Source organism: Barbatula barbatula (assembly GCF_947034865.1).
Source record: "Barbatula barbatula genome assembly, chromosome: 5".
Taxonomy (NCBI): domain Eukaryota; kingdom Metazoa; phylum Chordata; class Actinopteri; order Cypriniformes; family Nemacheilidae; genus Barbatula; species Barbatula barbatula.
Window position 1 is genome coordinate 19902984 of NC_136769.1, and position 144179 is coordinate 20047162.

General features: G+C 38.4%; 12 protein-coding genes across 13 annotated transcripts in view; 3 read left to right on the forward strand and 9 right to left on the reverse strand.

Moving 5' to 3' along the window:
- Positions 1 to 7357: 7357 nt before the first annotated feature.
- Positions 7358 to 8308, forward strand: LOC306894914 (G-protein coupled receptor 183-A-like; the record flags this gene model as incomplete). The annotated part of the gene is made up of 1 exon (XM_079457753.1): positions 7358 to 8308. One exon carries the CDS (start codon positions 7358 to 7360, stop codon positions 8306 to 8308), a length of 951 nt encoding a protein of 316 aa, XP_079313879.1.
- Positions 8309 to 12127: 3819 nt separating this feature from the next.
- LOC306894130 (galactose-specific lectin nattectin-like) lies at positions 12128 to 15383 on the reverse strand. Its single transcript, XM_079456410.1, has 7 exons — positions 15343 to 15383; positions 15145 to 15214; positions 14513 to 14554; positions 13778 to 13878; positions 13478 to 13606; positions 13288 to 13393; positions 12128 to 12978 (listed from the first exon to the last, which is right to left on the reverse strand). Exons 2-7 carry the CDS (start codon positions 15200 to 15202, stop codon positions 12917 to 12919), a joined length of 498 nt encoding a protein of 165 aa, XP_079312536.1. The 5' UTR covers positions 15203 to 15214; positions 15343 to 15383; the 3' UTR covers positions 12128 to 12916.
- Positions 15384 to 16164: 781 nt separating this feature from the next.
- Positions 16165 to 17592, reverse strand: LOC306894131 (protein NATD1). The gene is made up of 3 exons (XM_079456411.1): positions 17384 to 17592; positions 17064 to 17182; positions 16165 to 16989 (listed from the first exon to the last, which is right to left on the reverse strand). Exons 1-3 carry the CDS (start codon positions 17553 to 17555, stop codon positions 16873 to 16875), a joined length of 408 nt encoding a protein of 135 aa, XP_079312537.1. The 5' UTR covers positions 17556 to 17592; the 3' UTR covers positions 16165 to 16872.
- A 251-nt stretch (positions 17593 to 17843) lies between these two features.
- Positions 17844 to 22079, reverse strand: dhrs7ca (dehydrogenase/reductase (SDR family) member 7Ca). Its single transcript, XM_079456403.1, has 7 exons — positions 21953 to 22079; positions 20693 to 20849; positions 20102 to 20214; positions 19297 to 19507; positions 19118 to 19210; positions 18758 to 18901; positions 17844 to 18463 (listed from the first exon to the last, which is right to left on the reverse strand). Exons 1-7 carry the CDS (start codon positions 21965 to 21967, stop codon positions 18252 to 18254), a joined length of 945 nt encoding a protein of 314 aa, XP_079312529.1. The 5' UTR covers positions 21968 to 22079; the 3' UTR covers positions 17844 to 18251.
- An 11807-nt stretch (positions 22080 to 33886) lies between these two features.
- unm_sa1261 (un-named sa1261) lies at positions 33887 to 48366 on the forward strand. Its single transcript, XM_079456395.1, has 4 exons — positions 33887 to 34115; positions 38207 to 38426; positions 44397 to 44599; positions 45422 to 48366. Exons 2-4 carry the CDS (start codon positions 38261 to 38263, stop codon positions 46271 to 46273), a joined length of 1221 nt encoding a protein of 406 aa, XP_079312521.1. The 5' UTR covers positions 33887 to 34115; positions 38207 to 38260; the 3' UTR covers positions 46274 to 48366.
- A 10977-nt stretch (positions 48367 to 59343) lies between these two features.
- On the reverse strand, positions 59344 to 64518 carry LOC306894106 (uncharacterized protein). The gene is made up of 6 exons (XM_079456367.1): positions 64347 to 64518; positions 61818 to 63703; positions 61521 to 61614; positions 60749 to 60798; positions 60581 to 60655; positions 59344 to 60186 (listed from the first exon to the last, which is right to left on the reverse strand). The coding sequence occupies exons 2-5, from the start codon at positions 63699 to 63701 to the stop codon at positions 60611 to 60613; spliced, it is 2073 nt and encodes a 690-aa protein (XP_079312493.1). The 5' UTR covers positions 63702 to 63703; positions 64347 to 64518; the 3' UTR covers positions 59344 to 60186; positions 60581 to 60610.
- A 118-nt stretch (positions 64519 to 64636) lies between these two features.
- mfsd13al (major facilitator superfamily domain containing 13a-like) lies at positions 64637 to 69377 on the reverse strand. The gene is made up of 7 exons (XM_079456385.1): positions 69286 to 69377; positions 69025 to 69175; positions 67488 to 68216; positions 67194 to 67348; positions 66236 to 66319; positions 66012 to 66155; positions 64637 to 65773 (listed from the first exon to the last, which is right to left on the reverse strand). The coding sequence occupies exons 1-7, from the start codon at positions 69291 to 69293 to the stop codon at positions 65632 to 65634; spliced, it is 1413 nt and encodes a 470-aa protein (XP_079312511.1). The 5' UTR covers positions 69294 to 69377; the 3' UTR covers positions 64637 to 65631.
- A 115-nt stretch (positions 69378 to 69492) lies between these two features.
- cdr2a (cerebellar degeneration-related protein 2a) lies at positions 69493 to 77733 on the forward strand. The gene is made up of 5 exons (XM_079456394.1): positions 69493 to 69747; positions 70571 to 70683; positions 72846 to 72994; positions 73072 to 73239; positions 74705 to 77733. The coding sequence occupies exons 1-5, from the start codon at positions 69666 to 69668 to the stop codon at positions 75525 to 75527; spliced, it is 1335 nt and encodes a 444-aa protein (XP_079312520.1). The 5' UTR covers positions 69493 to 69665; the 3' UTR covers positions 75528 to 77733.
- An 800-nt stretch (positions 77734 to 78533) lies between these two features.
- On the reverse strand, positions 78534 to 91226 carry sdr42e2 (short chain dehydrogenase/reductase family 42E, member 2). The gene is made up of 12 exons (XM_079456393.1): positions 91156 to 91226; positions 87587 to 87981; positions 85577 to 85672; positions 84242 to 84299; positions 83661 to 83779; positions 83322 to 83397; positions 82418 to 82500; positions 82030 to 82167; positions 81894 to 81959; positions 81749 to 81812; positions 81590 to 81663; positions 78534 to 79426 (listed from the first exon to the last, which is right to left on the reverse strand). Exons 2-12 carry the CDS (start codon positions 87941 to 87943, stop codon positions 79199 to 79201), a joined length of 1359 nt encoding a protein of 452 aa, XP_079312519.1. The 5' UTR covers positions 87944 to 87981; positions 91156 to 91226; the 3' UTR covers positions 78534 to 79198.
- Positions 91227 to 92119: 893 nt separating this feature from the next.
- On the reverse strand, positions 92120 to 109326 carry vwa3a (von Willebrand factor A domain containing 3A; the record flags this gene model as incomplete). Its single annotated transcript, XM_079457754.1, has 30 exons — positions 92120 to 92159; positions 92393 to 92483; positions 92591 to 92709; positions 92796 to 92947; positions 93034 to 93178; positions 93788 to 93932; positions 96326 to 96434; positions 96509 to 96661; positions 96733 to 96830; positions 96953 to 97060; positions 97162 to 97222; positions 97442 to 97603; positions 97833 to 97903; positions 98537 to 98723; positions 99096 to 99237; positions 100275 to 100349; positions 101068 to 101187; positions 101552 to 101649; positions 102157 to 102237; positions 102310 to 102413; positions 102505 to 102643; positions 102841 to 102972; positions 103478 to 103540; positions 103622 to 103721; positions 104547 to 104672; positions 107794 to 107900; positions 107996 to 108097; positions 108406 to 108460; positions 108572 to 108640; positions 109244 to 109326. The coding sequence occupies 30 exons, from the start codon at positions 109324 to 109326 to the stop codon at positions 92120 to 92122; spliced, it is 3237 nt and encodes a 1078-aa protein (XP_079313880.1).
- A 4051-nt stretch (positions 109327 to 113377) lies between these two features.
- On the reverse strand, positions 113378 to 138868 carry mosmoa (modulator of smoothened a). Of its 2 annotated transcripts, XM_079456408.1 has the most exons (4): positions 138015 to 138825; positions 124696 to 124908; positions 115393 to 115448; positions 114145 to 115304 (listed from the first exon to the last, which is right to left on the reverse strand). In XM_079456408.1, exons 1-4 carry the CDS (start codon positions 138118 to 138120, stop codon positions 115167 to 115169), a joined length of 513 nt encoding a protein of 170 aa, XP_079312534.1. In that variant the 5' UTR covers positions 138121 to 138825; the 3' UTR covers positions 114145 to 115166. The 2 variants fall into 2 exon arrangements, with proteins under 2 accessions (XP_079312535.1, XP_079312534.1); XM_079456409.1 differs by having other exon boundaries at positions 113378 to 115448; positions 138015 to 138868.
- Positions 138869 to 140105: 1237 nt separating this feature from the next.
- Positions 140106 to 144179, reverse strand: part of uqcrc2a (ubiquinol-cytochrome c reductase core protein 2a) — a 9987-nt gene continuing 5913 nt past the window's right edge. The window contains exons 10-14 of the mRNA XM_079456390.1: positions 143932 to 144131; positions 143758 to 143838; positions 142193 to 142269; positions 141066 to 141219; positions 140106 to 140640 (exon numbers count right to left, since the gene is read on the reverse strand). Coding sequence (XP_079312516.1) covers positions 140557 to 140640; positions 141066 to 141219; positions 142193 to 142269; positions 143758 to 143838; positions 143932 to 144131 — 596 coding nt within the window. The 3' untranslated portion in view covers positions 140106 to 140556. The remainder of the gene's footprint in view (positions 140641 to 141065; positions 141220 to 142192; positions 142270 to 143757; positions 143839 to 143931; positions 144132 to 144179) is intronic.

Here is a 144179-nt window from a genome sequence, read left to right on the forward strand (position 1 = left end):
CAACATGATTTTCTGCAAGTTATATTACATATGTTTTCAGATTTAAGTCATCAAATCGAAAGGTTAAAAGGGTTCAAGGCAGATATTAAACACTAAATACTGCTGAATGTCTGAAATTAGAGCAGCAGTGTTTTTCTATATGTTAATTTCCTCACAACATGTGTCTACTAATGTGATTATCTGGCTATTATTCCCACAGAGAATGTGATGGATATGTCATTCTCTCTCAGTCATTATGATCTCTTATATTCATCATAGCATCTTTTCTCACAACACAGAATCAATCCAAAACACAGTTTAGAGTTGCAGTGTGTGTGTGTGTGTACGTGTGTGCGTGTGTGTGCGTGTGTGCGCGTTTGTGCATGCGTGAGTGGCCTTGTTTTACATCTCGGTGGGGACCTAAACCTGAATGCACATTGGGACTTGTGTCACCAAAATAGAAGTCCCCTTGGGCCTTATAAATCGTACAGAACCAGTTGAGGTCGGCTGAGATGCACACCAAGGAACACCTATAGCTCTCTACCTTTTCAACCTCCTTGCCCTGTATGCAGAGGACAGAGTGCTCAGTACGCTCTGATCTTCTGAAGTCTTAAATTCCCTTGGTTTTAGACATGTTTAAATCCAGATTACACCAGAACACCATTTTTGTCAGATGCTGAACCTCCTCCTTGTAGGCTGTTTCGTTATCTGTAATCAGACGTATTCCACATTTTGGTCCAATTTGAATGGTAAGTGTACAGCTCCGCACTATATACAGTTGAGGAATGAAAGCTGAAATGTAAGGCCTACACAGATTTCGCTGTGAGGTCATGAGAATATTTTGCGTATAGTTCTGGAAATGGGGTAGATTCGGTACTTTAACATCATTAAACACTGTTGGAAACATTTGGGCTGTACACAAGTGAACAAAATATATAACAAGTTGGGTTTTTTTATAAAAAATCGGTCACACTTTATTTTAAGGTCTGATTCTCGCTTTAAACAAACCATTAACTATGACTTTTGTCTCCATGAACTCCTTGTTTGTTGCTTTTTACATAATAGCTAGGAAGGTTTGTTGGGTTTAGTTATTGGGTAGGATAAGGGATGTACAGTAAAGTGTTACCAAAGAATTCTAACATTGTGCCGTTAGGTTAAAGTCACCATGAAATCAATGAGGAAAATTGTGTTCTATAGTGTTGCAGTGATTATTATACACTTTTAAGCACATTTAAATGTTTAATTATTACATTGAAATTGATTTAAATATAAATTTGAACTTGACATACAGTAAGCAACAAAAAAGAGGCAGGACCACTGACTGTCTAATGGCCAGGCATTTTTAGCTCTCCCCTCCAGGCCAAATTTATCAACCAATAAAAAGTATTAAAAAGTCAATTTAATTGTTTAAAAGCTATAGTGTTTTTTCCATTGCTTGAAAAACAGCCAGTTTGGACATACACGCTTTCAGAAGGAACAGGTTATTATATTCCAGATGACATTGGGAAAATTGGAGTTATGATCAAATCTTTCCTTTGCCTTTTCAGAGATAAATATGGGAACGGCAACGTGAGGTCTTCATCGTTTTTTAAATCGTTTAGATGTTAATTTGTACTTAAGTTTGTGCTGCAATTTATGTAAAACAAGTACAATGATTATTCAACTTTAAAAAACTGAACTAAATCTATTAAATGTCTGCTTTCTTCTGTCTGCTTCTTGGCTAGTTTCTCTACTGTACTAAAAACTTGTTCTGACGCAAATACATTTTTAAACAATGTTTGGTGACTTAGAAAGATAGATGCCATGTGTTTCATGTTTCTGTTCGACTCTACTGAAGACAAAGCCTTTATCAAGCTTTAAATAAAGAGTTTAACTCAAATGAAATGTGCTGTACATTTCGTCCCGATGAGATATTGAGTGTGTAGAGCTGGACATGGGCTTATTGTTCTACTGTAACTCTTTCACAGAAAACAGCATTACCCATTCATTCATGAAATATTAATTATAGGTTAAAAACGTTCTTACGTAAATTGTCAATTGAGAATTGAATGCAACGAGTTACGTAAGAAGGGTTTTATGAAGGACATTGTCAAATTTTGTGATTCAGACTCATAATTGTTCTCTTAAATGTTCTTTGTGTGTCGATTGAAATGGATGGACGTAATGACAGGTGACAGCACAAATAACACAGATCTGATGAATTCTTTAAAAGGACATGTATTAGAATCATTAGCCTGATAGACGTCATATGGAATTGTTTTATTAGATCTGACCAGAGCTATTATAAAGTTTGAGGTGATGTGTTATTACTGTATGTAGCACGTGACTTGAAAAGAGACTCATTACTGTCAGACGATCTCCGTCCTGCTGTTAAAGCCTCTGTCAGAATCCTCCCATAATGCATTGTTTCCTAATGTCTCTTACCCCTAAGCCCAAGGGTTTCACACATATGTTAGCACATGAGTACAGACTGTGACATTTCTCCTATTGTGTTCCACAAAAAGAAGCAACAGCGTAATGGTTAGCAAAAATATCATAAATAATGACAGAGTAGCGGTTTCTAAAGCAACATCTAAAAATATCCATGGAAAAACAGCTTTTGCTTGTGCACTATGCGGTTTAATGAGAGTCCAAAGGTAATACCAACCAAGAATCTGAAATAATCAGTGTTAATGATACCAGGCAGTAAAAGTTACAGAATGTGGAGAATATGTCTATGAGGAAGCCAAGAGCAACAATATGAAGTGTTGCATTTGAATATAACACCTCTGGTGACTGGTGCTCAATTGCATGTACAGTATATGTTTGTATGTACATGTAAGTTTACAGTATGTAAATGCTTTATATACAGTACACATTCATTTCAGATGTGCAAAGGATTACATCCCAGGTAGGTAGCCAACAGGAAAACAAGTAGTAATACTGTTCTTCTTTAGAAAAGTTCTCATTTATTGATTGTCCAAATTCACGAGATATGAAATGAGATATATTCATAATAAATATCAACAATGTTGTGCATTGTAATGCGATTCTGTATTACACGAAACACTCCATCAATAGCAATGCATGACTGCCTCAGTCCTTCAAATTTCAACCTGCAAACACGCAGCCGTCATGCAGGAGTGCCGCACCTGTGTGCACTGTTTGCAATGATAGAGTCAAAGACAAATAGAGACTGACATGAGGGCCCTTGGGCAAGTGGTACCAAATCAAAACCACTCCCGAGATGCAAGTTAATCCCAGGGCCGAGTTTTGAAGCGTGTGCAGTAAAAGCAAATTCATTTCTTTATTTTGATTTATTGTTAATTCTTATTCTGGGATATGATGCAAATCCTGACTCAACTCATGTGTCCTGTATAATGATCCGTTTCATGTTGAGCATGTAGAGTGTATTGCAGATGGTAGTTTTATGGTCTGTGTTTATTAAAACACATTTAAAACAGGCTGTAAATGGATACTTAAAGACATTAAATATTTATTTAACAAAATATCTAATAAAAATATGTTAAATAACTGATCTAACTGATCAAATCATGGTGTTTACATTGTACATTACACTGCTTTAGAAATGAAGAATTGAACAGATGATTTGTGGCCTATATAGTCAATGCATGCAAATGAACTGGTTTGAGGAGAACGTTTCTTAATCTTCTCCATCTATGTGAAGCCTGAAGTCTTGCCGATGGTGAAATCACATCCTTTGTAAACGGTCCATTTTACATGACGGGCTTGGCGATGTAGTGTAACTGCAGTAAGAAGTGGTCCTCTACATATTTATTTCATTTACTTTGCTTTTCCCAATACTCATTCAAATGATCAACATGATCTTTACCTCCAGAACAACACTCATCATAACCTTTTACCAAAAATCACAGCTTGGATCCTGTGAGGACAGAAGAGTCTAGAACACAAATAATTCACCATTAGGGACCTGGTCCAGAACGCATCTGAAAAGATCCTCCCAATTCCAATTCCCCAAGGTCTCAGGGCGTTATAAAGCCAACTCCACAATCTAACTCCACATTTTCACAGCTAAAATCATCAGGTAAGAGATGTTTTTCTTTGTGTTTTCAGTTTTTTTTTGTTATGAATTTTTATAGCCCTGCATATCGAATGTCTTTTTTAATTGATTTCTATGGTTATCAGAGATTCTGAATAAAAAGTCAGGTTGTCATTATATTAGGTGTTTAAAGTAAGTCAAACTATTCTAAATGAATAAATGTAACATTACTGCGTACTACTGTATGAGTTAGCATTCAGATTTATTTGAATTCTCTGAAATAGTTTGTGAAGATTCTTGGGATGTTTTTTCCAATTTAAAGGTTTCAAATGATAGTAGTTTGTCTGTCACTCCTAAGAATTATAAACTCTAAACAAAATGTGTTAATTCTTGTAAAATTGTTTTGAAACAATAAAAACAACTTGCAATGTAACAACGTAACAAACAAAGATAGAAATTACAGGTGAACCGTGTGAAGCCCTTTTGGCGCTTTTAATATAGACTATTTGTAAAAAGTAAAATGAACAGGATTCATTTTAAGATTAATTTGGTAATAAATCAATAATGACTTGAGAAAAAAATTAACTTGTCATCTAGTCGGACTCAAAAGTGACCTGGTTAAGATTTATAATATGTACTCGACAAAACATTTTGAATCTGTTTATTTGTAGCAGAACAAACTTTTCCCGAGTCACAATATATCAGATCAAATATCAATTATTCACCTTTAGCTGTTTGAAGTCCCCAGGGCTTAAGAAGAGAAACACAATTTATTAGCAGTGTCAGTCCCACGGAGACTCCTTATTCTTCACCTGACGTGGAGAGATTTAGCCTGAAGGTAGAGAGAGAGGAGGTGAGGGAGACGCTCGGGGTCCCACCGGTGATACACGGGACACATACAGTACACATAAAGCTCACTGTCCCATTAGACTTCACAGGGCGGTGCTTCACATCATCTCTGCTATAAAAGAGTCTGAAAAACCTCAGAGGTTCTTCAGTCCTTCACGCTTCACATGTCATGTGTTTCAACACAGTTTTTGTATGCTGTACAAATAAAATCAATAATGCAATAAGAAATCATTGAAACGTACCTACTGTTGTAAAGTTCCCGTTTATTTTTGTAATTCATGATCATTTGTTGTTAAATGTTTAAATGTTAATCATCCGATGGAACATTTGTCATTGCAAATCGATTCACACGTTGAGTGAACTACAAGTGAGCCGCCTTTATATATCAGTGCCAAGGAAAAGGGGCGGGTCTTAAGTCTAGTATGGGTGTAGATTGAAGTCCCTCCTGACAGGTGTGTTTTGTGCGGTCTGTGTTTGTGCAGTGGGTGCACTCCTTTGGGTACATGGGGTAACAAGAAAACATGCACAGAGGGAGATCTCACCTGTTTTTGTAAATTATGCATTCTTGAAAAAGTGAGGTGATGCACTATGTTCAGTAGCTCAGTCTGTAAGACGGCTGCTCAGGAATCTTTCAAATGTTTATTGAATCCAAGTATGATCTGTCTCATAATTTCTCTTGAAGCTCTATAGGAGAAAATCTAATGTTAATTTTTTTTTGTCCGAGTATGAGACACTAAAATGTTTGACTGTTGATTGTGCATCTTAGTTTATATTAAGAAAAACGGTAACACTTTACAATAACAGGGCGTGAATTATCATGTACTAATTCCCGAATTAATAATTACTTGACTATGAACTAATGATGAGTTAAGACATGTATTAATCATGATCAAATGAAGAAATAACTTAACTACAACATGAGTCATATGAACTACCGCATGAATAACACTACCGTAATTACATGTTTGTTCTTGCATGTTAGTTAACACTTTGGTGTATACTAAATCAAACATGCTCTAGAAGATGTAAAATTGTTTATAAATTGGCCACCTGCAGCTGTCACAAACATCAGTGGATTTCTTGAATATTTACGCTTAACCTACCTCATCCAACGCAAAATGCATTCATAATTAAAATCAATTTCATCTCATCCTGTTTTGAGTGAATCCACTGCCGCCATCCTACAAAAACACATTCAAAAAGCAGATGCAATTTTCCAAATTAAATTCAGTGATGATGGTTATCACTTTGGTTGTTATGGGTTGGTTTAATGTATTGATATCATAATAATGCACTGCAGTCAGACGTTTGTCTTGGGTTCTTGCTCTTCTTTTGGGCCACTATTGCCCCTTCAAATTGTCAACTTTCCTCCTACCGTTCAGTTCCTTCTTCCAAATGCTGCCACTGAACGTCTGCTCTTCCAGTAGGTTAAGCGTAAATATTCATTAAATATTCAAGAAATCCACTGATGTTTGTGACAGCTGCAGGTGGCCAATTTATAAAAAATTTTACATCTTCTATAGCATGTTTGATTTAGTTTACACCAAAGTGTTAATACTTTAACTAACATGCAAGAACAAACATGTAATTACGGTAGTGTTATTCATGCGGTAGTTCATATGACTCATGTTGTAGTTAAGTTATTTCTTCATTAGTTCTTGATTAATACATGTCTTTACTCATCATTAGTTCACAGTCAAGTAATTATTAATTCGGGAATTAGTACATGATAATTCACGCCCTGTTATTGTAAAGTGTTACCAGAAAAACAATTGTTAAGATCGTGGCGAGAGTGATTTTCCCTCTGTGTTCATGAAACTTATCTGAACTTAACTTAAGGTTGCCAGATATGTTGACTGTATGTTACAGAGAGCTAATAAAGAACCAACAAGAGTTGCTTGATGTTTGATGTTTATAGCTTGTCTAAAATAAATGCAACATTAGCGTTTTGCAAAAATGACCTCAAGATCATCCTGAAGAATGAAAGACAGACTTCAACTTTTTCCACAAAATGATCTGGGTTTCATAGCACAACTGATCGGGCACACTATAAAAAACGGTACTTTTACTAAATGTTTCTGTTATTTTGGACAGCTTTTTCATATAATGTAACAACTTATAAAATTACTGTTTATTTTTTACAGATCTAAATATATATATATATATATATATACATATAACTGTTTTTTACAGATTACCTATTTTTGAAGTACAGTAAAAAAATTATAATAACAGAAAGGATACAAATTTACAAGAGAAACATAACATTTCATTAGATTTTTTTGTTTTACTGTATTTTGCGTGTACAGTCCGAGCTAACAGACTGCTGATGTTTAACTTTCCTTTAATGTCTTGACTCTTACTCAAGATCTTACCAAGCTCATATTTCCATAAAAGACAGAAGAAAATCTACCAATGTACACCTGATCAGTTCGGCTCTTTAGAAATGAACAACTGAGAAAATAACACACTGTATGTCATGTTCTCTGTCTCCTCTAGAATCTCATTCACAATTTCCTCTCAGACATCATGGAGCATCCACTACATCACAACACAAGATTTAGTTACGTCCTCAGAAGCAGCCTGCCCTCCTCTAACCTCACGACCAACTCAACCAACTCCACCCACACCTTTAGTGTGTTTGATGGGTGCGAGAACATGGTGAGCGGTATCTTTTTTGACCTGGCTTTGCAATCCATCAACGTGATCATCGGAATACCGGCCAACATCCTGGTCATCGCACACCTCATGAACATCCGAAAGGAACCTTCCACTTCTGACATCTTCCTGGGCTGCCTGGCCTTCATGGACGCCTACTTCGGCTTTATGACCATCATATCGTTCCTCAATCTCTTCCACTGGAGGAGCGCAATTGGTTGGAGGGCTCTGAAGTTCTCCTTCGGCGTGAAGGACACCAGCGGTCCGCTCTTCCTCTCCTGCGTCTGTCTTGATCGCTTCATAGCTGTTCTTTTCCCCATTTCGTTCGGACAGCTGAAGGACGCCAAATACAGAATCGGCCTCACCGTCGTGGTCCTGCTGCTCACCTTTGCCTACGCTTCAGCCAAAGCCGTCGGCGGCCTTCCCAATTTCGAAAAAGTCTTCACGGGTGAGGTCTTGTTCTCATTCTCCTGGATGGTGGTGTGTAACGTGGCCATCCTCCTGGCCCTCAAACGCTCTCGAGGGGCTGGAAAAGATGAGATGCATCCTATGAAAAGGAAAGCGTTTAAGATGGTGTTGTCAATCCTTTTCATAATCATCTCTAACTATCTGCCGCCAGTTGCGCTGTTCCCCTTTGAGGAACATTATCCACATAAGGTCTTCACCTGTTACGTTCAGCCTGTGGGCTTTGCCTTTGTAAACATCAGCAGCACTATCCAGCCACTGACTTACTTGTCTCGGCTGGAGAAAGTCCCATTCCTTCCTAATTCCTGCATGGAGAAGCTGTGCTGCAAGAAGAAAGATAATCCATCAAAGGCATGATGATAAAATAATATCAATGTGTCAAATACAGTCTAAAAAATACCAAACATGCTTCATTTGCATAGCACTTCAGTTTCCACTTAATTTATATGATAAATAAATCAATATTTTTCAACTTGTTTTACAGGAATTACTTTAAAGAATTGTAAAATGTGCATTGATTAGAAGTCTATCCATGTTCATACTGAGATGGGTTGTGGCACCACCATGTGTTAAACACATTTGGAATAATGACCTTGAGATGAGAAATTGTTGAAATAAAAAGGATAAGTTACATAATCAATTTATTTTCAGAAAGTCACCCAGGTTTAAAATGATGTGAGGGTGAATAAATGATGTAAGAATTTTCGTTTTTGGGTGAACTATCCCTTAAGGTTTAAAATACAGCACCAATATGAATTTGTATTCTCGTGTAGAAGGCTTACAGTTCAGACTTTGTCATTTACAAATCAAGTATCAATTTAGCTGTTTGAAGTCCCCAGGGCTTAAGAAGAGAAACACAATTTATTAGCAGTGTCAGTCCCACGGAGACTCCTTATTCTTCACCTGACGTGGAGAGATTTAGCCTGAAGGTAGAGAGAGAGGAGGTGAGGGAGACGCTCGGGGTCCCACCGGTGATACACGGGACACATACAGTACACATAAAGCTCACTGTCCCATTAGACTTCACAGGGCGGTGCTTCACATCATCTCTGCTATAAAAGAGTCTGAAAAACCTCAGAGGTTCTTCAGTCCTTCACACATTACCTGTTGTGTGTTACAGTAACTAATATGTCTGTAGAAGAACCAACTAATCTTTAGATGCAGTAGGCTATAGACCGTTTTATAAGATGTAAGCAACACTGGTCCAGAAGCACTTTAGTTTTATAATTCACACATGGTTTCATCTTAAAGATGTTCATTTAACAATTTGATGCAGATGTAAATGTTCTGTTGTTTGTATTTTGTTCGAATCTTTTTTTAAAGTTAGAAATCTGTAACAAGAAGTGACCAGTGTGGTTTATATCTGGCAAAATGATCTATAATAAATAAATAAAGCATTGTAATAAAAAATGATTGCACCATACAAAGTTCAATGTCGTGTTTATTTATGGATAATACAGAACTAAATACTTAAATCTAAAATGTTTAACATGCATTAGAAAATGACTACCATGTTATAACATTTTTACAAGTGAAATGCCCTTATATAGGAAAAAGGGCGTGTCTTAATTCTTGTATGGATGTAGATTGATGTCCCTCCTGACAGGTGCTGCACAGGTGTGTTTTGTGCACTCTTGTTGGCATATGCAGCGGTTTAACATCTGCAGGAATGATTCATCTGCCTGTTTGTTGTCATGATTCTCGAGTGGTGAGACACGGAGAGAGGACCCAGGTGCAGACAGCGGGTAAGGGGTTAACATATATTTAATAAATAATAAAACAAAGACCCACGTGGGGGTAACATAACATGGGAATATTATGACAAGACAGAAAAGGACTAAAACTAACTATACATAAACAAGACTTGAATAAACTACAAATAACTAAACTAACACAACACAGGAACTCACCACACAAACCACAATGAACCAGCACAAGACAGAAGACACAAGGGCATTAAATAAGGGAGCAAATCAAGAGGGGAAACAGGTGTAGGCATTAATCAATAACGAGGTAACAAGAGGATGGGAACAATGACGAGACCGGAGAGAGTATGGAAGGCCATAACAATAATTGTCTCTCTCCACATTTAACATGAGGTTATGTCATGATCCTGCTACTAAACCAAGAGAAACATGACATGATGCAGCAGAATCATGACATAAGCCTCTCCTAAAGGAGCAGCAACCTGATGCTCCTCAAGGCACAAACAAGACAGACTGTGACAATGGCAACATAATACAACATGACAATACAATAAATCAAAACGAGCAAGCACAAGAGTCCAAGGGAAGTGGCACACAAGAGTCCTAAGGGAAGTCCAAACAAGGGCTGACACGGACACGATAGCCGGCATGACAGGTACCAGACACAAACAGGATAGCCGGCAAACACGAACAGGACAGCAGGCAGACACGAAACAGGGTAGCCGGCAGACACGAAACAGGCATGCACCGGGCTGGAATGGCCGCATGCACCGGGCTGGAATGGCCGCATGCACCGGGCTGGAATGGCCGGCTGCACCGACCTGGAATGCCCGGCTGCACCGACCTGGAATGCCCGGCTGCACCGACCTGGAATGCCCGGCTGCACCGACCTGGAATGCCCGGCTGCACCGACCTGGAATGCCTGGCTGGGGATCGGTTGCAGGCAACAGGATTCCGGCAGCTTCGACCCTGGAGGGAAGACTGGCGGTCTCAACCCTGGAAGGCAGTCCGGCGGTCTCGGCCCTGAGCGGAAATCCGGCAGTCTCACCCTGGTAGGGAGTCCGGCGGCCCCGACTCAGGAGGGAGTCCGGCGTTCTCGACCCTGGAAGGGAGTCCGGCAACCTCTAACACTGGAGGGGAATCCGGCAGCCTCAACTGCTGCCACAACGATCCCTCTGTCTGCTGGGTCCAATTATGGCTGGTTCATTCTGTCATGATTCTCGAGTGGTGAGACACGGAGAGAGGACCCAGGTGCAGACAGCGGGTAAGGGGTTAACATATATTTAATAAATAATAAAACAAAGACCCACGTGGGGGTAACATAACATGGGAATATTATGACAAGACAGAAAAGGACTAAAACTAACTACACATAAACAAGACTTGAATAAACTACAAATAAGTAAACTAACACAACACAGGAACTCACCACACAAACCACAATGAACCAGCACAAGACAGAAGACACAAGGGCATTAAATAAGGGAGCAAATCAAGAGGGGAAACAGGTGTAGGCATTAATCAATAACGAGGTAACAAGAGGATGGGAACAATGACGAGACCGGAGAGAGTATGGAAGGCCATAAGAACAATAATTGTCTCTCTCCACATTTAACATGAGGTTATGTCATGATCCTGCTACTAAACCAAGAGAAACATGACATGATGCAGCAGAATCATGACAGTTTGTGGTATTTGATTTATTCTTAGATAATAAATATGACTTGAACTTGTTGGTAGATTTATCAGGTCAATAATCTTTTCATGTATTACATTAAACAAATATCAACTATCATAATGGCTATAACAGTTGTCTTTAAAAGAATGTATTCAATAAAGTACAGTAGAGTAATAAACAAGAACATAAACAAACCCTATGTGACCCAAACTTCATTTACTCTGCAAATAACTGTTGAGTAGTTTTAATCTAATTTAATGCAATTAATATACAAACAAATATGAATATAAATACTATTCATATGAATTAGATATCAAATAAAATGAGCCAGTGACATGAGTGCTAATTTGGCTTTCCTGTAGCTCAGTGGTTCGATCATGGCCAAGGTCATGGGTTCGATCCCAGAGGTTCCACATATTGAAACGAATGTGTAGTATAATGCGATGTAAGATGCTTTGGATAAAATCATCTGCCAAATGCGTAAATGTAGTGCAATTTTGTTAAAAATGTTTGTTTGTGTATTGTAAAAAACATATTTTCCTGCGGATCTGTACTACAAGTTAGCATGTAATTTTTGATCCTGCAAAAAACCAGTGAGAAAATATGGCAGCCAGAGTCTTTCATTTCATTTCTTGTCCTTTTCAAGGACATATTACATGGTGTTTGTGGGTTCAAATAGAATTGTGCACTTATTTTTTATTCGACAAGGTACAGTACTTATTTAGCCGTCAACAATATATATTAAGACCTGTGATAAAATACTTTCTGGAGTAATAATAACTGTAAAATACTGTCTGTTATATTATTTATTCACTGAGTAACAGCTGAAAGTGGGCATCATGCTTTCCATTCATCCTGCACTGCAATGCAATTGGTGACACCTGCTGGACATTTCAAATAGTACACTTTTAATGGGGGGCTGTTAAAAACAATCTTCAAATTATCCTCTTTGGTATTTTACGGAAGAAAGAAAGTCATACAGGTTTGAAATGACAAGACGGTGAGTAAATGACAGAAAGTTGGTACTCATCCCTCTGTGAGGTCTGCCCGCTATGGGCAGTGCTGGGGTATGAAGGGGTACGAAGCTGACGGAGCAACATCCACGTAATTAAATGCATTTATGACTACATAAAAAACACTTAAAGAACTATTCATAGGAATTAATGATGAAGACATAGACACACTAGTAGAAGTAGAATGGGTTCATTGAAAAACGCAGATAAACACAGATGAGCAATACACAAATAAATGTACTGTGTTTTTATATAATATGTCACAGTAAGTATATCTAAAAGTAAATAATGATTTACAGAGAAGCACAATGAAAGCCTGGTACCATCAGGATGATAAGGATATATAAAATTATTTAATGAAGATTGGTTTACCACCATTAGAAATGGATCTTATTGCTTAAGAAATAAGAGTGACAGATGAAAAGGGGATAGGCCAAAACATTACGAGATATTTTATTAAAGATTTACGCAGGACAGTTGGATTTGAACTGTATATTAATCTGCAGATATCATGAACATTCACACAGAAAATATCCGTGTTACAGCAGTGAATTACTGTAAGGTGTTTTTAAATTTTTGAATAACAAATATAAGGCAGCAGCTTATCACACTTCTCATCGTATTCAGCTCCTAGATTGAGAGATTGTCAGAGAAAGAAACACAGAGAAGAAGAGAACAATTATATTTCATAGTTACAATTCACAGTATGGTCTCAGCAAAATGTTCTACTGGCTGACAGTTATCTTTCAGATATATTGACACGCGCAGAATTATGCGAGGCTTTAATGCCCATTTATTAATGCCATAAATGCAATATTCACAGTCAGTCGGCAGGAGTACATTTACATTTCAATGTTTAAACCGTTTCGTTAATCATATAAATATTTCACAACTGCATCTTTAACATCTTTAATGTATAAACGAAGTGAAAATAAATACCCCCAATGCCAACACTCATGCAGCGCTCCTTTTCAAGATTGTCAGGCTGTCCTCGGGACCAGAACGTCCAGGAAAATGGTTCACCATCACTCCACTGCCACTGTCCCTATAGGTATACACTAATAGTTATTGGCTCAAAGCAGGTCTGATGTGACAAGATGAGAGTGTTTTTACAGCACTTTTGACTTACAGTAACAGCATCAGTGCCTCCTACCCAAACACCTTTTCGGCCTGGCAAGCCCCTGATATTCTGTACAATGTAGAGGTCATCATCGTTACGGACAGAGACTAGATTACAAGCCCTTTTTCTACAGTCTGCCTACAGACAGACAGAGAGAGAGAGAGAGAGAGAGAGAGAGAGAGAGAGAGAGAGAGAGAGAGAGAGAGAGAGAGAGAGAGAGAGAGAGAGAGAGAGTAACTGAACCTGTGCTTGGTCAATATCTCACAGTTCATTATCCAGTCAAATATTTGTGGTTACTTGAGTCTGTACCTGAGCCTGGTGCCATGTTTTGGGGGTTGTAAATAGCTTATAGCAGCGATCTTCAGACACTGTCCAGCCCTGTAGACAGGAAACTAATACAATGTCCGGATCTGTAAGAAAGAACGTCCTTAAACTGCATCCTGACCAATCGTACAAATCAGAAATGTATACAGATTTAAAACAACTTGGGGGTGAGTAAATGATGACCGAATTTCCATTTTTGGGGGAACAACCCCTGCAAGTGTCCTCTAAAAAGAATACGGCAAGCTAAATATAACCATGTAGTAAACAAAACGGTATTGAAGGAGAATCACTTTGTAATGGATTAAACATTTCTTAACATTAGTTAGCTAAAAATTAACTAATAATGGATTATACATCTACAGCGTTTATTCATCTTATTCTTTTCAAAAGACTTTAACCAATAGCCTATTTCAATCCATGTGAAATATTAACAATTGTATTTGCCAACATAACTGGATTTGTTTTAAAGAACATTAATAAATGTTGTTAAAATAGATTGTTTATTGTTATTTCATCTCAGTTAATGCATGATGTAATGTCTATGAATTTAACCATGCTTTAAGTAGTATTTATGTAGTTTTAATTGTTTAAACTGTTTACTTTTCTGGAATCTGTTCAGTATTGGTATCAAAATATAATTTTTAGGTATTGTATATCCAAGTCAAATATTCGGTATTGTGACTATATATTATGTAGCTTAAGTTGAGTAGTAAGACTTACCTTCAAGAAGAGGATTGACTGAAAGATCTGGTAAGCGAAGACCTGGAGAGATAAAGTGCATGCTGTGATTGTCATTCAATGTAAATATGTCCACTAAATCTCCTTTGCAACCAATTTAACCAGATTAATGTTGGATCAATATACTCTTTTACTGCAGTACTTTATTTAAAACCATACTTGCTGCAATATGTATCTAAATAAATATCCGTCTGTCATCAGTTATGGGTGTTTAATGATCAATGCAGCATTGGTAATAAATACATTATCTGAGAATTCATGTTTCAAGTTTGACAAAATAATATCACATCCAACACTGTAAATAAACATATTTACAGTACATATTTCCTTTTTTTTATTGTTTACCTTTTACTACATTTTTGGGTAGTAATACATATTTTTATATGTATTATAGTGCAAAATTTTAGTCCTTAGCCTGATCAGCCAGACAAGTGATATAAACCATTCTGAAACCAACCGAACAAACACATTAAGATGCTTCTTCAGCAGAGCTTTGAGAAAAGTTTAAACCCTGAATCTATAAAAAAGGAGATCACAACGTCTCTCAATTAAACTTCTAAACATCTTTACTTCATCATCGTCAGATTGACATTGTGTGTGTGAGAGACTCTTACCTGTTGTAGGGCTGCTCAAAGCAACACACATGAGAATGAGAAAGCTGACAACCGCCATCTCCAACTTCCACTAAACAACACAAACAAACATTCAGCATATTGTAAATCCATTTCATTTGTTTTGTTATTAGGAATTTGTTACATTTTCTATATTTTACCTATAAGCTAAAAACACAAGACAGAATGATAGATACTTACGGTAGGGCAGATGAGAGAAATTCAGTGAAGACGTTCAGTATAAACTAACAGCAGGATGATGCCTTTTATATTGTTTTAATCATCTAGACAACAATAGACGGGATGGGCAATCTGTCGAATACTGGTTTTACAGGTAGTAACAGTTCACATTACATAATATCATATAACCACATTTATTAACCAACCAATACCAATCAACCTTAAAATTGAGAATTGAAAACAAATAAACACCAGCCATGTGTATCGCCCTGTTAACACACCTGAACCAGCTGAACGAGGTCTTCTGGATTAATTGTGTGTCTGTTGATGAAAGGAAGGTATGCAGGAAATCTATGTGAAAATATTTCTTTGTGGTATCCTTGTGATTGTTATGATTGTCATCTGACTGCGTACACATATTTGAAGAACAATCGAAACTTGTTTGCTTCATGATCTCTGCATCACTTTCCCTGGTGTCCCAGTTTGGATGAATAAAATTGCAGTGTTTTTTACAGTAAATCTCATTTTCATGTGTAGTTCCAGTACAGGAGTTGACCTCATTATTAGTTCACAAACATCAATTAAAATATGATAACATGAGACTATAGATGATTGTTCTCTCTTATTTTAAACAGTTGGGTGTGGGAATGATTCATGAAGTTAGAAAGGAACTAAAACTCGGTTTCTGACACAATGCATAAACTTGTTTTGAATGTTTAAACAAACATACTGTACAGGGCGTTAACAAGAGTTATTATATGCACTATTCAGTCCCCTGCCACCCTAAATTGTATAAGCAAGTCAAGCGACACCCAAAACAAATAAATGTGTGGACCATAAAGTACATGACAAAATTCACTGCTTTCATTTTCATTTACATTTAGCAGACGCTTTTATCCAAAAGCGACTTACAGATGAGGAAACATTGGAAGCAATTATAACAACATAGGCAACAAAATACATAAGTGCATCAAAAACTAGTCCATTAAAGCCTAGCACAGTATACAAAGCTAATACTAGTGATAGGTTAGTAATTTATAAAAAAAATTAATATGAAGAAAGAAAGGGAAAAGAATTAGGTTAAATCAATGGAGCCATCTATGGAGACAGAGACAATTTCATAATAGACACATGTGATAATAAAATAAGTCTTTGTTAAGATTTCATGGGCGTGCATCTCTCTATTCAACACCTCTGGAACTGGAAGAGTTATTATATGCACTATTCAGTCCACTGACACCCAAAATAAATAAATGTGTGGACCATAAAGTACATGATAAAATTCACTGCTTTCATCTATGGAGACAGAGATAATTTCATAATAGACACATGTGATAATAAAATAAGTCTTTATTAAGATTTCATCGGCGTGCATCTCTTCAACACCTCTGGAACTGGAACAGTCTGCCAGGCCTCATCACAAAACCCACCATTTCGACACCAGTATGGCTTCCTCCGCTTTGAATCAAACTATTATTCTAATGATTTATTTATTCTTAATGAGGCTTGGCAAAAATGAGACAATGAGTACAAATTTGTTTACTTGTGGCATCAATCTTTAATGTAAGCCTGGTACCCAAGATGTGGATTTTCAATCACATACTTTCTGATGTACCAGCAGGATATTCTTGCGTTCAAATCTTCTTCAATGACAAAGTCCAGAGCAGCCTGAAGGACATAAACAAGTTCATCACTGGCATTCACACAACAGGGTTTATAGTCACAAAGTGCACTTTATTCACCTTGGCCAGGTGTGCCGCTACTCCTTTACCCCTGTGTGATTCAGGAACTTCTGTAGATATCAGCTCCAGCTGTCCTTCACCTCTGAAGGTGTATTTCAATACTGCACTGTTCACTCCTCCTTATAATGAAATGACACAAAGACATGATGTTTGTATGAAGATACTGAACCGCACGAGATGCCCAAATAGACGATATTGTGTAGCACCATGGTGCAAACAGGAGAACGTTAAACTTGGATGATCAAAATGCTGTCTAGGTAGGTCACTAGTCTACTTGTACACTAGACAGACAGGTTGACGTCATTGTTATTATTTCTTACCATCTGAATCACATGCGACAGTGAAACGCTGATTTTGTCTGTCGTGTATGACACGTGTAATGGAACCGTTAGTAAATGCACGGAAGTAGTTTTTGGTGAACCGCTGACTGCTGTTATATCCTTGAATGCACCTGAACACACACTTTTGTGACAGCGTGAAGCGCGCCGCCATGTTCGCGTGACGTCACGCTGCGATGCTGAACAGTGACGGAAGAGGGCGCTGCAAAACAGATTTTCCACACGTCCACCCAAAAAGTAGAACTTCTTCCAAAACGCGCTCAAAGTGTATTTATTATTATTGATGACTTCGAGCATGTGATGGAGATAAAGTGCTCAATGGCATTTGTGTGAACTCCTTCAATGCTGTCTAAAAAGCATCTCAGTGTGTGACCTCAAGAAGACTTATAACAATGACAATGAGAACATTACTGCAAACTTGACTGAAGTTGCTAAAAGTATTAGTTTGAAATAGTTTTATTTGTAATAATTTTATATGTTTTTAACATAATTGCCATATTTAAAAAAATATACAGTTCAAATTATATTGCATAGGCCTGCACACAGACTGTTACAGATAATAGTCATCTCTAGGACATCCTCATATTCTATCAGGCAATCTGAAAATTCATTTGTAAGATGTCCTGGAAACGTGTATTTTATTTATAAAACAAAGACGTTTTTCAATGCATTTCATCTATTACAATACGTCTTTAAAACTGCATAGACTACATCTTCTGGATCCAACAAGTTGCTTCAAAACAGATCAAGATCCACAAACAAAATCAGCAATACATCAAATATCAACAATTTAAATGCGAAGCAAATCTGACTCTTTTCATTTAAGACAACAGCACATTAAAGTGACCTTTCAATCCTCTGACGTCTCCTCGGCCATAGTGGTCTTGACTCCTGCTGCCATGATGGCAAAGAAGAGGTTAGGGAAGAGAGATCTGGTGTAGATCGCTGCTTTCGAGATAAAGCTGGCCATTAAAATCTCCTTCTTCTTACTGCTCAAAGTATTCAGAAGTTCACATGCCATCTCCTCCGGATTCACACCAAGAGATTTCTGTTTAGTAGTGGCTGTCATTTCCAACCAGTGTTCATAGTCCAGACGATTATAGAGGAAAAAACATACACAGAGGTGATGCTCGTGCATCATTATGTACATCATTCTTTTCACAGATTCTTAATGGCACAAAAATATAGGAAACAATCACAAACATATTATGTACCGTAGGTTAATACAGTAAAAATAATATGTTCCCAGGTCACAAAATGTGTTTTTCCTTGACCTCTGGGTAAAGCCACATTATCATCATGACTGGACATGTGAATAAATATGTATATGAGCATTATGAACAGTAGTTGACTCACTTGTGCCTGTGGATTTGGCCTCATCCTCTGTTGTGGGAGTGTTTATGAACGTGTGATTGACAGTGCTCACAATGATACCATACTGTTGAACTTCAGCCCGCAGACAGTCAAAAAATGCCTGAACTGCGTGCTTAGAGGCGGCATCTGAACAAAGCAAGATATTTCTTACATCTCCCAATAGCCTTAAAATAGACTGACACTATTAGAGAAGATTTGCTTTTATAAACTTTTGAGAAATAATTCCCATGATAGAACAGCGGAGTAAAGATTCTTTAAAATGAGCTTAAACGTGTTATAAATGACATGCATAAATGGGAACATAACTGTAATTTCGGAGTGATGTGTTCCTTTAAAACTCACAGGTGGCACGGAAGGGCACGGTCAGCTTCCCCTGAATGCTGTTGACTAGAAGAATGTGACCTGACCTCCTGGAGATCAGCGATGGGAGAACACCTGTGACAATATAAAAGGGTTGTGTGAACAAAACATTTTGTCTTTTCGATTTTTGTTGACAGCCACTATTAATGTTTGCATTTTACCCTTAGCCAATGTGATGGGCCCAAAGTAGTTTACATCCATGACGGTTCTGTCCATCTCTAGAGACAGACACTGTACGGGGGCTTTAACCTTCATGCTGCTGTTAAAGATCAGAATATCCAGACAGCCATAACATTCCAGGATTTCAGAGATCACCTCAGGAACACTTTCCATATCACTGAAGTCCAGCTCCACTAGTTTCGGTGGAAATGTCTGAAGAGTAAAATGAGTAATCCTCATATTAAACACGATATACGGTTAGTTCACACAGAAATTCTGCCATTCACCAAACTACATGACATTCTCTCTTACGTTGGACACAAAAGGAGTTATCTCGCAGAATGTTCAAGCTATTGAAAAAGAGAGAATAGTGACCATGACCATCTCTGGTCTCCATTGACCTTAATCGTATCAACACAAATACAAACATTCTGCTCAACATTTTTTATTCTTCGCAAAAGAACGATATAGTAAAGAGTTGGAATGACATTATTGGGTGGTTTCCCGGACAGGGCTTATACTTACTTAAATGTTTGAGGTGTCTTAATCGACTTGCACTGACATTTTGTAAAATATATCAGTGTGATAGTTTTGTCTTAAGATGCCCACCAAAATTTTTTTTGCAACCTATGTTTTAAACATCCTAATTTAACCAAGGCCTAGTTCCTGTTTAATCGTGGGAAAACCTTCCCAATAAGTAATAATACTACACTTTTTGCTATACCATTACTTTAACAAACTTTTGCTATTCATTGCACGTTAGTAGTGTTTTTATATAATCAAATTGTTTGATCATTTTGAACTTACAGTTGTTGGATCTGATTCATCTGTCAGCTGCTCAGCTAAAGTCTCTAACCTCTCCCAGTTATTTCCACAGAGGATGAGTCTGGCTCCGCTGCTGTGGAAGAGTTTCGCAAACTCTAAAATAATCACAACATACGGAGTTTAAAAATTGGCATATTTACAATATTGCAGATTTACATGTTACGTCATGAAATACAAAAACCTATTTTCCAAGAGAGTTGTCCCTTACAATGTTAACATATATGTACTTTTAATAAAAAAAATAATGTTTTAAACAACTTTTTTCCCAAAAATATTGTTCGATAACTGCAATTATTTAACTTTTTCCATCTTGCTATTCTTTTGCATTAAACCTAGAAATAGCATCCACCAGGAAGTGACATCATCTCAAAGGGTCAATATTAAATGACAGTTGATGGACACGTACGCTATCTCTCAACCGTTATGTTATTTAAAAGAAGTGTTTAAGTGCAATTCCTGAAATGTATTGGGACCCTTTATATAAAAACACCTTATTAAATTACAAAACAAGCAAATGCAATGTGAATGAAAGACGCTGCAGGGCCGACACAGTCGCTGAGAAACCACCAGTACCATTTCCCAGGGCTGACAGCGAGTCAGTGATCAGCACCGCTTTATTCCTCACAGTTGTCTTGGCTAAATGCCGAAGCATCAGACGGTAGAGATGAAATACAGCAGCTGTGATCAGCACCACTGCGGGCACAAGCCAAACTGTGGCCACATCCAGCCCCTGAAAGAAAAACAGAAGAACAATGCCAGTGCTTCATTTCTCAACATTCTACTGCAATAGTTTTAAAAACACCTTTAAAAAAGCAGTCTCACCATAATGTCACTTATAGCCATAGTTAAAGAGTTTTGGAGGCCTGCGTTTAAACTAGACCTCTGATTAAAATAAACACATTCATATCATTTCTAAACATAAACAAAAATTAAACAATACCATAAAAAAGACATTAGTACCAAATTAATCTAGAAGAAACACAGAATCGCACACTATGCCCGATGCTTACTATTTATGGCAGATTTATGACAGTACTTCATTTGAGGTCAAGAGGGCCACATTCCATACATTTTATGAAGCATTGCATGTACTGAGCACTTCTGTGCATGATCGTTTCTGTATTAAAACAATACTGGACTTGGTTGACCTACTATTTGCCATCATGTGAATGTAATGAAAGAAAATGCTGTATGCCGTGTGATGAATAAACATGAATTAAAATAGATCGTGAACCACTTGACACGTTATCAAAGAATCGTTGCTCCTGTCTCAAAAACTATTTTAGAAATACAGTGTAATTTATTATAGAAATACATTGTCGTGCATCTTTTACCTTGAACAGTTGTTTTACAAATCTGACCATTAAATGTCATTTGGTGTAACTACGTGTCAGATTTGTTTATGTAATTTATATTATTTAAATGTATTTAATAAATGTTAGGTATTTAAATACATTTTAAAAGCATGCATAGTTATATTGAACACTATCAAAAAATATAAAATGTACAACCTACATTACTACCAAATTCGGAAACATTTGGATTGATATTTTCACTCCTTCATTTACACAGCTCTAAATATATTCTAGACTAGACTTGAAAATGCCCCACCTATGTTTAGACCACTGCAGAACTGACTGAATAAACACACGCGAAGAGATATACCTCACTAACAATTATTGTTCTCAGTCTTTTTTAAGTCGTCTTCTTCAATTGCTACGAACAACAGTGAGGTCTCAAACACAAAAGATCAAAAAGCGCCTGATCAGTCGACACAACTAATGCTCTCCATCACAATGCTCTGTTACAAACTTGGATTGTTCTTTGACTTACCACATCCATAATCATATTGTTTGTATGCACCTCTGCTGGTCTGTTTGTAAGGATTAAGGAACAACGGTTGAAATCTCCACCAGTGTCTCTGAGCACAGCACGGCTTTAAACAGACGCCACGGGCAATACCGAGGGGTTTGAGGGCTTTTAATAGCACACAGCTGATGTGGCCGTTTATCATAGCAGATTGAGAAACTGATGGAAAGCTGTAAATGAGTCAAGTCTTTGAATAAAGCAAACACAGTTTTTACTGGATTGAAGGGATCCGCAGGAACACATGACACCATGAATATTCTTTAGGAGAATGAATTACTAGACAACACAAACCAGGATTATCAGACTAATGGATTGGTTAGGTACAATTTAGGCTCTAACCTTTGCTATACTATAGCTTTGCATTTAGCATTAAATCTGAAAACAAATCATTTTGGGACGATATTTCAAATAGATTTTGGTTTGGGACCATTTAAAGGAGAATATGCCTCCTTGCCATATTCATTGGAATTCAAATATTTACATATTTCAATCTACACAGTGGATTTTCTCAAACTCAGACCACTTAAATTGTTTATTTTAATACAGGACATAAAGTAATAATAACAGATGTATGAAATATATGCCTAGGTTTACAGACTGTATCAAATAATAAAATATAATAATATGATTCTTGGATTTGTGGAGCTCTTATAAATAAAGTTGCGTTCCTTTGGTTTAGTTTATAATGATTTCTTGACTTTTTATGTTACAATTACTACTGCTATTATTAATGTTTTACTTCTGAATATCAAACGCAATCACGCAGAAAAGTACGAAACGAAAAAAAGTGTTTTCTATTTTGTCTATGTGTTGTGTTAAGCATATGTTTCGTAGGCTAATACTGACAGTTCCGTCTTTATTATTTGTCAACTACAAAAAGTTGTTACTTCATGCTCATAAATTATAAACCAATTGCAAAGTTTGAGTCCGCCTACAAAATACGATCGCTAGCATTCTCGGCTATTTATTCAGGGGTGGGCTTGGTCAGGGGCGGTGACATATGGCCTGTTACCGCCTGCTGGCCACGCCCACTATGCCGACTCGCTGCAGCAGTCTCTCTCAGCAGAGGTCTGACAGTGTCAGTGTACATAACATGTTCAGTGCAGTGAGTTTTTTTATATATGTGTATATAGGCTCATTAGGCAGTGTGTCTGACTGACTCTGGTTTATCGGATCCTGTCCGATTTCTAAGAGTTCGAGACAGAGCTGAGCAAAAACAGACGACATCTCCCCGTTACTCATGTGCTCTGGTGTGCTGATGTGTTGAGTCTGTACAGATTTCACTGTGTGTCAGTTAGTGTGTCCTGTCGGTCTGATGTCTTAATAGCAAGTGTGTTACTTTGCTTATATATTTATACACAGGGGCGTCATTTCCACTGGGGACAGGGGGGACATGTCCACCTCACTTTTCGAAATCCCGTTTGTGTTCCCCCCAAATTTGTTTGCAATGATTTTTTAACCACACGCCGTCATCGCCACGGAGAAGTACACAGAGAGTCTGCCTGTGTCGATTTCCCCCTTCATGATCTTTTGCTACACAATAAAAACACCTTTTGGTTTCGTGGTTTAATCAGTTTAAACAATCAAAAGCAACGCAAAACAGGTATTTTCAATTTGAGAATGGATTCAAATTAAAAACATTTCCTCCCCCACTTCTCAAACCAAAGTTACACCCTTGGCCTAGCATATACTGCATTTATAATATTTAACACTGATATAAGTCTACTGTATTTATTTAATTTATAAACATAATACATTCAGATCATCATTTAATGAAATACACACTATTTTGAACAAAATTAAACATTCAAATAACATATTTTCAATAAAATTTTTACGTAACTTTCTTTGTGTAAAAGAAATTGGCTCTAGATCATAAAACCACAGTTATGTATTGTATTTAAGTGTCTCCTGGTCCTGTCAAGTTTAGTTTAGTCATTCCATGTTCCTGTGTCATTGTCATGTTTTGTTCTGTTACCCCCACGCGGGTCTTTGTTTTATTGTTTATTAAAGTCTGTTAACCCCTTACCCGCTGTCTGCGCCTGGTGTGGTTCCTGTTCAACTTTAAAATGTTGTTGTAATAACATTGTTGGCACTTTCGCCTTGTTCTCGTGTTTATTTCTTTTCCCAGCTATTCTCCACACCGATCAAGAAAGAAAAAGGTGTACAAATATTGGGATGTAACTCCTCCAGGCTTTGAGCACATCCCTCCAATGCAGTACAAAGCCACGCAAGGTGTGACACATCTCTTACCTGCCCACCCAATATGTTGCAGGTTTTATTACTAAATGTCATGTCAAAATGTCTTTCAAGAATTTCAAACCACCGACAACACACATACTGACGAAAAAATTAGTTTTTGTCTGGTCACCGAGAGTCGAAAAATTTTCAACTTTACAACTTTGTTATCTTCTACTTAGCCGTCTAATCACAGTGCACGAGGGGTGGGTCAAATACCACCATGAACCATTGCATCATATGTCTGAATGCAAATGAAAAACACTCCAAATATCAATTGTCCCTCATGTGAATGCCTTCATAGAAATGGCATTTCACTATATTAAATTCTCTCATATTTGCATTGAATATTCATTCGCATGAGAAAAGACAATTAAAAATGTCCATTTTATTCCAACTTTTTAATTGTGAGACTGGACTGCACTGAAGTATTCCTCTGAAGTAACCACTTAAGCCATGGCTTTCTTTCAGCTTCATCTTTCAAGGACAGTCACTGAATATCAAACGTCTTCATGTATGCCAGGCATCTCTGAGCAACCCGCTTTTCATGTTCCAGGACAATATTCTGCAGCTTTTTATCTTGTTTCAATCATATTACAACTGAGAAAACAACAGTGACCCCTTTTGAAATATCAAAATATCTTACTTTGTGTCTCACAGAAAAAAAGAGTCAAATGTGTTTGTTATATTTTATTTCCAATTTGTTTTTCAGGTGATGTGTCAGTGTCCCCTGATAAACTCTTCATCGGAGGTCTCCCAAATGACCTCAATGATGACCAGGTATCTTTATAGTTCCTATAGTTCCCATCCTTGGTGTGAGCCGGCTTTAAGGGGGGAAACTAGATGAAATTAAACTAGTACATGAAACATTATTATATTCTTAATATACTGTACATACCATAGGTCGAATAATTACAAGATCAATCTCACAGTTTTACATTTGCTGAAGTTTAATCCATAATACCCGGTTTCTGTTGCAGACAATGCAGGATTTGTTTTTGTTTTTGTTTTGATGCACCTCATTAATCTAAATGGATTGAGCTAGCAAAAGTATAGCAAAACCATAATGGATTGGAGGTGACCTTCCCCTCACTGCTCGTTCTCTCGCTCTTTCTTTCTCTCTCTCTCTCTTTCTCTTTGGACGGCGTCAAGGTCTTTGGGTAACAGGACAGAACTGTTTGAAAAATACCTTCTGCTATCTACTGGAATATAGGACAAATGTATAAAAGTCCCATCGCAATAATCGGCCACTGGTTGAGAACCACATTGTGTTTACTGTTTATGGCACATATGGACTGGATTCGACTGTAAATTTAGATATGACACTGTAGACTGTTTGGCCTTAATCTAGGAAGATCATCACCCCATTTTAGGCTTGGTTTAAGAGTGAACAAGGATATGGGTCACACCTGCTGTTGTGCTAATATACTGTACCAGCGTGTCCTTGACTCTTGTGCAGGTTAAAGAGCTCCTGGCATAATTTTGTCCTCTCAAAGCCTTCAATCTGGTCAAAGACTAGTCTAAAGGAAGAAGCTTTGTGTAAATATGTGGATACCCGCGCAACTGACCAGGTCAGTGTTCAAATATCAGAGGATCCCACGTTTTTAGAAGCAAGTGTGGGCGCCAAGAATGGCAATCCTTTAAGTGCCTGTCCTTCAGCATGCATCTAAACTACAGAAGGTTACTGAAACAACAGCTCTTCTCGCTAATGGCCTTGCCATAATGGCAGATAATAGTACATTTGTGCCATTACATGACATTAGATGTTTTAAGATATCAGGTGCAGTGCTTCTTCTCTGTGTTGACCGCTGTTGAACAGACTCCTGTCACGCTTCAGGTCCCAGGCCTGCAGATGGTGCCTGCCTACGGAGGTGTTGTGTTTGCTGAACACGGTCATGCCGGAAGAGCTGCTGGATGAAGAAGTGGCGATCCTGGAGGACATCCGTGAGGAGTTCTGCAAGTATGGCACCCTGCGGTCCATCGAGATCCCGAGGTCTGTTGATGGTGTTGAGGTGCCCGGCTATGGCAAAGTCAGTCACTACAGCGGGAGAGATGAGAGAAAATGTGTTTTATTTATGTTTCGTATATTTGTTTGATGTGAGATGTGGGTTTGGAATTACATAAGGGTTTTTAAACAATGGCAGAATTTTTCCTGTAAGGTAAAGAGCTGCTAATAAACTGCTGTTTAGTTGGTTTCAACCAGACCATATATCCGTTTTTAATCTGCAGTTTCTCTCTGTTGCAGATTTTTGTGTGGTACGTGTCTGCTGCAGACGGCCATGCAGGCACTGACAGGATGCAAGTTTGCCAACCGTACGATCCCGACATGTACAACAGACATGAGTTCTGAGGCGAGAGACTCTAAATGTGCTCTTTGCACCATCTGAGTGTGAAGCATGATTTTCTACTTCATTTAATTGTATTATTCACACCAAAATAAAGAGTAGTCAAGTAGACATTTTAAGAAATCTTTAGGATATAAGCTTCATTATATGTGGAAGAAGTGATAACACTGGGCAAGACATCGAGCACTCTCCTCTCTCCCATTTTAATAGTCGTTCACACCAGGGCTGTCAAAATAAATATTAAATAAGGTAAAATGTTAAACAGGTGCAAAATCTCCACCCACATACTGACACGGTAGGATATCATCATATATACAGCCCATAAATATGTTTGTTGGTCATTAGAAACAAACAACGCTTCATACTGTTGGTTTATTATTTTTCCATAGAGGCGAAAATCCAGTAAACTTTACTGGGTCTCATGTCACCCCAAATTCAACAAATAATTATTGATTACATGTAATGCATTTTCAAGTTCAATCCATAATCACTCAGATTCACATTTTTTATTATTTGATGATTATTATTATTGAATTGTAATATTCAGAATTAATGAGGCGTGAGAAAAATGTCCAGACAAAATATAACTTGTACTTTTTTACGTTGTTTGTTTCCTTTCTGCACATTTCAATAAATTCATTTTTACAGATACGTGAATGTCTTGCTGATATGTCAAATGTTGATTCTTTATAAGAAAATATGACATTTTGGACAGCTGCTTATACTGTAACTAATTGTAGACATTTGGCAGAAACTATAGACTTTCTTCAAAAATATGTCTCAAGAAATAACATTTGAATCCCTTTTCTCTGTTGCAGACAAACGAAAATATCAACAGGAAACACTTGCTGTCTGCTGTAAAAAAAATATGTTGTGACAAAGCAGTAATTCTGTTTAATGCAATTAATCGTTTTCCATTCTTTTGTCCTGACACCTCAAATATGCAGCCAACTTTATGATATACTAAAATAACTATATGATACCTAAGAATTGGACTTCTGCAGAGATGTACTAAAGTGCCATCTCTGCCTTGTTATCAATAAATGCAGGATCTCATTTCCAGAACAGTGAAGTGGCAGTGATTCATCTATATTCAATTAAATGGCCACTGCAAATACTCATTCTAATGTTGTTCAATAACTCATCAGCCTGTTCTCTATACCTTCATGTCACTGTGAGCTGAGCATCCTTTGCTACTGCACTGGTTTCTCTCATCATTAACTGAAGTATTCTGAGAATCATTGCATGAACTCTTGAGATGCCAAACTTGCCGAATTCCTTCCAGACCGGCACGCTCAATCATCCCTACACAAAAGGCTCATACTGTTGTATTCCAAATACATTTCTAAGACATCCAGAAACTCTTTTACATAACCGAATTTTGCACATCATGTGATATGGACCCCGCACACTGTTCTTATGGTTTAAATAAATGTGCTTTGAATGACAGGCAGGTAATGTTTTATTGATCTCTGAATCTAGTGGTTCCCTCAGAGCGAAGGTATAGAATTTAGTTAGTACAGCGACATGTCTTGTCCTTACTCTCACGTGCAAGAAAGTGTGTTGGGCTCGACACATGAGGCTAAATCTCATACACTGACTAAAGAAAAATGGAAGGACGACTCCTCCCACAGCACCATCCTTCATGTACTGTCTGTGGATTGTGCACATGGAAGAAGCTGCAGGCTGAAATGCTTCCAGACTTAATTTTCAAACGTGTCAACCTCCACACGTCACATGTGACAGCACTGCCTTCAGGTGGCTTTATCTGTGCTGTCTTATTATTGCAGTTCATACACTATATGCTATAGATTTGAACATCCCCTTCAGTGACATGAAAGAGCTCTGTTGGGGAGTCGATCTTGGGACATTCGATTGTAGATCGGCATACTGATGTAATGAAAATTGCTTTGACAAATATATTGTAAATATACAGCAGTGTTGTAGTTATTTTTAGAGCTGCATCAATGTGTGCAGGGCCTGGTCTATGGCGGCATTGCCCCCCAGATTTTTCTGGTCCCCCAAAAATCTCCAGCTGACAATTAAAATAATTAGGAATTAAATACTTATTTTTAAATACTTACTAAATACCAGAGTTATTATAGTTTTATTTAGTGTTATTGATATTTTAAAACTAGCATTTATTTTTGTTAGTTTAGTTAAAGTTATAGCAATTTTGCTATATGCTTTTGTCATTTACAATTTATTGGTTTACATTTTAAGTTGCTTCATAAGATCAATTGATTTTATTTTTAGTGCTTTAAACTTACTTCAGTTTATTTTTGAGGCAACATTTAAACTTTTCCTTTAGCGAAGTTTTTCCAACAGTTTTTAAATCAATATTTTATTTTATTTCAATGAACAGTAAAGTTTTCAAAGTTTTTATTTTAGTAAACAAAAATAACCTTGCTAAATACTTATTTGTATTATTTATTAAAAGTTATCTGTCAATATCATCAATTATACATGCAAGGAACTTTTATTAAGTATCTGCCAAACCAGAATACGTAATTGAATCCCCCACCACCCATACAGTCGAGCCAGGTCCTGATGTGCACTATTGTTAACATTAAATATAGGCTTTGGTCATTGTTTCAAGTTGTTTTGTTCAATCCTGTTCTGTGACATTGCACACAATAAAACTAACTTTTTTTCCAACCACATGGTTCAAACTAAATAAATTTTTCTTAAAGTCAATGTCAATATTTCATCAGGTTTACCCTTATAATGCCCTTGTCAAGATCAATACTGTTCAGCTTTCTTAATCATAGTGATACATTTTGTTACAGAAAAATTATTGATCTTGGCACAAAGTGCTAGCTGAGGCTGGTATTACTTATTTTCACGTTTAACTTCAATCCATAATACATTTTGAATAAGACAGTTGGCACAAAACATGTTTAGAGTTCATATACAGTGTGGTTCACATCAACTGTACCAGGTTATTCTAGTATAATAAAGTCCAAATTTGTTGTATTTTACTTTCAACAATTTATAGAAAAAAATCCCTATTTGAATATTGGTGGAGATGTATTTATCTGTGGTGGTCTCACAACGTCTCCTTTAGGAAGATTAACACTGGTTGTTGGACTACAGTAAAAAGGTATATTTCATCTGTAACCATGGTTAAATGAGAATTATCCTGATTAAACTGTATTTCAATTTCAATTCAATTTTACTTTATTTCTACAGCACATTTCAGTTCAACCTTGGTTGGCCAAGTGCTGTACAAAGAAAGTAGAAATAAAAAATAAAACAGAAGTACATTACTGTCATGATCCTGCCTCTCCTTGTCTTGGAGTCTTGTGATCATGTCAGACCCATGTGTTTTATGTGGAGAAAGTGCATATGGCATCGTTTTGGTTTTGTAATGCCATGCTCTCTCTGTGTCGCATCTTTAGCTCCGCCCCCTTGTTCTCCGTTAGCGCCCCATAGAGTGTTCATCCCTCTCACCTGCCCCGTGTCATCTTCCGCTAGTTCCCTTTAGTGTTTTATCCTCGTCACTTGCTCCTCACCGTCCCTGTCCTATTTTCCCTGGTTATGTTTTCACGATATATTGTCTCAAAACCGTGAATAACAGTTTAAAAACTTCCCCTGCTCAAGAAAGGTTTGACTTTGTCTAACCTGCGAATATGATAAAAGCTGGTACTGACTATTGTATTTTGCTTTCCTAGTTTGAGATTGTTATCACGGTGGAAACCAACATCTTTAACATCTGAAGTAAGATATGGAGTAAGTTCGCCAAGGTAAGCTATGTCACCACCCGAGTCATCGTACTATTTGGTAACCACAGTAAGACCATGATACATTAACGGTAACTGTGGCTTTACTAGAAATAAAACAATATGGTTAAGCCATAGTTCATTTTCATAAGGGCTGTTGACTACTTTCTAGGTTGAATGTGGGATCTCCTTAAAGTGTCACATGAAAAAAATCCAGATTTTCAAATAGCACCGTTTCCCGGCCATGACCCCTGTGCTCTGTATGGGTGAGGTGTCACCACTACCCAGTGCTATTATCAGGCTTTTGTTTTCAGTGGATGTAGCTCCTCTACTGTGAATGTTGATTGTGTTTTGGCTGGTAAGCTTTGAAGGTTGATTCCATTGGGAATAGATGTTATATGGGGACTGATTCTCCACCCATGGGTCTGAGAGGAGACAGCGTCTTACTGTGTTGGATTCCATTGTTGCTGGGCGCCAAACAACAGACTGCCAGCATCACAGCTACCAAAATAACAGTCGAGATACTGGCCGCCTGAATCCCCCCCAGAGTGTCCCTCTACAATGCGAAAGCTTATTTGCCAAAAGCACAATTATGTAACATTATTTTTCTTCATCAGATCCATAACTGGCAGGAAATAACAGCGGTGAGAAATCCACAGTGCGGCTTTTTACAAGCATCTTTTCACCATGAGAACACAAGGGAGCGACATTGAGAGGAGATGTGTGATTAGTGGAACACGACACAATGGAAAGTCTCACAGATCAGGAATGCAGTTATAAACTGTTAAGGATTTTGAGAGATAGATTGAAGTGAGTTACAGGTGTGTGACACGGATACTTTGAGATTGGCCGTCAAAGTCCGTGACTCGCATGAATCATCATTCATTCATCAATTACTCCTCTTTAAGATTCCTGACTCTTTAATACACTGTTAGTGATCTGTGTATTTTCTTCACCAAACACAAATAGACAGGGGTCACATATTTTGTATGCCAAGTTAGCTCAACCAAAAACCTATGGATTATTCTTATAGAGTTTTGTTTATATAGTGCTAATCCATTTATTAGGCTTTGCTTCACGTGGTTCTTTGGCCTCCACGTTGTGCATTAAAATCCTGTAATGCTAGATGTGGATTATCCCACTTAAACTCATGTGCAGACCTATTAATGTTTAAAGTGTAATTTTTGATCAGATGGGTGAAAATGAAATTTTTCATCAGTTAATTTCAAACATTGATCAAACTGACTTGATCTACCCGTGCATCAAATGGTTTTAATGCACTCCTTCCATCCAATCAGAATTGCGTATTCAGACTATAAGCATTATATTATTGCAATATTAAAAATATGAATCGTCAAGTTTTTATTTCACTGTGACTTTAAGGAAACTGAAAGTGCATGTTTAGATATAGATGATGAAGAATAGAAGAACAGTCTGGGATTTCTTTGAAAAGCACAATAGCGTGTTGATTCTGAAGTGTTTTGAACAATGCCATCTTATCACGGTGCACTCACCTCGCTCTCCACGTGACAGCTACACAGTGCACACTTACAGACTATCAAGACGACCTTCTCTGATTTAAGGGCAAATCCAAAGACTATTCAAGCCATGGCACGTTGACATGTCACGTTCACATTTTACAGGTGATTTAACAAGCTGCATCATTCTAAGCAGAATCTCCAAATGAAAAACTAACAATGGTCTGAAGCTCCATCCAATCGCTCTGAAACCCTGAGATTTGTTGAGCGAGCTCCCAAAGCACGTTTTGTTTGTACGAACAGCATGAGCCGGTGTGTATTGGTGTGTGACTCTGGACTCACCATGGCTACAGGTGTTACGCAGGTAAAGTTCTGAGGAGTGAGCCTTGGGGAGGTCATTAAAAGATTTTGGGGTGAGTTTATTGGCGTTGTCAAAAAGGCCACATCGATAATGCAGCTGTAATGAAAACGCAAATATTCTTCCACGGTAATCTACTAGTGGTCTCTGGAAAAAGCTTGATAAACCACTTAATCTGGGTAAACAGAGGATGGAACCTATGGGTTGCTTAGTTATTATAATAGACTACTTACCTGCAGACAATTGATATACCTGAAAAACTGTATTGCAATAGATCTGTTACTATATGGACTATATCATATTATGCGACTCAGCAGTGAGCTACATGTGTGTATCGATTGTATGTGACGGAGACGCATGAGGTCTTCATCCTTTCACGAGCCAGCACACCCACAGACCTCCCACAGTCTGTTCCCTGTTATCTGCCTGTTCAGAAAACAAAAAATATCACCAGTTCCAGATTGGCTGGCACTGTGCAATGTCTAGAAGCATCAGTCCACTTTAAGTGTCGATTCCATATCCATTCATTTCTACTAAAATTAAGTTTTTTTAGGGTTAATAATACGATATCAACTCTTTCCAGTAAATCTGCTCACAGATGGCCTGTAAATAATGTAAATATTCAGAGTAGTGTATTGAAAAGGTGGTTATGGTGTTATGATGGATTATCTGTTATGTGTCAAGGTACCTTTCATCAATCAAATAAACAGAGGAACAGGTCAGACGTAGGTTTACACTTGGAGCTGTTGAGGAGATGTTGTTGGTTATACGGTATATAGTTATCTCAGTAGCTATAATGCTTTTAGCTACACAAATGTGTTGTGTTTGGATTCTGTATCCCAAACATCAATTTCAAGATATAACATTTATTTAGGCGAATCCTTCACTCCAAACTGAAAAATCACATTTTACAATAGTTCTTTAGTAGCAGAAAGTTCTCAGGACAGACTACTTTTCCTAAATGCCAGGGTGGTACAGGTCATCGTGTGTTTTATTTAGTCATTTTATATTGGCCCATTTTGCTCAAAATAATAGTACGGTATTTTGTTACCGTTTTTAGGTATCGAGGATTTTAGCATCATAAATGGAGAGATAAGAGAGTATCCATAAACATCTCAATAAGGGGTCCTAATCTTTTTGACTCTAGATTCTATAGGTCCAAAATATGGCAAATGCCACATTTGGACAGACAGATGAACTGTTTTATTTAATTACTGTTTATTACTGTTTATAATAAACTGTAAAAGTCAGGATAAACCTTGTTGGAAAAAAAAGCCGCAAAATATATCCTGGTGTAGACACACGTCATCATAGTACCTATCTGAGTTCGACATGATGAATATGTACCATAGAGTTTCTAACTCATACAAATTGTTAATCTATAATTTAAACCTTTTAATTTCGCATTGAAGTATTGACACTGTTTTCAGACCTGAAATCACAATGTTGACCGTGGTTTCATTGTCAGTCCTGCACTTCTGTCGTGCTCCCCGACAGGATCCGACTCGAGACACGCTGTGAGAAATCTGTACGGAGACAAAATGTACTGACTCCAGCGCTCCACCGCACTGCTCGCTGATTGGTCTTTGAGGCGACGGATTAGTACAGCGCTGGCTTGTTCTGTACTCTGATTGGACGAATGACCCAGCGGGCTTACGCATGCCGTCGCAGTGTGTTCTCCGATTGGTTGATTAGCCCGGTGGGCTGGGCCGGCGCTATCTTCACCTACATCTACACGGAGCGGAGAGACAACACACACACACACAAGCGCACAAGCGCACACGCACACACGCACACACACACACACACACACACAGAAGTCGCTCAGTCGGATGCGAAAGCTGATGGTGTGCGACCGGTTCAAATCTCTCATTTTATGTAATAGAATAACAGAAACGCAAGACACAAATACACTTATTGCTCAGGATGTCCAGGTAATTAATCGGAATGACAGCGGGGGTCTGCGCATCTCTTGCGTCTTGAAAGGTAGGAAACATTTCATTTTTGATGGTAAGAAACACATGCATATGTTGATGATATAATGCATTTCATCGTTTGCCGTTCGTGGCATTCATCCTGCACCGATGCAAATGAGAATAACACATTTACATGCAGTTTACATGTCTTACTTTAAACGAACGTGCACTTCTAATCTTTAAATGCATTATATGTTGTTATGTGCATTATGCCGGTACATTGCATTGTGTAATGCACGCACGCATACAGCAGAATGCAATTCCTGTACGTGTTATTGACAAAGGTCTCATTGCAGCTGAGCCCATCACTATGTAATCTGCATATGAGGAGGAAATCCACTGAAGAACAATAGGCAGTCAAACGCACACACACACACACACACACACACACAAATATCTTTGTAGGTATTAGACAGAAAGAAATGAAAACTCATGTCATTAATGTAGGTTTTTCATTTATAAGTCACAGTTACGTGCTGTCAAATGTTTTTTTATTCACACAGTGGATCACTATGTATGTACCTGTTTTATTGAATGCCACACAACACTGTTGTGTATTTGACAGGATGTGTATTGAGAGCTTGAAAGCATTGTTAATGTGACTAGGGGTTAATAGCGAGCAGATATAATGTTGTATGTGATGTGGAATAATTCAAGTTAAATATGTCAGAAATATGTGTTTCAATAAAATACAAATGTTCATTGATGTTTAATTGTACGGGGGTCGAAATAAGAATGTGAGCAACTATTAAATTGTGTTAGTTCTCCATTGCATAGAACCGGCTCTCTATAGTATTGCATATACAACATTTGCATGTGCAAACTCTTAAAGTCACATAATCAAAATATAAACTTAAACTATACAACTACGAATCGCAACAATGTGATCGTATTCATTAGAAATTGAAATGATTGTGAAAATCTGATGTAACACACAGGATCAAAATAAAGCCAGTTGCTTGGATAGGACGGATTGAAGAGATTTGGTTAAGCTGTATTCAAATATAACTTAAAGAAACATGTCTTTCTTTGAAGTAACAAACACAAATGCATTGATCGCAATAGGACAAGGAAAAGGGATTAAACTATAATAAGGGTCGAATTGATCTTAACCGCTCAGACAGATTTGCCTGTGTGGTCTTGCCAGAGGGTTGAGCTGTGGACGAGGGTAGAAGCTCGTGCTGTGTGTCTCCCTGCTGATCCGCCTCCAAGTGTGCACACAAAATGCAAAGACGAGCCAAACGCGCTGGCTTTGATGTGCTTCACAGCCCTGCGAGTGTTGTTTCGAACAGAACCGACAAACAGACAAGCACTAACAGGGCATATGGGACTTTCACTCAATGCTCACTGCAGTCGCAGAACACAGTGAAGCATCCGCTTGTAAAGTGCACAGTTTTAGACTGACTAAAGTCAGAGGTAGAACAACATTTTTTGTTAATAGATAAATATTAGGGGGCTGTGGCAGAATATGCAGTTACCGAAAACAATGTCCTTAAACAGTGCTTGACCAGCTTTTTGGCGATGGGTTACCGATAACATTGTTTTCAGTAAGAAAATATGGTCAATTTCGATTGGGTAACAACAATGCATAAGAGAGTATGTTAATGATGTGCACTTCCCCTGCATCCCTGCTAGTACACATACTTGGTGCTTTGATTGATCGTAATGGGATTTGTGCTGCAAACTCATTGGACAGGTTTATAAATCTCACCTTCATACACTGATGGCCACACCGTAGCACTAATGGCCATTTCAATCTTGTTTTGTTTTTGGGGCGAGACAAATCCTCTTCATTACAGAGACTGATGGCAAAAGGTTTTGTGAAAGTACAAAAGGGCCTGGGACTATTTTCAGTTTCAGTGTCAGTGTCAATAAAATGCATCATTAGGCTAAGTGTCCTGCTGACGTATAACACCACATCTCACATTTGACATGTGTTCTGCTTTATACCAATCAAAAGTCACAGGTTTTTTACCACACACTTGTAGAGGTCATGAACAGGGTTGGGAGGGTTACTTAAAAACGTATTCCGGTACGATAAGCTCGGAAGCAAAGTTCCAGAATGAGTAAAAAGTACCGTCCTACCTGAACTAAGTTTCAGGTCAGGATATTTCCCCGAGCACATTCGCACCGGAACTATTTAGTGACGTAAGCCGGTCGACTGCAAAGTCATTCAAGCGCGTTCGCCGAACAACAACAAACAACAGAAGTTTGGCCAATCAGCGTTTGCTTATGTCACGGGTCGTTCCTATCCTGCTGGTTCAGACCCCGCCTCGAAGAAGGAGCCAAAGTGTTCCTCTAAAAAGGCTCTACGAAATATAATATAAATCGGCTGCCTTTATATAATCCCTTACATAATCAAGTGAGAGCTACAAACGTAGAGTTTTGGGCAAATACGTTGTATTCCCTCGACCTAAACACTATGGGAATGTCCCAGTTAACTATCATACAGCACATAATCATATTTTTGTCATTTTTATAGCATGAGAGACTGACAGCTTGAACACTTTTGAGAACATAACCGGTGACATACAGCACGTCAACAGAAGATTCTGTCGTGTCTCTTCTTGTCACTTTGGGTCTAGTTGTCTGGTTTGTGTATGAAACTGACAATATTTGACATCTGAATGGCCCTTTTCTGCTGCTTTGTTGTAGCTTATCATATCAGGACTTCCTAATTACCTGACACACTTCCCCTTTCATGTAAGGGGGTGTGGTGTTCACATAAGGGGTCCAAAGTGTCTGATATTCTCTCTCTCTCTCTCTCTCTCTCTCTCTCTCTCTCTCTCTCTCTCTCTCTCTCTCTGTCTGACACATGGACATTTTCAGATCTTCACAGATGGTGTGGATGGACATGAAGTAATTACATCCTCTTATTCAACACGTTCTTCTCTATTTTTACACGGCTCTTTGGCATGCTTGATTCTGATTGGCCAGTCGTGACATTTGCAGGTTCGTTATTCCCAGATAACAACCTCTGATTGTCGGAATAAAATGTAAGAGATTTTTCTATTCCGTGTATTCCACGGTAAATAAGTAGGCGTGATTAACTCGGCGCTCTGCAAGTTGGGAGTTTTGATTAAAAAACATGTGAATTAATGCACCCGTAACAACCTTGAGTCTATTTTAAAACAGCATGTGCTGAAACAGTCAAAGAAAATGATTCGGGACTCTTTTTCCAACAAGAATTTGAACTACTGGTCAATGGTTTCGGACTCCAAGGTTCAGATATAACAGTATCTCTGGCTATAAGGTTGTTGAACTCAAATGCAAAGGATGGGACTGTGTGAAGGTTTTTGTTTATGGATGATTGTTATTTATGTTGGAACTTGTTTGTACAGCTTTACCCGCATTGCCCAAAACAAATTTCCCTCATGGGGACTAATAAAATGGCTGTTATCTCGAAATAAGCCCCTTCAGTGTGATACAAGACCCTTCGCTTCGCGTCCTTACTTAATGAGCACTGGCAAGACTAAGGTGCCATCAGGACTGTGAAATACATTCAGTCATTCAGAATTCTCAGTCTGGTGTATGAGCACAGACTCCATTGAGCATTCCTTCAGCTGGCTGTAATGAAACGTAATACCCAGCAGTGTTCTTATTTGCCATTTGGGTGAATTCAATTGCATTCTGCCGCATTCATTGTTTTACCCCACACGCTCGAATTAACGATGTTTGGAGTTATATGCATGCAAAGCTATTTTTTGCCTTGCACTGTAATGTACTGTTATCGGTTTGTTTTATGAAGGTTACCAAAGCTAGGATTTCCAGTTCATCTGCTGAACCAATATGTGAAGTGCTGTTATCCAACACATACAGTGTTGTCTTCTGACACCTTGGGAGGTGGTTTTGTTGTGCAGAACAGCCTTATAGAGCTGTGTTCATTATAACGTTTGATCTGGATCTTTGCTCTCTGATCTTTTGTTCTCATTTCAGATATAGCATGCGATGTTAAACACATGAACGTTGAACACAGAATAGAATAAGATCAGTGAGATGCAGATGATATAAGAGAATGAACTTATTAAAAAATAAAACATGGAAAGTATATACATAATCTTAATACAAGAATCACACATTTGATCTGTTTTCTTCTTTCAGGTTTCTAAATCATCGCGCTTTCGTTGTGGTCTCTGGCCCCGCCTCTCTGGAATAATGAGCTCCTCCCCTCACATGTCCTCTGTTGACATCCTGGATGAGCTGCAGCTCATCACGGCCCAGAACCTGGAGAAGCTGGACATCAATAAGTACTATGAGGTCATCCGGGAGCTCGGCAAAGGCACCTACGGCAAGGTGGACCTTGTCGTACACAAGATCAGAGGTAGGTAGAGTAGAATGGAAAACCATAAGATCAGATATGACAATTTACGTTTTCACTCACCAGCAAAATTGGCTATACCACATTTTTAGGTTATCAGCCATTCTTCTGCTACTTATACTGATAAATAAATCAGTCACATATACTAGGCTATGAATGTTTATTTCAGCAGGGTAGATATTTGCAAATGCTAGGGTGACTAATAATGATGATTTATGGCCATACATAAAAATCATGAAATATGGAGGTACGAGGTTTCAGAAGGACAGCAGTGATAAGTAACCTACTAAACCGACGAGGGATTAGCGGGTGTTAATTTCAAACCTATAAGACATAATGCACATATTTCAAGAGTGAAACAGCTACTGATTCTTTCATGTGCCCCCGGTTTTGGAAATCATCATTATTAACATAAAAACAGGAAGCTTGACGTCAAATATTGCATTACTTGGTACTTAAGAAAGGCTAGGTGAAATTTGGTCCATACTCTCTGCTACAATATATATATATATTTAAAAATATATATACGTTTATTGCTTTTTTTTTTAAACAAACATAACTTTAAAAATGATAAAAAACATAATTTCAATCATCAAAATCAAAAAATAACAAAAGGAAACAGACAAACAAAAGAACAAAAAATAATAATAAAATTAAAAATATAGAGAAAACACATAAAAACCACATATCTTAAAGGCATCCTATTACAGGACATAAATTATACATATTCTTACGCAACATCCATTATCCCATTGAATACTGTATGTCTTCATTCTCATTTTCTATAAAGGATATAACGGGGTTCCAAGCATCTTCAAAATCTTTACATTGTCCTTTGAAAATATACTTTATTATCTCCATTGACATATTTAGTAAGGCAAGGCAAGGCTAGGCAAGGCAAGTTTATTTGTATAGCACATTTCATACACAATGGCAATTCAAAGTGCTTTACATAGAAGAAATTAAAAATATCCATTTGATAAAACAGTTAAGAAATAAGAAAAATAAAAGTAACCAGTTAAGAATAAAAAAATAAAATAACATAGTTTAGAAGAAATAAGAAAAATAAAAATTAACCAGTTAATAAAATAAAATAAAATATAGTTTAGATTAGATAATCAATAAAATAAAGTACAGCGCAAACAGTCGGACGGTCAGAGGCACAGTGGCACATTAATCAAATGCAAAGTTAAACAGATGTGTTTTGAGTCTGGATTTGAATGTGACTACTGTAGGAGCACATCTGATCTCTTCTGGAAGCTGGTTCCAGCTGCGGCTCGCATAATAGCTAAATGCAGACTCTCCTTGCTTGGAGAGAACCCTTGGTATTTCTAGCTGATGCGATCCTAATGACCTGAGTGTTCTTTTGGGTCTGTATTCAATGAGCATATCTGCAATGTATTGAGGTCCTAGGCCATTGAACGATTTATATACCAGTAATAAAACTTTAAAATCTATCCTATATGTAACTGGTAGCCAGTGTAAAGACCTAAGGACTGGTGTGATATGATCATATTTTCTGGTTCTGCTCAGAATCCTTGCCGCAGCGTTCTGTATGAGCTGCATCTGTCTTATGGTCTTTTTGGGAAGGCCAGTAAGGAGTCCATTACAATAATCCACCCTGCTGGTGATGAAAGCATGCACTAGTTTCTCTAAGTCTTGACTAGAAACAAAGCATCTAATTCTTGCAATATTTTTCAGATGATAGTATGCTGATTTAGTTATTGCTTTGACATGACTACTGAAGCAAAGGTCTGACTCTAGAGACACACCGAGATTCCTGACTTGATTTTTTGTTGTTTGACCTTTAGAGTGAAGGTACGCGTTCACCTTGAGAACTTCATCTTTATTTCCAAACGCAATGACTTCAGTTTTGTCTTTGTTTAACTGAAGAAAGTTTTGGCACATCCAACTATTTATTTCATCAATGCATTTGAGCAAGGAGTCAATGGGGCTGTAATCGTTAGGCGATAGGGCTAAGTATATCTGTGTGTCGTCTGCATAGCTGTGGTAAGCAATTTGGTTATTTCTCATTATTTGGCTCATTGGGAGCATGTACAGGTTGAATAGGAGAGGCGCAAGAATTGAGCCTTGGGGGACTCCGCATGTCATGGATGTCCACTCAGACTTATGGTCACCTATACTCACATAATAACCTCTTGCTTCTAGGTATGACCTGAACCATTTTAGGACTATCCCAGAAAGCCCCACCCAGTTTTCCAGCCTGTCTATAAGTATGTTGTGATCGACCGTGTCAAATGCAGCACTGAGGTCGAGTAGGACCAGCACGGATAATTTGCCTGAATCAGTACTTAAGCGAATGTCGTTTACTATCTTAATGAGTGCTGTCTCTGTGCTGTGATGTGGGCGGAACCCAGATTGAAAATTGTCAAAGTATCCGTTTGAGCTTAAGAATTTGTTCAGCTGGTTGAAGACAACTTTTTCAATGATCTTACCTATGAAGGGAAGATTTGAGATCGGTCTATAGTTGTTTAATATGGTCTTATCCAGATTGCTCTTTTTCAGGAGGGGTTTGACAACAGCAGTTTTCAGGGAGTTTGGGAAACTTCCAGAGAGAAGTGAGGCATTTACCACATCTAGGAGATCTGCTTCTAAACAGTTTAACACACTTTTGAAAAAAGATGTGGGAAGTGCGTCAAGGGCGCAGGTTGATGTTTTAAGGTGTTGAACGGTTTCTTCCAAATTTTTGCCATCAATTTCTTCAAAATCAGACATTGTAACTACTTTCTCAGGTTGTGGTGTGATCTGCCTGACCCCAGCGCTACTCAAGGATGTGCTGATCACCTTTCTAATATTATTGATTTTATCAGAGAAGAAAGAAGCAAACTCACTGCACTTGCTGTCTGAGAGCATTTCACTGGGAATCTGGCTTGGGGGGTTTGTCAGTCTGTCTACAGTAGCGAAAAGAGTCCGGGTGTTGTTTAAGTTGCTATTTATAATATTTGAGAAGAAAGTCTGCCTAGCTTTGCCTAGTTCCATATTGAAAGCATGGATGGTGTCTTTGTAGATGTTATAATGGACTACAAGTTTTGTCTTCCGCCACAAGCGCTCTGCTTTTCTGCATTGTCTTTTCATATTTTGCACCGCTGTTGAGTTTCTCCAAGGTGCTTTTTGTCTACCACTCTTCCTGATTTTCACAGGGGCAATATCATCAATTACACTTTTAACCTTCGAGTTAAAAGAATCAAGGAGAGAATCAACAGAGTCAGCAGATATGCTTGGTGTTAAGGATATGGCCTTCATAAATAGTACACTAGTGTTCTCATTTAAGCATCTCTTCTTGACAGACACAGATCTAACTTCAATGGCAGGGGAGATCAATACATCAAAGAAAATACAGAAATGATCAGATAGTGCTACATCCTTAATAACAATAGATGAAATGTTTAGACCCTTACTGATAAGTAAATCTAGAGTGTGTCCACGATTGTGTGTGGGTCCATGTACATGCTGAGTCAGGTCAAATGTTTTTAAAACAGTTTTGATTTCTTTTGCCATATTGTTTTCTGCATTATCTACGTGAATGTTAAAATCTCCGGCAATAGAGAAACAGTCAAACTCTGAGGAAATTGTTGATAACAGTTCTGTAAAGTCCTCAGCAAAGGATGAAGAGTATTTAGGAGGCCTGTAAATAGTGATTAGTAAAATGCGAGGAGCACCTTTTAACACAATACCCAGATATTCAAAAGACGTGTAATTTCCAAAGTACCATCTCTCTTAACCACCTTTGTATTCTTGGTGCCTGTAGCTTTTTCCAATGAAGTGGAAAAAGGCGTTTAGCTTGCAAAATACACAGAAATACAAATATATTCCTTAGAATAAGATTATTAAGATATAAATGTAATAAAAATAACTTTGTTTCAAAAAGGACATTAACATAAATGATTTTGTTTATTACATTGCATTGTGCACTTTCTCTGGTATAATATTTTAGCTTTATCCAGTATATCAATACAATCTGATTTCCGAGTGTTGGTGTTTTCCAGCCTAAAGTGCACCTCCCCACCCCTGTTTGGCTAGTGCATCCCCCGTTTTCAAAGAGATGCAAACACACCATCTGTCATCCAAATCTCCATTACTCTACACCTCATTTATTATTCACATGAAGTTGCGGCCGTCCTCACAGGATGGGCACTGCAGTGCACTGTGGAGGCAGTTCCAGGAATCACGGTCCCGCTTGACTCAGCAGAACCCATTTCATATGCCATCCTAACATTTACATCAGGATATCTGCTCCAGCACCTGACAGATATCGCATGTTAATTACGAGGTGTCTTTCAAAGTAAGAATGTGTTTACGAGACAGAATATAGAGTAGCCGAGGAAGAGAACAGTTTTCATTTGATTATTTGTAGTTTGGATGGTTTGATGATGTTTGTGGAAAGATCTTCGTGTCATTGAATGTGAATGTCAAAATGACAGTAAATGTCAAAACTGAATGACGGGGTGGTTTCAGACCTGTATACTGTTGGCTTTGTACTGAAATAGGCATTCAATTGTTACAATGTTGCATTTTTTCTGGTTCATATCCATATATACATGTACACTGTTTCTGAGGAGCCTTTTTTTGAAGCCTAAAGTGGGAGAAGCCAGCCGTCGCCATCTTAGTAGCGCATCACCGCACGTCACTCCCAGATAATCGAAAATGTGCAAAAAGGCACAACATGATAGGAGCTGAAATGCCTGGTTGCTGCAACCACTTGTCACTAAAGTGGCCACGCCCTCAATTATGCAGAATTTTAAACGGATGAGTTATAAAAAAGTCTCTAGCGGCCATTCCAAATTGCAGTTTAGCGACGAATTGCAGTTTAAGTCAGTTCCGTGTTGGTTTCACGAGAGAGACCGGAAGGTTGCCGCTTGTTCAAATCACTTTCACTTGGCAACCTTTCAAGATGGATAAAAATTTGTAATGTGAGTGATTTGTCAGGAATATATAGATGAGAAGTTCTGCGGCCTAGAGCTGTATAAAATTGTCATTGTCCAAAATAGGAATGGCCCCAATGCATTCAATTTGAAGTCAAAAGGGGCATGCTGTTGCACGTTTCTAAACAGAAAGTTTTAAACTATTACTTGAAGTTTTGTGTGAAATTCTGCATATTACCATCTGCAACTCACTATGGTTTGCACGACTAATGCAACCAAAGGCTATTAGTCCTTTGCAGTATTCAGTGATGTCATTAACGTTAGGTTGAGATCGACCTTTTTAGTGATAAATTGTAAATGATAAAGCTAAAATGCAGTCCCATTCTGTTTATCATCAGTTTTGCTCTGTGCAGGGCTTTTTCTCAGAGAGCAGGCTGCTTTTGTGATCTATGACTTTTGTGTTATGTAATAAAAAAGCTTGCCAATGCTTCGTACATGCTGCGAACACTACGCAGTGTTATGCAAAAGGAAAACTCTGTTTACAATATTTATTTTTATTAAGTAGTATAGATAAAGCATAGTCTATTTGATTCACTTTCTTTTACGCTATAAATGATTCATCACTTCTTATTGTAGATACACAATACAGAATGTTCACTAAATTAGTAATTCATCCAAAAATCCCAAATCAGTCATAATCCAAACCCTCGTGTTCTTCTAAATGCAACGAAAACACAAAACGGCAATAAATAATGGAACTGTTATAAACTCAAATCTTTCTTCTCTCATTTGTAGATTCCGAAACGCATGCACAGAATAGTAATACACCAAATTGCATAGCTACTAGAAAGCTCCAATACAAGATGTAATACAAACTCATAATTCAATGAGCAAAAAAGTTTTTACATTATTCATAAATGGAAAAACTTTCCTTTAGTTTATTAGTCAAGCAGAGCTGTTCCATCATTAATACGTGACCGGAACATTTTCTTGTCGTGACATTTAAACAGCAAGTTCAGATTTGACAAGCAGGCTGTTACATTCTGTCTCAGCAGCAGAATAATTTTTTTAATCTCTCCGTTCATCTCAGGCTCAAAAATGGCCCTAAAATTCCTGAGGAAAAAAACTACCAAGCTGAAGAGTTTTCTTCGGGAGTACAGCATCTCACTCTACCTGTCACCCTGTCCTTTCATCATCAACATGTTTGGCATATTCTTTGAAACGGACGAATATTACATCTTCGCTCAAGAGTACGCGCTGGCAGGTGATCTCTTCGACATCATTCCTCCCCAGGTGAGAACAAGAGCTTTCTTTCTTACTGACACCTACTCAACTAGTTTATGGTGGACACACCAAGGGCTTGGTTTTATTTGTGATAAAATCATAGTAACCACAAGTTATTTTAACCCTGAAATGTTGTAGTGAAACTATGGTATGTAAAAGCAGATGGTAATAAGTTTCGCTATAATAAAAACAATGGTCATTTTTCTAAGGGTGCTTGTGATAAATTTTTAAATGAGTTTCAAGTTTCATTTTTTTAAGTCGTATTTATTAAATTGTTTTTTAAACCATTTTAATGGTACTTGCAGAATTTATCATGTTTAATGTGACTCATACATAACCTCACCTTAAACCTAAGCATCACTGACGCCGAAGCAAATCACACTAAACATACAAATCATATAGCGCAAATTTGTACAATCTTGCTATGAAATTGTGTTGAAATACGTAACGGTACACAATAGCCACAATAAGCTGTGACCTGTATGTTCTAGCTCTGAGTGTAAGCAAGATTAAGGGATGCTTGTCTTAACGCACTAATAATACTTCGTCTTCTGACTGTAATGTTCACAGCTAAAAATGTAATTCACAGTTGTCATTTGACAATTCTTAGTGTCACATGGATATTAATGAGGACTTTATGTTCCCTGCAAACTTGTTGCTGCGTAACAGTAGGACTTCAGTTCATGGCTGATCAGGTTTTCTGCTGCGGGGGCTTTAAATGCTTCAGATTTGGCCGTCTGTGTGAATTTTGATAATGTCCATTATGTAACACCAGAGTAAGTTTGGTTTAGCGTCTCATTTCACATTCTTTCCTCTCTTTTCTGCGTGTAGGTTGGTCTGCCTGAGAGCGTGGCCAAGCGTTGTGTGCACCAGGTGGCAATTGCATTGGATTACCTGCACTGCAAAAAGCTGGTACACCGTGACATAAAGCCAGAGAACGTCCTTATCTTTGACAAAGAGTGCCGAAAGGTAAAACTGTCAGACTTTGGTATGACGCGGCGTGCTGGTTCACCGGTGAAGCGGGTCAGCGGAACCATCCCGTACACGGCGCCAGAACTGTGCGACCCCAGTCGGCAGGAGGGTCTGTGTGTGGACTACAGCACCGATGTCTGGGCCTTCGGTGTGCTTCTGTTTTGCATGCTGACCGGAAACTTCCCCTGGGAAAAGGCCATGCCGTCTGATGGCTTTTATGAGGAGTTTGTGCGCTGGCAGCAGAGGCGGAGACAGACGAGCACCGTGCCGTCACAGTGGCGACGTTTCACGGATGATGCGCTTCGCATGTTCCGCCGGCTTTTGTCCATCGAGCAGGATCGCAGATGCTCAGTCAAGGAGGTCTTTAGCTACTTTAACCACTGCTGGATGCTCGACGGAAACGGAAACATGCCTCATCCCTTCTGCAGCAACGCCAACAGCGAAACCATAATGAATGGCCGTCAGGCTGAGCTCAGCTTCTCATCCTCAGAAGAAGACGAGTTGGTGGACCGTTTAAAGCAGCAGAGCTTGTCCGCAGTCAGCGGTGTAGCTAAAGGGGGTATCGTCGTGGAGCCGGTGACAGCGCACTACTCTTCAACACCCATAAACAACCCTCCTTCCTCCACTGGCGGCTATGAGCGTATGTCCCGAGACAACAACGGCAACAGTGGTCGCATCCTAGTTACGACGGCAATTGAAATATGTGTGTAGAGGCCACTAACATCAATCTATCTTGCACATATACTTGGGATGAGTAGATGATATTAAGGACCTGTGAGGATAGAAAAGACTCAAGTCCTTTAGGAGCCAATGCATCAGAAAAATTATGTGTTCGGCACAAGTGCTCCAGGAGCATCCCAGTGGAGTTGAAACTGTTCCTTATGATGAGTGTTTCTGAGGAAATGTCTAGGACAATCGCTGAGGTCTGCAGATTGTGTCTTGGCTACTTTATTTCCACAATAAATCAGTCTTAAATGAAAGAAGAACACGTCGGATACTTTGAAGGATTAGGAAAGGAACCTCTTCTCTGAAAACATCAAGCAATATGTTGAAGGTGATTTGAAGGTTTCCTCAAAAATGATTCGACTCCAGAAGGGATTTAAAAAACTAGAGACGTTTTTACAATGTGCAACAGCTCAATTATTTGCTATAAAATAGTGTAAAACAATTTATGTAGAGATCCGTTTTGGAAGCACAGTGTACAAACTGTGTTGGTATTTTTCATGCTTGTGTATCCATGTGGTCAGTGGATATGAAATTGGAAGCTTGTGTTACTTGACAAGTGCGTTGTGTTATTTATTTCATCCCGTACCGCTGAACTTTTGTTATTTATATTGTAGCATTGCTGAGTCGTAATGAATTATCATTCGCAGAAAACTTTTGCATTGTCAAAACTCACTAAACCAAAACTGATGAATACAAGAAAACGTCACCTAATTCCAGAAGACTGTTAATATGTGTAGAATGCTAGATGCATATTATTCTCTGTTTGAGGAAATGTATATGCAGAACATTTGTGTTCTGTGTCTCTTTGCAGGTGGTTGTAGCGCTAAATAAGAGAGCGATTTCGTCATAATGGCTCCCAGAAGCACAGTTGAAAAATCATTCTATCATCGCGTGTTGAAATAAGTTGTCATATTTTGAATGTTTGCTCTTTTACATCATCACTGAGATGTACTTGTTTGCGACTGGACTAGCATTTGGCTAAAATTGTTTGACTAATCCACTCCAAATCAAGATGTATATTAGATACTCAACTCTTAAAATATAGTCCTTTCCAGATGATGCTCTTTAACAGATGTCTTGGTGACATAGTAGAGTTAGGAGATTTCTCAGGTATACCAATCCCTGTGTCATGTTGACGTAAAAATTCACCATATTTACTTTGCTAATATACATTCTTGGTCTTACTCCACACGACGCATCAGTGCACATCACTCCACATTTACAGCAAATGTTTTTCATTGTAATTATAAAATAACTAAAATGATGTGATAACCAGTTTATGATCCAGTCAACTCCAACGTTTCTTCTCTCATTGCGTTTCCTGTTTCACTGTTGAAAATGCATCACATAACGAAAGACAAATGGGTTGAGTATTTCATGTTGACTTTAATATACCGAGTTTATTGCTCAGTTGAGATATGTCAGATTTGTGGATTATTTCAAATGTCATGTTGATATCTTCCATAACTTGAGAAATTGAAAGTCTAAAGAAAGTGCTGACCGGACCGGACAGTGCATATATGGTTCCCCCAGTAAATCTGCACAATGACATTTTGTTATGAGATTTGTTCAATCTTCTACTTTTTTTTAAAGGAAGGTAGCAAACGAATTTAATTTAATTCTTGAATAGTTTGGTCCTTGTGTTATTGGGAAGCAGACAATTGCTTAAAAGATAAAGCAGATGTTATCTAAGCTACGTTTTAGAGCTGTGACAATTATTGTGTGGTAATATTGTAAAGTAGCACAAGTTTGTACAATTTGATATAATTCTCAGTGTAGTCAAAAACGTCAACATGTCAACAATGGAGTCAACAGTCGCTTTTAAATAGCTCATCTGCTGGATCTCATGTTCCAGACAAACAGTACGTAACTTACTGAAGAGACAATGACTTGTGGTTCACGTTCAGCGTTACACAAAGAGACATATTAACTCTGCAAAAATAGAGGAAGAAACAATGAAAATCTCTCTTCAAGTGGACAAAGCAAAGAAAAAATGTGTGTTGTGTTTTCCAGAAAGAAGTTGCATGAATCAATATTGCTCTGGAGAAACATTGTAGAAATAAAGTTTTGAATGCTACATGTGTTGTTTCCATTGCACTATACTTGCTGCTTTTCACATTGGATCCATATTTGTTTCTCTTATTGAGCATATTTCACAGGTTTTTCATATTAGAACAATATTGTTCAGAAGTAGGATTCTCTGTGTAAAAATGATATTTTAATGATAAGATTTGGTCCCAGTACAAAGACACTATTGATGATGAAGGAGGTGTCCCCGGTGACGAACCGTGTAATCAAATTATAATAAAAATTAAATAATTCAGAAATAATAAGATATAGGGCATCCTAAAAGCGTTATAAATTATCCCTGATCATTATGTATCATATTAAATATCATCCACGTGTACTTGTCAACTCGCAATAGGCATTTTTGATAAACAAATTCATAACTGACATACAGATAAAAACAAGAAAGCAGTCTATAATAATTTAGTCCGTCATCTCATCTCCACAATCGTGAAATTACATTTAATGAGACCAGACAATTGCCGTAAGATTGTCTTGCCTGGTCAGCAAAATGTGTCGGATAGGAAAGACATCAAATCTGTGTCTCAAGGACCATATATGAGTTAATGCAAGAATGAATGTAGGGGTGAGAGAGCTTCTGAAATCAAGTTAAAGCGAGACAACATGATATGATTCATTATCTGATGCTAATGAGAATCTAAGAAGTGATGAAGAGCCCTGGAGGACTGGGCATGTTCATGTGTGCTTGGTCTAGTTGATCATTTTCACTTTTCCACCAAATAAAAACATGCAAGTTCTTTCAATTTTAATGAGGATATCTGACCTGCTTTGATTTGCTGGACACGCTTTTAATGCAAAGCATCAGCTCTAGTAGTGCTGCCATCTGGACAGCTTAAACCGCAAGACAGAGAAAGAAAAGCAAAACGATGAATATCTAGTACATTCTGTTCAAACTCCCACCTTTTACCTTTCAGATTGCTTTAAGACATTGCATGGGGCCTTTTTGGACATCCACTCTGACTCAGTGTTCTTACACAAAGAGCGTTTATGTATCGAACGGAAGATCATGTTTATTGTTGTAAGTGGGAGGCGGTGAAATTCAGCCCGGTACAGACAGTCAAGAACAGCTTGATCTGTCTTCATTTCACGAGTTTTAATGCACAAAGACTCAAATGGACCATCGATACATCGGCCTCTTTGAAAGCTTAGAGAATCTAAATTGCAAAGCAATTTGCTGGTGGCAGAAGCTATTCATCAGACAAAGATGTAAACAATTTACTGTATGTGCGATGGCATATGGGTTTTTACAGTGATTCACACTGAACATATGGTGCAGTATGTGGATTGGTGTTCTAATCTGAATGCAATTCAAGCGTCTTTATTATTATCAGCTTCGTAGGAATGGAGAATTTTAACGCCTGTTTGGTGTTTGGGTCTGTGGGACCAGTTTTCAATGTGTTCCAAAATACCTAAGATATGCATATGTATTAGATATAAACATGCATTTTCCATCCATATAGACCATGTTAAATGCCCACTACAAAACCATACAAGGTAATATATCAAATCAATAAATAATACATTTCAGTATACTGTATAACTTTCACGCTAGAGGTGGCCAACTGGCTTGTGTCATGCGAAGCTTTATGTACTTCAGATGAGATTATTTGTCTTGTGTCATGTAAAGGATAATGTAGAGGCAGCCGGTTGTAATCGCAGAAATAAGCCCCGACAGTGTGATCATGACCAGACGCAAAGCCAAGGGTCTTGTATAACACTGAAGGGGCTTATTTTACATCAACAACCGGCTGCTTGTACATGATCACGCTTATTACACGCCACGGCTACTTGCCACAAATGTCATGAACAGGCAATTTGGTTTAATCATCTGTAAATATAATGTCATATATGTAATTAAAAGATATATATTGCATTTAAAACAGCGTTTTTTTAACGAATCAGCAAATGTCGCGATTGGCCAATCAGAATCAAGCATTCCAACGAGCCGCGTAGTAATCTTGTTTTAGAGCAACAGAGCTCTATAACATACAGTACAGTATGTTAATTGTTTATTTGTAATAAATGATTCATGACAAACAAATTGGAATGTAAATAATATAACTAAAGCAATGGTTATCAGGTTAGTAATAAGTTATATACAAAAATGTCTGTGATATTCATAAATATTATAAATAAAGAATTTGCATTCTTGGCAGAGATAGATGACTAGAAACAAACTGATTCGATGTTAAACTAAAATGAACAGATGCTCATTTTCTAGGGAAAACAGAAACGCTCAGCGACTAGTGATTTGATTGACAGTAGGAAAGACAGAGAAAATGCCAAACTGTTTTCATTGACTGTGTTATGGGCATCATCTAAAGGGAGTCGACCTCCTGTGTTGAGCAGCTGAACAGTCCCCTTGCTTCAGAGAGAGGTGTGTTTGCTGTAACTGAGCAATTCTACACGATGTAATTCAATGCTGTCAGCAGATGTTGTAGAATAAGTGGAGCTCATAATGAATGCTCAATTATTGGAGATTCCCACACGCCACCAGCCTCTATACCCCAGAGTGACCATAACACACACAATGAGGATTGTGAGGAAACTTTCTTATTAGATTGTGAAGAAATGTAACTCTTTTAGTGCTGTGTTTCAATTGTGTGTTATGATCAGGTCTTTCGTTGCGCAACTTCCTGAATGTCACGCTCTCATACACATGTCTGAGAACACGTTTATGTCTATAAACTGTTTCTATCGTTTTAATGATCATTTGGAAATGTATTATATGTGACTATGGACCACAAAACCAGCCATAAGGATTCATTTTTCGAAATTGGGATTTATACATCATCTGAAATCTGATAAATCAGCTTTCTATTATTGTATCGTTTGTAACAATATTTTGCAGAGATACAACTATTATCTCTACGGAATCTGAGGGGGCAAAAAAATAAGAAGATACACTAGCAACCACACAGCAACAAAGTAAAACATCTCAGAACAAATTAAAAGTCACATATGCTGCATTTGAAAACCCTTGAAAACACATTAGCAACTGTATAGCAACATTATGGCACCCATCCAAATCTTTCTAGGAAAAGGTTGTAACACTGTGTCTTAACCGGACAACGGTACAGTAGAACACATTAGAATCCATATTATATATTCTTTTGTCGCGTCCGGTGTAGACACGGTGTAAAACATTAAAAAGAATCTCAGCGACTGTCCTGCCAAGTGTAGCTTCAAATCACATATTTGTATATGAACTAGCAAAACAAGATCTTCTGGGTTGCAGGACAAATACAGGCAGGTGGAATTTAGAAACAGGAACAGATTTTTACACTACTTCCTTGGCAACTGCATAGCAAAATGCATACGCAACACCCTAAAAATTTGGCTCTGGCTTTCCACACATGCCTTCAAAACACACTCACATTTTCTTTACAGAACATTGTTCCTGGTTCAAGTCGCAATCGAAAACCTCAACTTTACCTGCACATCATCAGAGACATCAGACTGTCAGATTTAAAATCTTACATCATCTAATGAAGCTGAGAATGCATCATCTTGCTATTGAGAGAAAGATAATTCTAAAAATAAATTCTGGATGTTTTGGAAAGCCTTTGGGCAGCACTGCAGATTAAAATAAAGACAGAAACCAAATGAGACTGTTGAATTCCTGGGTGCAGAGATACATTTTACGTCCTGGGCAGATATAAACTGAGCACAGAGAGAGAGAGAGAGAGAGAGAGAGAGAGAGAGAGAGATGAGCTGCCGGCATCAGTCGTACATCAAGTTTTTGCAGGCGTGACGCATCCTGTATCTCGTCTCCCTTTCATCTGCTTGTGCTTAATCTTTACGATAAACCGAACAGATTAGTCTTCTAAAATAGAGCATTGATATAACTGGTGTAGAAATTGAAAATTAAAGGACTAGTTCACCCAGACATGTCATAGGTCTGATGTTGCTCCAAAGACAAAAGGACATTTATTGAATAATCTATATGCAGCTCTGTGTCATGCAGTAAATCATTTTCTTCAAAAATTCTCCTTCCGTGCTCAACTGAAAAATAACATCAATGTGAACAAAACAGAAGTGAACTAATCCCAAAGTCAATCATAACACATTATAAGCTTGACAAATTGATAAATCGATGCCGTGGAAACGAATATTCTTTACTAAGAATATTGCAAATAAAATCCCTAAGGGGTCACTATTAGGAGAAAATGATTGATATTCACAAAATTTGGATGAAACAGATTATTTAATTTGACTGAAATTTGTATCGATACCTTTGAGTACAGAATTAATTATTGTGAAACATTTGTTTATACATCACATGCCGTCTTGGTTTTTTTTTTTTGTTACAATTCATCATGGCTTTGTCATCTCTTTCTGAGGATACAGATCCTTATCCTTTCTGAGACAGCTTCATATATAATAAGGGTCAATCAATCAATCAACTTTTTATTCAAGACACAAAGGTCCATAGAGACAATACAAAATACAAAACAATACAACAACATATCGCAGTGAGACCGATGGGGTATCATTTATAAAAACATATACAGGCTTCGGGTCCAATGTTTCCAAAAGCAAGATGTATACCTTGTATCACTCTTAGAGACATCCACTAAGGATACAATGATCGTATTCTTAGACCCTGTCAGTCTGCACATGAATCTATACGTAAGATTTCTTAAAACCGCATTAAAAGTGGGCACATTGTTAGACACAAACATTTCGCTGGCACTATTCCACCTAGGAACTTTAAGCACAATTCTCAGTGCATCAATATAAGCCACGTTAAGTTTCTTCATCTTCGACTCACTAAAATTACACCACAGGTGGGCAGTATACAATGGAGTGCAATAGGCTTTAAAGAGTGCGATTTTAACATCAGGAGTGCACATGTGGAATTTGCGTGCCAGCATATTTGCCTGTCCATACAGTTTTCCACACTGACGCTGCACATCATCATCATCACAGAGGTCATCTCTCATCACATGTCCCAGATATTTAACTTTCTTTACAACCTCTAGTGGTTCATCTGCCAATGAGAAAGAGGGATAGACACACTTCATATCCTCCTTTGTTCTGACGATCAGCACTACACTCTTCATAGAGTTAAATTTTATATCAAACATTAGTCCATATTGAGAGCATATTCTAAGAAGTTGCTGCAGGCCCGCACTGGAGGGAGACAGTACCACCAAATCATCAGCATAAAGCATATGATTAGTGAGACTATCCCCCACCAAGTAGCCAGTTCTTCAGCCCTTTAGCGTCATAGATAAATCATCCATGTACAAGTTGAAAAGTAGCGGGGATAGAATTCCGCCCTGCCGCACTCCATTGGAAACATAGAACGGGCTTGTCAAACTCATCCCCCACCTGACTTGCATAGTTTGGTTGGAGTACCAGTACTGCAATATCCTGATTAAGTAATAGGGACACCACGCTCATATAATTTACCGAACAGTTTCCCATGATTGATACGATCAAAAGCCTTTGACGGATCCAGTAAACACATGAAGACTGTGCTATTGCGTGATCTATACCTATGGACAATTTCTTTCAGTGCATAAATACACAGATCAGTTCTATGCTTGCTCTTAAAACCAAACTGATTATCTGTTGACACTATGTATTCTGCAATCCTATCCATAAGAATCCCTTCTAGTACCTTGGATAGTACACTTGCAAGTGCAATAGGTCTATAGTTATCTATACTAGTTAATTTACCAGTCTTATTTTTAACTACAGGCACTAGCAAGACAGATAACATGGATCCAGGAAGTATTCCATGCTTCATTAACCCAGAAAAGCAAGTATAACAGAAATACTTTGACCAGCGTATTTCAGATGTTCTGCAGTTATTCTATCCCGCCCATAGGCTTTGTTCATTTTAAGTTTGTCATTAGCATGTCAAAACATGTCAAACACATCACTATTCACACAATTAAAAATGTTCTCATAGTGTCTCCTCCATAGCTCTGCAATGTTTTCCGGTTCAGTAATGCCATCAATACTAGATGGCAGTGGCATTTTGCTATTGTTAACCACTTTCACCTCCTTCCAGAACTCATAAACATTATTAGTTTGTAACTTTCTCGCCATAGAGTTAGCCCTCATAGCCAGCTCATTTATTTTTATAAAACGCACAGCATATTTAAACCTAGCATTAGACCCTACCTTATGCTCACATATTGGGCCATGCCTAGGTTTGCCAGCTAAGACCCATCTTCTAAATGCATCTCTTGCCTCCATATGAGCAGCAACTTATCGTAGATACCTTTCATTACCCCACCAAGTCCCCCCCGCTTGAATCAGAAGGTCCCTACTGAAGGGAATCTCCCATGGATGACCTGACAGTAGAGTTAGAATGTCTGAAAACCAAACCCGAGCTGGCCACATAGGGGCTATTAGTAAGAGACTGATCCCTTACTGTCAAACTCTCTCTAGAACTCCTGGGAGCAGAGCGATCAGGGTTAAAGCATACAGATGCCGTCCTTGCCATGTCTGTACCATGGTCCAGTCCCAACAGAGCTGGGCAAATAAGCGAAAACCACAGAGGGAAATGAGACGTCTTTTGGGACGCAAACAGATACCTTTGGGACCTTTCCCAGATCTGCTCCACCACTTCGGGGTAAAGTCTCCATTCCCGGGGCCCCAGCCCTGACAGCATGTCTGCACCCACATTTTGGACTCCAGGGATGTACATCGCCCTGAGCTATGTAAACTTATTCTGGCCCCATAGAAGAACCTGGTGCGCCAGCTGCAGAGAGGGCGTGATCTCAGGCCCCCTTGATGATTTATGAAAGAAACCACTGTCATATTGTCTGTTCTGACTAGAACATGATGGCCTCTGAGGACTGGGAGGAAGTACCTCAGTGCTTGTAGTACAGCTAACATCTCCAGGCAATTTATGTGCAATTGGTGATGCTGCTCTCTCCAGAGCCCACTGGCTGAGCGACCTTCCACTATTGCCCCCAGCCTGTGAGCGACGCATCCGTCGTCACTATCCTTCTAGCACACCGCGCCCCCAATTTCAGCCCTTGATTCAGAAACCAAGGTTTCTTCCATATAACCAGGGAATGAAGGTATCTGCAAGTAATCCTGATCATACGGAACAGGTTGCCTCTCGGGGGAAACCCTTTGCCTTTTAGCCAACACTGTAAAGGTCTCATATGCAGGTGGCCAAAAGGAATCACGTTGGACACTGCCACCATAAAACCCTTATATTCTCTGAAAATGCTTGACAGTGTAGGCATGACCTAACTTGATCCTGGACACCGGTGTCAGGATCGATTCAACAGGTTCAGGGGACAATCGTGCCTGCATCGTGACCGACTCCCATACTACCCCAAGAAGTTGCGCTTTAAGTTAAGTTGCTTAAACACCCCCTTGAAATTCGGAGGGCGGACAGCAAACTGAATCCTGTAACCCTTTTCTATCGTCAAGAGGAGACATGGTGTGAGATTTGGAAGCTTTCTCCACTCGTGTACTAAGGGGGTCAACCTCTCGACATTGATGTCGGTTGTGTGAAGCCCGACGCCCTGAAGCGGCTGACCGGCAGGGGATGGTCGAACTGTTGCTTTATTTGCACATTTACTAGGTCTAAAGTGTCTTCGGGTAGACTCTGATGATTCCGTGCTACAGAAACTGACGTGCCCCGAAGCGTCATGGACGGCAGGGTTAACGTACAGATTTCTTGGGAAGATCGAACTTTTCACTGCTCCAAGAGGGAGCCCTCTTTTTGCAGCAGCCGTTATTGCAGCAGCCTTCCGATTTGTGACTATAACTGTCCTCAGATCTGGTTTCACCTGCCTAGAAGGTTTAGGAGGTTACTGCCTCGACCCCAAAGCTCTCTGAGGGGGGGTACGAGAAGCTACGCTCTGTTTCTGCTGCTACCTATAAGAGGGGCTTGTAGATGTCCTTGGACTGCAGACCCCTGGGGGTAAGAGCGGCGAGGTAGATATTTATGAAATGCCGCAGCCTGCCGTTTTGTCTCCTGGAAACGGTCAACAACTATCTCGACCGCACCACCAAAGAGGCCTTCAGAGGAGAGAGGTGCATCAAGCAGGACAGTCTTATCTTTCTCCTTAATGCCTGATTTATTTATCCACAGGTGTCTCTCTGTGGCTACCAGTGCTGACATGGAGCGCCCAACAGCTTGGGCTGTCTCCTTAGTAGCCCGGAGAGTTAGATCTGCTGCTGTTCTCAACCCGTTGATAAAACCCGGCTCTATTACCTTGCCTTCTTAAATGTACCCCAGCAAGTCGGCCTGGTATGCCTGCATGAGACCCATGGTGTGTAGGCATGAGCCAGCTCGACCTGAAGCCTTGCCCAAATTTGAAATGACTCTACACGGTTGGGTGGGCAATGTCAGGGATTTCAAAGATGATGCCGATTCCAGTGAAAGATAAACGGCCAACGTATCTTCCACCTTTGGCATCATGCCATAGCCCTTATCACATTCAAAAAAATGTATGATGTGGAAGATATGCCTAAGGTGGGAACTGGGGGGCTGAGAAAAGGGCGAAACCGTCTCAGCACCCTTATTAACATCCATCTGCGAGCCCCGCGAAGGGAGAAGCCGGCACGCCTTGACAGTGGCGAGTCCCGATCCGTGAGGCTGGCGAATGTTGACTGACTCATCAAACAAAGCAGCACAGGAGTTGAGTGTTCTCAGCGATAGACATAAACAATGTTGACAGGGATCCCCTTTAAAAGCTGCCTTAGCATGCTCCAATCCCAAACACTCAACACAGAGTTCGTGTGTATCCCCATTCGTAATTTGTCTACTCATTTCTAACTTATTTGACTACAAACAACTTAGACAACGTCGTAGGACAAACAGACAATACACTTCACACACACAGAGCACTTTGCTGAAATGGCAGAATCTGGTTTGCACTGCTTCCGGTTCCTATTGATACCTTCCAGCACCGCGTTGTCATTGTGACATCATCGCTGCACTACAATAAATCGAGGCGCAATGATATGTTTTCAGATGCGTTACGCTGCTGGCGTTCCCAATAGTGTCAACCTTGACGCAGTGTAGAGTTCCCTCGAAAGGGAGTTGTTTTAAAGGAGTAGTTCAGCCAAAGATAAAAATATTGTTATCTTTTATTTACCCTCATGTCACTCAAAACCTGTATGTGATTCTTTCTTCTGTGGAACACAAAAGAAGATATTCTGAGAAATGTGGTTTTGTGTCCATACAATGGAAGTTAATGGGGACCCAATGTTGTTTGGTTTCTAAAGTTCTTCAAAAAAGTCACAGGTTAAGAATGACATGGGAGTAAGTAAATGATGATTTTTATTTTTAGGTAAACTGTCCCTTTAAGTATGTGGCACAGATCACTGTACAGATGGATCGGCTGTATCCTACAAACCTCACTATTAGTCAAATGTTCTCACTTGAGCAAGAACATCAGATCAAAGCCAAACACATTTATTCATAGACAACCAGGAAACATACCATCTCTATTTTCAGCATAACAACGTCACTCAAATGAAGCGAGAGACATGGGAGGCAAAGACAGCGGTCTGAAGACACCAGCGCTTTGACTGGATCATTGCATTTACACACTGCTAAGAGGCAAACACTATTTCCAGAATTAACGGAGTGGTTGACACCGGGACCTCGGCAGCACATTGACTCCAGCGATGTGATTGGATGATAAGAGGTCTTATGAGTCATAAAAAGTGTACATGCAGTGGCACAGAGGTAATATTTGGACAGTTGAGGATCTATTTATATCAGTTTTTCATCAGATCTGACAGTATTAACATCGGCGAACTTCCATGGAGTAAGCACAGCGGCACGGTTATATAAAGATATAAGAATACCAATATATAGTATATATACAAATATACAATTGTGTAAAGCTCTTAGCACTGTTCATTCTACAGACATGAATGATATCTTAAATTGTGCCGTTTGTTGAGGACAAGAGTGTTTTTTTTCCCCAAGACATCATACTTACCCATTTATCTTGACTGACGGTAAACAGTTTTTAAAGTCCCACAGACTTGCAATGGAAGAAGACAAAAACCCCAAATACTTTTAGAGCCAGTACCGTACAATATCAACCACCTTCTACCCACATAGTAAAATGTTAAAAACATCTTAAAACAAGTTTGCTTGCTTAGAAAAATGCATCAAACTAAATGGCAAAACAATTTAAACACATTCATAAAACCTTTGCATTAGCAATGAACTATTTGAGAAAATATCTCAAAACATTTAAGCAAACATTTGGCAGACGCTTCTATACAAAGAGACTTACATTGCATCATTATACACATTTGTGCACTACACTAATAATCTCGATGTTTGCTCTGACTACAATGACAATAAAAAACCTATTCTATTTGTATCCGAGTATGTGCAATATCGCTATCGCCATGCACTAACATCTGCGAAACAGAGAAGTCTATACACATAGATGTCACATTTAACCCCTCCAAACATGTCAACATGTCCAACATTTCTGTAAAAACTCACAGTTAAAACTCAATACGTTTACGTAAACAACTCTCGGCCAGAAGCACCTCCTCTGTCAGTTCGTTTTATATTTAACTTTTACATTTAATCTCTGATTCACTTCTAAAAAATACACTACATCTGGCAGATATCAATTTGACGTCTGCATTTACATCTGCAATACGTCTCGCTGTCAGATGTCACCTCTATAAGATGTTATGATTTAGAATGGATGTAAAACTGCTCTTTCGAAGATGTTTAGCAGCTGTTTTAACACAGGAGATGTTTTCCAGATCTTTAGCAGACATATTACAGACGTACCCTTGCTCGCTGTTTGGACGAATTATAATGTTTGTGTAGTGTTAAAAAACTGAAACAGGAAGTGCTTCTGGGCTAATGTTGGTCTAAAAGTATGAACTCCAAACTAAACTATGTAACATATTTCATTTAGTTAGCTAATGCCTTTGTTTTATTGTATCGCATTAGTTTAGCTATTATAGTGTTTGGGTCTACAAACAACAGCACATATCATTTAATATCATGCATCTGTGTAAAATGTTTTTGAGCTTGCCCGGTTTTGAACTTCTGGCACCACCATCAGGTGATACTTGATACAGGATGCAGTAACACATTACCAAAGCATATGTAGATTAAAAACATTTATTAAAACAGAAAGAGACATCACAAGGCATCAGGTGAAATGCAAAATTCCAGACAGGGTGAATCCTTGATTCTTCGGCCTACAATGAAATGAAGTCAGGTCCATATTTAACCCTGTAGCCATTACCCACATCAAATGATAAACTTTACTGCAGGTGCCAAAACACGGCTGGTCTTGGTCTCAAGTTCAAAATAAATATACACATATGTATTACACATAAATAGAAATAAATATGTTCACATAATAGTGCATACGGTACCATTGTAGGACAAGTTTCTCCTTCAGCACCTGCTGATGTCAACTCATTCAGTTTATGTTACAAATTACATGAGAAATGAGCCATTGGAGTTCATGTAAGCTCAATGTAAGTGTGGTGCTTGTGTTTTTATTTTAAATCAAGTAATGCTTTCATTAGATAAATCCATTCACTATGTACAATGCTGTAAAGGGCTTAAGAAGGAATCAGAAGGAAATATTTGACTTCAGTGAATCTCCAAAGGTTGAAAACATCTCAAGTGTCCAAAATGCAAAGGAATGCAATAAAAAATGGATCCAGCATTGTCTGAGGGAACCTCTCGACCCGACAAAAACATGTTCTGAACATTCATCTGCCTGAGAGCACATGATGTTGACGCTCAAATATTAGAAGAATAAAATCAAATAAATGTGTAAACTCCAAGGTCAGATAAACATATGTCTGATGAAGTCTACCTGTGAAGGAAGAATAAACATGAAGAAAAAATGATTACATTTTTCATCGGTAGTTAAGTAATGTAATTTGGAAAAAAGGTTGATTTGAACAGACTCATGTAATCTCAATTTCGTTTGAAATTTTGACACCAAGTAAAGGCTGAAATAAAGTCAAATGTGAGAAAACCACTAATTCAACAGCACTCGACTCAATTCAGTACCAATCTGCTGTTATCTTGATTGAAAGTACAGGGTCAGACTATGATAAGTAAATCTATTACACAGATCACATTTTCAAAATGTCCAAAATTTCCACTGTAAATGCCTCGTTTTTAAAAATCTTCATTGAGTAAACTATTCCTATCAATAATGCCACCTTCAACAATTAAATTTTGAGCTTTCCAAGGTAACACACCTTCCGAGACATGTCATTGCCTCCTAGATGTCATCTGTTCTTCAGTCTGCTCACGCTTATTCTGGAGGATTTATTCTGAATCAAAAAGACATGAATGAACACTGAAGATTACACCAGTGCAAGACATTAAAGCAACAGCGTAAACTATAAACCGTATCTTAGATTCACCTTGTGCTTAGAGCATCTTATCGTAAAGTTTTCCTCACTGAGTGCACAGTCTGTGGAAATATTAAATAGGATTTCATAAATTAGAACCGTTAACACATGACACATGAATCAGTGTAAAAATTCAGGTTAGATAATCCACAGAGCAGCCTGACCGCCAGAGCCGTGACACGGGTGTGAAAGCTCCTCCATGATATGCTCTTACACAATTATCAAACAACTTTAATACATACACTGCCCATCAAAATTCAAAAAGGTAAGAGCCTTCCATTGGTTTGGAGGTCTAGGTTCAGCAACGTTATGTGCCCAAAGAATGAGGTCAGCTGACTACCTGAATATACTGAATGGCCAGGTTATTCCATTAATGAGTTTTTTTCTTCCCTGATGGCACGGGCATATTGCAAGATGACAATGCCAATATTTATCAGCCTTAAATTGTGAAAAACTTTGCGCAGCGGTCTGACTGTCCCATCATCAATACAAGATCTTGGCGTAAAATGTATGCAACTCTGGACGGGAATAAAATGGAGATTCGGGATATTGCAGAAGCTTATCGAAATGATGCCACAGCGAATGCGTGCCGTTATAAAATCTAAAGGCGGTCCAAGGTAAGATTAGTGTGTGACTTTTTTATAGACGGGCAGTGTATTATAAACAATTATTTGTTAAAATAACGGTTGGTTAATCTTAAAAATCCAAGCAGAAGAAACATATTGATAACCTTTTGGCTTTGATGAAGGGACAGTGGTGGTACAAGTTAACAGATGACCATTACCTGACTGCAGGGCACAGGGGAAGTGATATTTATGTGGGCAATCTTTGAAGAAACAACCCAATGTGGCACCGACTCTGTGACAGTGTGAGCACACCTGCAAAAAATACAACCAAACAAAAAAACTTCACGGTCGGATGATTCAAAGATAAAGTCACTCTTTCTTTAATAAAAAATCTCAATGAAACATAAAAAAAAAACTATAAAGTACTACAAAATTATATTTTATGCAAAAAAATTACAAAAACATTTTCATAGATTAGTATTTAATAAAACAATAATACAAATGTATTAACTTACTAGTCCTTGCGCCAACCGGATGGCCTCTTCCAATCCGTACAGCTTTCCTTTAACCAAAAAGACACCTGCAGACCAAATGCAACAGTCTCCATGTATCCAGTGTTCACTATAAACACCAGACTCTTCATCCTTCTCTACACAGTTGTCTCTTCTCTGCAGTTTAGATGATGACATAGCTGTCCATTTGATAACCTGAGCCACACCAACCTCTAAACTGTATACCGAGTCTAAGTCACTGCCCTCTTGTCTCAGAGGAGGGGGACTGCTTTTGTTCTTACAGACAGGCTGAACTCCACTCGGGTGGTACGGGCCATGTAAATCCCCAAGACCTTCACAATTGGCCGTCCTGCCACATAGGGAGCAGATGTTCCTGAAGTGAATCCTGTCATCTGTGCCAACACGACCCAGCTGTAAACAAGAAGTCTTTGGAATAACACCAGTAACGGTTGGCTGCCGTCCTTTCTTGGATGAAAAATCATCCTCTTCACTAAAGTTGACGATCGTGCACGACGAGAAATCCATGTGAATGTACGGGGCAAAGTCGTCTCCCTTAGCATCTTTCTTGTCCTCTTTAAGGTTTGCATATTTAAGTTTGATCTCCGGCTCCTGAGGAGAAAACATGGACGGAACCCCGGACAAGCAAGGTTTGCGACGTCTTTTTTTGGGCGTGCTTGCTGCCGTTTTGCCGTCCGATGAAAGACTCAGCCGCTTGGGTGGTTTCTTCTGTTTGGGCCTGGGTTTGGATGGCTTTATGCTGTTTGTGGCTGGAGTCTTCCGTGCTTGCCTGGATGTAGAAGACGATGCCCCACACGGTGGAGACCTTAGGCTGCTTGTGTTTTCTGCATTCGACGTAGAAGGGAAGAGTTTGGGGAAAGACAGATTTGTGTCTTGATCGCTGTCCTGCGGGACGATCGGTATCATGATCGATTCCATCCATGACAGCAGCGATTTGGATTCTGATCCAGTCTTAACATCCTGGGCTTTAAAATCTGGTCCATTTTTGGGAGAATTGAGCGTGTCACCATCACTGTTTACTTCCTGGGTTGCGGAGGAATTACGTCCTTTTGTATGCGTGTCATTGACAAGAACTCTCGTAATTTCAAAGCGACAGTTCGGAGGCATCTTACATTTGGAGTTGGTTACCGGCACCTCAACAATGTCACTGTCATCATCACTAGAGATGGACTGAACTGAGCATGGAGATGTTTCTTTAGCTCTGGTACATTGGGATTCAAGAGTCTGCACAGCTGTTTGCTTAACTGCTGATCTGGTGGAAAGTCTCAAGTATGCTGAAGCATTGGCGTCCTGAGGTAAATGTGATGAGCCCATAGTCTGTGACATGACCGACACAGTGTCACTTAAGTAGGTTTCTGCACAACTGTTCACAATGTGTTGTCGATGTGTTTCTAATCCATTGTGCTCCATAGTATCTCCTATTGTACTTGAATCTGTTTTCTTGCAACGTTTTTTTGTTTGCATCCAAACATCATCCATTTTCACACGGCAATCCTCAGCTTTATCATCATCCACCAACACACGGACAGATGAAGGACCATTGATCAGTGGTAAAGGTAAAGAGCAGGTGTCCCGAGAAGACACGCCAAAAGCCCTTGACCCATGCCGTTGTGATGCTGGTTCTTGGTGATCAGGTGCATTTGGATTGCAAGGCTGAGTGACGTACCTATCCGACCGACGTTGTGACACGTTATTGGTCTTTTTGTTGCTCCCTGAGGTAATACCACGCCAGCTTGACTTCTTGACCAGATTCAAAGCCTCCACTGAGCTTGTCTTTAAAGGACTCGGTCTGCAACTCATTGACAGATCTAATACTGAAGAACGAGACTCCTGAAGGTGCATGACATCCATCTGGTTGACAGGGTCCATAACTGAAAGATTTTAGACAAGATTACTTAATATATCAACATGGATCTATCGACATTATTTATAGTATGTTAACTATAAAATGGTTTGACAATAAAATCAAATAGTAAGGTGTTTGATACAAAAATGTTTAAAGAAATAACAATGTTACTGTACTGTTGGGGTTATCCAACATTCTGATCACTGTACAAATCCACTGAATTGATTGACACCTAAAAAGGCTTTTATTGTTTAAGGTCAACTGCATTTTATTAAATATTGTACAATTTATTCATATTATTTATTTATCTTGTTCTGTATTTTATAAAATAAAAATAACAGTTGACCGGTGTGATGTTATAATAACCACAAAAATACATTAATACTTTTTTAAATATAAGGTCAATAGATTGATATTACAACATGTGTATCAAAACAATGTCACGGATTCACACAAAAACATCCAGTTTATTTCAGTAAACTAATATCGAAGTTTTATATGCTCAAATAAATCATTATGACATATTCAGTCAGGTTAATAATTTAAGTAGCGAGCATTATTTGCCATGTTTCATAGATTAGTTCTTATAATAATGAACTCAAATCAGACTGACTCATTATACTGGCTAAAGCTAATCAGGTGTCAATGCAACACTCAAAAACACTTACCAGAGAAATAAAGCCTTCTTCAACTACACAAACACACGTGACATATTATCAAAAGCGCAACATTTTTATAAAAAAAATATTTGGTCTAAAACAAATGTAAAAAGAGTTAAATTACTGGCGACAACAGGACAAGGGAGTTTTCATTTTTAACTGTGTGATTCCGGCTAAACATGGCGATCGGTAACTGTCACGTAATGGGACTATTTTCAAAATAAAAGTCCGAAGCCCTAAAGACAAAACATAACAATGCTGTAAACACACGTGTAAATAAAGTCAAGCAATTTGACCCATGACAAATGTTTTTTTATTTATACAGCATATAAATGAAATAAATAATATTTGTTCACTTTCACATAATTAAAAACATTAGTGTTGATATAAAACTGAGATATTATAGCCTTTTGCGATTGGCAGTTCTGGTGCATTTTAATGTGAATACACACATTAAATAAGGTAGATTTTAAATCGACACAATAATAATGTATCACACAGTGTTTTAGCATAAAGCCAGATTTATTGAAAAACAACAACCAGACAAATAAATGAATTGTGTCAAATTTACCAAAATAGTTCAACTCATTTGAAAAAAATAATATTTATGTATTTATTTCACAGCTTTCGAAAATATTTTATTCAATTATAATAACCTTTTTTAATTAAAAAAAATGTAAATTATTTAACTCCATTTTCTTTTACTGTCATCCGATATTCAAATGAAAAATAATATTGCCACAGCAGCTTTAAAAGCAACCTGCCACGTTTCTGTGCTACAGTAGATATGTCACATATGAAAAAATACAACGCAACACTTCAAAAGACTTCTGAATCTGGTCAGACATTTGTGTATGACGTCTAACCTGTCTCATTGACTGTTGACGTCAAAACGTTTCCTACATAACTGATATTCAAGTCTCCGCATTTGATTTCTTCTTATAAAAATAAATGAATCTCTATTCTTCTTCATTTCTATTTTTAGTCAAGCATTACATAGAATTACTATTGGAAAATTGATCTCTCCTTACAATAAATGACACGTTTACATATCTGTAAATGTAATAACTTCCCTCAAAGAATTCCCATGTTGCATTCTTACAATACATATACTGTAAGCTGATCAACAACGCTTCTAACAATACAAACCTCAAAACCAACAAACATAGGCCCCTGGCACCTGATCTATCTATAAATGACTGCTTTAGTCGTGTTTTGAATACGAATCAAAACGTAGTGCAACGTTTTGCACATTAAAGTTGAATAATACATACACAAGAAAATGAGCACAGATTCATCCTTCTATGTACTTAGAGTCCAAGGTATGACTGTCTCGTACGGAGAACGGCCTCCATGCAAGCACCTGCAGAGCTGAGACACACAATGGTACCAAACACACCAGGTAAAACATGGTACTGTGCAGGGACTGAAGAGTACTAGAAAAAGAGAGGGAAATATATTATTAAATGCATTGCACTTTTTTCACCACTAGAGGAGGCACTTTATTGGTGGTTACAATGAGCCTTATACTGTACAGTGGGGTGGTTTCAAAGCCCTAGTTAAATTTTGACATTTTTACAAACATGCCTCACGAAACAAAACGTGAATTATATCCAACACGTTTAATATTTAGTTTTCAGAGTTTGTGTTTGAATGTTAGATATTTAACCTTACCTTGGGTCTGCATTTTGCCCAGCATCTTTGATTTCTGTGTAGCCGTATTGGTTCAGGATGGACACGACCAACATAGGGGCCAGAGACTGAGCCGGCTTGGTAAAAAGGGCATTGGTCCCAAACACCATGGATGACAGAGGAGAACTAGAAACAATGTAAACCGCATCAGTTATTTAAATAATCATTGCATGCAGACAGTCGAAGAGAGAGGCCGAATGCGTTACCTGCGCTTGTATTTCTGAAGGTCAGTGTCAATGATGTCAGCCAGTGGCAAATTGAAAAGACTGAAGGACGCCTGAACCAGGACCCTTTAATTCACAATCAGGGACAAAACAGCATCTTATTTTAGAAAAACAAAATATGTAGTTTAAGAAAAATATGAAAGAATGCCTTACATACTAATAAGCATAAATACACAATGGTTATCGAACAGTGCAAGTCACTCTCTTGGATAAGCACTAAAACAAATATTTAATCTCCAAAACTCGTCATTATTCATAAACTTGTCGTTCTAACCTTTATTTTCACTTTTTCTTTTGTGAAACACAATTGGGGATCTGTTAAAATCGTCATAACCAAATTGGTCACCACTGACAAGTAAGAGCGGTTTTATTTGGATGTCTATGCATGCAGTTTCCTCGTTTTTGTAACAATGAGTTACGCTGTAAATCCTGTTGAATTATGCGGTACATTGCGGGCCGTAATCTAAAGCGTTACCAAAAGAAAAATTTTAAGGTTTGAAATTCCTTTTTGGGTGAAATATCCTTTTATCATTTAGTCATTCATAGAAAATCTAACTCACCATAGCTCTCAAATCTAACATACTTTGACTAGCACACAGGAGAATCAATGGCATCTGACCTAACTGACATTACTCCCGATGCATCAAGTCAAGCTTTAAGTGACAAGTTTGATCATGCGAAAGTGCAAATTAGATCTAAGAGCTGTGATGGAAAAAAATTGATCACCAAACAAAGTTTTAAAAAGCTTGACAGTAAAAGTCATCCACATTCAATATGTGAAAAGATCCTTATTTTCTACCAACGTCTCCTTTTGTGTTTCAAAAAAGAAAGAAAATTAAAGCAAGACTTTGTAGTTTTTCGACCTTAAAATAATGTCTCTAAAATAATATCAGTGGTAGAACGATTCTTAACAGGCGAATTCTACTAATTCCTTTCTTACATGTTGACAGTGAGGTACAATGCAAGGAAACAGTAGTGGCTTGGACCCAACAGTAGCATGAATATAGCAGCTCCTGCCTCCACGTAGAAGGTGATGAGAATCAGTCTGTAGTAGCCAAACCTCTGGAGAAGATTCTGGCTGCACAAAACCAACAACTGTAGAGCAAAAATAAAATATTAGATTTTTAAACATAGTAGAAAGATAGAAATCCTTGATGCGGATTTGGTTGTTTGTTTTCACAGTCTCAAACCTGAACTCTCAATATGAACGATATATTTAATAATGACAATGCACCTGAGGACAGATGAATCCTGCACCATACATGACGCTCTTGGCCAGCGTTGGCAAGACATCCTGAGGAATAAGGTGCTCTGCAAAAATCATGGTGAAGTTATTGCAGAAAGCCACCATGAAGACCTGGAAAAAGTTCATGATTACAAAGAGCTGGAAGTCTCTGTGGGTTAGGATCTGCCAGGTCATGGAGAGAACAGATGACATTGAGAGTGATGGTTTCTGAAGACCCTGGGAATCTGTCTCTGAGGTTTTGCGATCAAATCGACTTTCACTGTATAAGCCTGTGTACAACATGGAACCGCACGCCAGCACGGCTATCAGCACACTGAAGGCCTGAAAGGCAGCAAAGTCTTCCATGTTTTGGGAGATGAGGCCACTGAAGAGCACGCTAGAAGAACCCACCAGAGAAGCGACCTGGCTGTATTTAATCAGTCTCAGTCTGTTCTGATGGTGTCCTGAGATTTCTGCAAAGAGGGCACACTGAGCTAATAGCACAAACGTCAGCATCCCATCGAAAGCACACAGGGTCACAGTTAGATGTAAGCCGCTCAGCCAATCACCCGCCTCATACGTCCTCCATGGAAACCACGCTAGCAAGTATGACAGACAGTACAGGGGAGCCCCGTATAAAATGGAGAGCCTCCGCCTCGAGAAGCACTCTATGCGTGAGTTGTCTTGTAGATAGCCAAACAGGGGGTCATTGAGGGCATTCCAGATCATATAGACCACCTGTAGAGACAATAACAGATGACTGTAAAAAAAAACATTATGTTGCTTTATAAAGTGTGTGATAAACTAAATAACGGACCATAATTGTTTTATTCACATGGCAAAACTATTATGTGAGGTTATTTGTGAGGTTACTTCGGGAAAATTGATTATTGGGTCTTCAGTTCTCCATCAAAATCTCTCAAAAATTGCAAACGCAAAATTGTCAAAAGGAATTCTTATCAGTGTCGTAAACATGTTGATAACTTTTAGGGATGTAGTGATGCACTCAGCTCACACCATCCAAAAATATTTTAGGTTATACCTTGAACAAAATGATAAAAATGTTAATAATAAAACAATACGTTCAGTTAAAGAACAATAATCTTTTTAAAAACATTCTTTCTGCACATACACAGTGATTCATTGAACTTCTTTATGTACATTTGTCTTATAATAAAAAACGTCATTCCTCTACAGTACGATATACAAATATATAATATTTACATAAAACACATAATACACCATTAAAGCATTGGACTCGGACCAAGGAGGGACTTTGAACTGGACTGCTTGACCACACCCCCCCCCCTGTATAAAGCCCCGCCCTTCGGAGGCTTCGGCCAATCCGGTGTCATCAAACAAGTACGCGTACAAGGATTGACAGAAAGAAACAGTTTGTAACTGCTTTAATATCTCGGCCGCTGCTCTTTCTTTACTCTTTATGACCGTGTCATGGCTGAAAAACAAGTTTTAATGTCTGTCTCGCGTACAGCACCTTTAATAAAGCTAAACGTGTCAACTCAAAGCCGAGTGCACCTAAACTCACCTGTGACTGATGAAAGGCTCCCTCTGAGATTTTGTACTTGTTCAAGAAGAGTTTCACATAATAGAAACTGAAGATGCTGTTCATCATGGCAGCGCCGAGAGTTGTCATGGAGTAAGCTAAAGCTGCCGGATGAGCAAAGTGCTCCATGATGCTGAAATACCGAAAGCCCAAAATCAACAAAACACCAACATACACCTAAAGTGTTTTTTTCCGTGTATTGTACAGCAGCATTGCGCCACAATTAATAAAGCAAACAAGTACTTTTCCATCTTCCACCCACAAGAAGTGAGTTTATTGAGTCCCCGCTGCAGTGGATCCCGATCACTAACACGCACTTCCTGGTATTCCGAAACGGGCGTGGCTTGTATCCAAATGACTCCGACAGCACGCCACCATTGGACAAGGCGTCGACGAAGCCCCACCCCTTCTCCCTCATTGGTCAAAGAGGAGATCCGTTCTTGTTGTTATCGCTTCGACTCCCCATCATTGAGTCTGCCACGTTGCTGTAGACACCGGCGCGCACCGCAGCTGAACGCCCAGCCGCTGTTTATAAACCAGAGAAAGATAAATGTCTTCAAATAACCGGATAAAGGAAACGAGAGCTTGAATTGTGTCGGCCTGACGAGTTAAGTGGAGTAAAGATGCTGACGGACGTGATAGTAGAAGAGGGGTTTGATCACAATGAGGAGGAGCTGTGGTACAGCAGGAAGGATTTGGAGCACGGTGAGCTACTCCGGTTTATATTCGTGCGTGAATGATAGCAGACGCGCGTACGTTTTTATTACAAATGTAGATTTAATCTGCTCAATCTTAAGATGCTTTCTTACATTAGACATTTATGAAGGGCTTGTGACAGCCTTGCGTTATCTTAACGTTATCTTACGTGTACTGAATGAGAAATGTGCAAATAAAAGGTGATGGACAAGGTAGTGCAGGAGCGTCCATATGAAGGTCACGCCCATATAAAGGCTTTAAATGCGCACTCTGACGTCATTCCGTGACGCGATACTGCTGAAACGTTTAATGTTTTAATAAAGCACACTGTGGGATGTATTGTTATAAACATGACGTGCAGTATCACTATATACTAAATATGTTTTGTGTACTTGGCACATTAAATCACACATTAAATTTTATGTTTTATTTATTTAATTTTTTTTCCATTGGTGTAGTATGCTGTATTTTTCTCCTATATCCTCCCATTTTATTTTTTTTACAATTTATTGTCTTACCGACTGAATAAAAAAATGAACAATAGTTAATGTGTAGTTAGCTACTTTTCATAGTGTACACTCTTGGAATTAAACCCATGACGGCAGCATCATGCTCTTCTGGTCAAACTGTTTGCTTGTGGTTGTTTTGACCTAAACAATTCCTCAAAATGAGACAATTTGTGAGAAACTCTGTTGTCCATATGACTCACTGTCTTGAAGACGGTGTTTGGGTGTGTGCCTGAGCATTCCTACCATCGTTGTGAGGATGTCATCGGGCACCCACGACTGCTGGATGTTTACTCTTCTGTCTTCTCTGTGTCCGTTTGACACAGATCTGCATTTGGCCGCTGAACTTGGCAAGACTCTGTTGGACAGGAACCATGAGCTGGAGCAGGGCCTTCAGCAGATGTACTCAACCAATCACGAGCAGCTGCAGGAGATTGAGGTGACACTTTCCCTCATACTGTACCTCCCAAAATCCACATATGTGTCGTTCAGCTCTTTCCCTTTCCACTGTAATGTTGCATCATGTTTAAAGGGGTCATTTGATGCGGCTAAAACACATATTATCGTTTGTTTTCGATGTAATGCAATGTGTATACACAATTTAAGGTTTGTGTCTCTTCTTGCTCCGCCTCTCTGAAACGCACATTTTTCGGCTCATCGCTCTGAAAAGCGAAGTGTGCTGTGATTGGCCAGTTAACCAGTGCGTAGTGATTGGTCGAATACTGCAAGCGTGTGACGCAAATGTAGCGCCTCTTACCTTCTTTGGAACATCAGGTTCCAAAGCAATTGTACTAACAGGTACTAACCTACCTTACTTGCGTAAACATTTGGGCTGTCTAAGTCAAGTCATACCCCGAACTGATGTAGATTTGTGGGGGTGTGGTCACACGAGGCGTTTCAGGCAGGTCTGGGTGAGCATTCGCTTTTAGCTAGAATGCATCTTTTGTTTCTGATACTTACATTTTTGCAATTGTACGTGTCTAATAGATGCATGGGCAACTTATAACACACCAACGACACTGAAGAACACTATTCGCGCCATATGACCCCTTTAACTTTCTATGGGAAAGAAAGCGTATTCTGCAATACTGCCGTGTGATCGCGATATTATTCTGCCTCTTGAAATGGTCACACTACAGGACCATTAACATTTTCCTGAAGCAAAACAAAGGTGCTCAGAAGAAACACCAGGACCTCAAATATACACATTATAACCTATTTATTATTATTATGATTAAGAATATCCATGTTATGCACGTACAAGCCAATGATGATGAAATCCATCAGAAATGTTAGTTTTAGTGTCACTTGCTGCATGCGCTCATATGAACTGGCTGGAAATGCGTAGACGCTCAAGATTTCCAGTTTGATCCTCTTTCATCCCATGCTATTTCTAACACTGTAACTCCGTCTGGCATGAGGTTAATCTTCAGATAAGAAGTTAACAGCGTTTATGGTGTTCTGTTTGCCTAATGGCCTGCGAGTGTTCAGAATGACATGCTACTTTTACTTCACATGTATTCATTTAGTGGATATTTCTTGGAGCACTTAAGATTTAGTCAATGACTTAAAACAGTAAGTACAATCTACAGGGTCATGTTTACTATAAGAGTTAAAGCTAGGGAAAGATAAACAACATAGAAGGGTTTTTAATATTTGTAAAGTTAGATTGTGAGAAAGTTAGTTAAAGGGATAGTTCACACAAAAAATGATTATTAACTCGCCCTCAGGCTTATTTCAGACTTGTATACATTTCTTTGTCGAACACAAAGAAGGCTACATTGAAGAAAGTTAGCAATTTTCACTTCTGGTACATCATCAACCGCTATAGTAGACACAAAATACTGTATATTTTTGTTCTGTTGATCACAAAATGTGATATTTTGAAGAATTTAGGGAAAAAACTAACAGTTCTGGCACCATTGACAACCATTACATTTATGTTACCATTACTTTACATACTATTGTGGTTAACGATGTCCCGGAACTGAAAATAACTAACATTCTTCCAAATATCTTACTCTGCGTTTATCAAAACAAAGTAATTTATAAAGGTATGAAATGACATGAGGGTGAACAAATGATGACAGAATTTTCATTGTTGGGTGAACTATCACTTGAAGTGTGGAGCAGGTGTGTCTTTAGTTGTTTCTTAAAGTATATAACGTGTATACAAGACATTTCATCTCAAAATGAGATATAAAGGTGAATTATTTAGGCGGCTTTGTCGGCTCTTTTCCATGGCTATCAGAATATAAAGTAAATGGCCTGATAAAACATTCGATTGATTGATTTAACAATATTTATTTAAAGTACTGTCCGGACCCCCCTCGCAAAAAAATATTGAGACCCCCCAAGCCGTAAACATAGGGGAAACACTGTTGTTTGCTTTCAGGGGATGTATGGTACTGTATACTGTAACCACATGTTGAAGACTGTCTGTGACCACCAAGCACATGAAAATCATTGCAATATGTCACTTTCTTTCTATTGTCCACATTAGTGAAAGCATATAGTCCTAAATGTATATGATGGTTAATGTGTTCGTAATCTATATGATAATATTTAAGTAATAAATTGCATGTGTATTGCCCCTCTCAGTACTTGACCAAGCAGGTTGACCTCCTGAGGCAGATGAATGACCAACATGCCAAAGTTTACGAGCAGCTGGACCTGGCATCACGAGATCTGGAGAAGAGCAACCAGAGGCTGGTGCAGGAGAACCGCACGGCACAGCACCGAATCCAGAGGTACGTTCATGTCTCCCTGCACCAGAACACTGACCTGAAACATGACCTCAAACATGCATCTCTTTATTTATCTGCAGTTTGACTGAGACCATAGATGGATGGCAGGCTCATATGGAGAACCTTCAGAAGCAGGTGGCTGAACTGCAGATGTCCCAGTCCAGGAGAGACCTTGCAGACGCTCGCCGTAGCATCAGTTCACAGAGCATGTCCTGCCTGAAAGAAATATATGATCTCCAACGTGACAAGTGAGTCTGGAGCTAAAGAATTTCAGTATCATTCACATTCATATACTCAAGCACTCAAACTCTTTTGTTTCTTAATATAACATGGGAAACTTGTCTCGCTTCTTTCTTTGTATACATTTGTCTCTTCATTACAAAATGAACTAGGAAGGTTCGGGTTTAGTCAGTTATTTTAGCAGATAAAATAACTCTGATTCACTTCATGCCCTCTTAGCTGTTATAAAATCAGTGTAAACCATGACTTCTTAGGTTATTGATTTATTAAAGTAATGCTTTACTAATTGAAGTTGATTTGACCCTGTGGCACGGCTGATTCATTCCACAGGGGGTGTTTATACATGTATTAAGGGTTTTCAATGCCAGACATCATAATCTGTTTTGACCCATAATCCAATAATCTCTAATCTCATCCATCTCGGTTGAAGGGGCTGACATGAAACTAGAAGTAAACATTGTGCAACCGACCTCATGATGCAAAAAACAACAGTTTCCTTCAGATATATGTATCACAAATATTGTATTGTTTAACATTCTCTTTTTTTAAATTGGACCATTTTTCTGAGGTCTGTTTAACATGTTGGTTTGACATCATGTGCTAGCTTTAACCTGTTTTAGTATGATGCTATGTTAAAACTTGTTAGCTTTAAGATAAACATTTTGGCATTCTGTTAAAATATTTGTGCTTCATGCTAATGGAGATGGCAGGGTTTAAAACGATTAGCTTCATGCTAAAGGTGTTAGCTTCATGCCACTGGTGTTGGCATTGTCTCATGTAGCAGCTCAACATCCATTCTAAATCCTAAACATTTTACAGACGTTTTCAAGATGTCTGACAGCTGACGTAGCCGAGACGTATTGCAGAGGAGCAAAGTATGTATTGCAGATGTAAATGCAGACATCCAATAGATGTCTCGTCTGCCAGATGTTTGTTGTTTGCCATCAGGGTAATTTTGTGTGTTTTCATTGTTAATAAAATGTTTGAAAATGTCACATCTTTTCAGGCCGGGCTTTATCGAGTCTACATAAAGTTTGTCCTCATTTTCCCACCCACTTTGTTTTATTTCTGACATTTTTTATTTTTATTTATTTGTTTAAGATGTCTATGTGAACGCCTTTCTGCAGATTTGAAATATGTGGGTTTTTCTGCACCTACACACGGATAATGGGTTTGCTGTTGAATCTAGTAGAGTTCAGTATGCTGTTTCCTTCGATAGCAACCTTGCAATGTGTCACTACTAACAAACTCCCGTTACAAGACAATAGCTTTTTTGCAGCATAAAATAAAATGTTTTCATTTTCTCATGTATTAGATCTCATTATCTCTTATGTAAACTATTATTCAGTGTATTGCCTACCCCTTTGACCTCTTTCACAAACAACTTTCTTAACATTGTTGATTTATATCACAAACCGGTTCTTCAGATGTTTGGCTAACAATCACATAACTTAATATCTCATTGTCTTATAGATTTCTGAGCTGTGAGAATCTTCGTGAGAAGCCTGCACTGGATGACAGACACTTTGAGGAGGACAACACTTCCCTGCAACACACCCTCCACACCCTAAAGGCTCAGCTGGCAAACGAACGTGCCCGCCGGGCGGAGGCTGAGCGAGAGACGGAGCTGACGGTGCAGGAAAACAGCACGCTGGAGCAGCGTTTGAACCTGCTGGAGGGAGCACGACGCCGGCAGGCGGAGCTGGAGGCCGAGGTGGAGGAGCTTCGACAACTGTGGCGCTCCGAGTCATCCAGCGTGAGACCGATGGACACCCTGATGCCCGACAATGTTTTCTTTGCTGCCGATGAAAGGGTTGGGCAAGAGGTAGAGGAGGAGCCAGAGGGGGAGTTTCTTCATGGGAGACGGCGCTGCAGTAGCGAAAGCCACGTCCGAAGGGCTCGAGCCGAGGATATCCGCCGCGGGCACGAGCGCACGTGTATCCGGCGGGCCCAAGTGGTGAAGCAGCGCGGGATCTCGTTGCTGAACGAAGTGGATGCGCAGTACAGCGCGCTGCAGGTGAAGTACGATGAGCTGCTACGCCGCTGCCAGCAGGGGGCAGACAGCCTCAGCCACAAGGCTGTGCAAACGCCAACCGCTCACGTGCAACGCCGCAGGAGTCTGCTTACCAGTGCCACCACAACCACAGAGTCCATCTGCCTTGCAGATGAGCTTCATCAGCCTGAATACAAAGCCCTGTTTAAGGAGATCTTCACGTGCATTCAGAAAACCAAAGAGGACCTGAGTGAGAACAGGGCTGTGAGTGAGGCACAGCCTCACGCTCTCCTGCAGTATTAAGTGTTTCCATGTATGGGCTTTTGCACTTTGAGATGATGGACATGTCGAGAAACTGGACAGGACATTCAGAGTGTTGTTGTTTTTGTGTGCATGTATGGATTGCACTATATAACCTGTGCCTATACACAACATGCAACACCAAACAAATCGTAGCGCAAGTTTAGCTATAAAATGTGTTCTTTTGTAGTTTTTAAAGTAATTCTAGAGGACCTCGAGAATATAAGCCATACATGCCGCCTGAATACATCTGTGCTGTGGGTTTACAATCACCAGGTCTCTGTAGAAGGACAACACACTGAGACTAGACACAACTTTTACTATGTATATTATACAGTTTAGGAACTAACTTAATGGAAATATGTCTGAATATCATAGAACGTGTCTGGGTATTTGCAGTATTTGTTGTGCTGCCTAATGTAAACCGATTTAAACGGAGAATAATTGTCAAACGATAAAAAATTGACTGTGTTACAGTAGTGAGAAAAGAAAAATATTCATTAGGATACATGAGGATAATGTGAATGTTGGGGGACAGTGTGTTAAACTGTCATGAAAACAACATCCCAAAAAATGGCTTCTTTTTTGTCTTAATGCAAAATCTTCTGCCATTAGTTTTGGGATAAATATAGACATTGTTCTTGTGAGATCAAAAGTCGATTAAAAAGAAAAAAGGACTGTATGTTGTTTGTTGCCAGTAGTGTAGGAATACATTCAGAATATGAAGAAATCACATGAGCTAAATGAAGGACGTCTGTCCGTCTCATACTCATTTCCAGGACACTTCTGAACTGTGGTTTCTTGTATTTGAGCAATACTGGTTCAATACTTCTCTAAATGGTCAGATTAGGAGTCTTACCTCAACGCTTTGATGTGCTAAAATATAGTCTGAATGCTCGACTTTGTCGTGACTGTGTGTATAGTTCGTATAAAGCAAGTCATAGTTGAATGTTTGTTTGAGAAGCGAGGTGGAATCGTTCGCGCAGGTTCTCGCACTTTTCTTTTGATGTTCATTTACACGCCGCTGTGAAACTATGCACTTTAGGTCAGTATCGTTTTGTTTTTTATTTATTTTTATTTTTCCATTTCATGATGTAGAAATTTTATTTATTTTATGTTTCCATTTGTTTTCATACACTGCGTTCCAATTTTGTGTTTAGGTCAACACTAACGTTACTAATGTCTGATGAAGGACGACAGGTTCATTTGATGAGAAATTATTATAGATTATGATTATATTGACTGAATCGGTTTGTAAAAGCGTTTTCACAATGTTTCCTAATAAGTCATTCTCTGGTTATGGTAGTTTAACGGCTAACAATACCTTATTATTGTCTGTATTTCATAATCCGAACCATACTTAAAACCAGGATCAAAAATGCCATTTTGCAATATTTTTAAGATGTTAATGCCATTGGCCTGAGTTTAGAAGGCCTTGAAAGCGGATGTTGACTGTATTCAATGTACTGTGTAGATTATTAGAAGGTTGAACGGTGTGCAGGACAGAAAGCAAGAAAGGGCTTTTGAACACAGATTTGTCATTTGAATGTGTTCCAGATTTCGATCGCTAATGTTCATTTCAGTTTGTCCTGAAAAAGTGTGTTTTGAATCGTCGTAGAAACATATTTTGTGGTGTTCTGCATTTTTGAACATGTTGCTTCACTTCAGTATTTAAGAAGACAGCCGTCCATAAACGACAGAGCTGTGTTTTCCATCATAAAGCCGGTTTAAACCTAAAGAACGATATGCTCGGCCAACGTTGTGTTGTAGGGCTTCAGCGTGCACGATCAGATAATGTACGATAGAAATATTGAAATCCAACTCAAAAGAATTATACTTATACGTTTTTCTTTGATTACTAATATTTTCCAAGTAAAACAATCACTTATTTTCAATGATCACAAGGACATCTATTTATATTTCTTTGAGAATGTACAGAATGGTCTTATTAGTTATTTCATCCGTCCCGAATTGATTGTTTGAGCCACATGCAAATCTCGAGTCAATTTCCACATTATTTATTATTGTCATTGCAGATGATTGAGAAAGAATGCAGATCTGATCATCACTGGTGCTGAATTTATAAGAATGTTCTCTAGAACTAACAGAGTTTAGATCATTGCTATTTTAAAATCAGTGATCTGTGTATAATAGCATGACTAACATTTCAGTTAAAGAGATAGCCAGTAAATAAAATGATGAATGAATCAATGACTATGGTGTGTCTTTTATTCATGATGAGATACATAGGTCAAATGTTATCAATCACTTTTGGAATATTTGTTTATCTAAATTTAAGGTTTGAAGAAGTGTGCAGTATTCTAAATGCATGAATAGTATGATACTTTCCGAATAATGCCTGACATAGTACATGTACACAATTGACTTGGTTTAGTGGATCAAGGTGAACAGAGAAAAAGAAACTCAGATCTTGATCCGTCTTAGTTGATCTACTTTCAGTCTACTGAAAATTAGGTGTATTGAGACTCACTTCGATTCACGACCTTTCATTCCTTATTGGTTGAGTTAGTAATAGCTGGTGCCCTCTAGTGGTACCTCATGTTAAAATGTTAAAGGCATAGTTCACCCACAAATGAGTCTTTCATCATTTACTCACCCTCATGTCATTTCATACCCGTATAAATTACTTTGTTTGTTCTGGGACATCATTGAGCACCACATTAAAGGTGCAAAATATCTAATTTGTTGTTCAACTACTAGTAGGTAGGTCGTGGGTGATGTGCCATTGCAAACATCCTTCCAAATATCTTTCTCTGTGTTCATCTGAACAAACAAATGGTAAACAGGTTTGGAACAGCTTGAGTCACTGATGGCAGAATGTCTATTTTTGGGTGAAGTATCCCTTTAAATCTCTGTAGATCATGACATCATGAAAAACTGTACGTGAACTGAAAAACAGTGTTTTTAGTCCTAAAGACTTTAAGTAGATGTTTTTAAATGATTAAATATATGGATTCAGATATAGTAGTCAACGCTTGCTCTTAAGTACTGTTTCAGCATACAGGCCTACTGTAAGTCATTTCGTTGACATTTATTTCAGGCTTCAAATGCAAAAATACAGACGCCATTTTATAAATTGTAGGATACATTTATATATTCTTTACAATGAAATCATTTAATATATACTAGATGGCTTGACCAGAATTGATAAGCTCAAGATCAAGTATAAAATTATATTTTTGCTAAATATATTTTCAACAATTGAATATATGAAAAACCCCACACGTATTAAGTTTTGAGTTTTGAATGAATTCAATGAAACAGAACGTGAAATAAAACATACATTCACCACAGCTCTCGCGACACAACACGGCCCTGCGTGTGCTTACCAAGAAGAGATCGTGATTTTGGTAATGACACAACGTTTAAGAAATTATTAATAAGCAAATAAAACGTGTCCTAAAATTGTTGATAGGTTCACGATGCTCCGTAATTTATATTATCACTAAAACCATCACAAATATCTTGTGAATATTCACTGTATCCACCAGCCCTGGTTGAATCCCGCAAGGGTTCAATTATAAACCATCACCACTGTGATCCCAGATATTTTCAGAAGAATTAAGACAACACGACGTGTGATGTAAGATCACAGCATCTGCTAAAGAAGGCTGTCATGATGAGCTTTGAGGTCTGGAGGTTTGAGATGCAGGTCACTCCCACACGGCAGAGCAGAACATCAGGACGATGGATCCCAACACAAGCAGCAGGAGCAGACGGAGGAGGTATTGTGTGTTAGTAAGAAACGAGGTGGGACAGGGCGGCCGGGTCCGCAGGTAATGATCCACCGAGTCGGTCAGGCTGTACTTCTTAGGACAGAAGCCCAGATCTCGCCGTGCCTTCTCGATTTTAAAGGTGTGATTGACCGCAATGGTTCTCACCTGAGGGAGATACAGACATACAGGTGACCCCTGTTCAGTTACTTATCTATCATTTCTGAAGTACAAAACCAGAATGTTGGGACGGATAGTGTCTGTCATCGTGATCGTCTGATGAAATGACAGTGACTTATAAACTTCACATACGTTGTTTTTACATCTATGAGGCAAGTGAATTGGGTGAACTGTTTCTTTAAGAGGTGACTCGGTTCAGTCACCTTGAAGCTGGACACGTCGCTGAGAGATGGACATTAGGATCAGATTCTGAAGGCTACACATTTACTAATGCCTTCAATGACCTCCTTTTACCTGGCATTACTTTTATATAAAGCCGCTCTGTACCCTGTGCTCTCCTGGCATGCTCAAATGCCCCCACGGTCTCTCTCCCCTTACAAGTCTACAGATTGGGTATCTAGATGGAAAATCTCCACTGGGCAGGAGCCAGGACAGGTCCTGTCTTACACCCTCACCCAACACACCGGTGTCTACACCCGGACCAGAGGAAACATCTGAGAGGATAAAACCAAAGCAGGCTAGCTCATGACTATTAATTCAAAGACATAACATTCACCCAGACCCAGTGCCTAAAACTCACCTACACATACCTACACACACTTTCTGAATATGAAATATTATATATATATATATATATCCAGCAAACGTTTAATGATGACTCAAAGTTTTTAAAGACAAAACGGTATTAAAACAAGATTTTTCTTAGTGTTTGACAGTGATTATCATTATTTTTACAGTTACGCCAAACTCTTCAATATTTTACTTTGTAGAAATTGTGAGTTGTTGGCCATCAGATATTGATAAAGAGAATGATGGACCTTAAAGTAAAACACGAGTGCCATCGAGTGGACAGAACAGGACAAAGTACAGCTGATATTTGCATTTACGTTTAATAATAATAATAATATTAATTGGTTACATTTATATAGTGCTTTTCTGAGCACTCAAAGCGCTTTATTGACGTGGGGAATCTACTCAACCACCACCAATGTGCAGCATCCACCCGGAAGATGCGACGGCAGCCATATTGCGCCAGAATGCCCACCAGCTTATTGGTGGAGTAGAGACCATGTTACCAAGCCAATTGGTACATATGGGGATGATAAGGAGGCCATGATGCGTAGGGGCGAAAGGGCAGAATTGGCCAGGTTGCCGGGGGTTATACCCCTACTCTTATTCTAAGGAATTTCTAATGACCACAGAGAGTCAGGTTTAACGTCTCATCCGAAGGACGCTTTTATCCAAAACGACTTACAAATAAGGTAAAGGATCTTGCGGGTACCTAAGTCTGCATTAGTGACGCAATGTATTAGCAACACAAAGGCCATGAGTTGAATCCCATACTGATAAACATGTATCTTGAATGAACTTTAAGTCCCTTTGGATAAAACCTTCTGCCAAATACATGACACTAAAGGAGATGTTCTCATCCCAAACTGTGATGCCATTGTGTGATTTTCTGCTTGTGTCTTTTCGGTGCCACTTCAACTGTCCATCTCAAGCCCAAAGATCTAGCAAGGAGCTTGTGCGTCATGTTTTATTCACAGAGCAATCATCAAACCTGCTGCCATCTGACAAGAATCACCCCTTCGGTCGTATCTTGAGTTTCTCATGAAAAATGCACGACGCAGCCCCAGTGCAAACCTCTCCTGCCTCTTCCACAAGATCCTCTGTGACGATTGAACAGCAGCTAAATACATGCAGCGTACCAATGGCATGTACATGTGATCCATCAGACCTTAAGGATCGCTGAGCGCTAACCTCTTCCACATATACAAACTCTCGGATCTCTCGTTCACCAACGCTTACCCGCGTTAAAGGAGAATTAAATAATGTAACTAGACGGAGATGGAAACCTTAGCCACATCACTACGCAGGATAAAGCTGTTGCCATGACCGTATCACACACACAAATTACAGTACAAAAGAAATAAAAGAACATCTTACACATGCGTATGGCCAGGACTTTAAGTGAACGTGTGTTACCGAGTCGGTCCAATGAATGCATGACACAGTGATGTGATGCTCACATGCTTTCTTACCAGAAACAATGTCAAAAGCATCTTAAATTCTCTATTATGTGTTAACTTTAAAGACTTTTATTTTTAGGATAGGTACAACTTCATCATACTTGGTGTAAACGGACAGTACCTCATTTCTTGTTAACAGCAATGGGATTTCCACAATGGGACTCAGAGCCACATGCAGCCGCTCCATAAGAATCGCTGGAGAACACGAGAAAGTGAATTTAGCAGGATTTCACGATTCAGCCACGTATTCAACAAAATGACATTTTTTATTTCGTTTCACCTGCTGAGTAAACCAGAGACACGGGAAGATGAATCAGCGGTCGCCCGTAGCCCAGTCTTTCAAACTGCACACACAAGTGTAGCAACTTACAAACATACAAAAGCTGATGTATAATGATGGGCAAGTATGCTTCAAAGTTACTCACCAGAGGTGTCAACCATTCGAAGACATTGACAGCCTCTCCGTCATTGATGAAGTAGGCCTGTCCGCCCTGAAAAACAAACACACCAGTCAAGTCGATTGCTTTTAAAATCATTCTTTCTCTATTGTGCCGCACATACCGCGACGAAGGATTTCTCTGCCGTCAGCCCTTCCGCTGCTAAAACATGAGCCGTCACCAGATTATCCACATGCACCCAGTTCATCTTGGCATTAGGGTTTCCAAAACAAAAGCTAAACAACCTCCTCTCCACGTTCACCTGTGCAAGGAGGAGAACATGTTATGATGACTTTTATGGTAGTTATAAATAATCACTGTACACAGAGTTTGGTTAAATTGTAAAGGCTTTTTCACTGCATGCGTTTATAAAGTCCCGGGCTGTAACTGGAGCCTCTCACAGACTCCATTAATATTACACAGCTCTGGGCACACTGGCATCACTGAGGCTGTCTCAGATCCGTCTCTCTCCCTCTGTGTGTGTCTCTGTATGAGGGGCGACTTGTACTGACCATCACTCTGTGTAAATGTCTTCTCTCTTCAGGACCGTAGATACCAGAGGGACGCAGAACGCACGTGTGAAGAACACCACCGCCTAGGACAACACCATCATATTAAATACAAAGCAAACTGTCTGTGGTCTGCATTAATAACATTTTCATAGACTCATGATGGAATGGCCAAATATTGTACAGCGACTGATTTTATCTAATGCACAGTGCACACAAAACTGGTAAAGTTGGTTATGATTATGGTAAGTACGTCACAGAATATGCACACATTGGAACACAGCAACATGAAATGTAAGTGTAAGTGAAATGTAAGTACCAAGAGTTGCACTTTACTAGCATACCAATACATATAATATATGTTAGAAAACAAACTGTTCATTTTAAATGATTTTATATTAGTAATGTTAAGATTTGTAATATTAAATAGCATAAGGAAGATTTATCGTCTTTGTTCGATTTTTTTTTCTAAACTGTTGCCTTCACAACACACATGCTAATACAGCATATCTATACATTTTGTAAATATTTTCTTCTATACATAATTTGTCAGTGGCAACTGCAAACAGGCTTAATAAACTTGAACTTGATCATTCGGTTGTTATTGAATCATCTGAAAAGTCTATAAAACATCATTTCTCAACAAGCCCCCATCCGTCCAGTGTTGAATTCATACGGCATCGCTTGGCTTCATTGTAAAGTCTGGCTCTAAATTTAGCCCCGTGTCAGCAGGTCTGCTTGGGTTGGGTTGCAGGCTTCGGTCATTGCCATGGCAGCCGTTACATCAGAACCTCATTAGTGATGAACGCACATGATATAAGCCGGGTACATGATACCACTTGTACTTATTGCTATTGTACAAAATATCAGGGTCGACCTCAGAGAGCAGTGAGTTTTCTTTTCTTACCTTTTATTGATCTGCCGTCTGCGGCGAGCACCATGCGGTCGGCGATAGATTTGGTTCTTGAGTAATGATCTATGTGCTGGGACAGAGAAGTGAAGAATGAAAACAATCCGACCTGAAAATAATTTTCAAGTTTAACCAACAAAATGTATTTATACAGGTTCATTTATACGGGTTTGGAACAACATGGAGAGGGGGAGTAATTCACGAAATAAGGTCATAGGTTTGAATCCCTATAAAATTGCATAGCTTAAAATTGCATAAAAGCATCTGCCAAATGTAAATCTTTTGAGGACCAGCATGAGCACTTTAAAAACAATGTGAATGCATGGTCTTTCTCACCATGTCCAGTGGCACGCAGGGAACTGAATCTTCATCTCCGTCCTCAATGGGCCGGCCTGCAAACGTCACGTTCACAGTGCTGGTGTAGATCAGTCTAGAGATACCCCGCTCTGTACACACTAAAACACACAAACCAAAGCTCATGAGAATATAGCCATGACATGTCTGCTGTGCCTGTCTGTGTTTATGGGAATGTTAAAAGGAAAACATTATCATAACATTGGATCCGTAAGAAATATGAAATCTTTGAAGAATACATTGCCTTAAAGTGATAGTTTACCCCCAAAATAAAATTTGGTCATCAGTTACAAAACCCTGAGTTTCTGAACCTGTATACGTTTCTTTGTTCTGCTGAACAAAGAGAAAGATATTTGGAAGAATGTCAGTAAGATCTCATCGTAGGGAAAATAAAGTCAATGGGGGAAAAGATCTGCTCAGTTTCTGACATTCTCACGAATATCTTTCTTTGTGTTTAGCAGAACAAAGACATTTATAAAAGTTTGGAACAATCAAGTCAATTAGGACAGAATTTTCATTTTTGGGTGAACTAACTCTTTTACAAACAAATGCTGGTAGCTCACCATTTATCATGTTGTTTGTGCCGCCAACGTTGACAGACTCAACCTGCTTCTTTCTCAGCTGTCAAACAAGAAATGACATCTGCATTTCAATGTCATATTTAATGATAGACATAAATGAGGACGTGAGGATGTTAAAATCATTATGTCAAATTGTTATTAGTGAATAATGACGTCGGTTTGACAGTCATAACACGACTGACACAAATCCAGACATCATATTTTTTTCAATAGAGATATGTGACCCTGGATCACAAAACAAGTCTCAAGTAGCACAGGAAGATTTTAGTAAAAACCACAAATACATTGAATGGGTTCAATTCCAACCTTATGGACGTGACATTTTGCGTTCAGGATGTGACATAAAAATGCTCAGAGAATGAATTTGTTACGAATATATTGAACCATCTGTTTATATTTGACTAAACCCTTGTCAATAGAGTCTAAGCATAAAAACATGTCAGTCTATGAACACATTTTCTATTTTAAAAAGGGGAATAAACATGCGTTATGGATGAGACAAAAAATGAAACAAATGCTTAACGGATTTGAAGAGAGACCTCACATGGGTATTTGAACCAACAAATGTTAATATCTGTGCTGTAAAAGTTTTCACAGAATTGGCCATGGGTCAAAATGATAGATTTTTCATTTATGACAAAAATCATGAGGATATTAAGTAAAGATCATTTTCCATTAAATATTTTGTGCATTTTCTATCCTTAATATATGAAACGTTGTTTTTATGAGTGGATGACCAGCTACAGTACCTATTATTAATCATTTCAAAGGAGAGTTTCTCAATATTTCGATTTGTTTGCAGCCTCAGATTCGAGAGTTTCAAACGGGTGTATTGACCCATAAGACTGGTTTTGTCGTCCTTGAGACCTAAAGCTAGTCGATTGTGTTGGCCCACACAAAAACACCTGTCTGTAATTTTCAAGTAAACTCGATGACTGTCATCAGCTGGTGCAGGTGTGTTCCACTTGGCTTGTATACATCCATCTCGAACGAATCATGTATGTAGGAGTAACTTCAATAATGAGCAATTTTGGCTTCTTGAAACTACATGAAACAACATATGTTTGAAGAAAAGATGAAGACTTGCTAACACAACAGAGGATACACTCACTCTGATAAAAATACTATCATTCTTACCAGCTTGGTAATGCATGTACTCTTCTGTTCTGATGTAAATATCTTCAAACGTATCACTACTGACACTGTTAGGTTATCATCGGAATAATAATATTCAGCAGAAAATAGTAACTGTGGAAATGTGCTCTCGTAACATTATAATATTTAGGCAGCAATAAAGCATACGTGGATCTCGGTTACCTGTTCAGGTCCAGACATTCCATAGGAAGCGGTGTGAAAGATAACATCCACTCCTGCAGAGATCTTATACAAGGCATCGAAATCCCGAATATCATTCTTGAAATAAACACACAAACACACGTACTACATCATAACAATGCCAATGTTATCATGAATTAAATCAATACTGTGTAAGTCTAACTTATCAAACACTCTTAAAGTAAAATAACCAAATATGACTCTGAATGGGAAAATTCTGTCTTCATTTACTCGCCTTTGACTTGTTCGAAATCTGTTTAAATGTATTTGAAAGAATGCTTGTAACCCAAAAGTAAGCCACCATTGACTACCATAGCAAGAACATTTACATTTAACATCATTTTTGGTTCTGTTGATCACAAAATAAGATATTTTAAGGAATGTAGGACAGCAACAGTTCTGAGTCACTTTTGACAATCATTGTATTTTTTCCTACTATATCCAAGAACTATTTGGTTACAAGCATCCGTCCAAATATCTTTCTCTGTGTTCATCAGAACAAAGAAATATATACAGGTTTGGAACAACAAGATAGTGAGTATATTTTGGGTAAACAATCCCTTTATTTATCAACATTACAATTAACTGGACTGGCATGACAATATGAAACGTTATTACACAGACAAAAGTGTACGATAAGATGCTGGTACCTGTAGCACCTAATGGCTTCTACCACTGTCAGAAAAAAACAGCATTTTGTCAAGGTACAGTAGCCGTCACTGGGGTACCCTGAAGGGCAACTTCATGTACCTCTACAGGTACAGAACATAAAATGTTGTCTTTGACCTAAGGGTACAGGTAAATGTTTTGTTTCTTTAACATTGAACTGTAGCTTTAAGGTACACTCTTAAAAATAAATGTGATGCTTCACAATGCCATAGAAGAACCTTTTTTGTCGAAATGGTTCCACGAAGAACCTGTAACATCTAAATAACCTTTCTGTTTCACAAAAGTAAGGTTCTTCAGACTATAAAAAGGTAAGAAAAACTGTGACTGATTGGTTCTGTAGAGGTACTAATATGAGCTCTAAAGGGGATCACTCCTGTGATGGTAAAAGGTTTCCTCAAATAAAATATGACATTATACTGCACCAAGTGAAAGAAAAAATTATGAACAAGCATTTCATTGGTTATTATTTGCATTTCACATTTCTTTTTTCCTGCTATATACAGTATACAGCGGGCGGTTAAGAAGCTTTAACACTACACTCTTACTCAAAACGTGCTTCAAAAGGTTAGTTTATGCCATAAAGAACCATCAACATCTGAAGAACCTTTTTGTTTCACAAAAGGTTCTTTGTGGTGAAAAGGGTTCTTCAGATTATAAAAAAGTCAAGATGTTTTTTTAAATAACCTGCGACTGAATTGTTCTTCTCAATGCTTCTTCTATGGTATCGCTGTGAAGAACCTTTTAAGAACCTTTATTTTGAAGAGCGTATGCTAAAACTCTCAACGATTGGATCAGTTTGGCTAAACCTGCAGACACATTCACGTGTACACTGTTGGCATTTTGGCCAAACACTCGAGTCAACAAAATAATCTTCATTAAAAACATGTTTAGGCTAATTTTGTTTAATATATGCACAACAATGACTCCTTTAACTAGAAATTCTATGTTCAAGTTACTCATTTATCTTCGTAGGACAACACTTAGCAAGTTTGGATGTTTTACAGTGCATCTATACTTCTAAATGAATAAATTGGCTTAAAACACATGACATCACACAAGTACGTACAGCTTCTGTTTAACATGTCAGTTTCAAATGCACACTTTCACAGCCTTTTCCTGTAGCCCAGCAGTTTCTCCTTGACATCTGATCACGTCAGCGAAGAGTCATGAAAACTTGTGCTGAAACTTGAGGCCGCCGTCCCGCCTCGCCTTGCGTACTCTGCAGCTGGCTCCTGCTTCTGTTACAGCCGGCTACCTAAGAGCCCCTCAAACGACCCGGTGCCCCCCAACTCAATTCAGCCAACATCTCCAATATCACATTACCTGATAGAAGACAGCTCCATCCGGGATGTCCCAAGGTGGCTTGTGGAGATCCAACAGTATGACGGAGACCCCCTGACGGGCCAGAGCTTGACCCAGCCTAAATCCAAAGTATCCGGACCCTCCGGTGACCAGCACCCTTCCGGGCCCCCGGCGTTCTTGCTCGGGACCCTCCAGCCTGGCGGCGACCGAGCAGTTGGGACTGTTGCACAAGGCGCCCACGGCACCGTTGGCTCTGTGTCTGATCGGAGCAGCCGTGCCGTTACGTGTGTGGGTCTTCCAGTGGAAGCCAGAGGCTGAATCCAGGAGACAGGCACAGGGCAGCTGCTCCACCTGACACAATGACCCGTTCTCCTTCATAATGCACAGCAGGGTTAAGATACCTCCACTCGTCCAGTCTGGGGATGATCAGAGAGAGAGCAGTGAGAGTCTAATGAATGAGATGCCGATGTGAAACAGATCTGCCTATGAGTGAGGGAATAAATGCATAATTCACTTCTTCGTGTAAAGGGGCTGAGGCCAAACTTTCCTTACACACAGAGCAGTTTTTTAAAACTTTGACTTACAGTCACTTAACAATAAAGGCGCTTAAAAGGTTATTCAAAGGGATGCCACAGAAGAACCATTTTTTTCCACAAAGAATCATCTCTTTCTCATATCTCTTTTTTTATAATCTGATTTAACCTTTTTCGCCACAAATTTATTAAGAAATGAGAAATTCCTTAAGCTTGTTTGACTTGTTAGGCATGTGTCAGCAATGTATCTGCTATTTTTTCTTTCGTGCAAATTTTTGTTTTGAGGCGTTTTGAGGTTCTTCAGATGTTAAAGGTTCTATGGCGTTCGAAGAACCTTTTGAAGCACCTTTTCTTTAAGATTGTATGAAACAGCCTGACTACTTAAAGGGATTCAATTCAATTCAATTTTATTTATATAGCGCTTTTAAATTTGCATTGTTCCAAAGCAGCTTTACAGGGGAAAAACGAAAAACCCAAGAAAGGGTAAAACACACTACATGGTGTTTTATATAATAAATCCAATTATTCTAGTAAATAATATCTAATGTCAGCATCTCCTGGTGGTTTATTTAGCATATTTTGCATTAAGTGAATGCTTGGCTGAAAAGATGCGTCTTTAATCTAGATTTAAATTGGGCGGGTGTGTCTGATCCTCGAATAATATCAGGGAGGCTGTTCCAGAGTTTAGGTGCTACGTATGAGAAAGCTCGACCCCCTTTGGTGGATTTAGTTATTCTAGGTATTATCAAAAGTCGTGCGTTTTGAGATCTTAGAGAGCGTGATGGGTTGTAGTGTGATAGAAGCTCTGTTAGGTAGGTAGGGGCTAAACCCTTTAAGGCTTTATAAGTGATTAAAAGAACTTTAAAGTCAATACGATACTTAATGGGTAGCCAGTGAAGGGTTGATAAAATTGGGGTTATGTGATGGTATTTTCTGGATCTGGTTAGAACTCTGGCAGCTGCATTCTGAACTAACTGTAGTTTGTTTATTGATGATGCAGGACAACCACTAAGTAGCGCATTACAGTAGTCAAGTCTTGAGGTCATAAATGCATGAATAAGCTTCTCCGCGTCAGCAACACAGAATATTTCGTAACTTGGCAACATTTCTTAGGTGGAAAAAGGCTGTTTTTGTGACATTTGAGATGTGATTTCGAAATGACAGGTTGCTGTCTAATATAACGCCTAGATCTTTTACTGTATTTGTTGGAGTAACAGTACATCCTTCAACGTGCAGTTTATAATCAGAAATATTTGGTTTGCGTGTCTTTGGTCCGATAAGTATTATTTCTGTTTTATTAGAATTTAAAAGAAGGAAATTACAGGTCATCCAATGTTTTATATCTTCAATGCACTCTGCCAATTTGGATAGCTGGGAGGTATCATCTGGTCTTGGTGAGATATATAGCTGAGTATCATCTTCATAGCAATGGAAGCTAATTCCATGTTTTTTAATAATGTTTCCGAGGGGAAGCATGTATATGGAGAACAGCACGGGTCCCAGAACCGATCCCTGAGGTAATCCATAATTTACTTGCGTTAGATTGGATGATTCCCCATTTAAATGGACAAATTGATGTCTGTCTGACAAGTAAGATCTAAACCATTGTAGTGCCTGTCCCTCAATACCGGTATAATTGTGTAAGCGATCTAGAGGTATGATTTCTTTGCTTGGTTGAACACAGAGAAAGATATTCAGACGAATGCCTGTAACAAAACAGTTCTTGGACCCCATTGACAACCATAGTGGGAAAAATTACAATGGTCGTCAAAAGTTCCCCAGAACAAAGACATTTACGGTATCCATCTATGGTAGTCAATGTTGGCCAAGAACTGTTTGGTTACATGCAGATATGTCATGAAATTAATTTGAAACAACTTTAGAGTAATTTATGACATAATTTTCAGTTTTGGGTGAACTGTTCCTTTTACACCATAACTAAACATGTCTTATAAAATATGTATCTTTAAAGAAACAAGACTACGTTCCCTTATTTTAAGTTTAAAAAAAAAAGTTTTTGTGCAGTGCATTCACAAACATATGCGCATACAACGAAAAAAGAACAAATGCATTGCTGGGCTGTCAATAGATTCAAATGTTTAAGGGTGATTAATGTCAACCTCTTCGTGCGATTAACTGCGAATAATCGCACACATATAGTGAAATTAAACATACACTATTTCTGTTGTTAAACGTGTTTATTTTAGTGATGTCAATCGATAAAAAAAATGAACTAACCAATCACACACAGCGTTTATGTTTTTAAATATACCTTTACATTCTAATTTCACATCTTATACTCCAAATTAATGTAGACTTATCAACACCATTATAATATGTGTGCAATGTCTAACAGGTAGGAAATATCAGAATCAGAAAGAGCTTTATTGCCAAGTATGCTTACGCGTACAAGGAATTTGTTTTTGTGACATAAGCATATATACAGAACATAAATATAGTTCTGAAACACTTTACAGTCTAAATACGGGAAATACAGAAGAATCCTCATTTGAGCTTCGAAAAAGCTTTTGTTCTTTGATCAACATTAGTGACAGCAGCACGTTTAAGAGCGCGGCCCCTTTAAGAGCAAGTCTAACGCGCGTCCCGTTTTCACTACAGTCCGACATTTCTGACACACGCCTAACGAGTCAAACAAGCTTAAAGGGATTTTAGATTTCTTAGAAGAATACAAGAATCCATGTGAGTTTGAGAAAACGAAATAAATGGAGTCCGAATATGATGAGCCATAAGACACAACGCATCTAAACGACACGCAGCAAAACGAATTTTTATGTTTCAAAACACGTGTAAAGCTGAAATAAAGTCTAAAACAGTTAACTTAGTATTGATGTCTTCTTTTAAGGAGTTTTTTTCGCAAATAGGCTAGTTATGAATAATACATTTAAGCGCTTTGACACACACTTTCATCAGAATACCTCATACACGTAAAAAACACGCTTTACGTTTTCAATTGAATCAAATGTATTGTAGGCTGTAAGTCATTGATCTCAGCACTTATTTAGTGCTTCTACATTTATTATGAAGCTTTTTTGATACCTGTTATTTCCACGAGCTGATGGTCCAGCAGGTAATTCCTCTTCAGCGTTCTGCACCTGTTCAGCTGTGCTTCACCTGAGCCCTCTACTGTAAAACACCGACAACACGCGACCCACAATACACCAGCCGATACTCCCTCAGTGCACAGATGCTCTGGAAATATTGACATGATGTCACTGGTGTTGGATTTACCATATTGCATAAATATACACATCATCATTATATATTTTAAAGTATAATGTTCATGACCAGAATTTTAATTTCAGTGCAGAAGGAATATATATTATAGATATATATATAGAAAGGGATGGGGGGGGCAGGAATTTGGAACTAATTTGATGAAATGCATAAATGATCCAATAAATGTCAGTACTGTCAACACAGAGTAAAGTTTATGTCACGTGTTAAGCAAAGAATGGACAGAAAGATCATTTTAGCATATAAACCTGCTTTCTTTTCAACCTCGGATCATATAGATTTCTTATTATGTCAAATGTTTCACTCAGACTTTTATTTTCTTTATTAAACATCTGCCCCCATTTGCATGTATACTCAGGATCCAGTGATACGCACTGTGAATGACAAGACACATAGACACACTAACAGGTGTTATTATTTAGTGACGTATTTTGTTATGGGTTTAAATGTAAGGTTTTCAACGTTTTATGATCTACATGCAGTACAAAAATAACAGTAAACGTGTTGTCTGTAAATAACATAGAGAAAACACTACCTTAAATACGACAGTGGACGTTTTATTTAAAATGTTATATTACTGATATATAATACAAATAATTGATAAATCAGAATAATAGAACCTTTGTTCATTTCATGTTACCGGATCTAGATTTTAGTATCTAATATAATTAGATAGTCTACAAATGATACATTTCATTTGTTAAAAGTTCTTCAAGTGGTTGATGGTATAGTTAAAGTTGAAGTGAACTGAACAGGAGATCAGTGCTTATGAATCCTCCAGGTTTCTACACGCCAAACTGGTTTCCCTATGAAAATAACACAAACATCAGTCCTCAATAACAAAAAGCAGCGGTTATCCATTAGAAGAAAACAAATGTATTCAAATTGAATTAAAATGGTTACCCATCTTATCTAATAATGTGCATAAGAAGATATAATACTAAACATGTAAGACATTCTTTTCATATTTTTATTTGCAGTAGAAATCATTTTACGTGAACACTTCTGTTATCTGTTAAGGACTCAGGACGTCACAAACCTGAACGTTTTGGCTTGTTTCTGGAAAAACGTTAGCTTTTCAATCTCCTCTGCTAGTCTCCTTAGATCATCCCCTTCACATTTTGGAAGGACTGAATCCTTTATTTGTAAACATAAGAATCAGTGCATTTCATAACAAATCCTCTGGAAGGCACTTTAAATGTTCTCCCCCTTCAAGTCACCGAACAAAAGCATATACATACTGCAGAATGCAGATCTGACAGGTGTTTGAGAAGATCAGCATCTGTGTTGTCTGGAGCCTGATGGAATCGACCGCCTGTTCGATGGGCCAGGCACTTCAGAAATTCACAGCACGCTCTGATCGTGATAAAAAATGATAAATATGAAAAACAAAACAACAACTGAGATTTAGGTGCAGTGTGTAACACAGACATCGTCGTCACCTGTCACGAGTGTTGACTGCGATGGTGTGAATGGTGACGTTTTTCTCTTGTCTCAGTGTGTCTATCTCTCTCAGTATAAGACTATGGCTGGAGTCAGACGTTCCATCACTGATCAGATACAGACCCACAGCATCATCTAAACCACATCCAGTCTGCAAAAAATGAATGTCATGAATGTTTTACGAAATGTAGTAAATCATTGATTCCCATGATGCCATGCAGTATGAGTTGAGGGTACCTGCAGTGCTTGAAGGGTGCAGGACCCTCCGTGTGTAGTGAGCTGATGCAACCACTGTACAGCATCCGTACACAGATCCTTAGTCGACTGAACCAGCCCGGCCTGCCACAGACGCACCTCACCAGAGAACACCACCATATTAAACCTGACACAGGACAGACAGGAATGTTTTTCTATTCCATATCGTTTTTCTTTTTTATTTAATGGCTGTTTATTCTTTAATGATTTTATTGTACAGTCATTATAGCATTTCTTTGTTAATGTTGACTTTGCATGAATTATTATTCAAATGATTCACTAAAAAAATAAAGCAACAAAGTAAAAAACAACAACAAAGTAAAAAAACACTGCTTTTTACAGTGCACAGTGCATACAAATAATAATAATAACAAGAAGAGAATCAAAGATAAATCCAATCCAGATAAAGTAATTATTGGCTGTTTTCTACATAAAAACATTTTCCTATAATGTTCTATGAAAGTAAATAATACAGATGTCAAGTTTTATTGCGTAAGATCATGTTAAAGATTTAAATTATAGTCAAACGAATGGTTGAAATCAAACTTTGATGTTTATTTTTGAGACTTCAGTCTGGTTTTCACAGTCTGGGACACATTTGACTTTTAATAGACATTCTTCTTGGTTGAACTCATTGTTCAACAGACTGCTGGAAAGAGTAGTCGCAGTGCAAATGCATTGATATCACAAGATATATTATTGAACTCTTTCGCCATCTAGAACACTAGAAATTTACATCACGCTGTTTGCATGCAGCTGGTCCCATATCAGCAAAGCCAGTCCTTTCTGGAGCTCAGGAAGGCAGGAGGCCATAGATCCAGACACATCCAGCAGAACACAGACTGTCTTCTCCAGCACTGCTCCGAACATACACCTGCTGCCTGCACACATATAAACACATGTGTGTGCTTTTACGAGTCAGAATGTAGAAATCCTACAGAGTACATATTACGAGATCACGTAAATGAAAACAGCAGTTTGTAATGTTGCTGAGTGTGAATGTAAGCATGTCTGCCAAGTTGTAAAGCCGAAAGTGAATGAATAACAATGTTATTGGCTTGGAAGGGAGTCGCCTCTGAATCTCACAAACGGGTCGTGCCCTAGGCAGATTCCAGAACCGCCACGGATTAACGTCACTTCATATAGTCCACGCCTACGCTTAGCAAGGACTTCCTGCGAAAACTTCACTCTAATCCCTCAAACACTGTCACTCGTAAACATATATCGTAAATATAACGATTTACACTCTGTTATTATCGCGTATTACACACGGCTCGCTGGAATGCTTCATTCTGATTGGCCAGTCGTGACCTTAGGTCCGTTATTCCCAAATAACACCTCTCAAAACTATTGACCCAGATGCAGCAAATCATTTTGACAGCTTTTTTTGACAATTTAAATGTCTTTTATAACTAAATAATAACATAAATGGCATTATGTTTACAAATAATCAAACCAAATTGCCTGTTCGTTACATTTGAACGTCGTTTCGTAGCTTAAAACCGAAAGTAAACGTTTTTCCCTCGCAGAAGGTCTGCACTCGGTAAAAATGAGCTGATAAAATATTTCAAATTCACATGTCCAGTTTTTTCTCATGTGGCAAGTAGCCGTGTAATAAGCAGGATAATGTACAAGCAGCCGGCTGTTATCACAAAATAACCCACTTCAGTGTGATACCCGCTTCCTGACCACACTGTCGGGGGGTTTATTTTCGCGATAACAGCCTGTACGTGATCCCATACATAATGTTTAATGCACAACAATACTGAAGTGCAAATAGTAGCGTTATCTGCCACTATTTATGAGTACCAAAAACTACTATTTCTACATAATCCAAAGAAAATGTTACTATTTTTGATAAGTGTAAATAGCATATCGCCATTAGCAATTTTCCATTAGTGTTCACAGAACTAGGGATGCTCCGATCCACCTTTTTTGCTTCCGATACCGATTCCGATACCTGAGATTCAGTATCGGCCGATACCGAGTACCGATCCGATACTAAGGTAAAAATTTTAAAGTGCACAATTACTTAATAAACTATGTGCATTGCTGTGCAAGACATCAGGCTCGACTTAACATAAATTTCCTGACCCCGTAAAACAAAATAACAAACTAATGATTCACAAATTTAGTAAATAGTTTATTAAACCAGCACCGGTGCAAAACAAATGAAAAATAAAACAAAAGTGTTCACTATCTTTGGACAAAAGACATTCAAAATTAAAGTGCAAATTAAGCAGCTGAATATAACAACAGCTTCACTAGCTTGATAAACGGGTATAAATAAATGGAAACAAAATCTCTTAATAATTTTTAAGAAAGTGCAAAAATAATTAAAAAGTCAATTCGCAAAAAAAAGCTGCTGAAATTGAGCAAAAAAGTAATAGCTTTACTGCTTTAGATATTCAAAATAACATGAATCAGATCTTTTTAATGCTTTAGTCACTAAAGCAAAGTCCACTTAACTAAACTAAAGTTTAGTGAAAATAAAATTTAACATCCATGGATGTGTGCGGTTAAACTTAAAAGCGACACGGGGGACACGTCGCAGCTCCAGATATCTGTTGTAAAACTCACCGCATTGACATCTTTAATTTTTTCGGATATGTCTTTGCTTTTTGACTTTTCGGTACAGTTCAAGGTAGAGTTAAATATTTACGCTTCGGCGTGTCGTACTGCGGCTCCAGGTGGTTTATAAGGAGTCTGAAGCCATTATTCGCAACGACGGACAGCGGTTGCCCATCCATAACAATGAAAGCGGTGGAACTTATTGGCGTAGCTGTTGTAAAATAACTCCAAAGGACAGATATTTTGTCTCGCTCCATGCTGTTCGCTGCTATATGTTCACTTGTTCACGTGCACTACGTACAGAGCACGTTGCTAGCGTATGATGTCGCACGTTGCTAGCGTATGATGTCACACGTTGCTAGCGTATGATGTCACACGTTGCTAGCGTATGATGTCGCACGTTGCGCAATGCGCAGCCGCCCACGAGAGAGTTTTAGCGCCGGTGTCTCCATGAACTTTTACATCGTCTAGCACAAATTTTATGTCAGATCGGGTATCGGTGACAAATTGCACCGATACCCGATCTAGAATTTTATTACGTATCGACGCCGATACCCGATACGAATATCGGATCGGAGCATCCCTACACAGAACGTACTGCTTTTTACACTTAGTGACACTTAGTGTAACCCTGACACTTAGTGTGAATAGCCGCTGCCTTTTTAATAAAGGGCTTTGTAATGACTTGAGTTATGTGATGTACCTGTCAGTAGCCACTTCATTCTCTGAGTGTAGCGCTGCATCAGTTTCTCAGTCTCTGAAAGATACTGTTTTAACTCAGCTGGAGTCAGATGCAAATGTTTCACAATCCCCTGTGATAAAAATAAGACATACTCAGCACATATCATCCTGTCTGTACCGTATCACTGGTGTGAACTATGCTTACGTTTATTTGAACAGTGGGGAATATGGCGCAGTATTTAGCAGACACTCTCTTTTGGACAGATGGCACCAGTTTGTCCGGATGAGAGCATTCAGGTCCAGACAGCATTTTCTGAAGGTCCAGCTTCAGATTCTTGATACCAAATCTCTTCAGCCACTACAAGAAGAAACCAGAAAAATATTTTGTCAAGCGGACATAACGAGATGACTGAGATGGACGGGTTATACCTGTTTAGTTGAACATAGCTCTTCATGTTTTGGCAGTTTAATGGCGGCGATAGATTTACGGACACTTTTTGGTTTGGGATATTTCTTGAAGACGACACCTAACGTAAGACAATCAATACTGTAAGTCACAATTTGAAGTCGAAATGGGGGGGGGACTAATTTTTGCAATATGAATCAAATCCGGAAACAGACATGCTGTGGGGCATCTATCGCTACTAACCTAAGTTGCCATCTTCCATGTAGAAGACCGACTGAGATACTTTGCTTCTCCTCCGATTGGCGGAACTTGATGGTGTTCTTGTTGTGCTGCTATCAACCATAAAAAAGTCTGAAACAACAAATGAAATGCCACTGAAACGCTCTCTGAATTCCCTGCCTGTTAAATTGAAGTGTACTACTGACAGTGTGGATGTTTGTACAGCATCACACCTGAACTGCTCGGTCTCCAGGTCAGTGTGTTCTGTGCTGACCTGATCTTCTGTCTGTTCTCCTGTTCACATCATACATCGTCATTGAGAGGACATCTTTGACTATTCCAGAATTAGTTCAGAGATTGAATGAATTAAAACAGGTTGATTTTGACCCTACGGTTGGGTTTGTCACTTTTCGACCCGACCATGGGTTTAAAGAACCCAAATGAGCTGCAGAAATGCAGGCATCATATTTAAATAAAAACAGACAGATGTTTGCATTTAGAGAATGATCTGACCAGTCTGGCAACACTGAGTTTTGTGGGTCTAGGAGGAGATAGTTTTGCGCTGCGGCTTGAGATCTGGGGTTTGATGGACGGGGTACTCGTCTCCTGAAAGCGGCTCTTTCCCGATCCTCTACTGGAGCTCTTCTGCATCAGACAGTCCACTAGCTCAGAACACTGGATGGAAAACATGAACAATTACGATGAAAAACAGCTTCAATCCATTTAGAGTTGACGTAAAATGCTGTTCGCAATCCAAAGATGCTTTTCTTGACGTAACGTTCCACAACGAACTGGATGACATTTCTAGCAGATCTGCTTTAAACTTTGGTTTCTCATGAAAGACATTGAGGACTGGTACAGGTCACGTAAGAAAAGCGTCACGAACCGACTTCTTTGATCTCACCTTCTGACAATAATTAGCCGCCGTCTCCATTTCTTCAATAAGGACATTGATGTCATCACTCTCCACGATACCTGCGGGGAAAGACAAGGTACAGGCTCATATTTTCCACCAAAAACACACAAACCCATGACTTCCTGTCGTAAATCTCACCAGTTTTACACGCCATATGCTTTACACATGACACACCGGCAACAAGTTACGCCCAAATTACAACAAAGCTTTACTTTCTCTCTAGTCGCTCCAAATCGGTACATTTCGGTTGAACACAGAGAAAGATATTTGGACGAACGCTTGTAAACAAACAGATCTTGGGCCCCATTGACTGCCATAGTAGGAAAAAATGCTCGAAAACGGATTGCTGTCCTACATCCTTCAAAATATCTTCTTTTGTGTTCAACAGAACAAAACAAAATTATAAAGTCATTTTCTATAGTCGGTTAAAATACTGGGTTAAAAAACACTGTTCCAGAGAATGCAAAAAGATTTCTATCATCTTAAAGACAGAAAAAATACTAGACCAAATAAAAAAACCTTTTGCACTCTTACACACCTACCCCTTTATGAATTGTTTAAAATATGCAAATTGTAGAATTGTTAATTGAGGTCATTTTTAAAACTACAGGCATCGGACAAGTTTTATTAAGACTCCGGTATCTTATTTTTATGTTAAAGGAATATTATTACTTATTTCAACCTCTTCTCACCTGTCTCAGTCAACCAAAGAAAGCGCCCGTTGCCCGCATGTGCCAGGGCACGCAGGGCAGTGTCAGTTCGGGTAGAGTAAGAGGACGGAGGGCAGCGGAGAGTTTTTTCCTCTCTGGTGAAGAGACACACATGGAGATTGATGTTTGCAGTGCGGCAACGCTCAGACACATAACCAGCGACAGCAACCTTAGAATAAGACAAAACAGTGAGATTTCTAATGCGAATGACCGAAAAATGTAAGTCACTCATTGTATATTAAACAGAATAGGAAAATATTCCAATGCACAGGTTATACATTTGCATCTTTCAGATATAAACAGTAGAGGGCAGCAGAGAGTGACAAAGTCACTCTTGGTAAGGATGCTACTATATTAGCACTTATAAATTTAAACAACATGCAAATAATTCTGAACGTGCAAAGGATTTGAGCTCATTTCTCATATGTTGGTCTATCGTGGGATTAAACACAAATTGGACATTCTGCAGTGTTGTGAGCTTCACAGATGCACAAGAAACATAAATGTACCTTGGTCTGCCGTATAAAATAAACAGACTAACCATATCTTGATCTGGCATTCCGGAGGTGAGTAAATAAACTCCTTGAGTCTTTGTGAATTCTCCATATGGTTCCTCTCTTAGAACATGCCGCAGAGCAGTCAGAGTATCACGACCCACGGCACACTCCATTCCCTGAATCCATCTGAAGGAAGAAACACATGCATCTCAAGAGAATCTACTACAAACATTTCCCATCAAAAGGCTTCATGCTTCAATTAAACTACAGACAAGAAACAAACATCAGTATAGGTGACAGGTTGAATCCATTTTCTGCTTTCAATTAAACTGAGCTGAACTTTGGAAGACAGTTGAATGGATTAGATTGAAAATAGCGAACATCTTAATAAACAAGAAGAGCACTTGTTTGTTATGAGTGACATGGTTTGATAAAAAAAAACATATTTTTTAACTTTTGGTTCCTAAGTGCATCCAATCAAATGAAAACATGTCAAGGTCACATCCGATTCTAATAAAGAAAAAATCTTCATGATATTACTCAATATCATGACTATTAGTCAAGCTGCATTGTGATGTTTTCATTAAAGGTACAATGTGTGATTTTTTTACAAAAATAATGTACATAATAACTATGTGTTCCGAGATGTATTCTTGTATGTATTTTTATTACCTTACTTAATATATTACCGCGGTGTATGTAGAAAAAAATAGCTCATTCTAAGGCTATTTCTTTCTACATACACCGCGGGTCCCCTTACATGGATTTCATCATGTTGTTTCTACAGTAGCCCTAAACAGACAAACTACTAGAGAGCGTGTTTCATAAATAAGTGACGACATCTTTGTTTTGTATCAGCCACCGCAGTGCTACGAAAGGGAGGTGTGGAGTGAGCCGTTGGTTGCAATTCAAAACCTCACCACTAGATGCTGCTAAATTTCATACACTGGATTTTAATTTACATGAATCGTAGTTATATTTTAATGTATTAAGAAATGCATTTATTCGACATTTAACATCAAATCATTTCTGCGTTACAGTTATAAAACATTTGAATGGAAATATGACTCGGTTTGGTCGAATTAAAGGTCTTTCCTTAAGGTAAATCTTTGGCATTATTTTCCAGTTTTAATTCCGTTTTATGTCAAATGACTATGATGCTTGGCTTATCAGACACCAACAAAAAGTAGAAGGGGTCACAGAAAGTACAGCAGATCTCTTACTGCCAAACAGCTTGCAGGTTTTCATGGGTGGGGGGAACCATCTTCTCTTGCCATGACGTAACATCTGATCCAAAACTGTGATAACCACATTAACAAGATCATTAAAAAACAGACCAACTGGGAAAAACTGACACAAATTACATATGATTAAATATCTTCCTGTCCATCACAAACTGGTCTGAATACCAGATCGAATGATGACAATAATAATACATCACAATTATAAAGGATGAACATCAAATTAGTACATTTACTTGTATTACAATATAACAAGAACTTGATTTCGATGAAAAGTTTAAAATTCAATGTGAAATATTCCAGGACTTTTATAATTTTCTTATTGAATTGTAAAGACTGTCTTGTCATTGTGCAAATGATCAAGTTTTAATTAATAAAGTGACTGAAATTCATGTCAGCTTACAACATACGTTTTAAAGTTACATAAGAGGAGTTTGAAAACACAAACGTTCGAGGCATGGTCTGTGTGCAAATGTGACTTCACCAATAACAAATATACTGCATTCATTCAATAACAGACTGACGATGTTCATCAAACTCGTGACGGTTACAGTATAAGTCATGTGACTGACCACCGTATACTGAGTGATACCATATTCCTATACTATGGTGATTGAATGTAATTCCAAGTTTCTACCAATAACAGCATTTCAATTTGGTCTTAGTATCAACCGTAGGAGAAAATATAAAAATATAGAATATCCTTGAGAGATAAAGACCAAATGACAAAGTAGATCATAACCTGTTTAACTTTAAATGAGTGTGTTTGACCTACACAGTGACATTGAAGCTGTGTTTATCAGCCAGCTGTTCCTGTAGCAGGAGGCGGAGAGCATGCTGGATGTGGAGCTGATAGTGGACATTCATCCCAGACATGTCCAGAACAACCTGCACCCTGACAGACAGAGAGTTAGCAGCTGAAACACCGACACAGTGTGACTTTTTCATCTGAGATTTTTATCTGTTCGTTTTTTACGTACTATAAAGAGGTGACATTTAACTTTCAGATGAAAACCACAATAAAGTTTACAGTTTTCACCCGCCAAAATATGATGACTCATATTGCACTACATGCAGTTTTGTTCAGTTTGAAGTCTTCTCTGGCTTCATATACAAATTACGTTAAAGTCAGTAGGGCCATCGAGTCTCTAGCACTTCAACACCCCCCCCCCCCCCCCTGAAAGACATGGCTACATCCACCGATTTCAGCCTTCAACAACTACAGATGCTGACATTAGGTGAAGCGGTCCGGTCCTTACCTCTGCTCACATACAGTCCCCCATATCTGCAAGCTGCCTGTCCTATTCAGATGATAAACTCTCCTCTCAAACAGACGCACAGCAGTACTGAGCTTCTTCTGCACATCACATGAAAGATAGAACAGAAAATGATGTCACCATTTACACCCCCTCACATTGTTCCAAACCTGTATAAATGTCTTTGGTCTGTTGAACTCAAAGGAAGATGTTTGAAAATATGTTAGCAACTGTTATGGGACATCATCCACTACCATAGCAGGAAATATGGTTGTCAAAAGCTTCCTACGTTCTTTAAAACATCTCTTTCTGTTTTCAACATTTTACAAAATGTTTTTCTACTACGGAAGTCAAAGATGTCCCAGAAATGTGTGTTGCTTACACCTTTCTAAATATCTTTCTTTGTGTTCAACGGAACAAAGAAATGTATAGAGGTTTGGAACAGCTTGGGGGTGAGTAAACCGTGACAGTATTTTCCCCTGCTGTAAGTGATTTTAATGAAACAGCACAAACTGTAGCAAATGTGTTTTGCCACCAAACAAATCTCACTGACGTTCATGAGAAATCACACCGGTGACAGCCGCAGTCACTCAAGTAATGATACATACCTGGTACTTTTGTAATGATGGAAGATCAACATGCACATTTTTCACTGTTCCATCCCACCACTCAAACTGTACCATGACCCGCTGTAACCAAATACAAGTCTCAGTTCAACAGTTTATCGAGACTTGAGCGTTGCGCGAGAAGATAAACATCACCTCATGAACTCTAGAGGAAACGGTCTTTCCCAGGATTGGCACAAATGTCTTTTGTGGAGAATAGGCATTAGAAGCCAGCAGCTGATAGAGGTCCAGCTTCTGAGCTGCAGGCACACAAGTGTTAGTCAATGTGTATGTATGTAGGGTTTTCAAATTCTGCGTCTTTCATGACAGATTGAAGAAAGGGAATGTTACCCTTCAGTCCATGGACATTAAGCCATTCTCTAGAGCTGATGGCTTTAGGGTCTGTGAGTTGGATATACAGCGGTGCACTGACAGAACATGGTACAGGAGAGGAGTCAGAAAGAGTGAGACCATTCAAACCCATTAAGATCTGAAAAGAGAAGAAAGTGACGTTCATCTCAGAACTATTCAACCATTCCTGCCATAACAATGCTATGGCAGTGGACACTGGTGTTCTTTAGCACAAAGCATTAATAAAGAAAAATCCGATTTTTATTAACAAAACTATTTTTTCTTTATATCGATCAGGGTTTTAAGTGTTATTGTGATTCTTAAATGTATCATCACCTCTGACTGAACAGTGACAGGCGTGCCTTGGAATCGACCTTGATGCATGCTGTGAATATGGGTAAGTATATCTCGGGCAGCTTTGATCTCTTTCCACAGCATCTCTACATCTGTACTGCTGTCTATTACACCCTAGTGTACAAACAAATGGAAACGTTACGAAATACAGTCATAAACCACATTAACACGAAGCACATTAACATTCCACTTATCTGTTTAATTGATGTAATAGCAATCATACATTTAAAGTCCGCGTGAAACCGGAAGTTCGTTTTTACTTCCGTATTTTGACACAATTCCCAGTGAAATGGAATTTCGAATGAGAAAAATAGTGGGCGTGCCTTTCTCTGCGTTTTGATTGGCCGTTTAACATAGGTCATTTAAGATGGATAGTCACTACAGGAAGTGCATTTTAACTGAAGATTATCAGGGCACTCGGATTTAAAAAAGAGAATGACCCACAATGATAAACTATTTACAATAAACGCTGCAATATTTCATGAAATAAATGGGCATTGTCATTTTTTATTTCACTGGGACTTTAAGTGTGATCTGAACAGTACACATTTGCCAATGAGAGAATGAAATATGTGAAACTGAACGTTTGTTTGAATATTCATGCATGTTCACAGGTTACCAGTTCGTCTGAAAACAAGTGATATTTCCCCCCAGAAACTGCTGCCATTCGCTTCACAGTCTCCTGAGAGAAAATCAGTCAATCAGCGACAGTGATGGTAAATGTAACATTGATCATATCAAATGAAGCAAAGTTTAAACTCACGATAGCGTCCGGGCTACTGCAGTTGTAGGCGACAGCGTGAACCGACGGCGTTCTGCTCCGAGCTATATAGTCACATACAACGTCTACCGTCTGATGAGGGCTGAAATGAAGAATATCTTTGGTTGCGTAAGTATTTTTCCTATAATTTTCTCTAACACGATTCAGAAATCCCTATAGTTGTAATGCATAGTGTTTTGCCCTGTGCTGTTTACATTTGTAGTCAAAATGCGAATGATGGCAAAATCGAATTATTTGCGTCATGTTCAAGAATAAATAACTTGTGTATGTTTGTGCAAAACAAACAAATTAAAAAAGGATGTAAAACAGAAAGATGCGTGAACTCCATTTAACGGTTCCTTCTGCTTCCATTTCTGTCGTTTCTATGGCAACTGTCAATCTGGTGAAGTTCACTTTAGGATTGTCGTACGTGTAACACTTCACATTGAATTTAACAATAGACAAGAAAGAATAGAAAATAGACAAACTCTGAGAAAAAATATTCAATTTACACATATTTATTCATTTAATGATTTCACTGGAATCAGGATATAACAATTAATATGTGACATGTTCAGAGCACACACTGATTCTTTTATGGAAGCGCCTCACCTAACAACCTCAGAGCTTGTGATAGGTCTGTCTTAAAGGCTTTGTGCATTACAGCTAAACATCTATTTCTTTGAGAAGGAAATAAATGGGATTTTGTTCTTCTCCGCACCTACTGTTGTGCTCCATTATGCTGTGAGAGGAAATGGTTTTCATCAGCCAGTTTTTAAACCGTCTCTTCAGACATGACCAATTACAGTTCTCAAACTATTTAAAGAAAACCGATGAACACGGTTTAAGGAAATGTGAAAGACGAAATGGCTGCTGGGTGAGTTGAGGTAAAGAAAGAGTGCTTCATTAAAGCGAGACAAACTCTCACCGAGTGGCCAGAATGATGAGCAGTGTGTCCAACTGTGAGTGCATCATTACTTTCTCCAGAGCCTGCAGGAGATCACAGCCTCCACCTGCCTGCAGCTGCAGAACCCACGCACGACTCTCTCTGAGCCTGAAACAACACATGTGATGTGTCCTGTCACCAAACTCATTCATATTTTATTGTTTCAAAACCTATATACATGGTGCTTAAAAGGTTCTTCAGAGCGATGCCATCCATTTTTGGTTCCACAAAGAATCATTTAGTGAAAGGCTCTTTAAAGAAATATCTTACATTTTCACAATCTGAAGACCTTCTTTCGCCATAAAGAACCTTTTGTGCAGCACAAAGGTTCTTGGGATGTTAAAGGTTCATTATGGACCTGTTTAGACAAAAAAGGTTCTTCTATGGAATTTCGAAGCACGATTACTTTTAAAAGTGTAAACAGTGACCTTTCAAAAAACACCATTCAACCTATAGTCTACAGACTCACAATTCCATTAATATAGTCTGGTAGTGTTTCATTTTAATGACCATTTCTACATCCACTGTGTGAGTAATAAAATAAACCACTAACCAACCCAAAACCTAACCCATTTTAAAGTTCCAATCCGTAGCATTTTCTGGTTAGAAATAAACAATAACAAAGATTATATATTAACAAACTGCCCTCTTCATTATTATGGATGGGAGAAAGTGCAATACTGAAAATGGCCGCTCTAGCAAAGGGAAGTCCCGCCTTAAAACACATCAATTATTCGTAGTAGCTCAAGCAACCGGGAAAGGTATATATTTATCACTATTTGAGTTTAAAAAAGGAATTTTTAATACAGTTGATGCAGTGGCGTAGCATCTGGGTATGCCGGGTATGGAGGTGCATATGGCCCCGCATCCAAGTATTATTCATGGCCGAAATTACTAGATGACCGACCTTAGATCTGGTCCACTCTTGGGCATATGTGAGTGGGTCCTTCCCCAGAAAATAACAGAGTGTAAAAACGACATCCCTGCCGTCGTGAGTAGAAGCCTGACAAGTAGTTCTGTTACTACATATGAATGCAAGATCAAATCTGCCTTTTGCCGAACTACATTTTCACACCACAAATCAGATCATACAGGCAAACATATTTTAAAATGGCTTTAATAATAAAGTACATGGTAAGGTTAGGGGTAGTAGGGAGGTCTTTATTGTACCAACTGGTTGGCATCCATTTAATACATGGATAATCCATTTTATAGGCCTACATTTAATCATTTACACTCGGAATGACGGAATGAAGTTTAGTTTATATAGTCTCTGAATGAGCTCGTCAATCTGATATGAAGGAAGGCGAGAATACTGTCCAATCAAATGAAGAAGGCAGGATTTGCTGTATTGTCAGAAGCCAAAGGTTAAAAGAGACAGATGTAAGAAGCTGTTTGTAATATTTGATAAAAACTTAATTATCATATAAAGGTCAGCGGCGTTCACATGTGGCATGAAAAAACACATGCAAAACACTGGCTATAGTCTGTAGCTATTTCCCTCTTTCTGACGCTTGGGAGTTTACGCTCCCTCTGTGTCTGCCGTTACTATTTGAGCATAATTTACGCGCTTCAACATTTAAACAACAAACCTGAGTAAACAACCGATGTCCAGTAATGCACAATGCAGTCGCGAACAGACTGATGGGGCCTTTAAACTTTTGCATATGGGCACGGACCTGACCTGACTTAGCCATCTGTATATATTGTTCATAGTCCATGCCCACTGTATAATATTTTCCTAATATTGTATTCTGTATTTATTCTAACTGTATATCCTGCACTTACTAATTGCACTTCTGGTTAGACCTAAACTACATCTCGTTACACTGTACTTGTATATGTGTAATGACAATAAAGTTGAATCTAATCTAATCTATGCCACTGAGTTGATGTCATGTTCATTGGTTGGATTGAAATGTGTTCATGCCACGACAGCAATTTTGAAATATTGCTCTACTCCCTTTAATGGGATTTGATCATGAATGACTGAAATAAGTGTTAAGATGTGTTGCAAATATGGCTGCCGAGTTTAAGTCCTTCCTTAAAAGGACTTTGACAATAAGGATTTACTAAGCGTTTCACAACAGTAAACCTATTATAATGATTTATCTGTGTAATAAGCTGTCAAGTATTTTGTGGGAAATGTCAGTTTGGTGTCTTTTGACTTTCATTGCCTATATAATGAAAAGTACAAACAGAAATGGTGTTTGATGTTAGCATGTTGCTAAGCTAACAACATTCCTCTTATATATAGCACACACAAATATTGGGTGAAGTGGGTGTTATGTCCAACTGAGGTTCGAACCCGAGTCTCCCGTGTAGCATGCGGGAGCATTACCTCGGTGCCAGTTCAAAAGGGAAATACTCTGACACTAACTCACGGACAGGTTTAGTCAACATGACTTCACCAGTGTCAATTCAAGACTGAGCAAGGAACTCAAAATTACAGGGGTATTAAATAGGCAGCTAAACAAGGTTCAGGTGAAACCAACAAATCGATAATGAGAACATGTGACCAAGGAAACTATGAGGACCTCACATGGCCAAAAAAGGAACAGTCACATAATTCATGACAGTGGGCAAAACTTCAAGCGGATTCCGTAGGCGTGCAAGGCTGCGTTCGATACATCCTTGATATCGAGAACTCATCCGGGTACTTTCATGCGTTCTCTGTTCTTGTGTTCTTGAATATTGGAACCAGACTTGATGACGTAGAGCCAGAACCCGAGAACACAAGACCGCTGAAGAACGCATATTGACCCTACCTTGAGAATACTAATTTCATCATACTATGATTTGGGACATTTCATTATTTTTATGCAAATTGGGATGCACCGTGTGAATTATGGGACTGCCTTCTCCAAAACATGTGATGCTGCCTCTGGCCAAAAAGATGTTTCTTCCAAATTCTGAAACAGTGTTCATGTTGGCAACACCCTTATAATGCCTTATAAAGTCTGGGTACTTTCAGATTTGTTTACTATTCTCCCTAGTGGATTCTTGGCATCCATACAAACTGTTCTCACAAGTACCCACTCATTCCAAAAATACAAACTTCAAATAAAGCAATCAGCTTGAGCAGCACAAAGAGGTTTGCATAATCCCTGACCATAACTGTCTTTATGAATCATGACAATAATGCACATAATTGATCGCCATAAAATGATTGAATTCATAAAAACATTGGATTAAACGGGTAGAGATGGAGAGGTATAACACCACTCACCTCAGTGGACAGTTATCTACTGGTTGGTTCCAAAGGCTGCTGACCTCTGTGCTGTAAGACAGCATATGCAGTTGTTTCTTTAAGTGTAATTGCTCCTCGATGAGCATCTTTGACGAAGAAAGAAAGAATGACCACAACATTAGTAGTGTTAAATTTTAAATTGAGCAGAATAAAGCAAGAAAATGAAAGCGCTGAATCCTACTAAGAGATGTTGCTGTAGATCTGGTAGTCTCTGTTCAGAACAGTTCAAATCAGATGTGTCAACGAGGACTCCAAGGCGAGATCCATTCACCACTCCGAACACCTAACAGATGGAATCACACCACCATTCTCACCAAATCATCAAAAATATTATTTTACAATTGTCAAACAGTGCCAAATGATGACATTACTAAGACATTAGTGTGATATATGGAACAGGGCCACATCAGATCATTGACTCCTGATGTTTCTAGTTTCAAGAAGATTTTCCATATTTTTGTGTAAAAAATAATTGAGCCAGAATGAACAGAAAACCCGGTAGAACCACAGGAACTTTGTCAATGCAAGTGATTCCACATTCTGACCGATATCAATCTGTAGCGGTGGTGTGAGTTTATCTGAAAGATTTACCTTCTTGCTTCCTTGAGTGAGACACTTTATTTGATCATGGTACATCTCAATAGTCCTGCAGAGAACAGATCAACAACCTTTTCTCGATTTATTCTCACAACCACATGCACCGGTGCTGTTAATGGTAAAGCATCGTCATAGCAACTGTACAAGTGATGATTCGCACATGTAAAGCTGTTCCTCAAAGTCAGCGAGTGATTCTGCGCTGAAGTGCATCTGATATCCACCATCAGGCCTGCCAAGAACACACACACACAGATGCTTATCTGGTTGGGCGAAACATGTCCAGGTCATCACAAAAACATGAAAAACATTTCTCAGGAATAATATCACGACAGTATTTTGACTGCAACTTGTCTTCAGTTTTTTGGGGGGCCTCGGGGTCTTTAATTGTTATCAAAATAATGCAAATTATTTTTTACATATATTTCTATCTGACTTGATCTGAATGATTTCTTTGCATGAAAGTGTGAAGAGTATTTTATATATTATCTATGCGGGTAAACAACTGCCTTTGTAGAAAGAGATGTTTTAGATTTGTAGAAGAGTCTGATCTCAGAGCTGTCTCTTGCGGTCTTGTTTTCTGGTTTTGGAGAACAGCAGGTCATTATATTATAAGCTGTTAGTTTCAACTACACACATTCTGAACAGATAATGTGTGATGAGTAATATTCAGGGTACGGCACACGCCAGAAGAAATCTGCTCCTTAACTACACTTCATGTGTATTCAGCTTCATTATTTTGAACAGAAACGTTCTTGTTTTGTTGAATTCCGTCAGTCTCAGCGTGGACAGTTTTGTGTGTCTGGTCGAGCGTAGTGTTTGTCCGCAGGCTTACATATGTGTTGTGGTGCAAAGTGAGAGGAGGTGCGAGAGAGTGAGTCCACAGCGCTCCAGACTGCTTGACTCCAGCCACTTCATTGAGCTTTCAAATACACCGGGCTCCTTCTGCACGCTCTGAAGATAAACAATGACACGCAGGTCAGTGGTCCAACACACTGCAGAAGCACACTCTGCACAACAACGACAGCCTCAAAGAACAAGGGTATGGAATATGACAAATATTGCAAAGAAAAAACGTTTCTCAACAGTTTATAATTGCATAACACACACATACACTATGTATACTGTTGTAGTAACAAACCAGTGTAGTCCTACCAAAACAAAGTGGTGACGTTATATTACTGCAGACCCCAAATGACCAAAGAAGACACGAGTCAGTGTGTTTGTTTTTCAATGATAACAGTTAATATGCCATTCCTTATTAATTATGCATAATTCACATATGCTTTAATTATGAAGTTATATCACTAGAAATAATAAGTCTGAATAAAGTGGAGTAAAAACTACGGAAGCCGTAAAGTGCCAAACAAAACAACAAATCGCAAAACGCAACACCAAATCTGAAAACACATTAACAGACCATAAAGCACAACGACAAGTCAGAAAACATAACGACAAATCCGGAAACAAAATAACAAATCAGAAAACACAACGACAAGTAAGAAAACACAACGACAAATCCGGAAACAAAATAACAAATCAGAAAACACAACGACAAGTCAGAAAACACAACGACAAGTTAGAAAACACAACGACAAATCCGGAAACAAAATAACAAATCAAAATAACAAATCAGAAAACACAACGACAAGTCAGAAAACACAACGACAAATCCGGAAACAAAATAACAAATCAGAAAACACAACGACAAGTCAGAAAACACAACGACAAGTCAGAAAACACAACGACAAATCCGGAAACAAAACAACAAATCAGAAAACACAACGACAAGTCAGAAAACACAACGACAAATCCGGAAACAAAATAACAATTCAGAAAACACAACGACAAATCAGAAAACACAACGACAATTCGGTCAAAACGGAAAAGGTAGGTCTTTTGTGTGACCGGGTAGTTACTGCTGATTGGACGGAACCCCTTTATTTTGTTTCCGGATTTGTCGTTGTGTTTTCTGACTTGTCGTTGTGTTTTCTGATTTGTTATTTTGTTTCCGGATTTGTCGTTGTGTTTTCTGACTTGTCGTTGTGTTTTCTGATTTGTTATTTTGTTTCCGGATTTGTTGTTGTGTTTTCTGACTTGTCGTTGTGTTTTCTGATTTGTTATTTTGTTTCCGGATTTGTCGTTGTGTTTTCTGACTTGTCGTTGTGTTTTCTGATTTGTTATTTTGTTTCCGGATTTGTTGTTGTGTTTTCTGACTTGTCGTTGTGTTTTCTGATTTGTTATTTTGTTTCCGGATTTGTTGTTGTGCTTTATGGTTTGTTAATGTGTTTTCAGATTTGGTGTTGCGTTTTGCGATTTGTTGTTTTGTTTGGCACTTTACGGCTTCCGTAAAAAACAGATCTACACCAGTACTGAACAAAATATTTCTTTTTAACACACCACATACACATACAAATTACGTAAAAACATGAGCTTTATTTGACTTGGTACAGATGTAGCCTGACTGCCAACACATCCACCTCTGTGGGGATACTTGATAAAAATACTTGACATACACATGTATTATAAACGCAACAATGATTAAAATAGCTGTAAAGAGAATAAGGATACATAATTCTGACTTTTGAGCCTTTTAAACAGTAGGACTGTGCTTCATTTCGTCGCGTGTCATTTAAATATAATGCCGGGTTCATACCAAACGCGAATGAACCTTTGACTTTTGCTTAATCCGCGTACGGTGTGAAACCCAGTTGCACGCACTTTATAACTCGTGGAGAAAAAGTTCGTTATTTTCACGTGAGTCACGCGAGCTGTCAAACTTCGCGGACGACGAGATTTACGCGCGATCGCGCCGCCCGATTCACGACATTCGCGTCTACACGCGCCTTTGAATTGACCTTGTGTGTAATCTTTCCGCGAAAAACGCTTCATTTCAAAACATGTAAGTGATCATAACAGAAAATTGTCAAGTCGCAAAGGAGATGAGAAAACGAGAAGTTTACCAAACTGACAAACACAAACAAAATAAAGCGAATATAACTCAAATGCACAAGTAACTGCGATAGGACAATTATTTAATAATCACGAAAAAGCAAGAAACGTGTACAGAATGCAGTCACCGTGGTGTCTCCAGTCCGAGTGTCTCTGGACACCGACGGGCCAGTATCCTCGGAGGACTCGACTCTCATCCCATGAAGACGAGGCATCATTAATACTGACGGAAAGAAAGAAACGGAGAGAAGGGGAAGCAGAAAGTCCTTTACATCGTTCATATGTAGCACAGCTGAATTCATAAAAGTGATTTCACCCACTTGTGTTCCACGATGATCTGATGAACGTGTACTCAGCCACACTAAGATGGTCTGCACTACAACATTACAACTTCCTCGTCGATGTAATCATATAAAACTGACTGAATATCAACAAATGCAAACAAAACCACAATAAATAATCATCACTTTCTTCACGGAGCTATCTGAGTTGTACATAGCTACTGTTACCATGGCGAAGTTTTGAACCGTCACGCGCTGTGTTCGTCCTTGTTGGGTTCGAACGGTGACTGACAACCGGGCTTCGTGACGCATCTCCATGACAACCGACCGAGCAGCTGCAACACGAGAGGTCTGCACGAACTCGATCATGTTTACAGAAAACACTCATTCGTACATGTAAGAGATTATTACATTACAATCCATGGGATGCTTCACTCTATCCAGCTGTGACTTCTTTAGACATTTACATTTAGTCGTTTAGCAGACGCTTTTATCCAAAGTGCATTTTACACTTGCTTGAGAAGTAGTTGGTGAAAGTATGAGTAAAATAATCGTCCTTTTTTATTATTGCACGATCATTTATTTTAGATTAGAGTATGTGCTATAGACACGATTACTTGAGACCTTAAAGGGATAGTTCACCCCAAAAATAAAAAAGATATTCATGATTTTGGCTGAGAACGGTTGGAAACAAGTGTATTTCATTACATAAAAGTGAATGTGAGTAGTTTTTAGAACGGCTTTCGAGAGAAAAACAAGAAGTCCAGATAATGATATCACAGTTCATGCCAGAGCCTGAAAGAAATCGTTTAAAATGAAGCAAAATGCATTTGAGCAGTCAAACAAGCAAAGAAAGGGATGAATCTAACACCGGTGTTTACTCATTATAATGAGATCATTCTATAATAACGGTTATTACAGTAACATGCTGTGGTGCACAGTGCAAAAGGTGTCATCATTTATTCACCCTCATGTCATTCATGACTCCCAGCCTACACTATTCCTTTAACCACACACTCATTGACTTAAATGTTCTTAAAGGGATACTTCACTCAAAAAAGCAAATGATGTATTATTTACTCCGCCTCAGATTGTTCCAAACCTGTATAAATGTCTTTGTTTTGCTGAACACGGAGAAAGATATTTGTAAGAATGTCAGTAACCAAGCAGATCTCGCCCCCCATTTTCAGCCAAGGTAGGGAAAATAAATACTACGGGAGTCGATGGGGATGAGATCTGTTTAGTTACTGACATTCTTCCACATGTATTTCTGAAGATGTTAACGGGTTTGTAACAACTCAAGGGTAAGTCAATTATGACATCATTTTAAGGTGAACTGTCCCTTTAATGGCTTCCTTTTTTTATTTGTACATAGCAATGTACAGAGATAGCTGTGATACGACAACTTAATTCAGTGTTCAGGTTTTATGCATGGTATTCCAATTATAACCTTCAACATGAAGTTTATATAATCCGAACAAATATACTGCTGCCAAAACCTGTGGGTCATTGTCTCATGTGAAATTTTAAGCTTCTAGCTCAAACAGGACAGTAGGCAGAGCAAGTAATGCAATTGCTAGTTGCCAGGCAACCGTGTATCGTATTCCTCCTAAAACGCTACAAAATGCAATTAGCCAGACCGTTTGTGCATGCAAATTCTGTTGTTTTCATCAAAGCAACACAACATTATAGCTGGATTGCTCATTAAGTAAATGTCAGGTCAATTCAGGCAGTATGCTTTCTTGTACGCCTTTAATTGTATACAGTGAAATATTGAAACAAAGAGAAGCAGAGAAAAGTTTGTCTTGCCAGTAATATGAATCTCTTAACAGTAACTGTGCACAAGGACTTATAACATCCTTTGATAGACAATACTGTCATTCATAGATTGGTCTCCTTCCCTTTTAATCCATAAATAACAGATTTTCATTATTCGCCAATGCAATTTTTCATTTTGTGATGGGTGTGAAAAAAAATCCAAAGCAGGTGCAGTTTTTAGGATATCTTCCACGGCAGGCCACCGACATTTCACATTCATTTAGGTCCCAGTGCTACAAAAAAAGATACATTTTGCCAAGAGCATCCTGAATGAAACAATTAAAGGATATTTTTTGTGTTTCCATTTTCCTCTCCAAATGTAAGCCTTTACCATATATATTTATGAGAATCCTTAAATTAGTTAATAAATGTAAACGTATCAGGGTTTGCTGTTACTACATGAAGAATTTGAATGTTTCAGAGGAAAGCTCATTCTCCCAAAGAAGAAAAGTAATTTAGTAAAGAATGTACAGGGGACTGAGAAGGAATCGTTATAAAACAAAGTCAAAGCACATTTGAGAGAGAAAAAAACATGAATAGGTTATTTGGAAATAAATGTAACCTACATATACACAAGTCATAAATAAAGGCAGATTGCGATTTTGTTCCACTGTAAAGATGCAGTCTTAAAGCATACACTTCTCATCCATATGGGGGAACGCTTCAGAAACAGAACGACTGATGTAACACACACTTTCTTGATCTCCTTTTATTCAGTGTCAGATAAATAATTTTGCCATTATCACAGCATTTTGATGAAATGTCTGATCGAGCAGAAAATAACTTACAGGGCACACATTTTTGTCATGGTAAACTACAGGGGAAATAGTTTGAAATGTAAAATAATGAGGTAAGGAGTTCTCTTTTTGTACATTGGTAGTGCATCACCTACTTAAATGGCTATACTGCACAGTGCTCCCTAAAACTCTTGCCCTTTGCGTTCATAAAACAAAATCAGATTTATGGCACATTAGCAAAATTAAACCAAACAAGTAAAGGGCTCTGCAAATCTAGCGATCAAGACAAAAAAAGATATAAAGTCAAACCACAAATGTCCGCCTGCAAACCAACTGAACTGACTAAACACAGAAGGCAGGCAGGAGTTTCTTTTGGTATGGATGTCATAACTAGAGACACATCCGTCAATATCTGAGTGTTTAAGATCGAGGCAAAGCTGTGCAGGGTCCTGACCGGCAGTCCTGGTGCGTTTGCCTAATGTAGTGTTCAAGCAACAAAAAAACATGGTTTTAATACTGTTCCCTTTTCCCTCTTTTGTAACAGTGTTTTGCCCTGGCCAGCTCTTGGGCCTCTAACTGAGGATGTTAAACCGTGACCCTTTTTTGATGGACTGTGCCCACAGGGCCCAAGGGCCTATCGTGTCTCCACCTGCGTTCCTCACCACTTGTCATTCTTCTCCACAAAGGCAGGGGGCGACATGTGTGTGTAAAAACTGCAGAACTTGAATGAATGTAACATACTGAAACTATAATCCTTGAACGACAACAACGAAAATAAGGAAACTGTGGTGGAAGCAGCCATCGTGGATCATTCTTTTGTGTTCGGGTGGCCCCTGGTACTCTCACGCTCAAAATGCAACATAAAGACAGGGTTTAAATAAGCACAGGTTGGGCAAAGGAGAGCATGTAGCCGGATGCACCGTTGTGTGCATTCATTGTTTTTATCGTCGTTGTGCAGTTCAGCGAGTAATTACCATATAATACCATCCTCTGTTAATGCTTCTCGAGTGCTGTTTTCCTCCGAAATCACTTTGAACACTCCAGATGTCCCTGCTGGGAATGTTCCCTCAGCCAGGAAGGCAGACTTTTCCCGCAAAAAGGAGCCCCACTATCGTGAAGAAAATGGAGAGCACGAACAGTACATAAGAGGAGCCAACCACGGTGTTGTTGGGTAATTTGTACGGTTGTCCCCCTACTTCATTGATGTAGAATCCTATTGGGAAGATGAGAGCCGCCATACAAAACAGGATCACTGTTGAGAGAAAAAAACAGAGCTTTATCACAAGGGCAAATGAGCAGTGGTCAAAAATGGGACCATCATTATTAACTAGCAAAGCTTCATTTCATATCCACCAGGGGGCAAAGTTTCCAAAATGAACTACAGCCCTCAGGACATGTTCCACAGCTCATCCACTAAGTTTCCTTTCAGTCTGCCAAAACGTTGCCGAGATACTTACAGTGTGACATTCTCACCATCATGTGTATGAAGCCATTTCTCGATTGATTTATTGATTTGAGGAAATTTAAAGGCACAGAAAAGAAAAAGAAACTAGTTAGGTGCATGATACAGGTTTTATGCTACACATTTTCAGCATGTCTCTACCAAATTTTGACAGGGAATATTTGCATGTTTGTATTTATATGTATTTTGACTCGTATAACTTTTATTGATGTTTATATTTTTCTTAAATACATCTATGTATGGTATTTATAAATACAAAATTAAACATGAACAGTACACATATATTATGTAAACACAAACTTTTATTCTGATGCGATTAATGAGATATTCCTGTATCGGATGCGTCGGCATGGCCTTCACAAAAGTGAACTAGATCCGTTCTATATCAATTGGTTCAAAGGTAGGGATGCACGAAAAATTATCTGCCATATCGGTATTGGTAAATTATATAATTTAGGCCGATAAATGAGGAATCATTTTTTCTGGTAGACCACTTCAGCTGCACGCTGCTCACTGTAAAATCCAGTACAGTAATGTCTTTCTGTCATGATCATCCACATACTGCTGTTAGCAAAACATCGGTAATGTAGGTACAGTATGTAGATATTTATCAATGTGTAAATTATAGGAGCAAAAGCATAATGTTTGATTGCTTTTGTCTTGAGACCTGTCAGACTCGTAGCTACCAAGAACACTTTTCTGGGTTGCTCGGGAAGATGCTCTATAAATCGTTTATTAAACAAGCCTACCAGAAAAGTTTAAAAGTTAAAGGATCTTTAACTAGTGTAAAGTAGGCTTGGTGCATGATTTTCTGGTGGAAAAAAGAGAACTAAGGTTTATCTTGTTTTTGCAGTCAATGTTTTCGAATAAAAGCCGTTGTCCACTTTTTGCCTTTTGTTTCAGTCTCAGAAAAATGTATATTAATATTTAGAAACTGTATATCGCCAATATATCTATCGATCATCGGCTTCCAGTGTTAAATAATTATTGGGTATCGGAGAAAATTTACAAATTGGTGTATCCCTATTCAAAAGTTAATTTTATAAATAATTGCACGTACATTTGATTCTTGGTGGCATAAGAGAATTGTTAAAAAGCAACTGCAGAGCACAGCAACAGCGTTGACAACGGCAAACTCTCGGAGCGTATGTTCTGACTCATCAAACCCGTCACATTTTAAAACAGACCTCCCTCTGACCAGAGGAGATAAATACACAGCATGCATTCACGTTAGCCTGGCAGAGAGGCTTTTAGGGAGATACAAACAGAAGCTGCTAATAGATCCCTGAGTGCAGTCTCAACTCAATCTTGGTGCCCATTAGCAAGATAATAGCATCTTTCAGCAGAATCCTGCACTGAAATTAAACAGTGGCCTCGCAAGAAGTTCAGTGATCTGACTGAAGGATCGTGAAAGACTGTGAGGATTAAGCTTTATGCACGGTTATAACTTTAGATGTATGAAAGGAGCGGGTTAAAGAGATGAACAGAGACTAGACTGCTGCCGTGTCATGTCCTCATGCTGTGTAAATAAAGCTCTTTCTGCTGCGTTAAATGCCACCCTCCCACCTCTGGTCATGCTGTTATAATAGGGAATAATGTGTCTCCATGAATAGAGCCCTATGTGCTTTTTTTAACCACAATGATGAAAAAATAAAAATGTCCAATGGGAGTACAGAAATAGTCCTGACACAAGTACATCATGTAGGAGAGCCATAATGTACATTTTCACATTTAATGATTCATCTATATTTTTAGCCTTGTGTGCTGTCAGCAACAGTAATATTTTACAGGTGATTAACTTAAATGCTCTTATCTGTGTTAAGTCATGGCACTGCATTAGCTTTGAATGAAACTTTAAAAGTTATCAGAAGATGCAGAAATGTGAGGGACCCCAAAGCACAAGTTAGGGCTGGTATTGAGACCAACCTTGTGATTCGATCCAACTCCTATTTTTATGGTTTCTATTCAATTACAATATTGATTAGTTATCAACATTTCATCAAAGACTTTGACCTGCGGACATAAAATTCATATTTAAATATAAATGCTGGTTACGAAAACCCTGCAACTGAATAACACATTTACACAAACACTTGTCACAAGAAATCAATATTAGTGCTGCCTTCTGAAACCTCGGATGTCCAAATTCCCTGTTTTTCAGGAAATGGAAAAAGCACTGTACCTGACTAAATACTTTGTTATCGAAGTTGACAAGCACTTTTTAATACTTTTTATTGGGTACGTATTTGTAAAAAAACGCATACATAAAGGGTGACTAATAATAATAATAATGATTTATTAATCAAAATTACAATGGTTTTAGAAGGATAGCAGCAATATGCACATACTATACAATGTACACAAGGTAGGCAAAAAAAAAGAAATAAAACCGTTAAAAATTTTAAACATGTAAAAATAGGCCCCCATAAAGCCTTTTTCTGGACCTTGCATCAAGATCCTCTGTCTATTTTAAGTGAACCGCAAAATGACGACTATCAAGATGATAAGCGAATTACAGACAAGATTCCTTTCAGGGATTTTCGAATCGATATTGTTTAATTAAATAATAAATGGATTAGAATAGAAGAACCTATCTTTTTTTATCCAGCCCTACTGCATGGTATATGTGCATTTAAGTAATGTTATGATGCACTACTGCACTCGGAAGTTATACAGAAGTTGGGGCATTTCTAATACTTGCTAGAAAAGCCAATATGTTTGATAATATGTGGTAAAAAGTGTATCTCACTTGAGATTGTGAAAAGTAACAACTGCAACAGAATTATATGAAAATACTATTATGTAAACATAAATAAGAGTGCTATTGAAACCTGCCACTGAATTGAGAACACAAAATGATATTTGTTTGTTAGAGATTTAATGTCATGCCAGCTCCTGAGGCTATTTTCACAGCAAACAACATATGAATAAACCGTCGCTATAATGCAACAAAACTCACATTCTGCTAAAATGAGGCCAACCAAGGTTATTTCAAGTACATATAAACAAATACAACATCGACAACCTGAGAGTGCTCTATTGTTTCCTTCAGAACATGAAGGCTAATTATCTTTGACTCTTTATTTGTGTGTTGCCAGCAGCGCGTTCTGGTTACGCCACAAGCCCGAGCAGACAGCAGCTAATATTTATGTTCGTCCCCGCTGACACACCATATGCTGAAGCTTGTGTAAGCCAAAGCCACAACTGTGGACATGACACCAGACGTTGAGCCGTGAATGTTAGCTGGTCAACCTGGGTGTGGTGAGGGGTACACAGTGGGCTTGTGTTACTCAAACAAAGCTACTCTTTCAGGTTTTGGTGGCTTGAGGCCAGTGCCAGCTTTAGCCCAGACACCTGTGTTAGACCTTCATGGAGCCCAAAACAAACCCTCCAAAGGTCTTGAAATGAACCCCCTCCTAGTGTTGTAGTCGAGACCACCAAAACCACGACCAAGACAGGCCTAGACCGAGTCGAGACCAAGACCACCACTCCGAAAATTCATTCAAAAGATCCACAAAACACTTAAAAGCAATAATGAAATAATAATAGAAATAACTTAGGTGATTAATTGTGCATAAATTTATGAGTTTTATGTTCCATGTTTTATCACCCACCCACTGTAACATATTACAATTTTCGTGTAGGGAAAAATTCTAACTACTAAATATAAAAACCAGTAAATAGCTAAGATAAATTTCAGTGTTTGACCTTCAACAAAACTAAACATTCAGAGACTTAGTTACATGACTTTATCATCTAATCATAGCAAAATAGCTGCGTGTTGCTCAGAAATGCACAAAAGTTCAGATGTGTTCTAGACAAGAACTTGAACAAAACAAAAACTTGTGTTTAATTGTGTCTAAAACTTCAGTCACTTATTAACTCAAGGTTTATTGAATAGTTATACAAAATAAATATCACATCAGGTGTTATAAAATAAAATAGATCTCATACAAGTACCATTTTTGCAATCACATATCTGATATTGTGGGTCTTTGTGTGCATTCCTTTTGTTGACAGATTTCTTTAAGATAATCCCCCATTCTTCTCTTACCAGCAGTAACAGAAAACAGAAGAATCAAATAAGGAACAAGCGGTGAATGCTTTTAAAGCCAGAAATTTTACATCAATCACACGAATGATGTTAACACATAAATCAGACAATCCAACAGCAATTTAGTGTAATTCCCACAGTTGTGGTCTTGACCGGTCTTGAATAAAATCCCCAAATCACCAAGTCTGAGACTAAGACAAGACCGAGACCAAAGACAGTCGAGACCAAAACAAGACCGAGACCAAAGACAGTGGAGACCAAAGACAAGACCATCAAAAAATGGTCTTGAGTACTACAACACGCAGTGCCTCCTGAAATCGGGCCATGTAAAACTACTGAGAAGATGCCTATTAATGTGGATTGTCAATCTTAATTCTTTTAGTAATCCGAGTAAGCCCTCTACAGCTCTTTTCAGTGTTTTCAACAAACCGCCTCATTTAAAACTTTTTTTCTGTACCTGTGCTATTTTTGCACTTCGGCTGCCTTCTGTCCTCCCAAGCGTTTCATTACGGTCGTCTTTAAACCGAACCCCCGATGGCTGAAGGTTCTAGTTAAGGAGCCGTTGCTCTTTTCAGCGACGTAACTACCACCCCCACACAGCGATAGAAAAAGACAAGTGAGTCACCGAGGATCAAAGACAGCAAGCGGAACCTGGACAACTGGGACAATTTCTTTTCTGTTACCATGGCGACCATTCCACTATGTATGCGACTCTCAGCAAAATGACTTCATTCAACACCATCTCTCTCAGTTTACTGCCAATGCCACATATCAGACAGCAAATAAAGAAAAAATCTCTACATGGCCATCATTACACAATGAGCAAACACAAGATTAAAAAAACATCCGGACGCAAACCGTAGCTAAATATGTTTTTTGGAACAGAAAAAAAGCGTATTGACAAACAATACTTTTCCAAGAAAATCCCATAACGTCAGAGGGATTTGAGGGAGTCTCTGGCTCTCGTCAGTAAAGAACACCTTAACATTAAAAACACCTCAGGGACAGTGGAGAGATGATAGGAAACAAAGAAGAGATAAAGATGGAAGCAAAAGCTCAATAATGAACCCCATAACAGTAGGAATGTGCTATCCTTCGACGAAACCTTACAATTTAAGTTTACAAATCTTTTAACTAAATTGTCTGAGTGCATATGTTAAAGAGGCCATAACTCAGACAATTTCTGTATATCTCATGTTTATCTTGAGTGCTTACAGAATAGTAGAATCGCACCTTTCAAATATCCGTAGTGTCTTTAGTTTGATCACATTTATTAATAAACAGATCCAGCTGTATGATTATTTCCTAAAACATGCGATGCGTGCGGGGCGAGGGCAACAAAACACAGACATTGGACTTAGTTTGACTAACCGCGTGGTCTTCATATCGCTCGTCTGTTGACGCGTGGGCAGGCCATTTCTTTCTATAATTTATAATTATTGCTGTTCTGGAAGAATTTCCCAATAAGGGACTAAGAAAACGGATTTATGAAGGAAAATGTTTTCCGAAACCTATACGAACACTTGGGGCGTGTATCGAGCACAGAATACTACGTCATACGTCCAACTCTTTTTTTTTTTTTTGACGAAGTGACCATGTCAAGCACAAGAAGACAGCATGCTGAAGTCAAAATGCATGAAACACAGTTGCATCCCGCCTTTAAACAGAGTACAATTAAAACATTCTGATAAAAAATTGTTTCCTAGTTAAAAAGTAAATATTCTCTTGTCACACTGTGTACACAACTTTTTCCCTTCTCAATACCGAAACAAGTAGTTTTCTGCATTTAAACAATGTCACATATATATATATAACATTCTATTAAAATATAATTCATTTGTCTTATTCTGTATGATTAATAAAAACTTGCTTAAGCATCATGGCTTCGTTTTTTTTTGTAAACAAAACATGCTTAAGGTTTGACTGTTTCAAATGATTACGGTAATGAGACTTTTTTAGGCCTTTTTTGTAATAAATGTAAAAACAATTGTTAAACTGTCAGTAAAAGTTTTAAATGAATGCCTATGTATATGTAATGCCTTGTTATAAATTAATATAATAGATTTTTTTTAAAGAATATCATGTTTGACATCTTGAGAATCACCCATTTACTTTCTTAATGTTGTGCAAAATTCTTCAAATGCACGTTTTTCCAAAATGAAAGCATTTGAAAACCTGCTTTGCCTCTGGAACGACTTCCCAAAGTTGTCAAAGATCTCTCACCTTCAACCCTCAAGTGCAACACCCACTTTTCATAACCCGATCAATTCCTGTTGGATAAATTCATATCACACCCTGCATGTTCTCATGGAAAGACAACAGATTACAAAAGTTAACGTTGTCTATTGGTGTTCCTCAATATTCACCCTAAAATATAACAAGTGTCAAACACTCCATGCAAGATTTGTTTGTACCCCGAGAAGCTTGAAATTGAAGAGGATTCTATAGGATAGTTAAAAGTGCCTCCAGCGAGTAAACACAACAGATGTTACACACATGCTCATCAGACACGTAACACCTAAGCGGTCCCATTCACCCCAAACCACACAGATCGCCCATGTGCCTGTGTTTAAATGGGACCTGACCACTCATTTAATAGGGTAAAACCAATATTTTGTCAAGCAGACTATGTCGAGTTGATGGGAGGAGAGCGTCCAGCTGCTTTCTGAGGGGTAAGACGGGTGTTATTTTGAGAAATTGATACAGCAAAAAAGGAGATAACACATGGAGCTATGCAGATAAAGACCAGATAAAGCTTGCTGGGAAAAGATGACCAGACACAGCCCCATTATTGACTCTCTCATGCACTGATGCTGTTATATTTAAATAAAGTGATACATTGGGATTCGGAGACAGATTTTTTAATCGGTCCGTCTATACGGTTACAACAGTTTTATAATGAATCATTTGTTTGATTTCTGAAGTACATTTTACAGTTTTTTTTTCTAGGTTTTGGTTTTAACTACTTGTGGAGAATACTAAGCCAATGCTTGCACAGTCTGAACCAACCTGCCCCTAAACAACATGTAAAAACAAAAACTTGCTGGCTCCGTTACACTATTCTTAAATCTCGATTTCGGAGGACCAAGCTTTAGGGTCCCAGTAAAAAACCTTACTATGTGGGCCTGAGGTATGCAAAGAATCAGCAACGCTAACGCTTCATATTCATACAGAACACAATTCTTTCCTCAACTTAAAACAACACATTATAGACCCCTTGCATTGTGGACCCTATACAACTTCAGGAGATGTAGACATTATTTGCTAAGTAAAAAACAAATCAGCTCTCAAAAAGATAAAAGCTTTTAGGTCACAAGCATTCCGGACAGACACCAAGCTGTTTATATCTTTGGTCTCAGAGTGCAAGGCAAAAAAGGGCAGTAAAGGGCAACTAACAGCCGAAGCAAGAAGTGATTCGTCAGCGAATTAGTCTCAGATAGTCACACTTCAGTAAGTATAAAGTCCAACTTGACTTATATACTGGCCAAGATTTGGCCACTTCCAGGTCTGTTTCACTGACAGGTTAAGCAAAGAGTTTATTTTGTCTGAAAGTGTTGTTCGGGGGTTGATCAACATCACTGGTTCAATGCTGGTCCAGAAGAACTTTCTGGAAAACATTTTTACGCTAAACAAACTTTTGAACAAAATACAACCAACACAACATTTATAACGGAAACAAAATGTTAAAACTAATATACTAAGGATTTAATTACGCATGTCAGATTTAAAAATGTCCCGAGATTACCGAGCCCATCGCAAAGATCGGGGGCGATCAAGGCATTTTAACCTAATCGGGATCGGCTGTGTTTTACCAGACCCTTTCCGATTATAAAAATGGGACGGATTACAGCGAGATCGCTCAGCTCTGTGACAGAACACAGGTTAGCGTCTGATTTCTTCCTTCATACAGCGCTCTACCGCCAAAGTTTTACAACAAACTTAATGACACAGATAAGAAGCATATTAGCTGTCCCCTAACATGACGGAGATGCTGTTTTCTCTTTATTTCAAAGTGAAAGTTCAAAGATATATATGCAAATACCATAGACTGAACTTGCTTCTTGTTCTTCCCCTCCCCAAATTCTGTCACGACCGAAAAACAATTATATATAATTTAATATGAATGATTATATAACCTATCAAGATTTTGTTTACAAATTTGTCAAAATCATCGGTAAATCAATAACAATAACAATTTTAACAATGCTTGAAATTTAATTTATGTGATTTGTTGTATTATGAATGCAATCTTTCTTTGTAAAAGGCATAACATTTAAGGATTCATTAGTTTATATATATATATTGAACCAAACACTATCAAAACATCTTAATTGATAATTTACTATATTTTATGTTCGGTTGTGAGACACATTTTCAGCAGTGTTGGTAAAGTTTTAGTAGTGCCCGCAGTATTTAATTTGCACAGCTGAATCAGACTTTCAACATTTTATGCTAATGCAAATAACTAACTATATTGCACATAAGCAGCCAACACATATAGCAGACGCACATCTGACAGTAAAAACCTACAGCTCACATACTATATCACTACTGATACGTATTCAAATACTAATTATATGCACAAGTGTACTGACTTTTGTTTATTATAATCCTAAGTAAACACAAATCGAATCAAGACAGGTGGAGTACTCCTATTTAAGTCGCATTATCGATCAGGTAACCCTGTCACTTTTACCGAAGGGCTCTCGAGAGTGGCTAGTTCCATGTTATATGTGTAAAAGTGAGGACTTCTTTCACTGTTATTTGCATGTAGAGTGAACATTCGGATTTTGATATTAGGAATGCATGGTTGAAGTTTATTTTTAAAGACTTTCCAGCTCACGTTTGTAAAACATTTTGCGTTTGTTCGCTTCATTTCACAGTGGATTGCTTTGTAAACAACTTTAAAAAAATATTTTTTAAACTAACAATTTAGATTTGTTTACTTCTATGCTTTTTAAATGAGAAAACCAAATCACTCACTTCCTGTGAAGGCGATCCACCTGGCGTACTTTGTGGCTTCTCTGCGCCAGTGAGAGGCCACCAGCAGGCCACAGGTGACTGTGAGGGAGATTATACCCATGATGATGAAGAACAGCGTGGTAACCCACTCTGGCGGGAGTCGCGGGGGGATGCATGTACGATCTCGTCCGTGAATGGTCTGACATTGACGCACCAGTCCCACAGTAAGTGCACCTGGAATCATGAACAAACAACGTCAATGACATCAAACAAAGGTTGAGTAGGTAATACTGTCCAGAAAAGTTTTTTGTCATGCTGGTTGGAAGTCTCTTAACATCCTGATAGAAATCAATAAATAAAGTGATACATTGGTAATTTTATAATTATATATCGTCTGTGAAAGGCATAGAACCAGAAACATTTGCCCAATCATTGCCCTCGGTGTGAGGTTCAGTAAATGTATTGTGCCTCCCTGGTCACGCCGACACCAAGCGTCATCAGCCCAGTCACATACGCTGTGCAGACACAGCAGGAGAATGGCGGGTAAACAGCTGGTGCTGGGCGGAAAATTCAGTTACCGTGGAATAAACTGTCAACCGTAAGAGATTTTTCTATTCCGTGCAATGTAAATAAGTAGGCGTGGTAAACTCGGCGCGCTGTAAATTGGCCGTTATGATATATATTAAGAAATCAAATAGTATTTTGACCTTCTTTTGGCCTCTAGTTTCGCGATCGCTCCAGTCAAGTGCTTCTCTCACCCGCCGTGTATATAAAAAAAACTCATTCTCACGTATTTCAGAAGTCAGATTGTTTTGTAAAGCAGTAAGTAAGGCGAGTCACCAGAGACTCGCAGTGCAAAGAAAAGCGCGAGAATAAACAAACCTAAATGACAGAGAGTCGCAACACGCTAAAATGTGCATCTAAAAGAGAGTGAAGCGCTACAGTACAGACCCCATGAACACCAGTTTATACCTCCAGTCATATACTGTACTCTTGATTGTTTGTGCATATACTCATACTTCATTGCGATATATGTTGACTATCTTCCTACTGTATACATTTGATAAAGCCAGAAGATAAATATAAATAAATAATACATCTCATTATCAGAACTTAATTTGATATATTTAGTGCAATTTCATAACTTGCCTACATTTTAACTACAGTGGGCATTTAACTGAACTGTAATAAATAAATACAACCCATAAAACATTGGTAAAAGATATATATATATATAATTTTACTGTGAGATTATTACTGTGAAATAAAATTACTCATTCCGTGAAATATATTTTTGGCCATTGCGCCCAACCCTAGCTGGAACCTAACTTTGCCCTTGTTAAATGTGTGCAAGTTTGCAAGTGGCACTTGCAAAGGACAAACAAAAGTAAAGAGCATCTTAAAAACTGCCACGACCAAAAACGTCTGATCAGCAAAGAGGCGAATACATTCCAGTCCCTGACGGTCGTTTCCCGCTCTTGTTTGCAATCATTTTCTGGAGGTTTTAACAGGAAATGGGTGTGAAAAATGGCCAAAACAGGAGTGTTAACGGGAATGATTATAATCGGTGTTGCTTTTCCACACTGGAAGCAATTACGGGATTCGAGGGTTTCTGTAGCTCAGTGGTAAGAGCATGGCGCTAACAACGGCAAGGTCGTGGGATTGATCCCAGGGGATTGCACATACTTAGAAACAAATGTATAGGACAATGCAATGCAAGTCGCTTTGGATAAAAGCATCTGCCAAATGCATAAATGTAAATGATTTGATTTAGATGGGTTTTGAGTATACTGCTTATGTAGGGGCGGGCGTTTGGAAGTTTGGAAACCCCTCCAGCACTGGTAACACTATCGCATTAAAATGTGCATACTAGCTACTCTCTCTCTTTTTCATTTATGTTTATCACCGTACAGCTCAAAGTATACATGAAACATGATATCAAATGGAATGGATGTTTTAGACACAACAGCAATCCCACATTCCGGCCTGTTCTCATTGCATTTCAACCTGAACGCAAGTTTTGTTTTATACTCTTGCTGGAATGCGTTTTGGCCGTCTTGTAGTGTGTAGGATTATTTAAGTCTTCATCATGCAGAAAAACAAGAGAGGGACTTATCAAACGGAGTTGCATTTTTCACTCGTATGTTTATGTTTACACATGGCAGAAACGTCACAGTTATTTTGAGTGAACTTGCATGACTTTGATGTGTTTCATACACAACAGAACGAAGAGAGCTACAATACTGCAAGTGGTGGCGTAAAGTGGCTGTTGGCGTAGAGCCTGGTGCCGTGGTGTCTGTTAAGGGCAAGTGCAGGTCTAAAGAAGAGGTCAGTAAGAGGTTTTCAAATGCATCTCAGAAGCAAAGTGATGGACTGAGGGTGTATTCACATTACACCCTGAAATAAAAGCAGATCGCAGAGAACCTAAAAACATCCTGGACATGAAAGAACCAAGGAAATCCTGTCCTTCAAACCACATACAAGTGAGAATAATAACAACTCGGACCTTTCCTAACTACATAGCACTTTTGAACTCAAAGTATATATAAAGCATGTCATTAACAACACAAAAAGTGAAGTTGATATTGGATTGTACTGATTATAAAGGGGTTCACTTTTGTATTTTATCTATTTTGGATTGCAGTTCAGATTCCAGTTGGACAGAAAGCCTTAAAAAAGGAGGACTGGCCTTTAATGCACTTAGTGTGGTGTCAATTCCCCAAAACATAGCTGAAAATGATGTAAAATGGTCTAAACAATGGTGAGGCCAAACATATGCAACCCTTTCCTGCTGCAAAGACAGAAAAGCATCTGGAAATGAAGCAACTTGCACTTGTAAAAAAGGTGAAGGAACAAAGCCTATAGCAGACTAGAAGTTCTCTAACAGCAAGCAATTCACAAGAGCTTAATATATGGAACAAATATAAATTAATATCAAAATAAACACTTCTTCACTTCATGCTTCTTTTCACTTGAGTTCACCTTATGTAAAGAGTTATAGCAAATTAAACAAAAGAGGTAGAGAATAAATGGGAAGCCAGTTGAAGAGAAGCTGTTTTTGCTGGCAGCAGAGTGTGTGAATGTGTCCATGAGAGCTACATCTGCAATGTGACAGACCTTTCACATAACAATGAAGTTGAGATCGCAATGTGTCAATTAGCCTGAGCAAACCGTTCATTTACAGGTCCAGTGTGTGGAACTCAGCATCATCTAGTGGTGAGGTTGTAAACTGCAACAAACACTCCTCCCCCTCCCTTTCAAAGCACTACGGTGGCTGACACAGATTAACGTAGTAATGAATCATGCTCTGTAGAGCCGTTTGTCCGTTTAGTTTTTTTTTAAACCCGGTGAATTCAATGTAAAAGGACTTGCGGTGTATGTAGATAGAAATAGATCATTCTGAGGTATTAAAAAACATAACACCTCTGAAGACATAGTTATTAGGGTTGGGCAATGTCTACCGAATTAGCATCGGACGATGGCTACAGCGAAACATTGCGATGGACGATGATATTACAAATTTTCTATGGGTTTAACAACGCGAATTGCAGCCAGCAGCACCAAGCAGCGAACGCCACGTAATGAAAGTGAAACGTTAGTTGGAATCACGATGCTGGCTGACCTGCAAATATGGAATTTCATCTAGTAATTTCACGTGGAAAGACAAGTAGAACGTGACCCGCCACCAGTGCAGGCTGTGACGGTCAACTGCGCGGGTCACAGATGTTTCCCGCTGCCAGGCACAAAACTTGTCGTCATTGACAAGTTCACATACAACGTGAGTGCATAAATACAAGTCACTGTTTGCTGTGATGGATTTCTTGAGTATGCTTGACTAAAATCTACATAATGCGCACCTTCATATCTCAGAGGAATTACGTGCATGGAGTAAGTAACACTGGCTTTGAATATTCAATTTAGCCTGTGACTGACTTAGCACCCTTTGCTATCATATGCTAACGTTATCCTCCTATAGGTACATTTACGTCAATTCAGACAGTTGACAAATATTACTTAAACACAATATCTGTTGGGTCAAATGAATTCAGATTACATTCTCTCTATTTAGCAGGAATCAATAACAAAGATTATCTGTAAACTCTGCCTCTTTAAATAAGCAGAACCAAATCTGCAGTCATTAAGCAACTCATTTGTCAGTATCATTAATAGTCATTTTGGGGAAAATAATAGAAATATTGCATTGCAGGGTGATTTAAGGTGTGCTCCTGAATGTTTTGCTTGCGCTCCTTAAAATTGCAGTCAGGGCCTACGGTGCTCCAAGTAAACAAAGTTAGCCTGGCGCCCTGTAATAGTTATGTACATTATTTTGCATTTCTGTCAGTATTATATACTACATATATTTCTGTCTGATCCTCCAAAAATTACACACTGGTCCTTTAAAAAAACATTATTTAATCTGATGTAACGGTTTTTTCAAGAAGTAAAATAAAATGGTATATTTTGAAAATATTTGTAATGTATTGCAAATCATTTTAGACGTGTTGTCGAAAAGGATGTGGGATTGAAAACTGCAACAAAGCTGATCCACATCTGGCTTTATTATACAAACGATCACAAGACTGTGAATGAAAAACAGAATTAGTTCAAACTCCAGTCTGAGGATGGGAAAGAAGCATGTCGTCTTGGTGGGAAAAAAGCTTTTTAAGAGCTTGATAAAGACTTGTGTCTACATCCGGTAAACATTTCCCTCAGCACCCACAATCCCCCGCTGGTTCACAACTTTAACGTCTAATTCCATCACTACAACCAGCTGGCACGCTATAGCACAATAAGAGACAGACAACACAAAATCAAACACACAAATGCAGTGTAGACACACAAATGCAACACTCTCACTCTTAACTAAACTTGTATGAACGCAAGGGGAATGTCATTTGGAACCACGCATCTGGATAAATAAAGCTGAAAAAGCGCTGGAGCTTTGCCCAATTCCCAAGCAGCTCATACTGGAGCAAACACACAAGACCTGCTGATGATAGAAATGCAGCATTCAGCAGTATATGATATCAAGGACCAGGTGTCCTCATCCATACAGTACAGATTGCATGGCAATAGATTGAACAAATCCTAATAAAATTAATGAAATTAAAATGACATTTATTTCCAAAACGTTCAATCTTTTCTTTGACATTTGTTATTTTGTACACATAATTTGATATCATTACACTCCTAGTTAAGAACATACTTTATTAGGAAGGGTTTACTCTCATGCGGGCATTTCTTTAGGACAAAACCGAAAATGCAGTAACCAACTGGAGACTCAGTTACTCTATAGCGGAATGACAGCAACTATAAAGCGCCGTCCAGTTCGCAGTCTATCTGTGAAACAACAGGAAATCAAGCAAACGTGTTTTGCTTCCTGAGCCTAGTTGTCTCATTAGTGCAGGCTGAGAAGTTCTGGAGATATGGAACACTATGGAGATGAGTCAAACAGCCTCTGAACCCCGGTGGGTGGAAAGCGGAGGCAGTATATGATGCTGCAGGCTTGTTCTCTTTAACACACTAAACACACACAGATGCACACGCATCCTGTTCCCCTAGTGAACCCAAACACACATATTTGTTTCTTCAGGTATTAGCAATGTAGACTTATACAATAAAATTCATGAAAGAAAAACGAATGGGTTGAGCGTATGATAAACTATATGCCATCAATTAGAAAACATAAATTACAGAGAGACCAAGATGCATGTATTGTGCTCTTCTGAATTGGTATGTAAATGAATATGAGTACGAATATTAAAATTTTGGCCGATAATGATAACTGTTTAACATTGGAAGCCCATAACCGATACATTATATTAAAATGCTTTATAGGCAAATACACATTTTTCTGAGCCTAGATCAAAATGCAAAAAGTATCCTACTGAATACAAGCTAACATTTAGTTACAACATGGCATGATCCATCACAAACTTGTTTATTTGACAGGGCTGTACAGTGCATGTGCGACGTATATGGTCTGTGCTACGAATACATTTAATAGTGTAGCTGTAGCACACGTGCGATACAGTTGGACAGGGCCATTAGACAGAGCAGCTTGTTTGTGTGCGTTTGTCGATGTGCTTGTTGGCGTGTGAGGTTAACTACACGATGTGGGAAAACATGGAAGGAATCACGAAAGTGGAATTCTACTATTTAAATATGTCTTCCTGCTTGTTCTGCGTGTCTATGAGTGAACGAGTCGCCCACCTCAACATGTTACAAGCGTGACACTCGTGGATTTGTCTGTATCTTACTATATGAGGACATGAACTTCATCCACAGACTTAAACAATGAAACGCTCGTATATTAAACTTAGATTGAATGAAGCAACTGTCAAACACACTGAAACTCAAGCGTCTGTGCAACAATCCGCCAAAATAAAAGTCTACTTAATTTTAACAAGATGATAAAATAATTTTAAATGTATAAACTGTAGTAAACACTATAGTATACTTTAATATTTACTAAAGTAGGCTTCAAATATACTACAGTACACAATAATTTTACTGCAGTTTAATGTAGTAAATACTGTAGTATTACAGTAATTTTATGGTCAAATGTATTTACTACTGAATTGTAAAGCATTGAAGATACAGAACTCAGGAAAAAACGAATTTGGAAAAAACTGAAAATTATATATCCCTAATGTATCCATTTGTATAACGCTAATGTCCTCATTCAGTTACCCGTCAATATATGTGATGAACTGCATTTGTGTTTTTGTTTAAGATGATAAAAACGTTTATCAAAAAGTTTTTCTGCTGCTATAAATCTTTAAAACGCTGTAGCACCGGTGCTATGTGCGAATACATTTTTTACTTACAGCCCTGTTTGATAAGAAACACAAAACGTAAAGCAGAACCTAATTCAACCACAGAATGCAAACCACTGTGAACACATTAGAACTTACCAACAACAATAAAGTCTTTCACATCTACGAGTCAGTGGCACAAACAGACGGGCTTCATCGGTTTTCAAGAGTACACTTAGTAAGCCAGTATTCCTTTCACGTATGATTTTAAGAGCTGCTAAGAGCATGTTAGTCCTTTTCTTAAAAACCTCTTCCTCAAGTTATCCTCAACATCCGGCGAATTTTCAATGACAAAATAACCAGACCTACAGAATATGTGCAGAAAATGCTACACACAACTGGAATGACCGCCATTCACAGAGACCCCCCATTTCTTGCTTAAATGGAGTATGCTCTCAGATATCAATGATGACATCAATGATGACAATTTTGTCAGGAGACAACTTTATATTTTCACTCAAGTCAAATGGATTATTTGAGAGGGCCTGAAATTAATCTTTATTTTAAGGACACAGTAATGGCTTGTGCCAGAGTAGAAATGTTTCCAGGACTAGCAAGTGATTCACAAGCGGTGGGGTGTAAGCGGCATTTCTTATTTTGCTGCAAACAGAAACTGTAGTGTTAAAAATGCCTTCAACACTTCTAAAACAATCTCCATACAATCAGCTCCCTGCCTGCAGGGTAAAATGAGTATTGTATGCTTTCACAAGACGACAGCGAGCTGAATGAATCATTCCTCTCACTGTTTCTTTGGGAATAAAAGGCTCTGAGGGGTTCTTCACTTTCTAAATTTCAGAACCACCGACTTGTGTTTTGTCCCGTGGGCTCTGTATTTACTTTAGAAAAGTCCTGCGATTTAGGAAATTTTGGTTTATCTTGTATTATGAACATGTCACAGCACTGTGATACTACTTGGTTTTATGGATTGAATAACTAGGGATGATCATTTCGGTAAATTTTCCTTAGATTCTTATATAAAATTCATCGTGAATCCCCTGCATGACGCAATTTTCATCATCAGGAGTGTCCGTCGTTGTCCATAGTATGACATTCGGTGAATGTGTTGATCTTTCGCATGCGACATCCACAGGACGCAGACTTCGAAATGAGACACAGCTACAATTGTCGAGGGTCTGTGACACGTTGAATATACAGTAATAAAAAGTATGAGTTACTTAATCACTGATGATAATAATGGGCACAATGTTGAATGAAAACAGTGCTTATTTATTTTCTTTAACATGTAAGTATTCAAGTAAAAACCATTCAAAGACATACAAAATACTAATTGAATTAGTGTAAGAACATCCAACTCGGAGTAAACATTCAGTTGTACACCTCTGCTGTAATGTAAATTGTACAGCATACAAGCAAGATGAAATAATAATATATGACATAAGTTGGGGAGGGCAGTTGAGCTGAAATAATTTTGACTTGGCACTTTCCCCACCTACTGAATCGACAGCATTTATTTTGCTATAAACTTGTGATAGCATTGACTGTTGCTTTTCTTATCGTAAGGCACATTTCCGCTAAACGACTCCGCTTAAGTTTCTGCGTATGTTGTGCAGCAGGTACCTTAGCCGATGTCGGCTTTTCTCGGGCAGCAGAGTCTCGGAACTTTTCATACTCTTGGTATTCCTTACTATGGTTGGTCCTCGAGCTGCTTTTAACAGCATCATGTTTCCTACACACTTTGCAGAGTGCCGTATTTTTTGGCAAAATCAGTTTTCCCAAAAACGAATCACTTCGATTCAAGTGAGGTTGAGCCACGTTTAGCAACCAAGTCATCTGAAGTAGATTGCGAAGCTCTGGGTGTCTGCATGTTGTCTCCTTCTGTCAAATGTTTAGCATAACCACATTCGTTAACCGGTGTTGAACATGCGTGCGCCCATGCGCCAACCTGTGACAGAAATGACGATGTGTATGCACACAACAGCAATCACGTGACGCCCTGCTGCAGCCTCTGAATGTGTGGAGTTTTAATGCGTGTTTTGGAGTGTTTTTTCGGAGTAATTAAAATACTCGATAATGAAAATTTGCACATCGTTAACACAACAATCCCGATATTATCGCAGACGATATATATCGCCCACCCCTAGTTAGCGCAGAATAGTATCAACCGTAAGAGATATTTTGGAAAGAGAAATATTTTGGAATGTTAGCAACCAACCGATCTGAAGCACCGTTGACTGCCATAGTTAAATTTTTTGGCTCTGTTGATCACAAAAGAAGATATTTTGAGGAATGTAGGAAAACTGAGTTCTGGGGCTCTTTTCAATAACATTTAAATGTTTCCTACTATGACAATCAATGGTGCTTCAGAACTGTTGGTTGCTAACATTACTCCAAACAAAGAAATGTATACATGTTTGGAACAACTAGTGTGTGAGTAATTCATGACAGAATTTTCATTTCTGGGTGGAGTTACCCTTTAAAAAAATATTATTAATATTATTTCACTTAAACAAATTACATATTAAATTATTTGTCTGATACTATTAAACTGTCAATATGAACATCCCTATGAACGACCTTAGATTTTTTAAGGTCGACGTATGTGATAAAAGTCCTCATAGAAGAGTCTATGATGCATTAATAATTAAAATTAGAGCTAGGAAATGTTTTGATGCGTGTTGGCAGAAAGACACTCGTGTGTGCAGGCTGCAGGAGAATGGCAGGATTCTGGTTGGTTGGTGCGTGGGTGGGCTATTTATTTCACGTGAGGCTTGTTTTTCTGGCAAATTATGCAAGTTCTAATGACGAACACAGCATTTTTAGTTTTGATCCAATAGGATACAGTCTCCTCTGTGCGGCCGCTTTCGTCACCATCATTTGCACGACAATCAAGCCTCAGGTTCACGCGCAGCAAAGGAATAACGGAAGCTAAAGATGTTAATAGCGCTCTCAATATGGATATTTCTCTTAAACAAATGCTTTGATTTGCTTCAGAAGACCTTTGTCAAGACCATGGAGCCGTGTTGAGCTGTTCTTTGATCGATGGATGCCCCCCATTCACCAGCTTGGAAGCAAAATGATACGTGGTATTATTAATCTGATTGCATTATTCTTCCCAGTCACAAGGACGTCTCAAGACTTTTCTTCAATAGAAATGTAAAGTTCACAAAACCAAAACACAAGATTTAAGTTATTACTTTGTCTGTATAGCATAAACATTATAAGGTGCTAGACAACTGTGTGCAAAGTGTAATACTTATGACCTGAGGTTTGTTGAATTAGCGATTATGTAATAGCGAACTAAAAAGGATAACCTTTCTTCAAACCAGAGGAAATGTTTTTGATTTTGTGTACCCATCAACATAGCAATAATAAACACATAATGACTGAAAAACAAATAAAATAAAAAACCTTGATGCAACAGTTTAGTCAAAACATCTACAAGTAGATCAAAGAACCAATTTCTGTGAAAGAACCCAAAACACTATCTCATCACTGAATTATTTTGCCTCATTCTAGTCTTAGTCCACATCAAAGAGAGAGGCAGGGGCATGACAAACACTTGATGATTTTACCATTCACAGGAAGGAAACAATCCAACAATAGCTCAACAAAGGAGACCATTCATGTTTGTGAATTGCATGCGGCAAACAATGAACTTTAAATTCCTTAGTTTTCCAGCTTAAAAAAACATCTGATAAAAACAAACACAAACAAATATCTATGCATTCATCCATGAGGCTTTTTTCCCTACAGTATTTAGCCCAAAGTCGTTCCTTTATTAAGTTTTATTTGTCAAAATGAATCGTTTTTGTATAGCGCTATTTACAAACCAATTTTTATGTAGAGGTCGACCGACATTCATACCGGATTTTGCCGATAACGATAGCCAACTCGGGCACTAACTCCCGATAACAGCTAAATTAACAGATTTTAACTAACCCCGGGAGTTAAAATATTACAGGTAAACATTCAAAAGCTTAAAACAGTGATATAATGAATTATTATTACAATTTTAAATAAGTTAAGAAAAAATGTATCATAAAAATACAGCACGCTATGTCTGTTTGACTATGCTGTGCAGAACGATCATAAAACGGCATAAAACCTCGCACTGTACAGATCAGACTGGCCCGACTTTATAACTGCAGAGCTTGTGGTGTATAAATAGTACACGCAGTTTGTGAAGACCCGCCTGACTTTATAAATGTATAAGGAAAATGCCTGTCCCACGGCCCTGTGTTATATAAATAAGACGTGAAAAAAGACGTGCCTCACTTGATTTTTATTCTGATGTAATATTCAATAAAAGAGTTATATTACAATCAAGCTTCACTTTATAACTGTGAAGCTTGGCTGTACAGAAAACACACGCCTGTATTGATATCTGCCCAAAGCTTGTGCTGTATAAAGAAGATGTGTCTATGCGCAGCTTGTGGCATAAATGCGCTTAAAAAAAAAAACAATCGTGCGATTTGTCATACATTCGGTAATCTAATCAAAATAACATATGTATTTCAATGATGATAAAAAATGACTTTGAATATTTCTCTTATGAAACGGACAAACGTGATGGGTATAAACGTGATCGGTATAAACTAAGGCAAAACGCAGTAACAATCAACACATGTAAAATTTGTTCCGAATGTGTTTTATTGTTTTTTTTCTACGCTACAGAATCTGATGTTATCATTCCCTCGGCCTAGCTGGCAAACATATACTTAATCTGTTCTCCACTTATGCAGCATCTAGTTAACAGATTTCTTACTTATATATAGTTTGTAATAAATAATATGAAAATGTGAACTGTAGTGTACTGTGTCCATTTACTTGGTTTTACATTCACTCTGTTGCGATGTATCATCTGATCCCGTAGGATCATATCACGTCTCAAAACAATCAGTTTATTCCGTTAATTGTATTAGTTTTAACTTCGCCAGTAGAGGGCGCACTACTATTTAATGCAGTGCAGTAGCAGAGCTTCCCCACTGCCTTCCCTAAAAACTATCGGTCGGAATTATAAATGATAAATGATAGTTATTGTTATAGTTATCGATAAATGATAGTTATAGTTATCGATAAATGATAGTTATTGTTATCGTTATCGATAAATGATAGTTATTGTTATCGTTATCGATAAATGATAGTTATAGTTATCGATAAATGATAGTTATTGTTATCGTTATCGATAAATGATAGTTATTGTTATCGTTATCGATAAATGATAGTTATAGTTATCGATAAATGATAGTTATTGTTATCGTTATCGATAAATGATAGTTATTGTTATCGTTATCGATAAATGATAGTTATAGTTATCGTTATTGATAAATGATAGTTATTGTTATCGGCGCCCTATGTTAAACACCACAAATGTTTAACTCTATGAGGTAGACTAACAGCACGCGCTCTCATACTCGCTGAATACGGAGGATTGAGCTTGAACCTCTCTGACCCACTTACTAAGCAGTCATGCATGCTGAACAAAGAGCAGCTGTTTATCAACAGCCCGCCTGCACATGGACATCTGAGGACAGTGATGTTTGGCAGGACGGCTTTAAATGTTTAACAATGGTTTCGGTGTCATAGTTGCCTCGGTTAGTTTCATGACTCTTTTCGGGCTCTCCAAGACACAAAAGTATTAGGAATAACCTCAAGCATGTCTTGGGGTTTATCGTGACGGATGGATAGTATTGGATGGTGTTAGAAGAAACATTGGCACAATTTGCCTGCCATCAGTGCTTGACACATCTGATGAAATAAAGTGTTTCCAAGTTTAAAGTTACTTCTTATTAGGAGTTTAACAATTCTACAGACTAAATTCTCATTGAGTCATTTGTTTGGTTTATTTATGATGGGGTTTGAGAGAAAATACGCTCAAATGAAATTATCATTACCGTATTACACCAACATGTATCAATATTTTATGACATTAGGCAAATAATGAGAATGTGTGCGTTTCACAATGCCTAAATGTCCCACAAAGAACCTTCTATATCCGTAAAACCTTGCTGTTGCCGATTCACAAAAGGTTCTTTGTGGCGGAAAAAGGTTACAAAAAGGTAAGAAAGAGATGGTTCTTTAAAGAACCAAACATGGTTCATCACTGCGAAGAACAATTTAAGCACCTTTATTTTGTAGAAATGTGTTTTGTTGAGATTCTCGTGACTTTTGAGTCAAGGCTTGAACGTCTCAGATCTAGGTGAGACTTCCAAGTATCATTGCTCATGCAAACTATTAAATATTATATAGAAATGTTGTATCAAATACAAACGCCTGTGCACATTTAAATAAAATCAAAGGCATTTTCTTTTAAATATATTAAGCCAAAATCAATGAAACATTTGCATGCAACAAAGTTGTAATTCAAATTCATGCAAGTTACAAAAACGTGTGACCTGCTAATACAACATAAACAACAGACTTCGTTTTCCCCAAGACACTTAAATGCTTTGATCAACTCTCAGATACACTTCGCCCATCTTCACAGAAGCGTACACCTAAAGCTCCAGCAGTTTCGTCCACATCTGTATACACTACAGAGAAATATCGATCATATCTCACCTGCTGACTCGCCAGTGTTGATCCAGTCTGGATTGGCAATACTCGCAATAGCAAATATATCCGCAGCCAGAAAAAGACATCCTGAAATAATGGTGAGTTTATCCATCTCAGGTTATCTGGTCACCGGTGTTTGACCGAAGAAGTGCGCTTTGGATATAAGAAAGCAGTCAGTATGCGGGACGTTCACTGTTCAACCCCGACTGCATGATACGATGTGGATGTGTATGAAGTCCAGGGCCCGTTCAGATCAATATAAAGGCCCTAAAGACCAGGCAATGTCCCTGATCTTCCTCCTAATTACAGCTCCATCCTCATCATCATCCTCCTCATATGGTGACTGCGGCGTTCGTCTGTTACTAGCCGACAGGCTACAGATCCCGACGGTTTGCGTGCCGTCCGGAGGGCCTCGTGCCGCTCGACGTCCTCGTAGCCATCTCAAAACACGTTCTCGTCGGCGGGATTTTAATAGGAAAAGATGAAAAACCGCGATTTAGAGCCGCATTCGGTCGTTTTCGTCGACGGTGTTGTGGTCCATCTTCCGCCTCAGCTGCACGCGCATCTGCACGACTGCCGGGGGCGAGCACGGCACCGCCGCATCATCATCTTCTTCATGCCAAAAACGGTTGAGAACGCAGCCCGGGTGGAGTTAACGAAGGATACGCGAGTGCGTAAAGGAATTAAAGACTGAAGCTTGAGAACCAGCGATGTACACGCAGCCCTCGCGTCTTTCCCAATGACATCAAGCGAAGACCCCCACGCAGCGTCTACCGTCAGACACAACAGGCCTCCGAGATCGCGCTCGACTGTTCTCGCGAGAACACAGAAGGTTACGGGGTAACGTGCCACTGTCAACAACACACGATTGGAACAAACGTCAAAATAATTATTTTAATATTATTTCATGTATTTTAAATGCACGAACACGTACACTGTTGCTTTCCACTACGTGCTAGGAAATCTAAGAAAGCGTGTAATGCGTTTTCCCCCTTTAGATTTAAACTGGAATCATATAGCTGCGGTTACAAAACATTATTTAACCGCCATGACATTAATAATAAAGAATATATGATATTGCAGGAGTTATTTTGAAACGAGCGAAAAAGAGATGATATAAATGGTATTCAATGCTTTACTGTCCATTGACCTTTTAAGGAAAAGTTTACTATTACTATGAGTCAGGACCATTTGTTAGTGAACTATCGCTTACATGCGTTCCTTAAGGGATGAAAGGCCTGTGATCATTTACTCACCCTCAGATTGTTACAAACCTGTAAACATTTCTTTGTTCTGATGAACACAATTTACATTTAGTCATTTAGCAGACAGCTTTTATCCAAAGCGACTTACAAAGAGTTCAGGGAGCAATAAGCGATATGTCATACAAGAGCAACAGTACAATAGGTGCTAATACAAAGTTACTGGTTTCAACAAAAGCTAGACCACTACCTGTTGAGAGAAGAGGGTGAGTGTACTTTTTTCCTTCCTTTCATTTGACTGTCAAGTATTCGCCGAAGAGGTGTGTTTTAAGTAGTTTTTTGAAGGTTGTGAGAGATGTGGGTGACCGGACCGCATTGGGAAGAATGTTCCACCAGGAAGGAGTTGTGAAGGAGAATGAGCGGGAAAGAGATTTAATGCCCTTATGAGAAGACATTACAAGGCATCGCTGGTTTGCTGAACGCAGGGTTCTTGATGGAGTGTGTGAAAGTATGTGATCCAGTTATAGTCCTGTATGCAAACATCAGTGACTTGAATCTGATCCGGGCTTCAACCGGTAGCCAGTGGAGAGAGATGAAAAGTGGCGTCACATGAGCTCTTTTGGGCTTTTGGAAGATGAGGCGTGCTGCTGCGTTTTGAACCAGCTGAAGTGGTTTGATAGCCTTTGCAGGAAGACCAGCAAGGAAAGCATTGCTGTAACATAATTGGAAGCATGTCGGTAACCAAACAGATCTCATCCCCCATTCACTGTGTGGTTACTCCTACTTATTCTTCCAAATATCTTGTCTTTAGCAGAACAAAGACATTTAAACTGTCTCTTAATGCCTTTGTACCGTTTTACAACTGAACTTTTAAAGAATTATGCAAGATGCAAATAACTGTAATGCAAAGCAATGTTTTAATGCAAACAAACAAAACATATTTTGTGTGTTTGTTTCAAACACCTTATTGTAAAGGACATCCATATATTTTAGAACGTATTTTTCTAGAAATTACTTCACTCTTATTATTAACCTTAATAAGCTCTTATTTGTGATTACGTGTTTGTTTTATTAGGCCCAATTTGTAGCTTATTTCTTCATCCTGAAAGTTACCGGAGGAACCATCAGAATCAAATATCAAAGAAGCCACTAATGAAGAACAGATAATATTTATCATTAATCAATCGTTTTAATGAATGTACATAAATACAGGGACATGGTTGAAATTAACAGAACTGATTTTGTGACCGGATAAAATGACCAAACATGTTTGTACAGCATCTCAGAGAAGTTTTTACACCAAAATAAGCTGGACAATATAGTTTATTTTAGATCAGGACCTTTTTTCACAATTCATCAAGAAATGGTGTGTTTGCCAGATGTCCATAGCTTGACATGGTCTTCTTGCTTTCAACAAACTTCTTTGCAGCCTGTGGAAAATAAGAGTATAAAAAATATCATTCATAGAACTTGTGGTTGCATATAAAATTAAAATACTAAATATGCCTAAATAGTATGGGTTTGGCTGATATGATACATTTTTCCTGACACTGATGCATTTATGCTCCATGACATTTCTATGAGTCTACATTGTCAATGTAACTTATTATTAACTCACTGTTTTAACTAAATGGACTTCAGAATGTTAAATATTGTATCTGGGTGGGAATATGTAATCATCATTCTGAACTGCTAAAACATTCAGACATTCAGTTTGAACATGGTTTCAATACTCTTTTGCGATTGAGGCTAGTTGTGATTTCTGAATGTTGCGGTATGCCTTCATAGTACAAAAACATCCTATTTGAATTGATCAAGAAATCAGAAATGTCGTGTGACAAACCATGTGACTTACCTTGACGACATCATTGGAGGTCACAGAGTTAATGCTCTGTGTCACAGACAGAGGTGAGCTGTAAGCTCCACTGCTCAGAACCTGAACTCCCACTTCCTCCAGCCATCTCTCTGAAGTCTCCAAAGACATCAGAAAATCAGCCAGCAACTGGTTCCTAAAACACACAACAACAAGCCTTTCATCACCCACCAGACCCTCTCTTCATCCATCATCAGTGCTTGCAGAAAACGTGCTCCTATCAAAACGTGATATAACACGCTCCACAACTGAAACTAATTTTCGGCTGACGTAACTGGGAGCATGGTGAAAATAATAAGAGTAAAAGTAAAGCACTGCCCTACATTATTTCCCACTGAATGTCTCACACGTTACTCACACAAATACATCTCAAATAGGTCGTTTCTAGCAGGCTGCCTGCCGCTGTTGCACTGCCAAAACAATGATTTATAACAGTAAGGTAACAAAGACTATACATTTTAAATCCTACTCGTTTTGCCCTGTTTTTTCCTCATTTTGAATAACATACAGTATATAGACAGTGATGTGTCAACAAAGTCTCTGTGAGACCACGACAACATCTGTGAGTACCACCTCGAGTGCAAAAATGCTGCCCCAAAAGGGCAAAATCACACAGAGACGTCAACAGTATTTCATCATTTTTGCTAATAAAAAAACAATTTCCTCAGAACAGTAAAACAGGTTACCAAAAGGATTTGTCTTTGTCCTAAATATTATCCCATATTAAGTTTTAGAACTAGATTACAAAAACTGAATAACTAAACTTAATGATGAAATATCACTATAATATTTCAAATATCAAAACGATCACAGAATTAACCGAAACTGCATCTTCTTCTGTAGGATAACTGTCAGTTCTTTCATTTTTTTTCTTCATTCTGTTAGGTTTCAAGCTGTTTATATTCTTGTCATTATGTAAATAATCAAGTTTTAAAAGAGCTTGAGCAAAGTCTACATTGCAAAATATATTCCTTTTTCAAACAGATACTGCAGAACAGGAAAAACCCATTGCATCAAGAAGGTAAAATGGTTTGCCTAAGCACTTTCATTTACAGTCTGAAAGACGTACACATGCTGAGGCAGCTGGTGTAAACAAGCTGTATACTCACTTTGCTGAGGTGAGGTCATCTGCAGTAAGCCTTCCTTCGGATATGGCTGTCAACTGTGCCACGGCTGCATTGATTACCTGCAGAGAGAGAGAGAGAGAGAGAGCGAGCGAGAGAAGGTCAGTCAGTCATTCACTTTCAGCTGAGATCATCACAAACACATTCCCATCATTAAATGGATCATGTCATTCCAAAACTATATGCACAATAGGGCTGGGACGATATATAGTGATTCACACCAATAAACATCTGTCTAGGTGTAATTGCTTCAAAGGCAGCCTTAAAATGCAACCTTGTTTCTGCGGGCTGACAAGGCTACAACGAATGGATCCATAACAGCCTCGGCTATCTAAAAATCTGCAGAAAACTGTTCCAGTCTATGTTTTAATATTTAATATTATACATAATGTGGTGATACATGATATTATTAATGCATTATTGCGTTTTACATATGTACATTTCTAAGGTTTCGTTGATTTGATATATTTGGGCTGTTTTAATCTACATTAACGCGTCATATTATCTAAAAAAAAAAACATTTTAAGGTTCTGTGTCTGTTTAGAAAAGTCTGAAATGTCTCTGCTGTGTCCCGCTGCTGTTACCACGTGACAGCCTTTGAATGGGACACAGCCTATGGCTCTGTCCCAAATGGCAAACTCCGGTCTTGTGGACCTCTTCCGAATCCACACTTGGTGATGTCAGGAAGTGCAGACCTATAGAGCAGTAAGCACGAGTCCACAAGGGTACATAAGTGAAATTTTGGGACAGACTTGAGGTCATGACGCCGGAAAGAAGAAGCAGTGCAGCGCCGCATGAAGTCGACCACACTGATGTCCAATTGTTGTTACTTGGGACAAGAGCTGCAGGTTTAATAGTTCTGTATTTTATATGGTGATTATGCCACCCGAGCATTTTGCAATAGATACTTAGGCTTGTATTTCAAAAACGTATGTTTATTTATTTGTATACACAATTCTTAACGTGCATAATGTGTTCTTAATATGCATATATATATTTAATATTTCTCTATAATACAGAAACTGTGTTGTTCAGCTTTACAGAGCCCAGAGACAACTATATATAAATCTACATCAAGGCTGATTACATTAAGTAGGAACATGCACTGCATTCAAACCTTTTTATTTTTGAAAAGTTGGCTTAATAGAAAATAAATAAGCAATAACGTGAATAAGAAACTATTTAAATAAAAAAATGTATATGTGGTGGATGTGGCAGCATTTAACAGTTCATTAATGACAGAATGGCCAAAATATTGGCACCCTTGGAAAATAAGAGCAAAGAAGTGAAAATAAATCGGAATTTTATTGCTGACTTCTTTTGATATCATATTAATCATTTTTTAATATATAAAAAAATCCAATCCATTGGAAGTACGGAGTGAAACCCCATTATGATTTTTTTTCTCCTATATACATTGGCTACAATTATTTGCACCATTCTGTGACAGATTACATTATTTCTCTTTTTCTCTTCCATACAGTTTTGAACCAACATGACATTTTCATTGTTCGGCTGATGCTGGCAAATGTCCTGGTCATGACACTCACCTCTTTTGAAGAGTGTGCTTGTGAGATGGTATATACTCCAAAGAGTCCCGAGTCAGAATAAGTAGCATTAAAAGCTGTGGCCTGTTAAGAACATAAGCAAAAACCATTCATTCCATAGTAAAGTCGAAACAATTCATCTGTACCTCGTGAAAGAATGAGAACAGGTAAACTTACATCAAACGGCTCAGTGGTAGCCTTGGCGATGCCCTGACTGAGTTTGCTGGTAATGTTGGATCCTCGCTTAACATGGGGTCCGGCTCCCAGAACCCGTTGCAACACGCTGAAGGCATTGGCCTCTGCAGAGCCTGTTACTGCTCCTTCACACGCCACCAACGAGTGAACCAGAGTTCCTCCACTCTGTATCCGCAGCTCACCTGTAAACAACCCACAATCCTTTAATATTTACATAAAAACTAAATGAT

What these genes read in the sequence shown, in the direction of transcription:
- LOC306894130 (XM_079456410.1), bottom strand. Translation starts at nt 15,202, where the DNA reads ATGGCGGTTGTCAGCTTTCTCATTCTCATGTGTGTTGCTTTGAGCAGC. An exon ending in GAGGCACTGATGCTGTTACT is followed by an intron (nt 13,394 to 13,477) that starts GTAAGTCAAAAG and finishes GTATACCTATAG; the next exon opens with GGACAGTGGCAGTGGAGTGA. An exon ending in CATGAGTGTTGGCATTGGGG is followed by an intron (nt 12,979 to 13,287) that starts GTATTTATTTTC and finishes CTCTCAATCTAG; the next exon opens with GAGCTGAATACGATGAGAAG.
- LOC306894131 (XM_079456411.1), bottom strand. Translation starts at nt 17,555, where the DNA reads ATGGCGGCGCGCTTCACGCTGTCACAAAAGTGTGTGTTCAGGTGCATT. An exon ending in TGTCGCATGTGATTCAGATG is followed by an intron (nt 17,183 to 17,383) that starts GTAAGAAATAAT and finishes TTTCATTATAAG; the next exon opens with GAGGAGTGAACAGTGCAGTA. An exon ending in TAGCGGCACACCTGGCCAAG is followed by an intron (nt 16,990 to 17,063) that starts GTGAATAAAGTG and finishes TATGTCCTTCAG; the next exon opens with GCTGCTCTGGACTTTGTCAT.
- dhrs7ca (XM_079456403.1), bottom strand. An exon ending in CGTGCCCTTCCGTGCCACCT is followed by an intron (nt 18,902 to 19,117) that starts GTGAGTTTTAAA and finishes TGCTTTGTTCAG; the next exon opens with ATGCCGCCTCTAAGCACGCA. An exon ending in GGCCAAATCCACAGGCACAA is followed by an intron (nt 18,464 to 18,757) that starts GTGAGTCAACTA and finishes TGGAAATGACAG; the next exon opens with CCACTACTAAACAGAAATCT.
- unm_sa1261 (XM_079456395.1), top strand. Translation starts at nt 38,261, where the DNA reads ATGAGCTCCTCCCCTCACATGTCCTCTGTTGACATCCTGGATGAGCTG. An exon ending in TGTCGTACACAAGATCAGAG is followed by an intron (nt 38,427 to 44,396) that starts GTAGGTAGAGTA and finishes CGTTCATCTCAG; the next exon opens with GCTCAAAAATGGCCCTAAAA. An exon ending in TCGACATCATTCCTCCCCAG is followed by an intron (nt 44,600 to 45,421) that starts GTGAGAACAAGA and finishes TTCTGCGTGTAG; the next exon opens with GTTGGTCTGCCTGAGAGCGT.
- LOC306894106 (XM_079456367.1), bottom strand. Translation starts at nt 63,701, where the DNA reads ATGGACCCTGTCAACCAGATGGATGTCATGCACCTTCAGGAGTCTCGT. An exon ending in TCCGGTTGGCGCAAGGACTA is followed by an intron (nt 61,615 to 61,817) that starts GTAAGTTAATAC and finishes TATTTTTTGCAG; the next exon opens with GTGTGCTCACACTGTCACAG. An exon ending in TAAGATGCTCTAAGCACAAG is followed by an intron (nt 60,656 to 60,748) that starts GTGAATCTAAGA and finishes TTTTTGATTCAG; the next exon opens with AATAAATCCTCCAGAATAAG.
- mfsd13al (XM_079456385.1), bottom strand. An exon ending in CAGGATTCATCTGTCCTCAG is followed by an intron (nt 67,349 to 67,487) that starts GTGCATTGTCAT and finishes TTTGCTCTACAG; the next exon opens with TTGTTGGTTTTGTGCAGCCA. An exon ending in GGGCAAAATGCAGACCCAAG is followed by an intron (nt 65,774 to 66,011) that starts GTAAGGTTAAAT and finishes CTCTTTTTCTAG; the next exon opens with TACTCTTCAGTCCCTGCACA.
- cdr2a (XM_079456394.1), top strand. Translation starts at nt 69,666, where the DNA reads ATGCTGACGGACGTGATAGTAGAAGAGGGGTTTGATCACAATGAGGAG. An exon ending in CAGGAAGGATTTGGAGCACG is followed by an intron (nt 69,748 to 70,570) that starts GTGAGCTACTCC and finishes CGTTTGACACAG; the next exon opens with ATCTGCATTTGGCCGCTGAA. An exon ending in AGCAGCTGCAGGAGATTGAG is followed by an intron (nt 70,684 to 72,845) that starts GTGACACTTTCC and finishes TGCCCCTCTCAG; the next exon opens with TACTTGACCAAGCAGGTTGA.
- sdr42e2 (XM_079456393.1), bottom strand. Translation starts at nt 87,943, where the DNA reads ATGAAGGAGAACGGGTCATTGTGTCAGGTGGAGCAGCTGCCCTGTGCC. An exon ending in GAATGTCTGGACCTGAACAG is followed by an intron (nt 84,300 to 85,576) that starts GTAACCGAGATC and finishes CTTGTTTGACAG; the next exon opens with CTGAGAAAGAAGCAGGTTGA. An exon ending in CAGAGAAATCCTTCGTCGCG is followed by an intron (nt 81,960 to 82,029) that starts GTATGTGCGGCA and finishes TTTGTTTTTCAG; the next exon opens with GGCGGACAGGCCTACTTCAT.
- mosmoa (XM_079456408.1), bottom strand. Translation starts at nt 138,120, where the DNA reads ATGGATAAACTCACCATTATTTCAGGATGTCTTTTTCTGGCTGCGGAT. An exon ending in GTGGATCGCCTTCACAGGAA is followed by an intron (nt 115,449 to 124,695) that starts GTGAGTGATTTG and finishes TTCTCTCAACAG; the next exon opens with TGATCCTGTTTTGTATGGCG. An exon ending in TAGGATTCTACATCAATGAA is followed by an intron (nt 115,305 to 115,392) that starts GTAGGGGGACAA and finishes TCTTCACGATAG; the next exon opens with TGGGGCTCCTTTTTGCGGGA.